Source organism: Ostrinia furnacalis, unplaced genomic scaffold (genome assembly GCF_004193835.3).
Source record: "Ostrinia furnacalis isolate ACB-3 unplaced genomic scaffold, ASM419383v2 OfSCF7455, whole genome shotgun sequence".
In the NCBI taxonomy this organism is placed as follows: Eukaryota; Metazoa; Arthropoda; class Insecta; order Lepidoptera; family Crambidae; genus Ostrinia; species Ostrinia furnacalis.
In genome coordinates, this window is record NW_021137694.1 from 34500 (window position 1) to 156507 (window position 122008).

Sequence of the window (122008 nt, forward strand, 5' to 3'; positions counted from 1 at the left end):
AAATAACACCTTTGTACACTAAAGTCCATTAAATAATAAATTGAAACCATTAAAACAGATCGACCATGCTTCCCGTTCAACTACCCTCCACGGAATCAAGAAAATCTTTAAAGTTCGCGTCGCGAAAGGTGCGGTTTATTTGATGTTGAGTGTATAAAGAGATGCCAACTAATGCGCTGAGTTCGAAACTTAGGCTGAGTTGCACCACCTAACTTTGACGTTATCCGGTGTTTTTTGTATGGAGTTTGACAGATTTTTGACGTTTGTCAAAGTAAGATGGTGCAACCCAGCCTTAGTTACTTTTTTATAATGTGAAGGCAGGCATTCGCTGTCATATACATAGTATGAAATTATCGGCAGCGCGTCTGTTGCGCGTTTGTCGCGCTGCTAAAGTCGCCTAAATGTGAAAGCGTTCTTAATCATCACATGTCAGGGTCCCGCACCGCTCCACTACCACAGGAAGCTACTCAGATTTGCAACACACTGCATGCACTGTTCTGTGGCTTTTCTTCGCAACCTGACTTATTTTCGACAATATTCGTTCTAATCAAAAAAAATAAAAAAATAGGGGCCCTCACATTATCGTCATTCGAGCGTCGACGTTGCCAGTGTCCACGCAGCCAATGCTTAGCGGCTGCCAAAATCTGGATCTACGCAGCGCTGGCGTCTGGCGTCGCGATGTTTAGTAAAAGAGTTGGTGCGCCGCGTCGACAGTGCAGTAGTCGCAGTGCGTAGGCGCTGGCGAGACGACGTCGTTACTACGACGCTCATAAGACGCTAGTGTGGGGAGTCCCTTAGCGACATTTCTTTGTTGAGTTGGATCAACCGTATCTACTTAATACATAGTCTTCGCATATTTTTTTAATTCTTAATACATAATTTGGCCAACCCGTCTGCCAAGCGTGGAGATTACGAAAGTGGAGGAGGCTTAGTCCAGCCTAATGATGATGACATAATTTGGATGAAAATCCACATGACGAGTGAGAGTGGCCCTACCTACTTATTCTACTCTGCTTCTTCGTCTTGTCGTGTCGACAACAAACCTAATAGCGTAAGCCCAAAACTCCGCCATAAGAGTGGCGTTGTCAGTTAGCGGTTATTAAATCTTCCTGCGTGCAGTTGTTTGGGCACGCAGGGCACGACATCATGTGCTTCGTCGACTGGGGAACAAAACCACACTTGCACTCCAAGTTCTACTCTGCTGGAACCACAGGACCGATGATTCCTTTAAAGTTGGTAATTTTAATTGCAGAAGAAGACGGCTTACGTCAAGGCGTATTTCATCTACGGCGTGGTGGTGGTTGTGCTGTTGTCCTTGGCTGCCGTGGGCGTCGTCATTGCTTCGGGAAATCTCATCATTGGTGCGATAGCAACTGCTGTCATCGGTGAGTTTGTATCTCCGATAAATTAATCGCACTAACGGTAGATGATTGAGATGCGACTCTTAACGCTAGATTTTTTTTATAAATAAGTAATTCAATTTAAAATTCTTTATTGCACGGTATAGTCTGGTGCGTAAGCACGTAGAATTTTGTCCAATGACTCCAAGCTACCCATCCTTATTGCTCGCGTGTAATTATGTTGCTATCGCGCTCGCACACTTACTGCGGGTGCCAGTCGCACAGTCGCGACAGCAATATAATTACGCGCGAGCGATAAGGATGGGTAGCTAGGGGTCATTGGACAAAATTCTACGTGCTCACGGACCGGGCTTTAGTATTTGTGTATTTATTCAGGGGTACCTATCGCAGACAGATATATCACAGTTCGCTTATTCCTACTTTTTGGTTTGACTAACAACTTGGAGGCGTGATGAGCATCTTTTCCTGTATTGTACCGACACCTTCGCTGCCGGGCATTATTCCATGGCCCCAGAACTATCTATAAAAGCGAAAGGTCACTGTCTGACTCACTCACTCATCACGAAATCTCAGAAACTACAAGTGCTAAGAGTCTCAAATTTTGCTTGTGGGTTCATTTTAGAACGTAGGTGCTCACTAAGAACGGATTTTACGAAACTCCACCCCTATACGGGATCCACGCGTACGATGTCGCGGGCGGCCGCTAGTATATAAATAAACAAAGGCTTGAGTATATACGAAGTTCGATATGATCTCATGCCAATGTATACTTGTTCCAGGTGTGTATGCGCTGATACTGCACATGATCAACCTAACTCACCAGAAGATGTTGGCGGGTGAGGTCTACGGGGCCGGCGGGCACAGGCCTCTATACAACGCCGACTGCTAAGAGACCATAAACGGGTCTCGGGATAGGCATTTACGCCCGTTTTCATCATCAATCCCTAGTGTAAGTGACCCCAATGAAAACAAAATTCATCTAAAAATTAGGGATTGATTATGAAAACGGGCATTACTTACTTATTCCTTTTTCATATTACCTATATGCTATATTTTCATATTACCTATTAGCTTAGGCGCAGACCACCGACTTTTAGTCGGCCGATAGTTGGGTGGGGCTGTAAAGAATCAAGTCTGATTCTGATTCATAGTTTTTTTATAAGCTGCGACCTAATTTGTATTCTTTACGCCGAAATACTTTAATTCGTTTAATAAGTTTGTGTAAAAAGAATATTTTTGCAATCAACTGGTTAAACCAGCCAGCTGAATGAGCGGTTAGCCAGTTCAGAAACATGTGCCATTAAGTAAAAAAAATGCCCTAAGTCGCTTTATTATACTATTTTTAAACTAAACAATACTCAACATTTGACGAAATGGCCGATAATTTAACCATTTCTCACCGCGTTCGCCAGTTGGCGCCAGTGTCTTAGCCAAGTAAGTGATAGGACCTTCAAGTGGCGCCAAATAAAGAATCTCTCATTGAATTCTCATTGTTTTAGCAGTCATATAATATTTTGTGCCTGATGCCATATTTTGTTTACGTGACTGCGTATATCGCTCTTAAGAATGAAAAGCATTCTTGACTATGATTAAACCTAGCTTTAGTTTCCTTTTATTTAGAAGGTATATTGTGTTTGTGTACTAATAAATAATAAATGTTTTATAATTTTATTTTGTTTTCTTTTTAAATCGAGTCAGCAGGTACTTAACTAGATTACAAGTACATGTCACCGTAAGTATTTTGAAAAATATTACATGTATTATTAAACTTTTTATTATATTAATATTTAACAAATGTAATATTTGAAAATAGTTTGAATAATTTTTTTTCGTTTTTTCTTTATTGTACCGCCCCTATTGACTGTAGGGTGAACTGATGTTGTGATGGTAAAAAAAAAGTTTCAAATCGGACCAATAGCACCAATAGTTCCTGAGATTTGCGCGTTCTACCAAACAAACAAACTTTTCATCTTTATAATATTAGTATAGATATGCTTGTAGATATTTCTTAAATAAAAACTGAATCTCCAATCAGTTAAGATTAATTTCATACAACATTCTCGCCGTCAAATACCCCACTTTGAGAAACCCTGTACCTACTAGTTGATCTGGCAATAAATATTTCAATTTTTTCTTTGTTCAGTTTGACATTGAAGCCCCTCTGTTTTATCAAATACTGTGTACTGTTAAATTTCATCAAACTTCTTATCAGAGGCGGGGCAAGACCTAAATTTGATGTGGGCAAGACAGATTTCGCGAGGCCTTGTTCTGTGGCGACCTGAAGACGGATTTATATATGTCACCGGAAAATAACAAGACTCGTAAGTTGATCAATTTTCTAGGTAGTTGATCAACTCGGAAAATAATAAACGGCAGTTGAAATGTACTATTTAACGCATTGAATTTCAGCTAATTGGTCAACTTACGGTATCTAGCCGTAATTTAATAATTTACTATATTGCTTCAAGTAAAATCATCCACAAATGGACCAATCGTTGGCCAGTGTACTATTTGACGGTACACTATTATCCGTCACTTAATACCAGATAATACACTTTTCTCTGATTGGTCGACAGCATTAATTATAAGCATTTAGCATGTGTTTATTCATAGAGTTACAAACACTTAGATATTTTGTTTTAATATTTATATTTTAGAGATAGGGATATTCAAGTTCGTCTATGCTATATTAGGTTAAGTAAATGAAAAATGTCTAAAAAATATATTGGAGTTCAGAGTTTTATGATTGTAAGTTATATTCATAATAAGTATTATAATCAGTTTAATCAGTCAGTACAATCAGTGGGCTAAGTACAGAAAATAAACTGTACTTAGCCCACTGTAGTACTTTTGTAACTCTGCATCAAAGTGTTCTCGATCGACAAAACTAGTATTGCTCACTGATTGTTCGTTTATTTCTACCACTACAGACTCCATTTCACTCATCATAAATAGAATCACGCATTATAATGAGAATTATTACCAAACAAAACAACAATTGCTAATTTTGCTACTGTAAATAAAGAAAAACAAGTACGGACTAGATATATTTGTTTACGTTTAAACCGGTAATGGCGGCGGCCGGGTGGCGGGGAGCGGTATAAAAGCACGTGAGTCTTTTAACCAATCAACGTGCACCTTGCCTTTGTCGGATGATTTAACGGCAAGACGCCGTAAATTAATCAACTTACTAAAATACATACGTTAAATAGTACATTTCAAATGCCGTTTATTATTTTCCGAGAGTTGATCAACTACCTAGAAAATTGATCAACTTACGAGTCTTGTTATTTTCCGGTGACATAATAATGAAATAATAAAAAAAAGGGTCAAAGGTCTATACATTGACAGTTTCTGATTTCTTGATTCAGTGATTATTTTTAAAGGAATATTGCGCCAAAGAATAATGTTCGTCACTTAAAACCGTGTTGTTGCTTAATTTTGTGTCTGATTAAGGCTGAATTTGTTTGGAAAAAAATATATTTTTATTTTTAACTACATTGTTTAATTATCAAGAATTTATATTTAATAGTCAATGTTCGTATTGTGATATTGTCATCTCCACCTTGTATACATTTTTTCAAAATGTTTGATGCGCGAGGCCCCTTGTACCGCGAGGCCGTAGGCGGTGGCCCACGTCGCCTACGCCTTACGCCGCCTCTGCTTCTTATCAAACATTATTTTTGTTTTTCCACGAATCATTTTACATTTTGAATTTTATTCAGTTTTGATGAAACTAATTTCCACGAAACGTGACTCGATAACAATTCGATGTTCTGTTTATTTATTTACTAGCTTTTCGCCCGCGGCATTGCCCGCGTGGTATTTTGTCTGTCACAGAAAAACTTTATCACGAGCGTCCCTGTTTCAAAAACCGGAATAAAAACTATCCTATGTCCTTTCCCGGGACTCAAACTATCTCTATGCTAAATTAAATCAAAATCGGTTCAGTGGTTTAGGCGTGAAAGCATGACAGACAGAGTTACTTTCGCATTTTTAATATTAGTATAGATTAGTACAGAAGTATAGATAGGTAATACAATTAAACGAACCGATATAACTTGTTATTTCAATTAATAATGCGAATTTTTAACAAGTAATGAATCTACCTACTAATTTAAAAGATGAAGATTTGTTTGCTTGAACGAGCTGATCTCAGGAACTACTGATATTGTTTATTTAGGCTGTTGCACCATCTTACTTTAACTTTGACAAACGTCAAAAAAGTGTCAAATTCCATACAAAAACCACCGGTTATCGTCAAAGTTACGGTCAAAATTAGGTGGTGCAACTCAGCCTAACTCTATAATAAAATCACCCAACAGTCAATAGGGGCGAAGCAGTAAAGAAAATGTTGCGAAAACGCGAAATATTATTCAAACTGATAACAGCTGTTCAAATAACAGTTGACGGAGTAGCTCACACATGTTTTTATACCTTTTTTTTTTGTGTTGTCCTTGAATTAAGTACTTTATTTACAACTACTTAGAGGCCGCCCGCGACTACGTACGCGTGGATCCCGTTTTACCCCCTTCATCTATCTTACGCGGTTTAGATTTTTCATACAAATGTTTTTTCCCGTTCCCGTGGGAATTTTGCAATAACCTGTTGTAACTAAGCTTTAAGTTTACCAAGGTACCTGCATGCTAAATTTCAAGCGTCTAAATTAAGCGGTTTAGATTTTTCATACAAAAGGATTTTCCCGCTAATTCCCGTTCCCGTGGGAATTCCTAAGTATACTATAACCTGCCCAGGAGTATGAAGAATAATTGTGCCAAGTGTCGTTAAAATCCGTCAAGTAGTTTTTGTTTCTATAAGGAACATACAGACAGACAAAAATTTTACTGATTGCATTTTTGTCATCAGTATCGATCACTAATCACCCCCTGATAGTTATTTTGAAAATATATTTCATGTACAGAATTGACCTCTCTACAGATTTATAGATAAAAAGATATTTTTTTAAACTTAGGCAAACTTAACTCTAAACAAAATAAAAATATAAACTTACTGTTTTTATATGCAATAAACTTAATGATAATAATATATAAAGTTTGACTTTGAATTACTTCATCATCGTCATCATTTCAGCCATAGTACGTCCACTGCTGAACATAGGCCTCCCCCAATATTTTCCGTGTTGAATTACTTGGTTACCTTGAATTTTTAAACAAGCAGCCAATGGTCGAATATTTAATTTTTACGGAGGATTAAATCCACCCGTTTCACAGCGTCTACACATCCTCGCTCCGCATCTTCGTAACACATCTTTGCAGCTTTGATGGAAACTCAACATAAAGCCGGGTCTTCAGTGCGTGTTTTGCTCTACACAATCAACAAAATGATGTCAACACTGAACATTTTTTTAATGTTGGAATTTTTATGTTGATTATGTAGAGCAAAACACGCGCTCGACCCGTCTTAAGAATGAAACATGACCATGGAGGCGTTCTTACAATCTATACTTAGTAGCGTTCGTTCGTTCGTTTCAGTCGAATGACGTCCACTGCTGGACAAAGGCCTCCCCCAAGGCTTTCCATAATGAACGGTCCTGCGCGCTGCCCGCATCCAGGCTCCTCCCGCGACCTTTAACAGACAATCGGTCCACCTAGTAGGTGGCCTGTCCACGCTACGTCTTCCAGTCTGCAGTGTTAGTGTGATTTATACGAGTATAATACACAAGTGAAATCGACTATTCCTTCAATCTACACTAGTAGGCACACGTAGTAGGCATCACATTAACAATATACATTATATCTATCTTCTCGCATTGCATTACTCATCTATTTTCACAAAAACATCAGTTAATAGATAGGTATAGAGCTCCGAGTTACAAAGGTACATTATAGTAGTAGTAAAGTTCCAAGGAAATGCTAGACGACTTTGAAAACATCAAGTTTGTTTTTATCCAAATTTCAAAGTTAGTAGGTAAATAGGTAGGTAAAACAAATGAAGATAACGTACAAAACAACAGGTTTTAATAGTGATAATAAAAGGCACTCAAGAGCGTCGTTGGTGTTGGTGGTTGGATCATTTCATCATTCACCACGCGCCTTCTAAAGAAGCGCACGCGATGACTTGTATAGAGTTCACAGTTAACGGAAACAAATGTGTCGGTGAGTCTTTAGTGAACTAATATTTTTAAGTAAGAAAAGTTTAAAAAAATACTTATTTGTTAACAGTGCTAAAAGATGTGTATAGGTGAAAACTTTAGTACTGAATAAGGTATTGGAAGCATTTTGTTAGTTTCGGGGAGTTAGTCTAAAATAACAAGTATTTAGAAAAATCTTGCATATGGAAATGAATCATGAAAAATATGGCTTTTTGTAATCATGAAATTATCTTCCTGTTCAATACTTCTATTTTTAGACATACTTAGACTTAAACCATTTAGGCCTTATTTTACACTAGCTTTTCGCCCGCGTATAATTTTGTCTGTCACAGAAAACCTTTATCGCGCGCGTCCCTGTTTCAAAAACCGGGATAAAAACTATGCTATGTCCTTTCCCGGCCAAATTTTATCAAAATCGGTTCAGTGGTTTAGGCGTGAAAGCAAGACAGACAGACAGAGTTACTTTCGCATTTATAATATTAGTATAGATAGAATAGATTAATAGAAGTATAGATTAAATAGGTACAGCCATATTATTATTTGATTATCAAAAACTGGAAGGTTAAGTTGAAGGTAGAAGAGGAAAATACCTACAGCAAAGTATCCTCTTCTAAGGATTTAAGGGGTTGGTAGAGTCTAGGGTTTCGCTAATTCAGACTTGCTCTTGATAATAATCTCACTAGTATTGATCTGCGATCCATAATAGATAAGATAAGATAGGATAAAATTTATTTCCAAGAATATGGTACAGTAGTTTGATCATAAAATAGGTACATAGTTCAACATATTCTGCCATTGATTTAAGGCGTAGAAATATAGGTACTTAATAAAGCACATTTCAGTTCAACTGTATACCTACCATGTTTTATGCAAATAAACAATTATTCTATTCTATTCGATTCAGTGATTAAAAATACAAATAATTCCGATTCCATTATTATGTCTAGTTATCTACTTAAATTGAATATAATAGAGCGAGATTGCCCAGTTTTTTATGCCATACAAACCGCGCTCGGGCGTTTCTATGAAGATGACCTACTTACTCATTTGTATTTACTCTGCTTGAAGGCCTTGTATTCGGGAACACAGAGGCATGGCTGAATGGAAATTGCTCCGCCACTGCTTATACTGAAAAACGTACTTTTCATAATTATGCGCCTTGATGTGATGCGCATGCTCTACACCCACTCTATTATATTAATCTACGTTACTTAACATTTTATTATATTTATTATTTACATTACATTTTATTTTCATGTTTCGGAAACAGAACTTACGAGATAAGTAGCACAAAAACGTGTAGACCGAAATCCTTGACACGGAAATAGAGTACACATTAGTTAAATAAATTTTAATGTGTAAACGTATCCTTGCTTTGAAAATTTTAGACATTTCTTTACTATACAGCTATACTATAGACATCGAGCCTATAATATCTACTGTAGAATCATTACTTTGTAAACAACTTATAAAAACGAACTGCCTAAGGCGGGAATCGAACCCACGACCTTTCGCTTGCCGAGCGACTGTTCTTCCAACTGAGCTACTTAGACACTGGATTAACCCGTCGATCAAAAATTGGTAAATTAAATAATTCGAAAATTATTTCGTAGGTACCTTACTAAGGATTGTTCAAAACAAGTGACGGCGTAGAAAAAGTATTTGGTACCTATTAATGAATATTAAGATTAAGTTAGTAAACTTTAAACAGGTTTTTGGAGCACATTTTCTTGAACAATTACTTAGTTCAATAACAAGTGCTTTATAATGTTTTTGTGTACACAGGTGTGTTAGCGCTACATAATATTATTTCAAATTATAGTACCTAAATAACAGTGGTGAACGTACCTAACTACGTTTTGCGTTTGCCATGGACTCTATGCTCATGAATCACACTGTGAAATAAAAAAAACAACTTATTGTTTATTTTTTTTCGTAAAGTTAAGTAAAAACCGCTCTAATTGGTTTAAAGGTAGTACCTACCTACCTATAGAATAAGCAAATTAATCCGCATCTGCGTCGTCGTTGTTTTGCATCGTTATCTTAGCCTTAAGGCTTAGGTTTGTCAGTAAACAATCTACTGGAAAAATTCGTATTTTGTGGTACGTTTACGTGCTATCTACTGTAAATACTAAGGCTGGGTTACACCATCTTAATTTAGCTTTAACAAACGTCAAAAATCTGTCAAACTCCATACAAAAAGCACCGGTTATCGTCATAGTTACCGTTAAAGTTTGGTGGTGTAACTCAGCCTAAGTCATTAACGTTGTAAGACTTATGACAATATGATTGCTGCTATTTCGTACGGACTGTGTAATTTTGTAGCCCTTGAGTTGAAGCGAATCACGTGTAATGCGCGGTTATTACGGGGGCATATCAAGCTTATACTGTGGCATTTTATGTGGTTGTAGCAGGGGTGATTTTGCAACAAAAATGGTTAGTTTAATGTGCAGTCGACTGTTTGTAGAAATTGAAATGATTAATTTTACGATGTGGTGAGCTCTTGTGTGCGTTCATAGATTTCGTGGATAGTGGATACGGATAGTGGATGTTTTTTTCTAATAATCATATTCTTAATTGGTATTGGCATTAAATAATAACGGTAATTATTCCATTATAATACATTATGCTGTTATTTTTCTAATAATCCTAATTCTTAATTGGTATTAAATAATAGTAATTATTTCATAGTAGGTATACTAATAATTTATTAGTATAGGTAATAGTTTAACAGTCTAAATAAATGGCTAGCTTTATTTATTAAACGTTTACTTTTAAATACATGAGGTGCAATAAATTGATATTAATTAGGTTTTTTGGCATTTTTGGTAGGCATTTGGTTGGGCCGAAAATATGTCTTTAGTCTTTGATTGGACGACGGTTAGATTTGGCCGCATGTGTTGGTGAAGGGCCGACAACGAAAGGCCTATGTAAAAACCCCTACAGAGGGCCACATAATAATATTTCTCTGTTGGGCCTTTGTATAAGAGTCCTACAGAGGGCCACATAAGAATATTTCTCTGTAAGGCCTTTGTATAAGAGTCCTACAGAGGGCCACATAATGTGTTTCCCGGTAAGCGCTCCAGCACACGACGCCGCTAGCGGCGGCACGGTAGCGGCGTCGTGTGCAGGAGCGCTAAGGCCTTTGTATAAGAGTCCTACAGAGGGCCACATAATGTTTTTCCCCGTAGGGCCTTTGTATAAGAGTCCTACAGAGGGCCACATAATGTATTTCCCCGTAGGGGCGACCACTTTAGTCGCCTCCATTCACCTGGAAATAGAAACTATGTGAAATGGTTCCGAGGTGAAATTTGGACACTAAAAATTCCACTTTTTTCACTCAGGTGAACAAAGTGGAATAATCCCTGGCAGGACGCATTTGCTACTAAGTAGTTATGCTCTTGTCATCAAACCGGCAGACAGTGGTGACTGAGTTTGTTGCGGCGCTTCTTCTCACTTGCCAAATGTTTGTCTCGAAGCGCTGGTAGGGCAAAAAAAGAATGAGACATGTATAGTAGGGTGGAGCGTCATTGTATGGTTAAAAAAAAAAGTTTCGTAAACGAACTTGAATACCTGCTAAAAGTTGCACGAGAGCAAGATAATAACAAGGATATTTTTATTTTATTTTTAAAATGTATTTTTTAGCCCTCTACCGTCGTTTTAATAAAATTATTTTTTATTGTATGGCAATTTTCTAAAATCTGTGTATTATTCAACAGAACAATGAAAATATAATTAATTTAAAGGTGTTTTGTAAATAAAAATTAAATTTTATGAATAAAAAAGATTTATTCGAAAATTCACTACTAGAAATAATTAAAAAAAATATAAGGAAAAATCACAAAATTGAGATTTTTTATATTTTTATTTAGAACTGCAATTCTATTGGTAGGTATTGATAGATGTCATTATATTGCTCGTTCAATTGTTTCCAAATCCATCTTTTGCTTTAGAAAAAATCACTATATTTTTAAAATTAATTCATATCAAATAAAAGGTTAACTTTGGATTTTTTTGAATGCTCTAATACTCCAGGTACTTTGTTGTCTTTTCTAGCTGCCATTATTTGTCTCAAGCTCTCTGATATACATAATTGTTTTAGATAGTACATCAAAGCTAACAAAAGATGCTTAGAGTGTGCAAAAAACGTGACTCTTTGAATAGCTCGTTCAATAATTTTCTTAACACTTGATTCCAAAGACTTTAATAATGTAATCAATTTAAGTCTTGCTTTGCTTGATCTGATCTAAAGCTCCTGTTGCTATTTTTCTATAACGTTTCTGATCTAGTGAAAATGCCCTTTCTAATAATGTTACGTCTCATCTTTTGGACAATTACAAGTGCTCAAATTATAAAAAATATAAGAAAACTATCTAATAGTTCTTGTATGCATTTTTTCATTGCTGTAGTTTAGCGTTGAAGTTATCTGATTATTTTGGTAAATGTGAATACCTACTAATTAGAACAACACTGACAAGTTTTATTCGTTGTATCATAACAACAGGCTAAGAAGTTTTCCTCTTAGTTTCGACTAAAGTTTGAGAAATACAACGGGCTGTTTACCTTTTTTTATTTTATTTCCGATTAGCGACCCACCCCTTCTTCGCATAGGTACAATTTTGCATTATACTTAAAACCTTCCTCTTGAATCACTCTATCTAATTTAAAAAAACAGGTGTCAGTGGTAACACTGATTAATTTCACTTTGGAACAATAAAATTAGACAACGCAATTACAAACTATCTACTTGATTAATATCAGTTAACTAAAGATAAAGACATAAGACAAAGGTAGAAAGAAGACAATAGGTAACTGGACTAATTCTGATGTCAACAGTTCAAGTTGCAAAGTTACGCGCTGACTGTGAGTTTTGCTTATAATCGGCGCTTTTGATAATGTATTGTTTTAAGTTTATGACAAGCTTATAATGATATACTATTATTTTTTACGATGTATATTATATTTAAAGTTACAAAAATATATTATTTATCAAATAAAAACTATTCTAAGGTAATTTATGATTTTTGCAATAAAGCCCTATTTTTTCATTTTTATGAAATATTCAAAAGCCAGTAGAGGGCTAAAAAATGGTCGCAATATTTTTTTAATTATTTTTCTCGTGACCGTTGCAACAAGATGCAACTTTTAAGAGGTATTCACAAACACAAATGTCAAAAAAAAAATTTCGCTCCACCCTAATGTATAGGCTCCTTAAGAGCATTTGACGATTTGCAAGTACTAATTTAATTAGTCTAAACAAATAAAGATACTTTTGATTTTGATTTTGAAAAGATTATCCACATAATGAATCTTTCAAATGTTGCATTTTCAGTGGACGAGCGAGTGCCATGCCTGACGACGCTGAGCGCGTACCTTCGCTATGCGCTGGCGCTGCCGGGCACGAAAGCCATGTGCCGCGAGGGCGGTTGCGGCGCGTGCGTCGTCGCTGTGCGCGCGCGCCGCCAGCCTAGCGGGAGGGTCGAGCTGTTCTCTGTCAATTCTGTAAGTGGTTTCGTTACCGTTCGTTGGTGGACCGACGGTGGTGAAGGTCGCGGGAAGAGCCTGGATTCAACGCAGGACCGGTCGTTATGGAAATCCTTGGGGGAGGCCTGTGTCCAGCAGTGGACGTCATTTGTAAGTGGTTAATCCAATTCCACCATTATTTGGTCATTTAGTCTCCATTGCAGGAACATGAGTTACGACATCCACGGGAAGAGTCGTAGTCCTATTCTATTCTACAATGGTTAGCTGTGTGGTTCCAGCAGAGTAGACCACCGCTACTATACGGGACTATTCCCACCTCTCTTTCCCACCACTGCAACTACTGTGTAGCAAAAACCCAACCAGTGAAGGTCAAATTTGTCCTTGAAGGTACTATGGATGTTATAAAAAGTGGCTAATGCCAACTTTAGGAGCATCGGGCTGCCCCAAACACAACCCACCTGTCCAGGGTGGGAAGTGCATCCATTCTCCATTTGGCAGTCGTGTCACTGCAGTAGATTACCTTCGATCTTGTCTACTAACTCGGTTCTTAAAACGGGAAAAAATTGTTTTTAGAATTTGGACCTGTTTGCCAAAATAGCTCGAAATTTCAAATATTTAATTAGACTTCTCATTTCCCCAGTGCCTGGTGCTGGTGTACTCCTGTCACGGCTGGGACATCAGCACGATAGAAGTCCTTGGCGACCGCTTGCGAGGTTACGGCGATATACAGAAGAGAATCGCGGGGTTCAACGCCACCCAGTGCGGATACTGCACTCCTGGCTGGGCGATGCACTTGTACAGGTATTATATTCCGACAATGATAAACTGTAGACGAAGACGGAAGACGTAGTGTAGGCAGGCTTCCCACTAGGTGAACCGACGATCTGGTGAAGGTCGCAGGAGGTGCCTGGATGCGGAAGGCGCAGGACCGATCTTTGTGGAAAACCTTGGGGGAGGCCTATGTCCAGCAGTAGACGTATTTCGGCTGAAACGAATGAAACAAGCTATACTAATTAAAGACATTACGACCGAAGCCTTTGGCGATTGCACACGTGGGTACAGAAACATCCAGACTCTTCTGGAACCCCGTTAAACCCTGCGATCCTTGGGTCCAGAAGGGGATCGCAGAATTCAATGCCACGCAGTGCGGGTACTGCACTCCTGGCTTGGCGATGCACTTGTACAGGTAATATGCCGACAATAATAAAGCTGTACTAATCATAGACATCAGCACGATTGAAGCCCTCGGCAACCGCGCGCGAGGTTACAGCGACATAGAAAAGGATCGCGGGGTTCATCGCCACCCAGTGCGGGTATTGCACTCCTTGAAGGGCGACGTACTTGTACAGGTAATGTGCAGTCAATAATAAAGTAAGCTGTACCTACCTACTTATAAAATAACAACCAGCTATAGTGTTAACCTACATAATATTACACTGCAACTGTTAAAACATTGAATATCTGTGTCAATACAATATCAATGTCTATGACAACATTACGAGTATACGAGTAGGTATGCAGTATGCACATTTATACACATAACAAGAACTTATTTTTCTCTATAAGTTCAGAAATGGTTTAGAGCAATGCGGAATTATGGTGGAAGAGTCACCTTTGTCAGCCATACTTTTTCAGTTTACAATTTTAATCAGGTGAATTCTGTCTCATTATAATTCAAATATTCCAATCTAATTATAGTATCGTTTTCTCGACATTTGAATTTACCTAGCTTCAAGAGTTTGTTTGTAGCACTACATTTCCATAAGAATGAACCGCTTAATTTGCATAACCTGGTGTTTAGAATGGCTAATGGTTTAGAAGTTCTAGTATTCTAGAAAATGATAAATGTAGAACATGCCGTACTCTACTTTTCACACTAAAGATATTCAAATTGTGGTAAACACGATGATGTTACAAAGAAACTAACGCCCGTATTCACAAACAATTATTGGTTAAGTGTAGCAGCAAATCGAACGCACAGCGTTGAATAGAGCTCTATGATTGGTTCGTGTGTCACCCTGTGCGTCCACGCGCACTGTGAGAGTGTGAGACCTCATAGTAATGTTTGTGAATAGGTACGGGCGTTAGATGCGACAGTTTATATCTATTAATTTGTCCTAATAAATAAGTATCACTGAGTCACGAGGATCAACATGGTGAACTCACGTTCTTACAATAAAAAACCTAACGTTTTTTAAATCCACTGAAGTGAAGTAGGTAAAATAGTAGATAATTTTAAGTAAGTTATTATCCAGGTATTCTAATTATTCAAAGCACACAACAAAACATTTTACTTTAGAAAACTGGGAAAATTTACAAAAACAAATTAAAAAATACGAAATTATCAAGTGTAGGTAACTAGTTTGCTACACTAATTTAAAATGCTAATAATTACTTGGAAAATTAATGAGGTGAACCAGATGAAAGACGAATTGAATGTCAAATTCCATGTTTGCAATTAAGTTTTAAAAGTAAAATTACCTTATGTTACGTAGAATTTTAACCCTACCAATTCTATTACCAATTGTTTTAGCTTGCAAGATAAAGGCCTCACAATGGAACAGATGGAAAAGTCATTTGGCAGCAACACTTGTAGATGTACCGGCTTTCGGCCCATCATGGATACAGTCAAGTCCTTTGCCGTGGACGCTAGTCCAGAACTCTGCCAGAAAGCCCTCGACATTGAAGAACTTACCATTTGCAAGAAAACCAAAGAACCCTGTAACAGAAAATGCTCTGTCAGGAGCATAGACAGTGATTGGAGTGTTGTCCTAGATGAGCCCAAAGAAACGAATGAAGACACAATATCTCTGGACACAGAATCCCATCAATTCTTCAAGGTCTACAAAGAAGAGGAAATCTTTCGAATTTTGAATAACAATGGAGATGATTCTTACATGCTCATTGATGGAAATACAGGAAAAGGTAGAGCTTCTTTATGGTGAATGGGTGGCACTGCTCAGTTTACTCTTGTTTTTATTTTTTCTTCTTTTATTATTATGTGCCACTGTCATGTCTATGTAATTGCCTGTATTTGTGTGATGTCCACTGTAATAAATGTATCTTTCTTTCTTTCTTTCTTTAAAAATACGAATTTCAGGAATTTTGGAGTTATGACTCACATAATTTTTTTGCTTTGTTTTTAGGAGTGTATGAAACCTTCGAATATCCCCGCGTACTAATAGATATAAGTGAAGTGAAATCGCTGAAGAAGTACAGTTTCGACCAAAATCTGGTGTTAGGTGGTAATATATCCATAGAAGATTGCATCACCATCTTTGAAGATATAGCCAAATCGAATGCAGATTTTTCTTATTTGGAGACAATGGCAAAGCATTTAGAATTGGTGGCCCATATTCCTGTAAGAAAGGTAAAGTATCTAAATGTAATAGGTACTTACTAATCGTGCAGGTTTTGGGTAAATCTTTCATACCTGTTTCTTTCTTTTTTAGATCGCTTCGCTTGCTGGAAATGTGATGCTGAAGCATGCCATGCCAGATTATCAATCTGATATATTTCTGCTTTTAGAGACCGTTGGAGCTTATGTCACAGTTCGTAAGTAAAAACAGCAAAACATTTAGGCTGGGTTGCACCATCTTACTTTAACAAACGTCAAAAGTCTGTCAAACCACAAACTCCATACAAAAACTCCGGTTAGATATTGTTAGTCACGATTAAAATGAGGTGATGTAACTCAGCCTTACTTGTTTGTATCACTACTGTAGATTATGATTAGGTGTTCACATCGTTCTCCATGTTTGTAGGTACCTCAAGACTTAGAACTAAGGCACTGAGCATGACAGATTTCCTCAAATACGACATGAAAAAGAAGCTCATCGTCAATTTTTTGTTGCCACCTTTTAGTTCTTCGCACATGTTTAAAAGTTACAAGGTAATATTAATCACACTTGTAATTACTTGTTAAGTTGTTAGCTAACACACTACAATATTAAGCACCTACAGGACTAGAAGAACTTAACACTCAAGGGTAATTTGCTGTTAATCAACTATGAAGTATTAATAACCGAATATCTGAATGATTCCAAAAAATGTAACAAGTAGATGCATAATTATTAAGGACCCTAAAATTTCAGATTATGCCCCGCAACCAAAACGCTCTCGCTATTGTAAACGCTGGTTTCCTCTTAGTAAAGAATCCCAGCACGAACATAATCAGTGATGCGAGAATCGTTTATGGTAACATATCAGCTAGCTTCGTGCATGCCACACAAACTGAGAAATACCTCATTGGGAAGAATGTGTTCAACAATGAAGTCTTACAAAAGGCAATCCAATTGCTAAATAAAGAAGTTAATCCTGTGGACAATCCTCCAAACCCTTCAAAGGAGTGCAGAAAAAAACTGGCAATAGGTCTCTTTTATAAGGTTGGTAAAGTTTTCCATGATCTAACGTACCTAACTGTCTACTCTGGTAAATAAATGACGTAATTAAAAAGAAGGTAGGTAAGTTTCAACGAAATTAAGTGATAAGTTAATTTGTTTAACGTAAATCGTTAACCACTTGTTTTTAATTGATTACTGAAAAAACAAACTGTTTTTGACTCATTTAACCGACTTTTAAGAAGGACGTTCTCAGTTTGACCTGTGCTTGTCCGCGATTATCTCGCGGTTGGTGAATGTTACTGATACGGTTTTCAGAAAAGCATTTGTAGCTCTATGCGATCTAACATTTAATTGCCAATATGTTTCGATTCGCTACAACTGGAAAAGTTGCGGTAGCATTGACCTGATGACGATATAGTCTTGTTCTATTTGCAGTTCGTTTTGAGCATCGCTCCTTCGAACCAGATCTCTGATCGCAACTCTTCAGGCGGTCTACTCATTGCTCGGCCGGTCTCGAATGGAACTCAAGACTTCACTACCGACACCTCATTGTACCCTTTGAATAAACCAGTGCCCAAACTAGAGGCTATGATACAAAGTGCTGGAGAAGCCCAATTTGCCAACGATGTACCACAATTCCCTAAACAAGTGTTCGGAGCGTTCGTGCAGTCGACTGTGCATAGAGGAAACGTTGATACAATTAATGTGAAGAAGATTTTGGTGAGTTTAGTCACAAGTATCACGGGGCTAAGGTGAAACAAAGGGGTATTGTGTGTGAGGTAAAATCCAATAAATTAAAACACTTATTTTACAGGAAATTCCAGGAGTCCTAGCTATATTAACACCGGACGACATACCCGGCAAAAATTCTTTCTCCCGCCCCGGATTCCAACTACAGACTGAAGTGGAAGAAATTCTAGCAACCGATATCAAATATTACGGTCAACCTATAGCAATACTCGTGGCTACCAGCGAAGAGTTGGCAGCTAGTGCTGCCAAAAAAGTTGAAGTGAAATACAAGAACGTTAGCAAAGATCGACCTGTATTAACAATAGATCAAGCAAAAAAAGATAGTAATAGATACAGAGCATATCCAGATAATATCACGCCCACAGCGAAAGGGGAAAATGTTGATAAAGTAATAAAGGGTGTGTATGAAATCGAGGCTCAGTACCATTATTATATGGAACCTATAACAAGTGTGGTGGTGCCGGTGGACAGGGGGCTAGAAGTGTATGATGCTACGCAATGGATGGATCTCACTCAAGCTGCTATCGCCGAATGCTTGGCTATAAAAGAAAGCGAGTATGTATTTTCTTGCTGCATCATTTTGGTGAGAATGTTCACCATCATGTGAATCACACAATTTTTTTTAACTTCTAGTGTCGTTGTGTATGTCCGCCGAATCGGTGGTGGTTTCGGAGGTAAGATCAGTCGCAACGTCCAAGCGTCGACTGCCTGCGCCCTCGTTGCCAAGAAGATGAACCTCCCATGTCGCTTCGTGCTACCCCTGCAAACTAACCTCACCATCGCTGGAAGAAGACTGCCATGTCAATGTGATTACGAGGTATGTCAAATATCTTGCTATAATTTCATTTGGCTGTCGTCAGCGCTTAAGGTCCGGAGACGTATTGTTGAAGCATTCAAATCTAAATTCAAAATTCTAATTCCCATACGAAATCCGGCATATAGAAATTCGGCTTATTCCTGCTCTTACCATATTACTAGTTTGGACAAAATCTAATTACAATAACTTCTTTAAATATTTCTGTGTTGGTTAGCCAGAATTGTCAATAGTCTGCGAGGACTCAACTGAATTAGAACAGCCCTCATCAAGTTATCTATTGTTACGTAGGTGGGGGTAGACAAAGAAGGCAAGATTCAATACTTGAATGCGAAGATTATTGAAGACGACGGCTGTTCGCACAACGAGAACATCCTCGCCTATACTGTCGGCGGGTTTCCGAACTGCTACGATGTCAGCACCTACAATGTCACTACTGCTGCTGTCCTCACCGATCTACCTTCCAACACATTTGCGAGAGCACCAGGTATTTGAGAAATTACATATAAGGTTCAGATACAGTTTCTTTGGAAAACAACACATGTTCATTTTAAGACTGCACTGCTATCACCTTATATGACTATACTAAGCATTTTTGATACTTTTAGGAACTGCGGAGGGCATTTCATGCATCGAACATATTATGGAACGTATAGCATTCGAAGTAAAGAAAGATCCAACGGAGGTGCGCCTACTCAACATGAGAAAAGACGACAATGACCTACCAACCCTCATAGCAGACTACAAAAAGGAGACAAACTACGAAAAGAGATCACAAGAGGTTCAGGAGTTCAACAACGCTAACAGATGGATGAAGAAGGCAATTTCCATTGCTGTCATGAGTTTCCCCGTGATATTCTATGGCAACTACAGTGCCATGGTCAGCATTTACAGAGGAGATGGCACCGTGACGGTCACTACTGGAGGTATTGAGATGGGACAGGGTGTGAACACCAAAGTTGCCCAAGTCTGCGCTTACGAGCTTGGAATCCCTTTGGACCACATTTCAGTTTTACCCCACTACTCTTTTGTTGCCGCTAATAACGTCTTCTCAGGCTCCAGCATCACGAGTGAGTCTACTTGTTACGCTGTGATCAAAGCTTGTGCAATGCTGAAAGATCGATTGGAGCCTGTAAAGAGCACAATGACGAATCCTACATGGCAGGAGTTGATCACAAAAGCTAGCGACGAAGAAGTGGATTTGACGGCGATATACATGATGACAGATAAGGAATCAGATCTGTCTGGGTATAATGCGTATGCAGTGGCCATTCTGGAGGTGCAATTGGACGTTTTGTCGGGAAGGTACGAGTTACTGAGAGTGGATATTTTAGAAGACGTCGGGTTGAGTGCCAATCCGAACATAGATGTTGGTCAGGTAAGATTTCAATATTTAGATAACTATGGCTAATTTTGATAATTTTAAGTTTGCGTGTGCTTCATATCAAAAACATTGACTCAAAGTCGTCAAACTTAGCAGTGGTCAAACTAGTTTTTATCCTAATTTTTAAAATGTTGGGATTTTTTGAAAGACCAAATAAATCAAAGGAACATGCTTAACAAGTTTTTTATCTCCAACATGGAGATTGGTCAGATTATTCTAGCCATTAGGGCAGACAGTACAATCAAAAGAGCATTACATCTTGATTCATGTCCTAGGTGGAAGGTGGCTACGTCCAAGGACTTGGGTACTACACGACCGAGAAGTTTGTCTACAACCAGGTCACAGGGAAGCTGCTCACCAACCGATCGCTGACGTACCACGTGCCCTTAGCTCGGGACATACCGGCTCAGTTCAACGTCAAACTGCGGTACAACTCTAAAAACCCCAAGGGCGTGCTGGGCTCTAAAGGTAAACCAAAATGTTCCCAAAGATACTCTTCTGCTAACACTAATACGATAAAGTGTTAATATCCTATGTATAACAATCGTAGTACTGAAATTCTAAACTCTGATTCAAAGCAATATAGCTACTCTACGGATAAATTTCTTCTAAAAGTGTCTTTATGAAGTTGAAAATCGTGCACATTATATTTAAACGGCTTGCTCGCAGTAACATCTACATAGGTAACCATACTTCTTGTAATCACCTACTTAACATAAAATCCGTTCATGTGTTAATGTGGGCTAATCACGCGATTTCAACAATATTACCCAAGTAACTTTAAACCAGGGTTCGAAAATATCCGATATTTATTATAAATATCAAAATATCGGATATTTATGATATATATCCGATATATATCAACTTTGATATATATCAATTTTGTATGAAAGCCATAGTATTATTTTATTGTATTATTCATGAATACTATTGCATATGTGTTACATAAACATGTTTTTAATGTTTTTACAACTTAAAATCAGACAAATAAAGCAAAAACATAAAATATCTTTGAAATACGGCAAAATCAACTAAAAATCTTATGTCAAAAAGTACAAATACAGTAATAAATTTTAAAAGTTGATATATATCATCAAAACGAGCTTGATATATATCGGATATATATCCGATATATATCTTGATATATATCCCTTGATATATATCCTCGAACCCTGCTTTAAACGCTCGCAAAATTGAGTTTTGAGTGATACCTTACATTTCCAATAATCAATCAAACCTATAATTATTGGCAATCAACATGATAAAACATGGCGAAACATCGTAAGGCGAGCAACATCCGCCCACAACTATTATAACACAGACCAGAGTAAATACAAATGAGTAGGTCATCTTTATAGAAACGCACCGAGCGCGGTTTGAATGTGAGCGCGCCAATACGTATGCGACACACTGACAAAATCGGCGCAACACCCCGCTACTAATCCACGCTAAATACGTATGCGGCGCGCTCACATACAAACCGCGCTCGGTGCGTTTCTATGAAGATGACCTACTCATTTGTATTTACTCTGACCACACTATCAAGAGTGTAACGACTGAGAAGAAGAAGAACCATACCATATAAGGCATTACAAGGTTCATGGGGACAGCTATTACAAACCTGCCCATTTATCTTCAGGAGACATGGACATTTTAATAATATGTATTTAATTATCGCAGCGGTTGGAGAAATGGGAATTTGCACCGCGCACGGAGTGACGCAGGCGTTAAGGCAATGCATTCACGAGTCGCGGAAGGACTCTGGATATGACGACTCAAAATGGGTTGATATTGGTAAGTCAGTATTTCATCAACCATTTATAAAAAATACAATAACTGTTGGGATAAACGAGTTTTTGGATGGGGACAGTTTCGGTAAGCTTAGAGTGACGACTTGAAAGAGGTCCCTAGTGAAAGCTTGATAAGACGAAATTCTCCCTAAATACGCGCCACTTTGGCCGCCTAAGCATCATCACCACTACTATCTTGAAGAAATTACCAGATAATAAGACACAACAAAAAGTTTTAAAGTCTACGTATCATACATGGTTAACAAAAGATTTTAACAAAACTTAAACAATCATACAAACATAGTTACATTATACAGTCATCGACCAAATTAAGCTAAAAAACTAATGACAAATCCTATTTCATATTGTGACAAAAATTGTTGCAGTTTTAATATCTTGTAGTACATACCAAAAAGCCTCTAGCTAACAGCTCTCAATTTGACCGCGCCTTTAAAGCCTGCTATGGACTATGACTTGAAAAGACCGTTTTGTAAATTGCAAAACTGCATAAAATTGTAGGATAGGTACCTATATTGTTTCATTCATTAAACATTTTTTTTTTGTTTCAGCAATACCAAACGACACAGAGTCCATAGTAAAAGCTTTGGATGTGAAGTTGGAGGAGATGGTCTTTGCATGAAGTAATTAATAATTGAAGATGATCAAATCTTCCGGAATCTTCTGAAATTGATTTAATCTCTCAATTTTATTACACTTTGCTACGGATGACTTAAATTGTTTGCAAGTTTCTTCTTCAAAATAAGGAAAGCACATCAACCTCAACACCATGATATCTTAAAATAATATTTGATATAGGTACCTAGGTGTAATTTTATAAGTTTTTTTTTATCATAGTTATTTAAATTTTTGCGTTAAGAGTCGCATTTCATCTTTTTTTTATCGTCATTAGAATTAATTTCTACGGCCCATTGTGTTGAGAAACCAATTTACAAACGTGTCATTTTATGAAATACATTTTCTACTGATAAGTAGGTATTTGTATTGATTTACTACTGATTTGTATTTCTGATTTTATTTTATTTCAATATGTAATTCGTTCTATCCTTAGAATAAAATACGTCATAGTTCAGTAATACATGTTTATTCTCGCATCTTCAAACAAATAATTTAGTAAATCATCAAAATTACAGAACAGTTAAAAATAATTAGGCCCATCGCGTATTATCCGTCTTGAATTAGGCCTGAATTATCAAAAATTAAAAATACCGAAAAATCGACACCGAGTGTTAATTTTATAAACAGACAACCGATCAAAAACAATAAACCATTGAAAAAATAAATACTTATTAATTAAATTATTACCGATTCTATACAAATTAAATTCACTTAAACGTTTAAATAAGAAAATTCGTCGATTTAAATGTAAAATATACATTATAATAGTCTATACATAATTATATCAACAGTTGTGTAATGCAAAAAGTGCAATCCAAAATGTCATTATTATACACAATATTATTATTAACTAGGTAGCGGACTGTGCGCTGTTTGGACATGCAATTACAAACTAATTTAAATTATTCCTAACTATTTATTCACTTTGATAAACATTGTCAACTAAATTTTACCTTTTCAATACAGTTACAGAACTTACAGTTCATTGAAAGATTTTAAAACTACGATGTGTCAGAGTTTATAATTGCGCGTCCCAAACAGCTTGCACGGCTAGATTGGCCATTGAAGCGAATTGGTCAAAATATTACACAATATTACTGAAGGATTAGCTCCTATGGACTATTTAAACCTACGAGTAATACATCTACTCTACTCAGTTGCAGTTTCTTCTGTAGCTCTTTACTTAGCCCGTAATGGCTGCTCCTTGATAATAAAGAAGGTTTTAAAACTCAATCTAACTGATAAAATAACACTAACTGCAATTAATTGGAATGTCAAATTGAAAATATTGATTTGAATAATGCTGCCTTCTTTATTATAAAGAAGTGATCAAATAATCACAAAATAGTAAGATGGTAACGTCTTTGTATAAAATTGACAGTTATCAAAGCTAGTCTAGTACAAAATTATACACCGATTTAGCTCGGGTCCCGCACTGTGGACTAGACATCTCAATAATACAACTAAGTAGAATACAAAATTGAAAATACCTAGTCTTGAGTATATTTTTCTAATACAGTGGCGGAACCCAAAAAAGGAAAGGCAAAAATATACAAAATATCCGCTGTGTATACTATATAAAATGCCCGTAAAATAATAAAATATATTTGATTAAATGTATTCTAGATATTATTTATGATGATAACGCATTTTTAGAAGTTTCCGCTAACGAGTATAAATCCACAGTGGTAATTTTTTTATTGATTTAGTCTATTATTAAAAACAAAAATTACTAAAAGGCCGTTTCAATTACGAAATTAAATACCAATCAAATGTTATTACTTATGTCAGATTGATGAGTGTTTATTATGAAATTATTTAAATTAACGTGTAGTACTATTATTACGAGTGAGCAATAGCAACCTATATTATCGACACCGAAGATATTATTATTCGTTGAGGACTTATTTAGTATCAGTCCGAGATCGTCCCCGCTAGCCCCAGTACACACTAGCGAAATGTAATATAATATACTTATAATAGTGTATAATTTCCTATGTTACTTGAGATGAGTACACAGTCAAACTAAACAGTAACTTCATTTTGATGTCATTTGTGATGATAGGTAGGTATTTGGATGGAGTATACAAGAGTATTAAGAATTTAATGTAAACATAACTTTTTATAAATAAACTTAAATAGTTGTAAAGGCTACTAAAAAGGAGATTCACACTATCAGATCTGAATTAATTTGGTTTCTGATGTAAATCACTACAATAATAATATTAAAGATCATTAAAAATAAATAGTTTATAAAACGTGTGTACCTATTTTACACTATATTGTATGTATTTGGATAAATTATACTTTAAAATCGTCTATTATTTGGTTGAGTGGACTTCTACGATCGAACCTACATAGCGTTAAACATACCCTGCACATATGCGTACGTAGCTACTATAAAATTGGCGTTACGTCATCCATACATGTCGAAGTTGAGAAAAAAGACGCAACCGAACAAACGAAAGTGTCACTAAAAAGGTACAGCAAAAAATGTAAGGCAAAGTCGGTTCTAAAAACGGTCGATTGAGTATTTTTTCCCGTAACAAAACATAAGAGCTTCAGACGCTACAAACGAGGTATCACACTATCGTCTCTACTCACCTACGGATACGGTTTATTTTCACGCGACGCCGCTGTCTTGGGTGTGGCTGCGTTTCTTGTCTGGTCTGTGGTGGTCGGGGGTCGATTTTAGGATATCTGGTTGTCCGTGAGAAACGACTCTTGCGTCAACGTGTTGGTTGAAGGTGGAAGTGTGTGAGCTGAGGGTTAGGGTAGCGTTGCGGTCTGATCCCAGCGTCATGGTGGTGGCATGGGAGTTTAAGGTGTTATGACCGGTGGTGTGGTGGGCGTGGGGGTGGGTGTGGGCATGGTGGGGAAGGGTAGAAGGGGAGGAATGGGGTAATGTGGAGGGTTTCCGAAGGCAGCGGTGGGAGGCGTGGCGCGTTAGAGAATTCATTTGAGGAGTGCCGGGCGCCGCGCGTAGGGCCGCGTTCTTGTAGTCCGCTATTAGGTGAGTAAGCTCCGCCATCTGGGAGAGATAGTTGAGGTTGCTTACTATAATATACTAATCAATCACATTTGTACCAAGCACAAGTCCCCAAAAGACAGGACTACCTAGTTTGGGGACTACTAATAAGTCACATGAAATCCTCTTAGTATACCTACTTTGTTAACTGATGCAACTAAAGTGTACTTTTTTTGGAAATATTTTTTTTAAATAACTTTATCATTGCCCCAGTTTCTTTTTTGCTTCTTTAACAAAACGAGTAAAATAATTGCTATTTGTTAATTGACTGACAGTATGAATCAAAAATTATTAATGATCTTTAGGATCAAAACAGCTTTATTTACGTAAAGGATATACGAATATGACTTACTTTTGGCTTGTTGAGGCTGATCAACATCTTGTGCACCGGACTGGCCGCGTCATCCCCGTCTATCAGCATCATAAGATCGTCCTGGCGGAAGAAACATGCATGTTACAGAACAATTAGGAAGAATGTTTACATCAATATTTTAGTAATGAGTAACAATATGATAAGTTTAATTCGCTGGGTGCGAAGTACTAGGTGGGGGTAACATAATCGATCGCAGCGCTCATGGTGGTCAAAAGTAGAAATAATGTAAGCTCTGTCATCAGATGTATCTGTCAATGGCAAAGCGATTCTACATAATACATTTTAATATCATTAATTAATCGCATGTAAAGGGTCCTACTGGGAACTTAAATAAAAGAGTGGATTGTATTTCGATAGGGCTGGTTTAATAGCCGTTTACAATTTGGAAATAACTAGACTATACAACGTGGTAGTACAAAAATGAGTCACAGTAGTTGTTGTGCACAGATGTTTGCCTTATGATGAGAGCGTGAATTATTGAACTCTGCCCTTGTTTTGTTCTTAATTCTTCTACATCTCGGACTTGTCCAGCCAATACCAACAACTTTCCTTTAAATACGGTTTGTGGTTGGAATTTGATATTGTAAAAATCATAAACCCGGTCTTCAAAACAATACTCATTTTAATCTGAAAACGATATTTAATTTATTACTAGTGATACAGGAACATTTAAATATATTTACTGTTATATAATGAAACCGTTAAAGTAGCTTTTTCTTTTTGTTTTACTGTAAAACTACAACTATAAATGAAGTAAACAAACCCTGACACAATCAAACTTAAACACACTTTTTGGACTTACTTCATCTGATTTGAATGACCAAAATTATTTCAAAACCTTTTTTCCACCCAAATCGTGGTATCACAACAATTTATTAGTTGAAAATATTTGTTATTTTTTCATTTCGATATTTTTTCACAAATATACGACCTAAATGTCAATGTGACAGAGCCCACAAAGTTGTGGACGCTAGTTGGCGCTGTAATCGTGCACAGAGCCAATAGACCCAATATACTGAACTGTCCTACCCATGACATTGACAGCGAGGCGCCACCGTCAATACCGGATCGCTGATTCCGATTTTTGCCATGTTGGAAACTATACAGTTGAACGATGGTGGCGCCCCTCTGTCTAATGCGTTTGGTGGGACAGTTCAGTTTAGGTCATCTATACACTAATTGTGCCTGTAAGACAGCAGCGGATGCTTCAAAATATTAAAATAATATTTTGAAGCACCCCGCAGAATCAACACACTGACATGTCATTGACTCAAAGGAAGGGCGCTCACAACCCGTTAAATTAAAATATGCTTATTTTAGGCTCTCCTAACTTCAGGGTTAAGCACACAATCTATATGACGACAATGGACGACAGGGTTTCTAATTAACGACTCTGGAATCGGTAGTCCGACACTGAGGCTGGTTTTAGAATCGCGCTGACCGCTCGCTGATCGACGGCGCTGACAAATCAAAATGTATGTAATTGAAGGGAACGTTTCTGAGTGACGCTGATCGCTCGGCGCCAACGATGGATGCCTTTTTTGGAACTCGTTTGATCGAATAAAAGTGTTTCATTCACCTGTAGTCCCCCGAAAAGCCCTATGGAGTTGAGAGCGTAGCGGCCGATGACGGCCATGGACGCGAGCTCGTTAGAGCTGTCACTGACGTATCATGGACACATTGGACACATGGTTTTTAGAAAGCGTTTAACCCGTCACAGTACTTTGACCCTACCACTGCTTCGGGACAATAAATGGGTCAGTGCTAAGTAGACGCAGCGCAAGAAATTCCGCTACCTTTAGAGTACCACAACAGCGCTTCTAAGGCGCTATATACAGGGTGTTAGGTAAATGGGTATATTAGCCGACACTAGCCCATGTTAACATGGTCATATAAATGGCATGGTGAAGTCGGAAAATTGATATCATCATTTTTTTTTAATTTTCATACAAAATAAATTTTATAAAATCCGTATGTAAATTAAAATAATTAAAATAAAGATATTAAAATATTAAAATAAAGCCATTTATATGACCATGTTAATATGGGCTAGTGTCGGCTCATATACCCATTTACCTAACACCCTGTATATGGTACTACCAACTGGCCAATCAGGAAATCATCGGGAGAGGCCTATATTCAGCAGTGGACTTCCTGTGGCTGAAATGATGGTTTGCAAATCCTGCTGGATTATTTGGAAGATAAAAGCGCTTCATTCACCTGTAATCCCCCGAAGAGCCCGATGGAGTTGAGCGCGTATCGGCCGATGACGGCCATGGACGCCAGCTCCAGCACCGTCACGCCTTCCTCCGACACCGCCAGCCACACCATAGACAAGTCCGGCTGCTTTATCTGTGGATAGAAAGTTATACGTCACCACAAATATAGGGCGGATTGGTTAAGACATAAAAGGTGATTTACTCGTATTAAGTAATTAAAGGCTTCCACAGACCAAACGCGGGTCAGAAGCAGTGCGAGTCAGTTGCAGCGCGGCTGAGGCACACTGAAAGCAGCGCAGTTTCAAAGCAGTTGCAACGCGGGCGGTTGTCAAAAATTTAAATATTCGAAAACCGCTTTCAACGCGCTGCTACCGCCCTGCGTCCGGTGTGTCATGCTAATATGGCCGCCATAGTAATACAACAGCGTGGGCCCGCGCTCGCGCCGCTTCTGTCCCGCATCCGCGCCGTCTCGTTTGTCGTTCGACAGTTGCAGTACGGCGCGGTTGGAGCGCGGGCCCGCGTTCAAAAGACAATGCCGGAAATTGGTGTCTTTTTTTTCGCGCGGCCATCGATCAAACCTTGTTTTTTGATTACAAAATAGTGTAATAAACCAAACTTACTATGACATGTATACCTCTAAACTCAGTCTGAACTGAGTTACGAGCATTAGAAGTTTGATGCAACAAAATAGTGACATTGTATGTGTAAACAAACAATACCATCCATTAAAGGCTCCAGACATCAGTGTGGAGCAGAATCAGGGCAATAAAAATATAGCGCAATATTTTGTTGCAACTTTTTAAAAAACATGCGCGCAAAAAGGAAATTTAGTATGAAAATCATCAAACTTCTAATGCTCGTAACTCAATTCAGACTGAGTTTAGTAATATACATGTCATAGTAAGTTTGGTTTATTACACTATTTTGTAATCAAAAAACAAGGTTTGGTCGATGGCCGCGCGAATAAAAAAGACGCCACCTTCCATACAAAATCTGGCATTGCCTTTTTTTTTTTTTTTGAAGGGACGCGCGCTGGTAGCTTGAGGAGCTTTTCCAGCTTCACCGGGCAGAGTGGCGAGTACAGAAGGTACTCTAGCCGTTTGTCGGGCCGTATAGAGCGCATAAGGCGCCCGATCAGTGGCGAACCCAACTAGAGGGTTGCCCACCGCGGTGTTGGACCAAAGTCCAGCCTACGGCGGGCTCACTCTAGTGGGCCCGATCGAGGGGACTACGGACGCGGCCTGAGGGCGCCACGGTAGGCTCGGACCTCGGCTCAGGCCGTGTCCGGGGGACGGATAGGGGAGAACCGGCCCGGTACATGTCTGTACCGTCCGAAATGGAAAGCAGGGCCTCGTACTCGCCGGCGAGTACGGTGCCGAAGTAGAATCTCTGCTTAGGTCAGATACATTTCTTAAAATAAGCTCTATGACCTATAATTTTTCTATATTCTAACTCGGCCGCAATTTCGAGAAAAAATATTTTTTCCAAAATGTTAGGATTGTCACAAAAAATGACCTTACGTAGTTCCACTTTCTTTAGGGTTCCGTGGCCAAAGGATGCTGCGGGACATAATTAATATTATGCAAATATAAATACCACTCCTGATGATCAAGAGTCTTCATATATCTTAAAAGATGATGAAGAAACAGTATTCTTGAGCACTGATAGTAATTTAACTGATAACCTACCTAAGACAAATTAAACACATAATTAGGACCGATTAGCATCCTTTGGCCACGGAACCCTAAAGAAAGTGGAACTACGTAAGGTCATTTTTTGTGACAATCCTAACATTTTGGAAAAAATACTTTTTCTCGAAATTGCGGCCGAGTTAGAATATAGAAAAATTATAGGTCATAGAGCTTATTTTAAGAAATGTATCTGACCTAAGCAGAGATTCTACTTCGGCGTAGAAAAAGAGAAAAATAATAATTTCTTAAATTTAAAAAATAATCATACTGTCGTTCCTATAACTACTTTTAAATAATTATAGGTGCAATAATATTCGCCATACACCAACCTACCTACCAGCAATGCAAAGAGAAGCTTAGTGTGTACGTTTCTTTAAATAATAATAAAATTGTAGTTTGACCCAGTACAAAATAAATTTTCTAAAATATTTTTTTAAAAATAATCTATAGCTATTTGTCACCTGGGTGTTTTAGTCTAACATTAATAATAAGTTAAACTTTGGATACTAGTGATAAAAACAGAATGTCACTTTTTCGGGTCAAAAAAAACACTGTGGTACGGTGTAACGAGCTACTGTGTTGTGGAGTAGTTGGCGTGCTTAAGGCAGTGATGTCTGTGTTCAGAAATTCTCTGGCATTGCCATTTGATGTGACATGCTTAGAAGAGTTTCTTGTATTACAACTTGCGCGGGCCCGCATTCAAACTGCGCTGCTACTGCCCCGCGTTTAGTCTGTGGAAGCCTTGATATACATAGCGTAAGTAACGGCTCCGATATCGATATCAGCTACACAATATACAGGTGCGGTTACTTTATTTAAGGATAGAAATTTATACGTGACTACAACTACAAAGATACCTACTCAGATCGGCAGTGTTATTAGAGAAAAATAGCAACCGGTTGCCAACTGTAAAATATTAAAGCGACTGCGACTAGTTTGCAGTTACCGTGTGCATTATTCGCATTTTTTTATTTAAATTTTGAATTGAACGGAAAATAATAACAACTTTATGACCGTTGTGTATATTCTAAACTTTGCCTCTAGACGTCCGTTCACAGTAGAGGTTAGATAGCGAGTGACTGTGTGCTACTCGAATCATAATAAAGTGAACTAGCTAGTGAGTGAACTGTTGAACATTAAATGAGTGAGTGAACCGATTCAATGATGACGTAACTCGCTTAGTAGAGCGAGTCACTATAATCTGTCTCTTTCTGAATTCACTTTCAATTGTTTTATTCGATTGGCGTATTTAAAAGAACACTTACTCTGGCTTGGAACAGCGTAGCACCGAAGAAAGGCCATTTTCTTGTACAGTTGAGGTATATTCGAACACAGTCCGCAGTACTCCGTCCTTTGAGCGCTATCCACTTAGACCGCAGTTTCTCTTCAACGTCCCTGTTGAAACATCAAATATTACAATGAGAAATATACAAGTATGTACTTCTTCACTGATTTTGAACAACTTCCACTGGCATTTCCCAACATACTGAAGTAAAAAAATAGCTGGTAATAGCAAGATGAAAAGCAGGATATTACGCTCTTTGGGGAAAGATAATTTGGCTGTGGCCGGTTATTTGGCATTTTTTGGTAGACTTCATTAACTGAACTGATGTTCATCATTTCAGCCATAGGACGTCCACTGCTGAACATAGGCCTCCCCCAATGATTTCCACAATGGCCGGTTGGTGGCGGCCTGCATCCAGCGCCTTCCTGCTACCTTTATTAGGTCGTCGGTCCACCTTGTAGGTGGACGACCCACGCTGCGCTTTCTGGTAAGTGGCGTCCACTCCAGAACCTTGCCGCCCCATCGGCCGTCAGTTTTGCGTACTATGTGCCCTACCCATTACCACTTCAGCTTGCTAATCCGTGGGCTATGTCAGAGACTTTGGTTCGTTTACGGATCTCCTCATTTCTGATTCGATCGGTAAATAAATACTGAACATAGCCCTCTCCATAGCAGCTGTCCAATTTTGAGCTTATGAGCTGGTAATACAAGATGAAAAAAGCAGAATATAACGCTTTTTGGGGGAACATAATTTGCAGTCTCATTCTAACACAAGTTTTACAAACTTAAAAGAATGAGACTCACAACATCATTGTTAAGACTTTTATCGATAAATAAATAATTTTGAATTTTTTGAATAATTTGGCAGTAGCTGGTTCTTTAGTAGTGCCCATGTAGCTTGCGCGTGACGTCACGACACCGTACCTCAGCTCGTNTTTAAAATATTTCTAACACCAAACAGCTTTTATAAAGGCTCTAGATATGTAGGACAAAGCCGACGTGTGTTCTCAGCAATAACAAAATGTGGATTACATTGGAGTGAGGATCCGTTTATGTAAGGTTTTGTGGAATCTGAGATGAAACACACTTCTTGGCAGTTGTCTGCCAAATTGAAGACAAACCCTACCTTAGTAGGTTGGGTTTGATACCTTCTTAGAACATTGAAGGTTCAAACGCGTTCTTCCTTAGACTCGGTTTGTGAAGTGATATGATGAGTGAGTACTTACAGTCTAAAGAACAGAGATAGGTAAGTCTTATTGGTTGAATGAATTCAATAGTTTATCTGAGCAATGTATGTATAATAAGTAGAGATGAAACGGATAGTTGTTTGGCCGGATACCGGATATCCGGCCAGCTGCTAGGCCGGATAGCCGGATATCCGGCGGCCGGATAGTTGGACCATTGTCTCGTTGAATGTTGTGACGAGTATAGCGCCGCGCAGGTGCTTCCAACGCGATCAATGGGTCTATTAGTAGACTAGACTACACACACAGTCAGTCACAGTCACACTTTTCGAAAATCGAATCCGTCCGAATAGAATGTCAGATTTTGCCACTTGTCTAGGGGGCAGATCAATTCGGGCGATTTTGCCACTTATCTAGGGGGCAGATCAATTCAATTTCGGTTGCAATCGTGAGTGTGTGATTGAATAGCGAAAATTTAATTAGTTGCATCATGTCATCAGACCATCAGTGAAAAAAAAAATCGCATTTATTTGGCAATATTTCGACATTAACAGATATTTACTATAATATGTATTCGTCATTAGAGTGAATAGCCCAGAAAAAGAAATTAGTTTTGAAAGGCCTTAAATACGGCTTTTTGTAACTTTTTGCGGTCTTATTCATAATAAAATGCTAATATAGGTTTAAAACCTACATTAGCTAAAACGTTTGATAGGCTTAAAACACTCTTATAAACCTCTGATAAAAAACGTTATTCATAATCCCAACTAATATTATAAATGCGAAAGTAACTCTGTCTGTCTGTCTGTCTGNCACCGTGCCTCAGCTCGTCGTTGCTCAGGCCGGCCCGGTAGCGGTAGGGGTAGAAGCGGCCGCGTAGTGCCCATGTCGCTCGCGCGTGACGTCACGACACCGTACCACCTATGCATCCGTGGGAGAGCCACGCTTCGGCATGAATGGGCCGGCTCGACCGGAGTGATACCACGGCCTCACAAAAAACCGGCGTGAAGCAGCGCTTGCGCTGTGTTTCGCCGAGTGAGTGAGGATCATCATCATCATCATCATTTCAGCCATAGGACGTCCACTGCTGAACATAGGCCTCCCCCAATGCTTTCCATGTTGATCGATTGGCAGCGGTGCGAGTGAGGATACCGGAGGCCCAATTGGGGGGGAATGGGATTTAAAAGGTTGGCAGCGCACTTATGACTTCACTGATGTTGCGGGTGTACATGGGCGACGGCAATTGCTTACCATCAGGTGATCCGTCTGCCCGTTTGCCTCCTATCACACACACACACACAAACACACACACACACACACACACACACACAATGCACCTGACATGCAGTACCTAGAGGCTCAATTATTAGATTCTTCTAATTTCTCTAAAATTGGATTTACATAATATGTCTGAATCTTCCTTAATTTATTCTTTATCTACTAGCGGTGAGGTGGTGGGAGCCTGGTAATCTGTAACACAGGTCTTACCTAGTACGGACACCAGTCTCTCACAATATAGTTATTAAGCATTTTGATGTATTCACAACAGTATTTTATAGTGACTATATTGTGAAAGAGAAATAAATAAACTTTATTATTATATTATTATTATTATCACATAAAAAATAAAAAAAAACCTCAGCTCGTCGTTGCTCAGGCCGGCCCGGTAGCGGTAGGGGTAGAAGCGGTGCGCGAGTGGCTGGTTGTGTTGCGAGCTGGCGGCCGCGTAGTCCCCCATGTCTAGTTGAGCCATTAACGCGCCCAATTCTGCTGCTAGCTCCCGCGTGACCGGGAAGCGACCCGCCACCACTGCGGAAAATAAAAATGATTAAAGCCCGGTCCGTGAGCACGTAGAATTTTGTCCAATGACCCCCTAGCTACCCATCCTTATCGCTCGCGCGTAATTATATTGCTGTCGCGACTGTGCGACTGGCACCCGCAGTGAGTGTGCGAGCAAGATAGCAACATAATTCTACGTACGCTCACGGACCAGACTAAAGCGGACCACAAACCACCATAAGAGCGAAAGGTGACTCACTCATCACGAAGTATCAGAAATTACAAGTGCTAGAAGTCTCAAATTTTGCAAGGGGCTTTCTTTTAGAACGTAGGTGCTTGCTAAGACGGGATTTTGCTAAATTTAACCCCTAAGGGGTAAAACGGGATCCACACGTAGGTACATCGCCGGCGGCCGCTAGTTAGTAATAATGGCATCAATATTACTGCATTCATTACAGGTAGCGACATTCTAAGTTCTAACGCTTTATTAAAAAAAAAAAAGATTAATTCAATTTTGAGTCTATAAAAGCACATTTTAAATAAACAACTTGAAAAAATCAAACTGCCTAAGGCGAGAATTGAACTCACGACCTTTCGCTTGCCGGGCGATTGCTCTTCCAACTGACTCACTAAAAAAGAACCAACTAGACCAACAGAGAACTGAGACACAAAAAAGTAGTTTTTTACTTGGTTAAGTTTGTAGAAGAACTTGTTTTGAGGCCGTCTGGCTGGCTACTTCCATCTTGCATAAGTCTGTTGCTATATCAACAATGATATTCATATCTCCAGAATGCTAGATCGATCTTTGTCGACAGCTGGACTATTGTGGTATTCACCTTAGGGGAGAGATAAATGCTTGAGTCCTAACACTCTTCGCTTCGCTTACGTCTCTGATCGAGTTACCAAAAATAAAATATAAAAATAACATTCATTTATTATACCTTGCTGATTAACTTGATAGCAGAGCAGTAACCGCTCCTTGTCTGTTTCAGTCCGCAGTGAATGCTTGAAGTAGAGCCGGTTGCGATACGTGAGCCGGATCACTCGTGAATTCTCGAACTTGCCCGAGCCTTTCTCGCGGAGCGCCGTCTCCCATTTTGATATGACGTCACATAACTGGAAAAAATAAAGTGTATATTGTGATGATTTGCTTAAATTTTTCATATTCATTGAATTATCTTTCTGGAATGATCTAGACTAGACTATACTGAGCTCTTTATGGTATTGCCAATGGATATAACTGAACCACTGAGATTGGGAAACAATTCAGAATCGAACAAATAAGTATCTTTGTACTTTTAAGATAACGCATCTAATCCGAAATTAAGAGTATATACCTTTAAGGCCTTAGAATTTTCTTCTAAAAGAGATTTCATTCTTTTACATTACATACTCAGCAAAGTACTAAATAAGGACTCTGACGTATAATCAACACTTACTTTTTTATCTGGCTTGATGTGATGTTCCAAGTCCTTTTCGATGGGGTCGTCGCTAAACAGTGCGAATCCGGACAATCCCGTTTCTCTGCAGCCCAGCTCCGTACTTAGTGTCGATAGGAACTCTTCTACTGTTGTTGACCCGTCGAAACTTATGACCTGTAATATATTTTTTAAATTAAAACATTTCTTAACTAAATATTTATTTCCTTAATCACGAATACTATCTGCTTGCACTATTGAGGAGTTTACTCAAGACACGTGCATTATCAAATGAATATTTGATCAAATTTTCTCGCTGTTAGGTACTAGTAAACCTAAAGTAAAAGTTGTTCACGATCCATCTTCGTACAACTAATTATAAATCGTGCAGCAAAGGTGAGGCGCACACGGTACTTACACTGAAGAATATAGATTACAAAATATACTTAAATTGCAAATATCAAATACCCACGCTACCTCGCATGTGCTAAGTGTGCAAACGAGACAGAAAGAACTTGTCAATCAGAATAAGCAAGACTGAGGTCTCTGAGGCGCGGCGAGCGTATACAGACACAAATATTTGTGTTGATCGCCTCAACTCTCGCTGCGCGACCTACAGTGCAGTGTAGGCAACACGCAACAGGCGATTCGGCGACTAGACGCCAAGTATGCGAAGCTTTGAACTGTCGTTCTGTCGTCACGTCTAAAGGTGGCGGTTCGCACCGCGACAGAGACAGGAGACCGAGACGGGAGACCGCGACCGTTACTTCACTTTAGACAATGTATAAGCGACAGTTCGCAAGCGGACAGAGACACAAGTCTCTGCCTTAGTCAAATAACGGTCGCGGTCTCCCGTCTCGGTCTCCTGTCTCTGTCGCGGTGCGAACCGCCACCTTAAGGGTTATATTTCACCGGGACACCATGGCGGCGCAACCAGTCGCCGGCTACCAACAAAATGTATACAGCTCTATAGTAAGTTACTCACCTGGTGTCCGTTTGGTTGCGCAAAGCTGCATACATTTTGTTGGTAGTGGCGACTGGTTGCGCCGCCATAGTGTCCCGGTGAAATATAGCCCTAAGTCACCGAGCTGTCCCTGTCGCGTTTTATCTACCTCTAGTGACGTACACAGACCTGGTAGGTGTTGTTGAGCATGTGCACCGGTATGGCGTGCGGCAGGCCTCTGCCTTAGTCAAATAACGGTCGCGGTCTCCCGCCTCGGTCTCGTGTCTCGGTCTCCTGTCTCTGTCGCGCTGTGAACCGCCACCTTAAGTCACTGCGCTGTCCCTGTCGCGTGTCGCCTACCTTTAGTGACGTACACAGACCTGGTAGGTGTTGTTGAGCATGTGCACCGGTATGGCGTGCGGCAGGCAGTGGTGGTAGGGGTTCTTGAGCAGGATGGACAGCACCTCCATGCGGGAGGGCTTGTCCTCGCGGCCTCCGTTGCGGATGGTGCGCTCAAATTACGACTTTAGACAATGTATAAGCGACAGTTCGCAAGCGGACAGAGACACAGGTCTCTGCCTTAGTCAAATAACGGTCGCGGTCTCGTGTCTCGGTCTCCTGTCTCTGTCGCGCTGCGAACCGCCAACTTAAGTCACCGAGCTGTCCCTGTCCTGCGTCGCCAGGGCCGTCTTTAACCTACTAGGGGCCCTGGGCACTTAAGGATCAAGGGGGACCTATATCATCTGGAGAAAGGTCTTTTGAGTAGACAGGGGCCCCTTCGGTTGCGGGGCCCTGGGCACGTGCCCAAAGTGCCCAGTGGGAAAGAGGGGCCTGTGCGTTGCCTACCTTTAGTGACGTATACAGACCTGTTCCACCCACAAGGTGGACCGACGACCTGATAAAGGTAGCAGGAAGGCGCTGGATGCAGGCCGCTACCAACCGTGCGATGTGGAAGTCATTGGGGGAGGCCTATGTTCAGCAGTGGACGTCCTGTGGCTGAAATGATGATGATGATGANCACTCACACTATCACACACACATTTTTGTTTTGTTTTTCTATTTAAATTATTTTTTAAATTAAAAGATAAAATTTAATCTAAACACTAAATTTTAGTCTTATGTTTTTTGAGGAGGAGCCTGACTCTCGTTACACAGGTTAACCTTATACGAGAGCGGCACATATCTTGTAATTGTAAAGTGTTTATTTAATAAAAGTATTTTCATTTCATTTCATTTCAACGGTCGCGGTCTCCCGTCTCGGTCTCGTGTCTCTGTCGCGCTGCGAACCGCCACCTTAAGTCACCGAGCTGTCCCTGTCCTGCGTCGCCAGGGCCGTCTTTAACCTACTAGGGGCCCTGGGCACTTAAGGATCAAGGGGGACCTATATCATCTGGAGAAAGGTCTTTTGAGTAGACAGGGGCCCCTTCGGTTGCGGGGCCCTGGGCACGTTCACGTGCCCAAAGTGCCCAGTGGGAAAGAGGGGCTATGCGTCGCCTACCTTTAGTGACGTATACAGACCTGGTCCACCCACAAGGTGGACCGACGACCTGATAAAGGTAGCAGGAAGGCGCTGGATGCAGGCCGCTACCAACCGTGCGATGTGGAAGTCATTGGGGGAGGCCTATGTTCAGCAGTGGACGTCCTGTGGCTGAAATGATGATGATGATGATGATGACAGACCTGGTAGGTGTTGTTGAGCATGTGCACCGGTATGGCGTGCGGCAGGCCTCTGCCTTAGTCAAATAACGGTCGCGGTCTCCCGCCTCGGTCTCGTGTCTCGGTCTCGTGTCTCTGTCGCGCTGTGAACCGCCACCTTAAGTCACTGCGCTGTCCCTGTCGCGTTTTGTCTACCTTTAGTGACGTGTATATACCTGGTAGGTGTTGTTGAGCATGTGCACCGGTATGGCGTGCGGCAGGCAGTGGTGGTAGGGGTTCTTGAGCAGGATGGACAGCACCTCCATGCGGGAGGGCTTGTCCTCGCGGCCTCCGTTGCGGATGGTGCGCTCGAGTGCGCAGCGTATTTGCCGCACTCAAATTACGACTTTAGACAATGTATAAGCGACAGTTCGCAAGCGGACAGAGTCAGGTCTCTGCCTTAGTCAAATAACGATCGCGGTCTCCCGTCTCGGTCTGCTGTCTCTGTCGCGGTGCGAACCGCCAACTTAAGTCACCGAGCTGTCCCTGTCCTGCGTCGCCAGGGCCGTCTTTAACCTACTAGGGGCCCTGGGCACTTAAGGATCAAGGGGGACCTATATCATCTGGAGAAAGGTCTTTTGAGTAGACAGGGGCCCCTTCGGTCGCGGGGCCCTGGGCACGTGCCCAAAGTGCCCAGTGGGAAAGAGGGGCCTGTGCGTTGCCTACCTTTAGTGACGTATACAGACCTGGTCCACCCATAAGGTGGACCGACGACCTGATAAAGGTAGCAGGAAGGCGCTGGATGCAGGCCGCTACCAACCGTGCGATGTGGAAGTCATTGGGGGAGGCCTATGTACAGCAGTGGACGTCCTGTGGCTGAAATGATGATGATGATGACAGACCTGGTAGGTGTTGTTGAGCATGTGCACCGGTATGGCGTGCGGCAGGCCTCTGCCTTAGTCAAATAACGGTCGCGGTCTCCCGCCTCGGTCTCGTGTCTCGGTCTCCTGTCTCTGTCGCGGTGCGAACCGCCACCTTAAGTCACCGAGCTGTCCCTGTCGCGTGTCGCCTACCTTTAGTGACGTATACAGACCTGATACCTACACTTAGGCTGAGTTGCACCACCTAAATTTGACCGTAACTATGACGATAACCAGCGTATTTTGTATGGAGTATGACGGATTTTTGACGTTTGTCAAAGTTAAAGTAGGATCTGGTAGGTGTTGTTGAGCATGTGCACATGAATGGAAACTCATGGTGAGCACACTTTAGTGACGTATACAGACCTGGTAGGTGTTGTTGAGCATGTGCACCGGTATGGCGTGCGGCAGGCAGTGGTGGTAGGGGTTCTTGAGCAGGATGGACAGCACCTCCATGCGGGAGGGCTTGTCCTCGCGGCCTCCGTTGCGGATGGTGCGCTCGAGTGCGCCGCGTATTTGCCGCACTCAAATTACGACTTTAGACAATGTATAAGCGACAGTTCGCAAGCGGACAGAGACACAGGTCTCTGCCTTAGTCAAATAACGGCTCGGCGGCCTCTTGCCTCTCGGCTGTTGTGTCGGTCGGACGTGTCGAGGTGCGTCCTCGAGCAAGTTAAATATTTTGGGCCTGCGCCCTCGGGCTTCGCCTCCAAGTCTCGAGTCTCCGGAGCCCCCTCGCGTCGCGATTGTTGAGCGGACAAATTTTTGTGTTCTCCGTGGGATTCGAACTCGGTGCTTGCCGGCGGCTGATTCCGAGCTTGAACCAGGCGCGCCAAGCGAACAGTGAGCGGCCGCGACGAAATTTGCAACCACAAGCTGCCCAGTGCTACGAGTGCCAGATACAAACATCGTGTTTTGCTACGGATGCTACGAAGACGCTACGAACACGCTACGAACAGTATCTGCGAGTTCTGCTACGGGACCGTTACTCACAGTGACTACGTGTGACTGCGCACCGCCTTATCTTTGCCACGCGAATTCTATACATCAGTGTCGTAAGAAAAAATAAAAAATGCCTCTAAAACGGACCCCCCCAAAGTCGCCAGGAGCAAAACAACACAAACAGAAAAAGCCAGCTTCACCAGAAGCCTGCGTATCTACCGACGCCACAGACACATCCCCCTTGCCACAAGTGAGTACCGACGGCAACAACGCCTCACCACTGAAGAAGCAAAACAAGAAGCTTACTACACAAACCGCCCCAACTGGCTGTGGGCTGCCAAAAAACAGTTCAGATGGGAAATTAACACACTTTGGCTCAGAAGCGAACTTGTCTAAACCAGGTAATACCTCACACAATATAACTACGCGCAACGTTAGCAAGCGTTTGCGTAGAGATAGCGATAATGGTACCTCCGTGTCCTCGCCCATAGGGGATGTTTCGATAGAACGCATGATTGCAGCGCAAAACACAAAACTCGATGCCATCATGGAATTTATGCAAAATGTGAACACTCAAATGAATGAAGTGCAGGACTCACTAGAGTTTATGTCTCACAAATACGATGAACTTCTTGGTCGGTTCAACTCTATGGAACAGGAGAGAAGAGAGGAGAAAAAGTACATCGAAACTCTGGAAAAGAAAATTGAATATTTAGAGAAAAATGATAGAATAACTGACATTGAAATTAAAAACATACCGCCTAGCAATACAGAAAATAAATCTGATCTCTTAAATATACTAAAAAAAACGGGTGCTATCATCAATGTAAACATAGAACAGCATGATATTAGAAACATATACAGAGTGTCCACTGCTGTGCCCAACAACAAACCAATTATTGTTGAATTCAATAATATTTTCAAAAAAGACGAAGTACTGAAATCAGTTAGATCATTCAATGGGAGACACCCCAGTAATAAATTAAGCACATCCCATCTATCGCTGCAAGGACCGTCGAAGCCTGTATTTATCACGGAGAGTCTGACATTCAAAACCAAAAAATTGTATGCTGTTGCACGAGACTTTGCCAAGTCCCATAAGTACAAATATTGCTGGACATCGCGTGGCACAGTCTACCTACGCTTAAACGACGGAACTCAAGCACACCGCATCAACTCAGAATCAGACCTCGACAAAATAAAACCATGACTATGTAAACAGTGTACTATCATAGTTTGTACTTTCTTGTTTTATTATTTGCTTTTTTCATTGTTCATTCATTTAACTCGCATTATATCCATTGTTTTAAAAGGAGTAGGATGTTATTTTGTTTTCAAAAATAGATGTTTAATCACTATACATTTCAAATATTCATACATAATAATAAATGCACTCACACAATCACTTATCACACACAAAAACAAATACACATATCAAATCAACATAGTTACATTAAATTACATACATATTGAACTAGTAAAATTTATTAATAGTTCTGGAAATTTACTAAACCATTTGTATCTGCTAACTACAGGTCAAAATGGAAATTTCATGTCGCACAACTCAGGTTTCTTATACTATATTGTTGCCAACTTTAACACATTACAGCACAGTCTTATTTCTCTAACCAAACATGGAAACACAACGCAAAAGCATTGATGTTGAGATAGAACAATTAGGTCAAATACCATGTACATACGCAGATTCTCCTGTGTCGGCTAGAACAATTTTAAGCACGGATTGTGTGGATTCTATGTTTATCTTGTCAGTCAACATTAGAAGTATATTCTGCAATCTCGACAGGTTTTTGATATTCATGAAAGAGTTGGATCTCCCCATTGACGTTGTTGTGTTATCGGAGTGTTGGATAAATTCTAACGTCCCAGTGCCTGTTGTAGACGGATACAACTCCTTTGTTAGTCAACGTACATTCAATCAGAATGATGGTGTCGTAGTATACATCAAAAATAATATTGAAGTCACCTGCTCAGAGATTGCGATTTGCGATGGGAATTGTTTGTTGCTCAATTTTCATAACGAAACATCAGTTATATGTACCTATCGGCCACCATCCTTCAAAAACCCTTCACGTTACATTAACTCATTGAACCATCTATTGGAAACCATCACTACTAGGAACATAATTCTCACAGGTGATGTGAACATCAACATCTTGTCAGAACACCTAAACAGCGCAGCAAGTGATTACTTAAATACCATGGCTTATCATGGTCTTAAACAAGGTATAAATAGGCCAACAAGACTAAATGCATGCTTAGACCACTTTATGGTAAAAACATCATTGTTCTGCCAGACATTGGTTTTTGACGAGTTCACGGACCACTCGCCAATTTTACTAAATATTTACAAATCCATTATTAGGAAAATTTCGAAACCACTAACTGTAAATAAAATTGACTATGAAAATGTTAAGAAAGACTTTTTGGACTTAAACTGGGACTATTTTTATTGTTTGACGGATGTAAATCTAGCTACTGAGTATCTAATCAATAATATCAAGAATATAATAAATAAAAACACAAAAACCACAAAGATACCAAACAAAATGAAACCATTGAAACCTTGGATAACATTTGGAATAGTAAAATCAATTCGGAATCGGGACAAATTACTTAAAAAAAATTAAAAAAAACGCCTAATGATCTAAATTTAGAAATAGAATATAAAAATTATAGAAATACATGTAATAAATTGATAAAATATGCCAAAAGAAATTATTATAAGAACAAATTAGAAAAATCGGTTGGGAGCAATAAAGAAACCTGGAAAATCATCAAAGAACTATGCAACATGACAAAAATTAAAGAATCGGAGTCAAATCTACTCACCTTGGATGATAATCCAGAAACGTCACTAGATAAAGTTAATCAATATTTTACGAATGTGGGCAGTGATCTCGCCAATCAAACACTGCACAAACTAGGGCTGACGGAATCAGACTTAATAAACAAAATAAAGACTACAACTGCACCTGTGCACTCAATGTCGTTCCTACCAACGGACCCCCTTGAGGTCGCCAATATAATAGCAAAACTCGATTCCAATAGTGCTGGCGGAGGTGACAAGATTACTGTTCGTGTTTTGAAGATGATTAAGGAACTAATAGTGGCACCAATTGCTTTCATTTGTAACTTGAGTTTCACGACAGGTGTTTTTCCTACCTCTTTTAAAACTGCCATTGTTTGTCCCATACATAAGGCTGGAGACCGGAAGAACCCATCAAACTATAGGCCAATATCACTTCTATCGACCATGTCAAAGATATTGGAGAAACTCGTCAACCGCAGACTGGTCAGCTACCTGAATAAGGCAGATCTGCTTTCAGAAAACCAGTACGGATTTCGTGCTGGCAGATCGACGGAGGATGCTGTGCTCAGACTGACCTCTCTGATTACCAAGTACCTAGACGAGGGTGATTGCTGCGTTGGAGTATTTTTGGATCTCCAGAAAGCCTTCGACACAGTTTCTATCCCGATATTACTCGCACGGCTAGAGAGTTCAGGTATTAGGGGCATAGTACACTCTTGGTTCTCGGACTATCTGACAGGTCGACGTCAAATCGTGAGAGTGGATGAGTATCACAGCAAGTCTGCTCCATGCAACTACGGTGTCCCGCAAGGCAGTACACTCGGTCCAACACTATTTTTAATTTACATAAATAGTTTATGTGATCTGAGTGTTCCTGGGGCTGACACCATCATGTTTGCAGACGACACTGTTAGTTATTGCCCACCATCATTTCAGTTATTGCCATATGTTAATGTATAGTTATTGCCCAGGGCAATTATTATTAGTGTTGCCACCATGCAGTTTAAGTTGCTCTTTGCTAGACTTGTTTTGCAATTTACAGGCATAAATATTGAAATGGCTTTTAATGTTTCATTTTCAGTATGCCAAAGACTCCAAAAGTTCAATATAGCATAGAAAATTTGCAAAAAGCTGTACAAGATGTATCCAACAATATATCTACAAGATAAATTGCTGAAAAATATGGTTTGGCTTGAAAAAATTGATAAAAATTCAAACGCAAATACAAAAAATTAAAAACCTACGTTAAATCTACTAGTGAAAATGTTAATTGTAAGGAAATAGATACAACTTTAGGGAAGAATAACCAACAGCTAATTGAACATTCTGAGCAACCACTTGAACTGATATCAAAGAAGATAAAAAAATAAATACATATAAAATTTACATATAAAATTCAAATTTTTGCGTCATCTATGTTTTGAAGTAGATGATTTTGTCTCTACCGATTCTGACTCATCAACATCAGCTCAAGAAATATTTGATAATATTTATGTTAATAAGGCCAAACGCAATTTATTTTGAAATTTTGAAGACTGTACTACTAGAATTTAAGTTAAATGTTTTGTTTTGTTTATTTAAAGCCTATTTTGTCCTTTTAAAATTGATTATTTTGTTTTAAGATACTGGGCAATTACTGTGCTTTGATGTGGGCAATTAGTGTAAGTAATGGGCAATGACTGTACTTTTTGGAGGATTATAAATTTATTTCAATATTTTCTAAGTTACCTAAGTTTTAACTAAAAACTGTTAATATTCTGTTTAACAGTTTATTGAGTTATAAGAAAAAAGTCATAAATGGTCGATAATTAAAATACTTTCTTTAATTTTTCATCTCAATGTGTTTGAAATCTTTAAGTGGGCAATAGCTATACGGTTTACCCTACTACTTATTTTTCAGCATAAAAACTTTAATCGGATAGCAAAACTCTCGAGGCTGTTAAACTAAGTGCTACTCAGCTCCGAATACCTTTTTGGGTTTAAGCGTATGATTTCTATAAATTCGTCAAACGTTATAAGTCTTTTCCCCTTTTCCTACTGGACAAAACTTCTAGTTCAAAACACAACAACTGCTTGAATGAAAGTCACTTCATAACCCAAGATTTATTATGTAATAATAAATTAGTAGATAGACTGCTGAACTACGATAATACTGGAAATATAAGAATCCAAAACTAAAAACCCTCTAAAAGAGATTCACAAAGGTTTAAATAATTTTTAATTTAAGTAGCTAAGGCTGGGTTGCACCATCTTACTTTAATTTTTTTGACAAACGTTACGGTTAAAGTAAGTAGTTGCAGCTCTGCCTAATTCCAATACTTAGTTACTTTTTTGTTTAAAGAAATTAAAATGTTAATTTTCCACGACGTTCCATTAAGCCATTATGTGCAACGAGGCACACTCCATTTTTCGAGTGGTTAGTTTACCAGCATTGGGTCCCTCATTTTACACTCGAGTGGCCTGTCAGGAGCCCTCCAGTGCTTGAGCGAGCAGTTTTTATGAAAAAGTCTTTTTAATGCTACTTTAGAGTAGGTACAACTTATATTCCCTGTATAAATGAAGGATGTAACAATAATACTTACTAAGTTACGCTACGCACTGAGTCAAGGCTGTAGATAAATTAAGTAATTACGTTAATAAGTCAAACAAAGATAGTGATTAATTTTGATTAGGATTTAAGCTGCGAGCTTTGTTAGTTCAGGCTTTATTGAAAAGTTCTGAAACTTAGCTTTCTTGATTGATGTTGGAGGCTAATGGTGTATGGGTAAAACAGTTAAGGTCCATTTTTAGACTTGGACGGAGAAAGATAAATATGTGGGTAAAAGCACTGATAAAACTAAAAGGAACAAAGACCTTTATTCGTATTTTAGAAATGCTTTGATAAATCCAATTCCGAATGGTTGATTCTTGCGTGGTTAGTTTTGCACTTAATTAATTATGTTATGACTAAAAGGGCCAGTCACTTTATGCTTTATTTTAGGAGAAATTATAATTTTAAATTTTTTCATACTACTCCTATATGACTTCTAATAAAGTATAAAACTTTTATAGATAAGTTAATTCACATAATGTAGTTGTTTTGTTATTATCACTATGTAAAAAACATCATTCCCTAACTAGTAATTTAGTCCCAAGTGCCGTTTAAAGCTAGGGCCTGACGCTCTAGGGACTGACGATTTGGAGTAAAACTTAACACAAATGCAGATTAACTTTATATTATAAGATGCTTAATACGATGTGCCGAAAATAGCCAAAAAACCACACGTAAATACTATTAAATTATATACAATTTCCTATTATAATCAATAAAGCTACTCAACTAGGGACTGACGAAGTGACTGGATTAACACATGTTTCGGTAACAACTGGCTCGTTTGCACTAATTCAAAAAACGGCTACCGCAAAGCCAGTATGGTCTGAGGATAACTTCGTATCGTACTTTAAACTCAACTAAATGTCATTCACTCTAAATACATATTAAAGCGCAAAATTATAAAATCAGTGCGTGGCGAGGGAAAGACGCTAAAAACTGTAGACTCTTTTTCAACTAAAGAAAATCAAATTATTGTTTATTGAAACCGCAAAATATTAATAGAATTTGGTGTAATATACATTTAAATAGATTATTCGTTAATTAAAACAAAGGATAACGTTGATGTTTCTATAAATGTGGGTCCCAAAACACAAACTTTTGGAGTACGGACATGCCTAGGGAATGACGTTTTGGGTCATTCAAAAGGAATTTAAGATGTTTTAAAAATAGTTTCAAAAAATATAAATGGGTGATGAATAAAGCACATTGCGAGCTGTTATTTAACAATTTTGGAATAAAATATTAACAAATATTTCATGTGAAATGTGGCGCGGACTAAGAGTTGACATATTTTTGTGGAATGACCCATTATTGAAACCGCAAAATATTAATAGAATTTGGTGTAATATACATTTAAATAGATTATTCGTTAATTAAAACAAAGGATAACGTTGATGTTTCTATAAATGTGGGTCCCAAAACACAAACTTTTGGAGTACGGACATGCCTAGGGAATGACGTTTTGGGTCATTCAAAAGGAATTTAAGATGTTTTAAAAATAGTTTCAAAAAATATAAATGGGTGATGAATAAAGCACATTGCGAGCTGTTATTTAACAATTTTGGAATAAAATATTAACAAATATTTCATGTGAAATGTGGCGCGTACTAAGAGTTGACATATTTTTGTGGAATGACCCACATAGAAACAATTTATCACATACAAAAGATGTGTTTTTGACTATGTTATAAACAAGACAAAATTATATTACGCGCGCTAAGCGCGACAAAATGTTGCAATGGCCGATCATGGCAATTTCGTCATTATTGCAATAATCTGGTGCTTATCCAATGAGGCTGCACTATGCAATCCGGTAGGAAAGTCATATTACAATGAGACGAGACGGAATTTCCATCATTCTAGACAGTTTTGGCTGTGCGTTTACGTTTATAATACTCCCCATTACCAGTTGAGTATAAACAATTTGCTAAGTTATGTTGTTAGATGACTTTTTTCTTTATTTGGAACTTTATTTTTTATTACTCAGTTACAACATTTACTGAAATAAACTTCAGCATTTAGGTACTAGGTATGTTTCATAAGTGGAAGTTAGTTCTAAAACGATCATCTGCGGCTTATTTATTTTACCAATTCCAATATCCTGCAAGAATAAGTATAACTCCAGCTACAGCTCGTCAGTTTCAGATTATAACTTTGCTGTCAGTTTGTGTATTTTGCTGAGCAAACAAAGACGATTGTAGCTTAGCAGAGAGATTGCATCTGTCCGTCGAGCGGCATTGAACGCTGTATCATTCTGGAAGATAGAGCACTTTGCTGGTTTAGTTGATGTAGCTAGTACCTATACTACTTTATAGTAGAAAAGAAGCTGGGTTCATTGAAGTATTTTAAAAGCACTCGATTTAGGATTCATGCTCGAATGAAATCGTGTACGATAGTTGACTGGCATTCAAAACCAGCTCTATGGTCTATGGTCTAGCCTTCAAAGCTTCAGACCCATAGGGCCCGGGTTCGACTCCCTGTGGGGGCATTTTTTGTTCAGTTTGGGTGGTAGGGCTCTTCTAAGTCTAGCTTCCACTATATTACTGTCTGTCCCTACAATACAGCATCGTTGTGTTCCAACAATTAGAAGTAGGACAGCCAGTTCCACTATGGTAGAGAATTCTGGATGAAGCTCGCTTCCACCTTCCATCAGGTCAGGCCAAGAGCTTAACTATTTTTAGTAAAAGAAACTCCTGATAGCTTCTTTTCATCATAATCAGATGGTTTAGTCTCCACTGCAGGCAGAAGTACTACTCATCGATCATAGCTCATCCAAGAAGAGATCATCTTATTAAGAAGATCCTAACCCCCTCTTTCTTCTTTTCAGACGGGGTCCCGGTGGCCCTACCTATGTCTGCCGATCCTGTTAGCCGCTTCGGTCTGTGGGAGCGACATCCTGATGATCACGCTGGGCGGCACCAAGTCACATAAGATGCCGTTCTGGGAGCTAGCTAGGGGTATGATTAGGAGGTAAGGACAATCTTCCTGGATCTGTAACACAAATAATTTGATTTGGTGTTTTGGTGAAAATCTTTCCTTTATTCTACATAATATACTAGCGGCCGCCCGAAACTTCGTACACGTGGATTCCGTTTTACCCCCTTAGGTGTGTAGTTTCGTAAAATCTGTTCTTAGTGAGCACCTACGTTCTACTTAAAAGGAACACCCATGCAAAATTTGAAACTCCTAGCACTTGTAGTTCTGAGATTTCGTGATGAAAGTCAGTCAATCAGTGACCTTTCACTTTTATAGCTATAAGATATAGATGTATTTTAACTCTTGTATTAGACGTGTGGTATTTGTTGGTATGATTTGAACATCACATCATAGTCTTATGAGAAACAAAAGAAGGAAAACATCAAATCTTTTCGCACTTCATAAATAAAACATAGGGATAGGGTTGCCAAAATTACTATCAGATAAGATTCCTCCATAAACACGAGGAGCCCCATTAACCCGGTAAATGCCGCTTAAATGATCACCCCGGGAACATCTAGCGTCGACTTAACGAGCGGGTGGCAGCCACTAGTTTATGTAATCCGTTCTCTCCTGGGTGTTTGGATGTCAGATGTGAAGATATAAAATACCCTGGGGTACCTAGAAACAGTTGTCTCCACGTTAAATAATGACTTCTTAATTCTATATTATTATTTCAACTACAACTCAACGTAAAATAGTATTCAAAAGGGTAATGGATTACGAGTTTAGTTGAATGGCCTACTCAGTTCTTATTCCTATTTTATAAATAAAGCAGTCAATAAAGATCAGAGCCAAGCTTCTAACTTTACTAACTAACAACTTTATGTCACTTCGAGAAAGGGTAAATAGTGCCTTTACGCGTTGCTTGGCTGGTCTTGGCGCAGATTCACACAACATGCAATCATCTATCTACATTAAATATCTAACTGGGTCAATATCCACAAACTTTTTTCTTTATGGGGTTCGTATGTACGAGTAACTACATAAGTTCTGTGGTTTTATGTGCCTTTAAAACTACCGCACTTTCGGCAACACGTAATCAGATCCTTTTTTATTGCAGAGGGCACAACATCACATTCTTCAGCGCTTTCCCCCCGGACTTCCACATTGAGGGTCTGGAGGAGATCGCGCCTGAAGGCCTGGTGTCCTACGTCCGGGAATACATGTCCTGGGACCTGGTGGGCGCCAGGATGCGGGGGGAGGAACCCCTCCCCATCAAAGACATGCTCAGATATGGATACGAGGTATAAAAGGTTGTGGAGACAGATAAGGTGTAAATTAATATAAAAAAAAACAGACGAGTCTAAAAAACTGCACTAAAAAAAAATAAAAATAATGACGTTATTTAATGGCAAAGTTTCGCGCGAATTATTTGTTATGCGCATCTTTAGGGCCCTGTAGCTTCTTTATTTGTAGATATATTTTCATGATTCTTTCACCAATATTATTGGTTTTACGTATATTTTCAAGTTTTATTAATAAAAACAATTTGAAACTTCTCCATTATGCGACATTCACACATAAATTCCCTGCACGAATTAAATTAGCAATCTATGTATATAGGAACACACAAATAAAGGTTTGCCGTACAAAAAGTCGTAGGTAATCAAAAGTTGTTTCATTGAAACGAATACCAATCCATGGTCTCTATTTGATTCCTTTATATAAATAGAACTTTTTGTTAGTCTACTCAATGAAGTCAATGGATAGCTTCGCGATCTTTTTCAATACAAAGTTAAAGTAAAATCGAAAACCTAAAACTCTTTTATTTTCATTGTTAATCACTGAATTTGACCTTTAACTTATGTAGGTATTGTTTAATAAAAAAATAGCTGTTCTTTCTTGTTAGTAATTAGGTATGCCGTGCTTTAATTAAAAAGAAACAGCATCATCGCCTAATTACTAAAGTAAAACGCGAACAGGTAGCCTAAATCACGAAACTAATTAAAAGGCACGACCCTATCTTCACTGGGCAAAAGTAATTAGGGTATTGTTTATCTACAAGATAAGATTTAGTAAAGCAAATATTGTCGTGTTTGTGTTTAAAGAATTAAATTAATTAACAGAGTTTCAAAGCGTCAAAAAGCTATTGAATACCTAGTGAAGAGGGTTTCAATTTGCATTAATCAATCCGTTAATTTATAATTACACCCTTTCTGTACGCCAAATTAATTTTCTGGAAAGATAGGAAAATGTATTTAAAATGCAGTTTAAAAAAATAATAACTACGGTTATAATATTGTCAATATGTGGCGTGGAACCGTTTTGGCTACTTACCTACTTAATTAAGCATTTAACGTTACAAAGCGAAAAAAAGTGTAGACAAGTAAAATGGCCTTTCTATAACTTACCTATTATTACAATGTCCGTGTAATACTTATGGATGACTTACTGCCAACCAACACTGATTTACTTTAATTGCTTGATAAACTAGTCTAAAATTTAATTAGTCTTTTTTTTCTTGGCAGGTGTGTGACGCGTTCTACAGTGACGTCGAGACATGGTCCTTCTTCAGATCAGGAAGGAGTTACGATCTCATCATCCTAGATGGCGCTTACCCAGAATGTGCCATGGGTGTGGTCCACCGCCTGAAGCTGCCCTTCATCTTCATCAACACTGTCGGCTTCTATGCCAGCGCCTTCAGCAACTCTGGAAGTCCTACTCCCTTCTCTGTCACCCCTTTCTTCGGCAAAGGGTTTACGGACAACATGAGTTTTTTTGACAGAACTATCAATGCTGGTTGGTTGACAGCCGCTAACATTGCTCACGGGTTCACCATGATGGTTCTCCAAGGAGTTTTGAGGAAGCACTTCGGGCCGCAGATTCCTCATGTCTATGATATGACGAAGAATGTCAGCTTTATTCTCCAGAATGGACATTATACTGTGTCTTATCCGAGGCCGTACCTACCCAATGTGGCTGAAGTGGCCTGCATACATTGTAAAGAAGCAAAGCGGTTGAGCCCAGTAAGTACTTAATTATTTATGTCTATCTACAACAACTTTCTTAATTTTTTTCTTATTAAGTAATCAAGTGTTTTTACGACCTTCAATGTAAGATCATGTTTCATCGTTTTAATTTTATCAAAACATAATAAATTGAAACTTCAGGGTAGATTTAGTATCCAAGATTGTTCTCTGTATTTCTATAACATGATACGTGAGCGAAGTGTTGTGATCTTGTTGTTGTTCACTGCTATCGACAATATTACACAAATCAGAATAAAATTGTGTAACTTTTTTTGTGTTTTTTAACAAAAATAAAAGTAGGTGGAAAAAGGGTTCGCTTTATTTCGGGATTAAACTTTACACATAAAAAGAAACGAAAATACTTATGCGAGTGACCTAAAATTAAGTTTGCATCACTTTTTGTGGCAGACTGAAATAAAGAATACTAGTAACTGGAATACTCGTAGGTACGCGGGCTAAGGCTCTACAGACAGTATTTACCTACGGCTAATTTTGTCTTTACTATTAGTCTATCGATAGTTTCGATAGTGGATTAGAGACATACAAGTACACAACACTAGTAAAATGTAATATTTGTTTCTCAGAAACAAACATGCATAGAACAATTTCGTAGCAAATGTAGCAATATCTACGAGTTCACATGGAACATTAATTTGGTTAATTGCTAAGGAGGTTTTCATACGAACGATTTTGGTTTAATTGGCATCACATTACGTAACTTTGTTTATCAAACAAGTTGCAGCAGATGGTGTTATCCAGAAAAGTTACGTGACATTAAAAGTTATATGGGCCTCTGTGGTGAACCCAAATGTGTGTCACCGCTCCGGGAGTTCTTAATCTGGGGGCACGGCAGTGCCCCCACCAAGTCGAGCAAAAAAGCGGCACGGCCGTACCATCCTTTTCTCGAAGCAATTCAGGCCATTTTCGACCGCCTGTAACTTCGTTGTGGATAAAACTAGAAGGCTGAATTTTCATTAGCTATGCAGGCATTGTAAAGACACGGTATATTTCAAATTTCATTCAATTTGAACCAGTAGTTTAAGAATTATAACGGGTCAAAGTTACTTAATTTTGTCACTCACTGACTGACTCACTGACTCACCGATCATCAAAATTCTAAGGCACTTCTAGCAGACCTAGAAGCTTCGGAATATAAGTAGTGTTTGGTGTATGAATCAAGGAAAAGCTAAAATATTTGGGGGCACAGTAGTGCAACCGCCAAGTCCAGTAAAATTTTTCAATTTCGGTCCAGTTTTCTAGATACATAACTGCTGTCTACAAAATACAAAAAGAAATGAGATCCCATCAAAAACAATACTTGTCAAAAAAAAACAAGTCTCGCAACTCAGTTGTTCTACGGTAAAAAGTTGTGAGATCCATGTAATACCAAGTCCAGGCCAGGAAATCTTTAATTAACGTTTTACATAAGTATATTGACTTGGCCATCGCATGAAAACACGTGTAAATTAAATTATTTAGTGCGATGGCCAAGTCAATAATTTATGTAAAACGTTAATTACACATTCGAGTAAACCTAGCGAATGTGTACTGTCTGTTTTGATTGTGCTATGTGGCTATCATGGACGACGTGCTGTCACTACTCTGCCGCAACACAGTTTTATTACTAGCGCGGAGGGTAGTTGTCAATCTCGCCTACCAATGTACTACATAAATTTTTAACATGTACCTTATTTAACATCACGATTGTGTTTTGGACAAATAAAGTTATTATTATTATTATTATTATTATTAAAGATTTCCTGGCCTGGACTTGGTATTACATGGATCTCACAACTTTTTACCGTAGAACAACTGAGTTGCGAGACTTGGTTTTTTTGACAAGTATTGTTTTTGATGGTTACGTTTTCCAGGCCTACATGAGCTGTTAAGAATATTTGAAACAGACCTTTACCTTTGAGATAGGTTAATGTTGTAGAAAGAATTGAGGTTGAGAGCCATCTGCGCTTACCTATTGTCCGGTGAAGCTGAGAAAGCCGCTCACGGGTATCAGCACAGTCCTTCCAATAAAAATATACATATAGAAAGAAGAGAGGCTTTTCTTGAACGAATTTAATATAACACACCTAGAAAAGCTGAGGTGAAGGAATAAGGAAAGTTTATAAAGGCAGCTCTAGAAAAAAAATGTGTGTCCTGTCAACGTGAGTCCATAAAAAGTATCCGAATGATTACCTTAAAAATACGAAACTACTCGTATTAGATTTTTTTATTCGTAGTAGAAATACCTAATTACTACTTAACTTTTGGAAGTTTACCCTGAAAGAATAAAACATATTTTAATAGAAGTACTAAGGTACTTTTATTACTTTTTATCGTTCCAGAAGAATCTTTGAGTGTTAGTAGCGTTTAAACCTCTCATGTGGAAAGGCTCTAAGGAATAAATATTAATGTTGTACAATATTTCAAAGCGCCTTTGCGAAGCAATGCATCGGAAATTCGTTTGACATGCAAATACTCGATTTTGCCTATCTGCATGTGCGAGATATTTTGTAGCAGGACTGCATTTATTGCTTTTTATGGTGCATCGAACGCGTTCCAATCGATTTGCTGTAATCTCTTTCTTAACGTGGCGTATGAAAGTCAATTTAATGCGATTTTGTAATACCCAAGTACTTATTTTGTGAAAATTATTAAAAACTAGCGGCCGCCCGCGACTTCGTACGCGTGGATCCCGTTTTATCCCCTTTAAATTTTTCCTGAATTTTCTTTACTATAAACCTCACGGAGCCCGAGACCTTTCCAACGAATGCAAAACCGTGGAAATCGGTTCGTGCGTTCTGGAGTTATAGCGTCAGGGAGGAAAACCCGACTTATTTTTATATAGTAGATATAAGATATGTATGTTGTAAACACTTTTTCAATAATACAGAAAAGTATAATGCCATACAGAAAGATCAGTAACCAAAATTAAAAAACAATGGAAAAGCTACCATACCTACCTATCTTTGAATAAGTGATACCACGTTTCATAACAATGTTAGCATTTTTATGGGATTGTAATAAAACTGAATTCTCGATGAAAACACTCTTTTCTACGTAGCAGGTACGATACAATATTGTGTACGTGGAAATATAAAGAAAGGGATGATACAGCAAATGTGACCCAGCTGAATTATTGTAAATAAGATATTTTACAACATCTAAGATTGAAGACAATTAGTATGGAAGCGACACGGGAGGGTGTTTTTGGGACATCAAACGTCAGCGAGACTTCAGATTCTTTGTATGCTGTAAAACGTCATAATCAGTTTTTAGTGTGCCAAATAAATGTATTTTCTTTCTTTCTTTAATTATACGTCAATATTACCCTTCCCTTGTCGCAGTTGTGCTTGACCTATAGCACCAACCTAATGATGAAATTATTTTATTCCAGGACATAGAAGAATGGATCTCCGGAGCAGGCGACGCAGGCTTCGTCTACGTGTCCATGGGGTCTTCAGTGCGCACTTCGAACATGCCTCTATCAGCACACAGACTCTTCGTGGAGGCCCTAGGGAGACTCCCACACAGGGTCCTCTGGAAGCAGGACGCTGTTGAGAACATGACTGATGTACCTTCTAACGTCAGGCTTTACAAATGGCTGCCGCAGCAGGATCTGCTAGGTAATTAATATTTTTAATTTAACTCGTTAGTTGTGTGCTCTTTGTGTAGGTTTTTGTTTGCAATTGTTTTAATGTAGGCCAATCAGTAGTTTGTTTAAGCATCCGCTGACGTTAATTGAAATGTTCATTAAAATAATTCAGTTTCATAATTCCTAATCCATTTATTCATTGCTTCATGTTGTAGTTACGTATTAAATGTTAAACATAAAGTTAAATCTAACATGAACTCTCAGGGCACTGCACTGTTTCGTAAATTCGTACCGCTGAGCTAAAGCTGTTGGCACACTGGCATCAGAAATCAGACACTTTTTTATTTATTTGTAGAATATAGGTAGCAATATTACCGGTATCACAAACATTGCATAGTGGAAGGAGTGCCATGATAATATCTTATATTTTACAGTCGTAAGCGTGTCTGAACGTATAGTAGTGCCAGCTTAAGCCGGGTCCAGACGGGTGTAATGTGTAATGTAAAATAACGTGTAATGTAACACGAACTCTACGTGTGGACCGGATGGCACTACGAGCATTACGCTGCCCATACTATTTCCCTTACATTACACGATACATTCCATTACGCGTTACACCCGCCGCGTAATGTAGTGAGCCAGAACCTTAACGAAAAACTTTCAAAACTTATCCTAGACATGTTTTAACAAACTTGAATTTTACCACAAATAAAACACAAACTCAAATTCAAAAGTTAAGAGGTTACTGATCTTTATCTACGAAAAGTTATAGTTATCCATTCCCGCGAAACATCGAGAACAAACAGTGCCTGTAGACAATAAATATTTGTTACAGATTTAGATAGAGCCAAATATATTTACTATTTTGAACATTATCGCGGCGAAACGAATCGAATAGAATGGAATATTACTACTAAGGCAGAGTTTCTTAACCTTTTTTGTCCACGGGCCCCTTAGGAAATCAAGCACAATTTTAAGGAACCCCTTAATAAAAAAATCTGCAACTTACAAGACTTGGTGACATATTATATTTATGATTGTTCAATGGGCCATAGATAAGGCTACGGACCCCCCATAAAATATTCTAAACCACAGGTTAAGAAACACCGGTCAAAGGCACAAGTGATTGACTATGCAAAGTTTCCCTACCTAACGTTTGTAAACATCTACATTTGGTTTTCATGAACTTTTTCCTCTCAAAGCGTACGGAAAAGTCTTTTCAAGCCACTTACCGTTACTTTTGATGTCATTATAATCCAAATGTGAGGAGATTACTGAATAAAATATCAAAACAGCTTTATGTTGCTAACCCGACGTAAAAATCACTCCGTCTAGGTTGAAGTCAATATTATAATCAGAGTAAATACAAATGAGTAGGTCATCTTCATAAAAACGCCGAGCGCGGTTTGTATGTGAGCGCGCCAATACGTATGCGGCGCGCACGCACACACTGACAAAATTTAGCGTTGATTAGCGGTGAGTTGCCCCGAATTTTGTCAGTGTGTGCATGCGCGCCGCATACGTCGAGCCTTTACCGCCATTTTAGCGCAACCGACAAAAACCAAATTTTACAGGAGAAGGTTTTTTTTAAATATTTTTAATCAGAAGTGTGCTAATAACAAGAAAAATGACATACGTTAATGATTTTTAGAGATTTAAATATATGACTGAAAATAAAACAAAAATAATGAGTATTTATGCCATTTATGGCGCATACAATATTTTTGCTGTCACAGTCTATAGATATTCGGGCGTTTACGATAACATTACCTATCAAAATTACTATGTCCAAGAAATTATAATTGTTAAATAAATAGGCATTTTAAATGGTTTTTAAATGAAATATCCACATAATAATCAAAAATTATTTATTCATGAGAAATTTCTTCTTGTACAAATCANAAATCGATAAAAAACGGTTTTTTGACAAAAGTGTCGCTTACGATAATTTGGCGGTAAAGGCTCGACGTATTGGCGCGCGGTGCGTTTCTATGAAGATGACCTACTCATTTGTATTTGCTCTGTTATAATGTTGAAAGGAATATAGATTTTATCGGAATAAAGTTCTGAATATTATTATAGAGTCGGACCAATTTCCTAATCATAACACTGAACGGAAGTCACAGAAGAAATTTAATTTTCTAAAGAAGTAGCCCTTATTCCATTTTCGGAGGTATCTGTGATTTTTCATCTACAGATCATTAATTCAGATAAAGTTTCCTTTTGGATAACATTTATTTCAGGCATTTAATGATAAAAATACCTTTGCTATGAATACGTGACCTATATTTTATTATCAAGTTAGCATTATTTATGGTAATGAGCTTGTCTGTGATCTTTGTAACAGTTTCTTTAGAACCGTGTCTTCCCACCCACACTGTAGTTGTTCTGGGATAAGATAAAGAGAAAGAAAGATAGAAAGAAAAAATATTTATTTGGTACTAAATGATACACATTGACATTACAAAGCAAAAATAATATTCTTTCGACTCAAAGGTTATGGGTTCGATTTCTAATGGGATTAACTTAGTATGTAATTAGTATATCTTTTTATAGGATAGAGAACTGATTACAAACCAACAATTATTAGTAAGGAAATTGTCTACGTGATGTCCAAACAGAAAAAAGAACTTCAGAAGGCACGTAGCAACCTTTAATTTTAAGCTAATATAGAAGAAGAACCGTGTGCGAAACCGAAAAATTGGAGTTAAATTTGTAAATGGAAATATTTTGTCTTTCCAGGGCACCCAAAAATCAAGGCGTTCATCACCCACGGTGGCCTGCTCAGCATGTTCGAGACGGTCTACCACGGCGTCCCCATCGTCAGCATCCCGGTGTTTTGTGATCACGATGCCAACGCCGCCAAAGCAGAAGTCGACGGATACGCCAAGAAGTTGGAACTCCAGCACCTCACCTCTGACAAACTCTACAGAGCTATAATAGAAGTCATCAACGAGCCAAAATATAAAACAGAAGTCAAAAAGAGGCAGATACTTCTTAGAGACCAAAAAGAAACACCGCTAGAAAGAGCCATCTATTGGACGGAATACGTAATCAGGCACAAAGGTGCATACCACTTGCAGTCGCCAGCGAAAGACCTCAACTTCATCCAGTACTACTTAATCGATGTTACCCTTTTCGTGATTTTTGTTTTATTCTCAATATTTGCAATTTTTTCATACACAATGAGGTTAGCGTTCACAAAGTTAGCCAACTACGTTCAGAACAGGAACGTTTTGTTGGACAAATCGAACCATTTGTTAAACCGCTCCAAGATGTTAATAGACCACACGGTCATGTCAAAGAAGAAACTGTAAAGTTACCAAAACTAATTATAGTACTAAAAGTTACCATTTTAGTTACCACGAGAGATTGAACAAATACAAATTAATTGTGAGAAACGTGATTTTGACTGTAAATATTAAGATTTATTTATAGAGTAGTGATATTGTAAGCATTGAGGCGATGAGTATGACAAAAATATGAATTTGCTCACGATATAACTGTAATATTTAATTGTTAATGTGGTGATATTATATTTAGTAAGTTGTAATAAATATTATTCTTTAATTCACGAGTCTTATTTGCATTTCTAAACCAAAGCCTTCGCTTAAAAATACCTTATATTTATTTATAAATACTGAGAAAAAAATTATTTAGGATCAAAGGAGTAATTAGAATCTTCCTACACTTCCTCTAAAAATAGTTCTATCTAATTAACAAAGAGGAAGCAACCCCTTTCGAGTTTTAACGACCCGTTATTTTAATAGGCGTTTGATAAATAATTCCGTACCGCGNAATTAAGAGTAAGACATTCCCAAATTATAATTAATTCCAAATTTCCTTAACATTATAAACCTGAAGGTCGGGTACAAGACTGCAGGTAGAGTTAATCAGTTGGTATTAACTCAAATGAACGAGTGCCATTTCATTTCATATTCAGAGAACTTATGATTGTTATGCTTAACTACTTTGATCACTTCATTATAAAATCATACACAGAAATATACGCTCTTTGACCTATGCAGGGTGTCGGTTTAAGTATGGATCAAACAAAAAGGATTTATTCTAAATTGCTCAAATGCAACAACTTTCCTACGGAAAAAATTTGCAAATTCTCAAAAAGAATTACGTCCCCCTACTAATTGGCTGATTAATGAATCATTATTAATAATTATGATGTTGTACGGAAAAGTTTTTTTTTAAGTTTTGAACTTCCTTCTCTTGTAGAAAAAAGTTGCATTTCAGCAGTAGCACAGAATAATAATAAGTACTACGTACAGAAGTTTTACTTCGCGAAGGTATTTAAAAAAATGTATGCTCAATGTCATTAACAATATGGTATAATTTATTAGCCTGTCTCAAGAGTCAAGCACCATTTTGTTGACAAGTCAGTGATCGGCACTGTGCCGAAGCTATAGGGCTGACTTCGGCAAAATGATTTTCTTCCATCATACACAAGAACATACGCGTGCGTGAGTCAATGTTCGCTCGTATGTGAGGCCTTGTCGAATAGTATCCTGTAGGTGGGCCATCGTGCGTGTTTTGTTTTCGATGTAAACTCGCGGAGATGAACAGGCCTGGCAGTAGAGTTAATCCTTTTTGTTTGATCCATACCTAAACCCTACTAAGCCGACACCCTGTATTAAACCTTTACCTGGTAGTGGCAGAATTGTTGCCACCATATTTTGAACCTTATTGAGAAAACATGGTACAAAACTAATGAAAAATATTTATCTCTACACCAGTTAACATCAATTTCATATAAAAGTTTGAAACCTTTGTTAGGTACACACTTCAGACATTAATATGAAAGTTTCATTTCATCTTCATTCGAACTTCAGAATACTAAGTAATTGCTAATGAGTTCTTATTAAGTTTGCGTGATAATTACTTATACTTATTCTAAGTTGTTTAGCTTTAATTGAAATAAGACGAAGAAGGCAGTGAGTAGGAAGAGAGTATCCTATAGTTGGAACAAAATAAATTGATGATGATGATGAGATAATAAGGCACAAGATCAATTCGTCGTTGTCGTCGAACAAAGACGGTCGTCGATAGGGTTGATAGAAAGAACACATAATATATCTGTACTGCGTTAGCATAATCACATCCGTCGGTGTTTGATTCTGTAGCTTCGATAATAGGCCAGTAGAATTAAACACAAAAATTGATTAAATCGGAAATAATTCCTACAAAAGATTTTTTTGCTTTAATGGCTTCATTGGTTGCCCATTAAGACTCTCCTAAGTTTTCGACTTTTTCGACTCCTAAGTTGAAAACCGAAAAAACGCCCCTTTCGGGGGCCCCCACCACTTAAGCACAACTCCGTCGAAGTCGAAAACTTAGGAGAATCTTAATGGGCAACCAATGAAGCCATTAAAACAATAAAATCTTTTGTAGGAATTATTTCCGATTTAAAAGCTAATTCTACTGGACTATAATATGTTTATGAATTTTGAAAAATAAACATAATTTTATATTAAGGAGCTACTTTAGTTTAGTAAGAGCTAATGCCCAAAAGCCCAAATCGTAACTACGAGTAATTACATAGTTTTGCTAGAGATTTGTGCCTGCATAGAATGGTGAGGGTAAAGACTCCAGCCGGGCTAGGATGCGCGCCGTGATATACTTAATTTATCGCCGTCAAAATGTATGGGCAAAATCGACAAAACGGCGTGATAAACGCTTATCGCGGCGCGCATCCTAGGCTTACTGAAGTCTAGTCAAACAAAAATTTAAAACGGACTCAATAAAAATCGCAATAAAATCAGTTAAGGTTTATTACTAATAACATATAGGCATTCTTTATGCCTATCTAATCTATAAACGAAATAATAACCTAAGACTATTAAAACTAAAGAACCTGCTTCATAAATTATATTAAAACTAAGTGAGGAAATATCAAGAAAAAAATATACGTAGTTTGTGTGCTCTGCTCTACATTTAAATTCCTATAAAAACTAAGGTCTTTGGTATGTCTAGTTAAATATGTGCAGGTCTATTTCTATTCCTAACACGTGATACAGCAATTCTAAATGTTTGGGTCCAAAACATTGGAGAGAAACTATTAATGCCGTATCGGCGACTCCAACGCATGTAAAACGTCAGAAGTCGCCTGATTGAGGATTACATGTCCACTTTCGGGGGGTTCTGGGACTCCCCGATAATGCTTATGTCCTTCGGCTGGTTTTGCTGGTTAATCTCCGGATTGACCTTCGTCACCTGGGCGGAGCTCGGGGAAAGTGCGAAGTTGATCATTTTACCTGAAAATAAAATTGAAATTAGCTTTCTTTTTTGGTTAATTTAGTAATTTATATGTAGTTAGATTTCAGTTCGATTATCTTAAAAATAAATTCTTTTTTGGGTAAAGTTAACGGTTATGAAGGTAGGATTATAATGAAAATAGTTTAAAGGTTATATATTCCGTATAGGAGTAAAATTAGAAATAGTTACGTCTGAAATTATCTTCCTAAACTAGTCTTAAATTATCTTTTTATCTACAATCTTAAATTATTCTTAAATTAAGTATAATCTTTTTATCTGTTTCCGCGTAAGTTTGTAGAGGTACTAGTTATATGGCTATAATTAGCAGAAGAACTAATTATAGATCCTATAATTTTCGCGTGAAGAAGTAACGAACATTCATCTACCCACACAAAATTTCGCATTTACGATATTGTAGGTAGATTCTCTTCACAAACTAAGTGAGTTAGAGGTCACGGCAATCCAGTCCAGTTTTACGGGATGCTGCTATGACTATGACTTAATTTTTTTAATTTATTTTTATGTGACTCTACATAAAAATTGTTTGTATTTCATAAGTGCCAGGGGGGTAGGCCATTTTTGTCGATAAAATTGACATAATAACATCGCCTTAAATTATCGCGAGCCCTATCCCAAACACGCTAGTTATCTAGCACTTTTCCAGGAAACTGTGCTCCGCGTTAATTTGACAGCAGCGATGCATGCCGATCGTCTGCCTCGACTGGGGTTTATGCATAATTTAGGCAAATGGCGGTGCATTTTACATGCAGTTGTCTGACGGTAACAAGTCATCTGACAAACTTGCAACTTCTTGGCAGGTAACCAGATTTAGCAAGTAGGTCAGATATGAAAAAGCAATTTTAACAGTAGCATTGTTAATAAGTATTTCACTTTGGCTTGTCCATAATCTAGGTTAGTTAGTACTTAGTTACTTCGCGTTTTTAAACAACCAGTTCGTTTTTATTGTTGCTATGGGGTTTAATTAATAAAGCGCCATGATTATCTTCAACTTGCTTGTTTATTGCAATCTTACACATGCAAAATATAATTATTACAACGGAGCACATCAAAACAAAACTTTTCAGTCGGCCATTTTTCCACAGAGAGAGACCATAGACTTAGAGCTAGCTTTTTTTTAAACTCTAAACCATAAATAAATGTTTAGTGTTGTCATTACTCAACAGTTTTTATATCAAATCTACAATGCGCATTTTTAGCACTTTCATCATCATCAGCACCATAGATATCACAACTAGTCAGCACTAACCAAGCTTTTGTGAGTTAAAGTCGAAAGTTTGTGAGTGTATTGTTACTTCTTCGTTAATAATATTCTTCATTCTACCGTGTTCGTTCTACTATCATTTTCTCGTCTGTACTACCTAAAAATAATCTTAGTGATTATTATAATCGGAATATAATTCCGAGGACAATATATGGTCGGTTATTAGCAAATAACCCCCCATACGTCTAAACGGCTGGAGTGATTTTAATATTTGGCATGGAGTAAGCCGATACCCTGGATTGACACATAGGCCACGTGTTACTGCGGTTAACACCGCTGGGCTGGCACCTCATATATTATGTTAGCATCATCATCATCATCATCTCAGCCATAGGACGTCCACTGCTGAACATAGGCCTCCCAATGCTTTCCATGTTGCCCGGTTGGTAGCGGCCTGCGTCCAGCGCCTTCCTGCTACCTATGATGTCGTCGGTCCACCTTGTGGGTGGACGTCCCACGCTGTTATGTATGACCCAGTTATGTAGAACAGCTTTATTAGTGCTATAGCTTACACGAAAGCGCCTATAAATAACCGAACGATGATTCGACAGCGGTGATGCATGCCGATATTGCTCGTGGCGTGAGATGGGACGCATATTTTAGGGAAATGCATTCGATGCATTTTAATGCACTCCTCGGAAGGCTGTCTGTTAGTGAGCTATTTGTCTATTTGTTTTGATGCATGTAAGTAAAAGTATTGGACAGGTATTGGTTATTACGAGGAGAAACTTACATTCGGTTTGAGAAATGATACAATAAAAAGGTTTATATTTTGTGGTTTATGTGTTTGATACCATCAGGACATCATGTAATTTGAACTATGTAACGCACAATGCCTACTAAATTGTTTAGAAGAGAATATTAAAGTCCTTTATTAATAATATAATTGAATATGAGTCTCATACAGTTGCATTTTAACTGTAACTACTTCTATTTCATTACATATCTTCAAATAATCTCTTGGTAGAGCGCTATTATCAATGAATGCAAACGACTAAGAAATGTTGAATTTCTTAGTACCCATGCTATTTAATCACTAGGCATTGAATATGAAGTTAACTCTTTTGAAATCATTCGTTAAACATAAACAAAAATGTTCATGTATTACTTTGATGTCAACTTATCGAGCCAATAAGTTTGAATAGCATCGATAAATAACGACATCAAAGAATTAAATAAGCTCTTACACTAACGAGCCTTCTACGAGTATTTGTACCGATTTCTTTATTGCATCAGCCTGACTTGATTTGTACCCGCAGACGGTCCACAATCAAAGGGAAGCTCCGATGCATAGATGAAACTAATGGAAAAGGATCCTCTTCAGAAAATATGCATCGGATTCAATACTTGAAAACTACGCTTACAATAGCCACAACCTCTTGGGAATAAAGGCTTTTGAGTAACTTAGCTTGTGAGATAGACTTATTGATATGAAGAAATAGGTACTACCTATTTATCTCTAAGTATCTTTTGCGGCTTCAAGATCTTATTGAATCAAAGAACTATGCTTATTGAGAGAAAAAAGTGCTGTTGCGAGAAACATTGATTTTCTCTTGGCTTTTTTTCATCGGACAACTTGAAACTTACAAAACTTGCAAAATTATATTATTACAAAATAGCTTCATTTTATATCTCTCAGTCGCCAGTTTATCACTCAGACTGCAGTCTACGAGTAACTTACTTAGGGCTGATTTTTCAACCGTCGGATAACTTTTAACTGAATAATAAGTTTGGCAGATTGACAGTTTTAGTACGGGAAATATGTCAAAATGACAAGGTTATTCTTCAGTTAAAAAATATCTGACGATTGAAAAATCAGCCCTTAGTCGACTTTTGTTTATATTGTTTTGTTTTTTATAATTTGTAACACATTGGTGGTATTGAACCCACTTTTCCACCTAAATAACCTCCTACGTATGTTTTCAAACGGAACGTTTTTCATGAAACTTTAGTGAAATCCATAAATATAAGTTTTAATGGAGGGCCGTAAAGTAGGTATGTACTTTCCTTACCCTTGAACTGGTACACCAGAGAGCCAACAAGGCCCACGAATCCGACGCCAGCTAGCAACCACTTCACCACGCTGACGATCCTCTTCGGGATGAAGAGCTGGTTCTTCAGCATCTTCACGAAGGTTTTATTGAGGGCTAGACCCTGAAATATAGAACAACTATAAAATATATTTGCAAAAGGCCTTTATTTAGAAAGAGTAAGAAATATGTATCAATATAGCATAAATCACAAATAGGTTTAGCTTGCCCTGACCTTAAATCTGTCAAATTCCCTCTATGCTCAATATTATTATGGGGGATGTTTGGTATTATCTTTATTTTTAAGCTTTCAGTGTGTAATGTTTTTGTATTGTGCTAAATAAACTTTTATTGATTCTTCTTCTTCTTAAGTTTAAGTCTAAAGTCATATTATAAAGTCCAAAATCCATTTACGTGTCGGTTGATTGAAAGTTGACCGGCGACTATCATTCAAATTGTGTGAAAACTGTTACCTTCCTTTTATAGCATGTTAATTTTATATTAGGCTAAAGTTGATTTTCTCACTTCGCTGACCCTTGTTTAAAAGTTTGAAAGTGGATTATAAATTAAAAACCAAAAACTCAGGTGAAACTAATAGTTTTCTATTTTTGATAAATTTTAATTAAGTTGTTATAACTTAACCTTTCTTTGAATACTGAAAGTGAAAGGTAAATTTTATGAAAACAAAAACGCACTGAATTTGCAACAGCTGTGGCAGCGGATACGAATCCCTCTAGAGGCAAATGTCAAAGTTATAAGCACGAGCATTTATACCTTTAATTGAATTTCCTTTTAAAGGTTAAATGACTGTAAGTAGAATTATTTCATACTCATAATTATCATTAACAGTGAATTTAATGATTGACTGTTAACAAGCACAGAACAGAACCAGACTTAAGTATGCCTAAATTTTTGCTACTAAATATGAAGTGTTCAGTTTCATTGCCTAACACAAGCTCTGCTAATCATCATCATCATCATTTCAGCCACAGGACGTCCATTGCTGAACGTAGGCCTCCCCCAATGACTTCCACATCGCACGGTTGGTAGCGGCCTGCAATAGTCCAGTCAATAAAACATAGACGGAAATGCATAGTTTCCGAGTATTAAGCGAAAAACCGAAAAATTGTACCTTCGAACCCCCCTCTCTCCGTCGGGAGCGGGCTAAGGGCGGGAACTTTTGATATCACCTTCTAACTAGTCTAAATAAAATCCCGAAGTCAGAAATTGTGTTCCACGCATTTCTCTCTACACCGTCGTTAAAGCATTCATTGACTGGATTATAAGTCCTTGTTGAAGCGGCGCTCCAGGAACTTGACCATCGCCGTAAGGTAGCATCCCTATCGGTTTTCTACAGGCTACACTTCGTAGAATGTGCGAAAGAATTACACGAATTAATTCCACCAGCCCCCTTCCATCATTGGGGAACCAGACGCAGGTTAGCGTACCATCCCTATATTGTTGACATTCCACCAGCTCGCACTAAGCGTTTCGATGACTCTTTTATGCGAACAGCTAGGGACTGGAATTCGTTGCCTGCTGCTGTCTTTCCCGAAAACTATAATCCGGGCCTCTTCAAGGCGAGAGTGAATAAGCACTTACAGGGCAGATATGTACCATCCTAGACTGCATCCCACTTAACATCAGGTGCGATTGTGGTGAAATACCTGCCTTGTTATGCATAAAAAAGAAAAGTATTTTGATTTTTTATTTCTTTGTTTTCATTAGTTTTTTAGTACGAGTCTAGGCAATAGCTGTTTATTTTATTTTATTTATTAGGACAACCAACAAGACAAACACTATACTATAACTAAAAGTGCTTAGAACTAAGTGTTGTCATTATTAAAGGCTGCCACGGCATGCATTGTGGACAGTTGCAAATTTTAAAACTAACACAGTGACTATTTAGGTATTTGCTGACGCCGTAAGCTGTTGTAGGTGGTATGAAAATTTTCTTCTATTTCCTACTTAAGTTAGCCGTTAGCCGCCATATTCTCGAGCGGCCTGTAAGTGTAAGCCGCGACACGTGTCGTCAGTCATTGCCCCACGAGCGCGTTAACAACTTTACATGTTACGGATAGTCGGGATAGGGACTGAATATCAATAATGTAGCCGTTGAAACTTGTCCTAACATCTTAAGCTTAACGTCAAATTTTGGTCGACCTAGTAAGGGATTATTTATTTTTATTTAAAACTTCCAAGTACATAATTTAAGAGGTCAGATGGTATTAATCACCCGATGGTGTTCGACTCAATCTTTGGGACAAGCAGAAAAATTAGAACATACATAGGCTCAGTTTGATGAGGTTATGCTCTACGAATTATTAAATAACAAAGGATTTACATGACTTAGGGTTAGGGTGGGTTGCACCATCTTGCTTTAACTTTGACAAACGTCAAAAATCTGTCAAACTCCATACAAAAAGCACCGGTTATTGTCATTGTTACGGTTAAAATAAGGTGGTGCAACTCAGCCTTAATGAGCAAGTTTCAAATACTCGTAGACATTTCGTAGATCATTAATCATTATTATAGATTCACAATTTGATTTGATTATGGTAGTTTGGTTGATATAATTCTGCCTGATATCCTCAACAATCTAAATATATAAAAGGAGAAACTGACTGACTGACTGACAGATCAACGCACAGCCTAAACGGCTAAACGTAGGCACTTGAAATCTGGAAGGGACGTAGCTTAGGTACCGTAGAGGTGCACTAAGAAAGGAATTTCCGAAATTCCCACGGGAACGGGAATTAGCGGGAAAAACGGGATTCACGCGTACGAAGTCGCGGGCGGCCGCTAGTATATTACATATTTTAGACATAAAATATATAAATATTTTGTCTCATTCTCCAACTTCATATAAAAAGGAATCCAAATAAAATAATTCAGTAACATGTCATATTATATTTTTCTCTTGTAATATTTTCTACAGCTACGTGATGTTTTCGTTTTATTCATAATTTCAGTAACACGTGCCTGTATAAAGACGTCAAGAATTCTCAAAAGAAGGGTGCCAGTCTACGAGTAATATCCACTTCAAATGGTTTTAATAGAGCTCAGGAAATTATTATGGCGATTGTCGACACATTTTAAATCCTTATTCTTTTGAAACTACCTACCTACTTATGCCTTACGAAATCTCAAGGAAAACCGATGCTATTTCCACTACGAGCACATGAGGGAACGGAGGGAAGTCAAACCTTAACTTCGAACTCCTCCTATGTTCTTCTGATTAATTTCGTTGTGGGTCTACTGACAGTTCAACTTTCCCCCGGGACAAACCTGACCTTCACTGGTTGGGTCTTTATTGGCGGTCAAGCTATAGCTTGGTTCTGGCTACACAGGAGTTGCATTGGTGGGAAAGAGAGGTGGGAATAGTCCCGTACGAGCACATGAGTAGCGAAGCGAGAAACAGGGACGATTCACGAACGAATTTATTTGGGACAATTACTCGTAATAGGCACCAATAACTTTCCCCCTTTTTTACTTGAAGTATGAAACACCAAAATATGGATAATGAGTGCATTAAGGAAAACCTTGTTATGGTTTAAAAAGCAGCAATGAGTCAGGTCCCAGCTCATTATAGTTCAATGTTAAGTGGGGGCAGCTTGCTGTGATTCCCACACCCTTGCATGCACCCCGATGGATATGTTCCGCATGTTTTTTTCAATAGGTCAAGTACATGTCAAGAATTTTTCAATGCCTTTTAAAAATAGTAAAAGCTGACCCTGGTAAAATTGATCTATGGTAGAGCGACTTGCATTTATTTGATACTTAGTTATCTACCTAGATTCTAGAATATTTTCAGAATGTCTCTCCCATCTACGAGTATAATAACTTAATGAAAATTAACACGATTATTAGTTATGTACTGAAATCTTGAAATTCCTGAAAAAATGAGGTTGGGTTCCTGATAACTTTCTGAAACCAGTATGGGATAATAGAAAATGCTGAGAAAGCTTTTAAGAACCATAATGATACTTTTATGCTTTTATGGCGATAAAGTTGAACTCTCTCGACCGGTCTACGAATGGCGGATAAGCATATCGTAGTGTTTATCTCACCTCTTCTATCCAAAATAAAGGCGTCATAGTTCCAGGGAGGTCCTTGATGAGGTCCATTTTGTCGGTTTTCAGGAGTATTATGTTGAACTGTACGCGTTGTTTGGCAACCATTGGAGTTCCTGATATCTGTAATATTATAAAAAGTCCGCAAAGTGTTTACACATGTCAAGTGCAAAGAATACAATAATTAATTTGTCGCGCCAGGTAAATTAGTACATATTATAATTCTATTTCATCGTTGTCTAGCCTCATCGGACGAGCTTTGCTTAGCTTTGGACTAGATGGCACAGCATAAAAATATCGAAACTATTATTTTACTTTTATTGCACAGCGTAGATGTGACATAACCATGTTTAATGAAATTTAATGAAGTTATAAAAAAAACTGAAATTCTTGCTGAAAAATTATTTACCGGTTCAAAGTCAATTTCGATTCCATGCTCATTGGCATCGGGGCTTAATCCTTTGACATCCTTCAATAACTGTGGGTCGCTATCAAGGTAGTGTGGGAGACTGGCATACATCGGTGCCTTCATACACTTCATGAGGTCCATGAGGCCTTTGGGAGGGCATTTGTCAGGGCTGTCACAGTAGCACTGCAGTTCAGGATCATTGGCAAAGTCCCCAATGTTGGCTACGTAGCGGTTTGTCTTGATCCCTCTGTAGGAGGTCTTCTTTTGGTACCAGGGCTTGAAAGACCTGTAGAGAAAAAATAATAATCTGTAAAATCTTTGTGATTCTATTTAAATAAAATGCGAAAGTGTGTGTTTTCGTAACCTCTATACGCAAATAGTATTTTGATGACCGATTTTGTTGAAACTGTTCGTTTACCAAGAATAGAATAAGCCATTTTATGAGTTAGGCTATTTTTAGCGAAAGCTTACACGTTTGTTTTATTTACAAAATTCCTGATTGGTACGGACGCTACCTATTTATATTTTATGCTAATATCAGATCTGAACCAATAGAAACGAATGATATGCGGAATTGCAAATTTACAATCGAGTCTCTCGCTTGTTTTGCATCGACCCAAAAATAAATATTGGGATTCCGCCCCGAATATTAGCGATTTTGATCGACAGGTCCAAAAATATCTTACTGGATTGGTCTTGAATTCACTAGAGGAGAGCTGCGAGTATATTACAGAACAATGTGTCGCTCTAAGCTACATCGTCGTTTCAGCCAAATGACGTCCACTGCTGGACAAAGGCCTCCCCCAAGGTTTTCCATAATGAACGGTCTAAGCTACGTGTATGGTCATAAAACATGTTGTGGCCAGACACGCTGTATCGAAACCATATATTCGTAAAACGATTAGACATTTAGATGCATCTTAGGCACATCTACCTCCAGTGTCAGTGCTGCAGTGAAACGTGCCAAATGTTGTTACATGAGCTAAGTTTTTGAAGAAGACAATAGCAATATTGTCATTTTGCCCTTGCTTAGATTAATGTTTAAAAAGCTATGACTGACTACCAACCTGCAAAGGTCATCAGAGAACGACTCAAGGTTGTCCTTCTCAGTGAGGAAAGGTGGGAAGACCGTGCCGTCCGTTCCTTCGAACTCGTTGCATTTGTCCCTCCAGACGTCCTGCTCTGTCTTCCCATCTATGGCGATGACTTTTCCCACATCCATGACGTTCTTGATGCCTCTGCGCACGGTGACCACGTGGGGATCTATGGTGCCGTTTCGCTAGGAAAAAGTTAAAATGAGTGCTAAGTACAGGGTGGCCCAGAAGAAAGTTCACTTTTGAACTGTGCATTTTTATAGAACTTTAACTATTGCAATTTAAAGGAAATTTAATGCAATTTATATTTAAATTTACCTTTTTTGAATTACATCACCCAGGAGATTTCCTTGACGCTTACAACATTCGATCAACACACATCAAAATTTTGAAATGCGTTCTGTAGAATTACCTCGAAACCTATTTTCAATTTTTTGCAGAATGCTCAGCTTCAGTTGCTGCATGGTTGTTGGATTATTAAAGTATACTCTATTCTTAAGGTAACACCACAAAAAATAATTTTTTGGAGTGAGATCAGGGCTTCCTGGTGGCCAGGAGATGTCACCCCTGCCTGAAAAAATATTTTTGTGGGAACATGTCTCTTACCGTGTAAATGCTCTCATTTGAAGTGAGGCTATCCCCATGTTGATGAAACCAAGTGCTCCTGTCATAGCCTTGCGAATCTTGCAGCTTTGAAATCAAAAAGCTTTTCAGCCTACCAGTATAGCGCTCTTAAAAATTAATCATCCTTTCAATGCAACAAACCAATTAAGCAGGGGTGAAATCTTTCTGCCTCCTAGAAGTACTAATCTAATTCCAGCAGACTTCTTTTTGTGGAGTTACCTTATGAGCAATGTATACTCTAATAATCCAAAAACTCTGTAGCATTCATCCATCCTGAATCCATTTCAAGGTAACTCTAACGAAAGTTTTCCAACATTTTGATGTATGTTGACCGAATGTTGTAAACGTCAAGGGAATCACATGTACGATAAATTTTATAAAAGAAAGTAAATTTTAAAATAAATTGCACTAAATTTCCTTTAAATTGCAATTGTTAAAGTTCCACAAAAATGTACAGTTTTCGTTTCCTTGAATTTTCAAAAGTGAATTTTCTTCTGGGCCACCATGTAGATACAAACTGAGGGTATTGGTAATGATCAATTCTGTTTCTTTACAATAGTTGGTTATAAATTGATAGAATCAATAGATATGAATGAGTTTTACAGGTCGATTCCACTTTGGTGTTCTTTGATCACCCATTGATAAGAAGTTCACTTTGATCACCTGGGTGATCAAATTCTGGTGATCAAAGTGGATTTGACCGTTTTAACGGATCCGAATCCATGAAAATACAATCCGCGATAGTCGTGGAACTATTTGTATGGTATTTTACGTAACTAGATACGATTTCCGTCATCCGATTTCTAAAAAGTCAATTTTTAGATCCGTATTTTGAAGAATTTAGACCCGACGTAGTGTGAAAACGCTCTCAGGTTGCATTGAACAAGTTTCATAGAAGTACCTACAAATCAAATTAAAGATACTTCATAAACAAAGAAATTGGACAAACCCCGACAACGCTAACATGGGCAATGGAATGAAAACGATAAAACAGTGTGCAAGGTTTACAGAAACAACAATGCATGTGCATTGTGCCCGTTTTCTGAATCAACAACATCATCGTACGTACATTGCCTTTAGCTAGACAGTTGAATATTCGCCACCGTTCGTTCGTTCGTTTGTTTCAGCCGAAAGACGTTCACAGCTGGACAAAGGCGCGATCGCTTTCAATAAAATTCATAAAATCAATCCATCTGTTGTTATGATGAACTAGCGAGGTAATCACAAAATCAAACTGATAACGATCAAAATGATTTAGAGACACTGGCCCACGGATTCTGAATTGAGTTTTTAAGCTTGAGAGTGCTCATTATCTACTTATAGTATATGAACTTATAAAACTATTTTCGTTTCTCTGAATTGATTTGGGAAACCAAAATGGGCTTGGGTTTATGCTAAGCCCGAGGAGATAATGAGCTCGTTCAAGTTGAGACTCTCAAGTCAGAAACCAAGGATTAATCATAAATATACTTAGCAATCTTTTGTTGGAAAATGCTTACCATTCCAAACAACGAGAACCTAAACTGATTGTTAGGCTCAAAAGTCATCCCAGTAGCGCCTTCTTTCTTCAAAGCAGTGCAGACAGCTTTCGGCGCGAACTCAGTTCGGGCACAGTTGATGATGATCCCTCGGAACAGGAGGTCCAGGACCTTCACCCTGATGAAGATGTCCTTCGGCTCATCGAAGATCCCGTTGAAGGCTTTCCCCAGCATGTTCAGCATGGCTGGCTTTTCGTTGTTCACGATAGTGGCCATACTCTAGAATTACAATTTAGGTTTTTAGACTATTGTTATTTGCATCTAAGGACTAGAACTTGTGACCTTTTGGTGCACATTCTCTGAACAATAATGCAACCTGTGGGCAAGACTGTTATTCACATTTACATAAATATGTAGTAGGTTGGTATGACCACACATGCAATATCTTACTTAATATTATAAATGCGAAAGTTTGGATGTCTGGATGTCTGGATGTTTGTTACTCTTTCACGCAAAAACTACTGAACGGATTTTGATGAAACTTTACAGTATTATTGCTTATAACCCAGATTAACATATAGGTTATAATTTATGACGATCTTTGACAAACTAAATTTCACGCGTGTGAAGCCGCGGGCTTAAAATAGTTCTAGTTGATACTTAACTACATATTTAGATCACAATTTTGATCAATTTCGGATTTTGTTTATCGTCGAGTAGTTCTACTTCTATGAGTCTTTTAATGAATTTCGATACAGCAAAAAATTACTGGTAACTATGAAGTTATGCTAATGGTGAAAAACTTTAGAACTAGGTTACTCTAAAGTCGCAAAAATATTGCGGAGAATCGCACACATAAGAGATTATTGCCGTCGATTCTAGTGCAACTCAGCCGAAGTTGTTATTTGCGTCTTATTACTATGTAGGTAGGTGGTTTGATCAAATCTAAACTTATAACTTATTTGGGCAAAAGTAGTAAGTATATAAGTTGTGGTTTAAGTTTGAACTGAGGAACGAAAATACTTAGATGTTTTAAGCTTTCGTTACTTACTCATAAATCTTCTACGAAATATACGAAAAGTATCAAGCAACTGTCTAGCACAAACTTTAACAAACCATTCCAATTTAAGATGATCCTTATTAGTGATAATATTAAACGAACCTTACCTTATCATAAACTATGGTCAATCATCTAAATATTTAAAAGGAGAAACTGACTGACTGACTGACAGATCAACGCACAGCCTAAACGGCTAAACGTAGGCACTTGAAATTTGGAAGGGACGTAGCTTAGGTACCGTAGAGGTGCACTAAGAAAGGAATTCCCGAAATTCCCACGGGAACGGGAATTAGCGGGAAAAACGGGATTCACGCGTACGAAGTCGCGGGCAGCCGCTAGTAAAATATATTTTTAAATTGACTATTATCATATCATAGCAGGTCAGGTCACATTAAGGTAAATACCATGCCCTCATATACAGGGGTAATAGAGTCGATTTTGTAATAACTGATGTATTGTCGACCGTAATATCACTCTCCCATATCAAATAATATCTTCCCCGTAACAAGGAATTTTGGCTGTCTTCTTAAGTAGTAAGTAGTTCAGGGACATTAACGTAGGCCCATAGAATTAAAGAAACCTTTTGTGATTTATTAGTAATTTTACTGAAAATAATCCGACATAAAAACCCTACAAGAACTTTAGTAAAGATTCTTTTGTTTTTGCGAAGGAAAGCTGTTGCGTACATTTGCTCAATCGTTTTGATTTTGCTAAGCTAGTTGAGAGTGTAGAAGACGTATATCCAAGTATGATCAATATTCAGCTATTCCTAGCACCAATGGTAGGTTTAGTGATGCGCCGCATATGCGTATTCGGTAAGTTTGGCGCATCTACAAATTTACTCTCTAGATCTGCCACTTTCGTAAACATTTACGAATATGAAATCCCACCATCCAAACATTTTCATGTAAAATGTTGCTAAGACGAACCGTAAGGCTCGCACTGCAAAAAGTAAATCTCATGTAGGAGACAAAATTCTAACTTTACACGCTTTAACTTAACACCTTAGTTAAAATATGATGCATGGCCGTAACCACTGAGCTTTTGGAGCACATCTTGAGGTTGAGAGCCATCTGCGCTTACCCATGTCCGGTGAACTTGAAAAATTGTAACATCTACTGATGTAAACCCATTTTCGTAAAATAAATAATTTGATTTGATTTGAAGCTGAAAAAGTCGCTCACGGCTATCAGCACCGTCCTTTCGAAAAAAAAAATAACCACTGAGCTGCTACGTATCTGCATTCGTATCACTTCTGAAGATCCGTTACATCACTAGGGTACGTCCTAGTTACTAAGTCAGGTGTAACGCAACTAATAGCTTTAAGCCTCTGCAGAGAGCCGTATGTGCGGCGCGATGTACTCGTAAGTGCAACGTATTCCCAAAAGGTTAGACTGAGGTTAAAGACTAAAAACCCCGATGAAGTCCAAAGATTAAGATAGTTATTCGACTTAAAAATAACGCTATCATTATATAAATGTGATTTACCAGTGATATTTGCTGACCAAATTGGTAGAAATTATTTATAGAGATGTGGTGAAAGAGGACTAAAGGCTTTTAAAAAAAGATACACTCAAGAAATAGAATCACGTCTCTGTTGAATCAACTTTTTGTCTTTAAAAAAATAAACCATTACAATATGGTACAACCGCGTGCAGAGCCGCGGTAACAGCCAGTCTCTTTATAAGTACTAATACATCCTATCTATTCTTGTTATTGGGAATATGGATTTGAGAACTATTTTCTTCATATCCTAAGACTAGGTTTTGCCCGGAGCTTCACCCACGTGAAATTTAGTGTCACAGATCGGCATGAATTATAGCCATGTGAATCTGGGTTACAAACAACAATACTGTAAAGTTACAACAAAATCCGTTCAGTAGGTTTTGCGTGAAAAAGTAATAAACATACATCATGACACCCTAACATCCATACAAACTTTCGCATTTATAATATTAGTAGGATATAGATGTTATGTTCATTTCCAATATGTGTGGTTGAGTAACCAGGTACCTTATTCCATGCCTGCCTCCTGCCTCCTCGCTTATCATGTTCAGCGTGACAGTTATAGACCTAGTTTCGCCCGTCTGCTTGAATCGGATTGTAATATCTCGCATGTGACGAAACCACATATACAGGGTGACAGGAATTGCGTGAAATCTCCATAGTTACTCCAGCGGGAGAAGTGTAAGCCAAATAATTTGCCTGTGATAAATTAGATACGCCGTGCTACTGCAGTGGAAACCAGTTCACGGTGATGCAAGTCATCACCATAACTATTAAGCAATAAGTCATGCTGTAGTATGTAGTAGTCATGTTGCATAGAAATCAATCCCGATGGTTCTCATACTAGAATTTTCTCATAAATTTTGTAATACGAGTTGTTGGTGTTTACTTCTAGAGTAATCGATATCACGGCAACCCAACACGTGTAAAATACAAATTGTCTTAGTTTCATTTTGCATTGCTTGCATTAGTAGTCGATCTTATTGTTTAAATTACTAGCTCCTGAACGGTCGCTATTAAAAGAAACTACCAAAGGAATAAGGCGAAATTCAGTTGAACACCCTGTATGTTTGTGAATGAATGAATGTTTCAATTCAAAATTAGAAGGATTCCACTATACCGCCTTCCATGAAGTTATCTAATAGATGAGTGGGTAAATTGAACCCTACTTGCTAGAGATAACAACAATATTGTATTGATTACAGAAGAGTAAATGTAGCCTATCATTGACGAATACATTTTCTACCATCAAGACCGAACTTTTGGACCACATGAATGCAGTGCTGACTGATGTAGCCGACAAAGTGAAGCAACAGCATAATCGTACGCTGAACAGTGAAGATTTGAGTACTGCGGGGCCTAATAGGATGTGTCCAGACGCACCTATGCCTTCGAGGCAAAAGCCTCATAAAGACAAGGGGGCCAAGAACAAGAGTACCAGTGCTGAGAAAAATAAAGCTTCTCCCGTCGTGGTGGTGAACTCGCCGGAACTTGTTACTGAGGCACATCTGTTGACATAAGTGGCAATGGTGGAGATGATAGCGTGAGCGAAGCTTGGACAGAGGTGAAGCGGAGACCAGGGCGGCGATCACTCCCTGGTGTGCTTAGGGGCACTGCTGCTCCGGGAGCTACGCCGTTGAGCGCTGCTGTGAGCCGGCGCTATCTACACCTGTATTACGTGCAGGAAGGTACATCAGCCCAGGTGGTCAGTGGTCTGTCTCTGGAAGTAAAGAATGCACTGTTGAGGAACTAAAGCCTCGTGGGCGTTACGCGTCGTTTAAGCTCAGTTTGCCATCCAACATTGCTGATATCGTGATGAGCCCAGATAATTGGGCAGAAGACATATGTATTAAACCTTGGCGGCAGAACTTTCGTCCGAAAGAAAAAAATACGGGAAAGCGCGTCACAACTTAGAAGAATAAAAATCTTCCACCAGAATGTCCGGGGACTTCGGTCTAAGACTGTTGAATTCTACAAAAATATCACGCACAGTACCTATGACATAATTACCCTAACTGAAACGTTCTTAACAAGTTCAGTGTGTGACGGTGAATTGTTCCCGGCAGGGTATAAAGTAGTGCGTAAGGAAAGGGAAAAAGACTCTGGGTACGGAGAAGTGTTACTTGCGGTTCGTGACTCTTATTCTGTCCGTATTATTACTATCATCGAATCTCAAACTGTCGACATGGAACTGATATTGGCTATTATTAGTTGCAATAATGTAAAATTTCTGTGTTGTGTTGTATATTTGCCTCCTAGTTACAATGACGTTCAATATTTAAATGTCTTGTCTTGTATTGGAGACGCGATATGCGCGTACCCCAACATTAGTGTATTTATAATAGGTGACTTTAATTTGTTTTCTTGTTGCGCTAATGTCAAAACGCAATTTGACCTTTTGTGACTTCTGTTCTATACAGCAATACAATAAGGTGTACAACTGTCTTGGTAGAATGTTAGATTTAGTGCTGAGCGATCTTGTCCCCGATGAAGTCGTTGTTTCTCAGGCGGACCCCATGGTTCGTATTGACTCACTACATCCAGCATTGGAAATACTGCTTAAACTCCCGGATAGAAAGTTAGTAATACCAGCCCCTTCATCTCTGCCCGTGTATAGATCTAGCTGCAGCCCCGACTTCAATTGGCGTAAGGGCGATTTGCGGGGTCTATACTTGGCATTAGCAGCGATGGACTGGTCTGATTTGTTAAATGTGGTGGACTTGGACTCCGCCGTTGAGCTTTATTACTCTAAGTTATATGACTGTATTGAGAGCTTTGTTCCCATCAAGAAGCGTTCTACTAACAGTAAAAAGTACAATTATCCAAATTGGTATACTGGTGAAATAATAAGTAGTATTAAGAAAAAGTACTTTCCAGTGGCNTTAAAGATAAGAATTTGGCTATAATTTCTCCAAGCCGTAATTAAACCAAAAATGAAACTTAAAGGTTAAGGTCTAAATTTGAATTTCAGGTACCTTTAATGTCATGAAATAATTGGCCTTTATCTTTATCTCTTTATCTTATTTTTGACTTTCGAGTTGAGCTATGTCCATACGAAAGAAAAATTCCAAAATAAAAATAAACATAATAGCGAGATTTANAATTAAGAATACTCTGTACATTGATTTAATGGCAATAAACATTTTATTATTATTATTATTATTATTAATTTTTATCAAACGTTTTATAAACCTCTAATAAGCATTTGATAAAATGTGAAAAATGATTATGAATAAGACCGTTGGACTTTAAATAAAAGCAGTCATTATTGTAAGCCATTTTATTGATATTTACCTCAAAGATTAATGTATTTCATTTTATTAATAGGAAATTGTCGTAGCTTTTTAATATCCGGTATCCGGCCGGATAGTGAGTTACTATCCGGTATCCGGCCGGATAGTAAATTTAGGCCGGATATCCGGCCTACCGGATAGTTACCGGATATCCGTTTCATCTCTAATAATAAGTAAGTAAATAAGCTCATTATAATGCGAAAGTAGGTAAAATTTCGCATCTCATACTTATTAACCGGATTAAAATTAGCAATAAAAATGTCCTCATAATTTTAGAAACTCAGCTCAGTTTGTGACTTGATCAAAACTGAATAAAAAATCTCGTGCTTGTTAATTTAGTTAAATCTCGTATCATCTCATGATACTTAATTAAAAATATTTGCCTCGATGGTATTACTAAATGAGCTCTAAAATAATGCTGATAGGGTTGAATTTTCCATCTGGTGTGTGGAGTTTCCTAAAACACGCACGATGGCCCACCTACAGGATACTATTCGACAAGGCCTCACTTACGAGCGAACATTGACTCACGCACGCGTATTCTTGTGTATGATGGAAGAAAATAAAGAAAATGGTGTACTAAATACTATGCAGTATTTAACTGCCTAAATAATAATAAAAACACAGAATGTACTTTTTTAAGTTGCCTCAAGACACTGAGAGGTAAATAAGTAGTTAATATTATTCATGCTAAATCATGTATTTCCTCCGCCATTTTCCGCAGTTTGGCACCTCACGTCACATCATTTTACCGAAGTCAGCCCTATAGCTTCGGCGCAGTGCCGATCACTGACGTTTGTCAACAAAATGGTGCTTGACTCTTGAGACAGGCTAAATTACACCATATTGTTAATGACATTGAGCATACATTTTTTTAAATACCTTCGCGAAGTAAAACTTCTGTACGTAGTACTTATTATTATTCTGTGGTAGTACCTACAAGACAGTATACCTTTGACATTTGACTTTACGAGATGCAAATAAATTGATGATGATATAAACACACGAATTCTTTTCACATCACCATTTCAATGAAAATCGTTCAGAAATAGATTCCCTACGTTCCTAAATCAGACAGAAAAGTAAGCTTCATGAAAAGTTAAATTTGATTTGCAAACCCGATAGCTTGATTTACCCCTGCTCTTCATATCGGATGATCTATAGACAGAAACCATGTTCATAGCAACAGTGATATTAAAACCGTACTACCTAAGTGAATATCTTTCGAAACAATTTAAGGTCGACAAGAATAGAACTTTCGCTAAGTTTCAAGTGGCATCTAGCCACAGAGTATGTCTAGCGACACATCAAACGATCCTATACAGGGTGGAAACGATAAGTGATCTCACCCGATTATTTCTAAACTATACAAAGTGCTTCACGAGCTCTATCCAACGGTATCAATATCAAGTTACAGAATATACTGGATCTATCCTAAAATTCAATGTTTCCGTCTTCCATACATTTAGTACTATCACAGTCATGGCACTCATCTCTTGATAATTTTATAGCAAGTAAAGCCTGAAACTTATGTTTTTCACTAATAATTTTAAATAAGATGCAAGTTACGAGTTTATTTAACCGACATTTTAAGTTTATTAATTAACAAAAAATAAATTACACTTCTAATAATGTGTCGTCGGCATACATTTAGTATGGAAGCTGGAAACATTGAATTTTGGGATAGTTCCAGTTTATTCTGTAACCTATTATTGGTACCGTTTGAAAGAGCTTGTGGAACACTTTCAGCATCAGTAACCAGTTTTTAGATATCTTGTATAGTTTAGAAATAATCGAGTGAGATCACTTATCGTTTCCACCCTGTATAGCTGAAACCCTCACAAGTCGTGGTCTGGTTAATATCCTTTAGCTCTACATTAACGCCCGTATTCTCAAACAATGCTTGCTTAAGTGAAGCAGCAAATCGAAAGCACAGCGGTGAATAGAGCTCTGTGATTGTTGTGTCACCCTGTGCGTCCACGCGCACTGTGAGACCTCATAGTAATGTTTATGAATACGGGCGTAACTCAAATTAGCTTGCCTTGTAACGGAGTATCAAACGCCAATGTTTGCCAAAGGTTTAGCTCGCTGTAACAGCATAATTGAACGCTCAGAGGAATTGCATAGCCGCACCCATAGAGATCTAGAGAGATGCCGACTAATGCGCTAAGTTCCAAACCCAGTGTGCTTTCATCATTGCTGTCGCGAGCAATGTGTTCCGTTTTTAAAATTCAGCTTTAAAGTTTTCCGAAAAGTTAAAAATGGACTGAACATTTAAGTTTACAAGGGTATAATTTTTTTTTTAAAAGAGATAGCGATCTTCGGATTTTATCAAAACTTCTCTAGTCTATCCTCATTCAAACGGTATACTAATCTTGTTTAAATAATAACAACAACTTCACAAATTCCTTAAATTAGTGCATTGACTCTACTCGGACTGATTTGCGAAATTTGTGTTTATAGCTCCTTTTTGTGTGAATAGCACGTAGAACACATAACAGGTAAAAATTATTTATCTTATGCAATGTAAAAACCTTTTCCCTATCGTTTTTCAATGTGGATTTCTTGAAATTAAAGACGAAAATAATTATTTTGATCGTTTATTAATTATTACAAATTTTGTTCAAAATGTCCGCCTCGGCAACGTATACACTCAAGACATCTTCTTCTAATTTCGACTGTTGTCGTATGCAGCCACATTTCTCTTTTTATTACTAATAAGGCGTTTTCTATTCGTTGTAGTTTTTCTATTGTTTGAATCCGTTACGTACACCAGTTCTTTAGCTTGTCCCCAGACGTAAAAATCGAACGGAGTTAGGTCTGGGGAACGTGTAGGCCACTGTATAGGGCCATCTCTTCCAATCCACGAGTAGAAAACGCCTTTGTAGTAATAANATAAAATCCGAAGATCGCTATCTCTTTTAAAAAAGAAAATTATACCCATGTAAACTTAAATGTTCAGGCCATTTTTAACTTTTCTGAAAACTTCAAAGCTGAATTTTAAAAAAACTAGATGATATTTGCCAGTAAATTTAGATTTGATGCAACCCTACATTAATGCACGTCAAAACAAAATATTTACTTTAGGGCTGCGCCTAGTAGTTTTTTTTTTAATCGAAATTAAATGATGCGATTTGGGTATTTTGGTGAAATTACTAAAAAAATTAATTTAAAAGTAGCCGCCTGGCATGGAACGTGTTATGGGGGCTGAAAATATAGGAAATGACCCATTCTATCCGCCAAATCATTTTGGCACACGATGCGCCAAACACCCTGTATTATACTAGATTTCCGCCCGCAGCTTCACCCGCGTGGAATTTTGTCTGTCACAGAAAAACATTATCGCGCGCGTCCCTGATTCAAAAACCGGGATATAAACTATCCTATGTCCTTTCCCGGGATCATAAAAATCGGATCAGTGGTTTAAGCGTGAAAGCAAGACAGACAGACACGAGTTACTTTCGCATTTATAATATTAGTAAAGTTTAAGCCTAGATTCAGGACAGATTTATTCCACTTTGAGCACCCGCTATTAAGTAAAACATTCTTATTCTACATTTACTTCCAAAATCTGACTGCAAACATTTGACATAGTGGCCTTGCTTAAATTTTAAGGTAAGTTCAAAGTGAAAAACTCGAAATTTAGTCACAATTTAGTCTTATGCTTTAGACTTGGTGAGAATAATAATATGACTCAAGGTGAGGCTAAACTTAGTTCTTAAAATACAGAATAAAAAATAAAAAAAATTTTTTTTCTTCACAATGGGCTTAGGTATTGAGACAATATTTGACAAGATATAAGAATGCAGACAAATTAAGATTTTTGGTGAGTGCTTTTTTCTTTAAAAATAATAAAGTATGACTCTCTATGTAACTTATACAGAGACTCATCAAAAAGCAATTACTTAGATAAAATTAAATATCATCTTTTATTATAATCGAAAGCTTAGGTACTTTTGGTATTGTTGACTTAAAGCGACTGATTTTTCTTAGGGCTCTGCAGAAAAACGATCTTGTCTTAGAATAAAAAAGTTCCCCCTAAATTGGAAACCTAGCATTCTTCACAAAGTTATTACTTGTTCGCCAGACCCAGACTTCGAAAGAAATAAAATGGGACTAGGTCACTCATAGGACTTTAGTAACGTACTTATTTAAGCGAAAGTAGGTAGGTAGTAGTAGTAGTTTTATGTGATATTTTATTAAAGAAATAATTAACCCATTAGAGGTCCGGTGAAATGGTCGGACTGGCCGACTCGTGAACCGAGGAACGCGGGTTCGAACCTCGCCGCTGCTTGACTATTGTGGCGAACCCTCTCATAAAACACTCAGCATACGAGTATTCAGCCTACTACGAAGGGTTAACGGGATTATTAGTAATTTGTATTTGCAAACTGCAAAAGTTTTCTACATTTCAAAGATCGTTTATCTCCCAGATAGACATCGACCGACGTCTACTGAAGAAACATAATTTTGTTTAATCCAGACAAACTCGGGACGGGCTTAGTAGTATTAACTAAATAGTTATTTTCCTTGCAATAACAACTCAATTAGGCAACCCAAGGGAAAATCAACATATGCCATCTCACATCTTTGATCTAATATTCAAACACACACTACAGCAACATTATACAAAAGTGGCAACAAATTACAGAGTAGGTACCAAAACAAGCATGAAAATAAGCGTTTTGCACAACAGAAACACTTCAAAGAAAATTACAGGTTTAGGTTTTTATTATTACCAATGTAGTGAATATGTTTTGTTATTACAAAAAGGAGCTGTGGAGTATCTATAAAAATATTTTATACAGCGTAATTTGATGAGGAGATCCGTAGACGAACTAAAGTCGCTGACATAGCCCGACGGATTGGAAAGCTGAGATGGCAATGGGCAGGTAGTACGCAGAACTGACGGCCGATGGGGCAGCAAGGTTCTGGAGCGGAGGCCAGTACCGGAAAACGCAGTGTGGGATGTTCACCAACAAGGTGAACCGACGATCTCCTAAAGGTATAGCTATATGGGCCGCTACCAACCGGGCGTTGTGGAAATCATTAGGGAGGCCATAATATGTTCAGCAGTGGACGTCCTGTGGCTGAAATGATGATGATGAATATGATGACTTAAAATCATCGCGAACAGACAAATTCACAGGGCAAAACTAGTAAAAATACGATTTGTATGTGTACTGAAATAGAAATCGTTTCCTCTCGTATATTTATTTCACGTATACTTTTGATACGAGATACAATTTTCCTCAATATCCCCTTATAGCAAAAAATATTTTTAACTTATAGAAAAAATACGTGATCTTTCAGAAAAAGTACCAATTTGTGTTAAAGATATATGTACCTACCCACTATCGTATGAAAAAAATACTACAACGTCATAAATTTTATTTTTAGGAAGATATTTATTAGATTGTGGATTTTATACAGTCCCAATAGTGGATTGCGTTTTAGACAAAATAACAGAACCGATTCAGTGTGTCTAAATAGTATTGTGTAGATTAAATATCGTGATTGTAGCGATAAAATCACAATAATCTTTCCTTTCAATTAGGTCTTTAGAAAATATGTGACATGACTACTCTACATAAGCGCATCCGACCGATCGTCAAGGATTTCCTTAACGATCGGTCTTACTGGTGATTCCCTCATTACTTATCATCATCATCATCATAGGTCTCAGTCATAGGACGTCCACTGCTGAACATAGGCCTCGGACCATTGCTTTCCATGTTTCCCGGTTGGTAGCGGCGTCCAGGTTCCCAGTTGCAGGATGAAAACGTATACTAATTCAGTCGACCGAGTAATGAAACGAAAAGTTAAGCCATGTATTCATTAGGCAACATTTGTTGATACAACAGTTTATGACTAGTGTGAAACATGTTTACCATAAACACAGGTTTCTGAAACTCGGCCGTCCACACTTGCTCTCCACTCATAGCGGGGAGCACGGCAACATGTATCAAACAATGTTTCACCACCTATGGTTATGGACTGTTTATAAACTGTTTACAGAGTAGATGAAACATTATGAAACATTGTTTATGAACAGTTTATAAACAGTGTTTATCAACAAATGTTGCCTAATGAATACATGGCTTTAGAAGTCATTATTGTCAAGAACTTGGTATTATTACAAGAAAAAAATTACTTACTCAAAGTGAAAAGGCCCGATTTCCTTGACGATGGGAGCGGCACCCTTCATGATCTCCTCCACATTGGTGTAGTTGAACATGTACACTTTGAAGTCCAGGGCGAAGGGAATCTTCTCCCACATGGCTCGCACGTCGGTTTTTTTCGACAACGCCATTTCCTAGTGAAGAACAAAAACATATTACCAAAAATAATTTGGCTGCCGTTATTTTACTACAGTGCCTAGTCTTGATAAAGTGCACATATGAAAATAGGTGAAACTAGACCTATTTTTATCGAAGAAATACATGTCAAAAAATATCTGTTTATAGTTTATCCGGAATAATTTGATCCCTAAGCCATGCCATGTCCCGTTGATTTCATTAGTTAAATGAATTTCCTTGTAGTGCACCACGTGCCACTAATTGTTTTCCCGAAAGTACAAATAAAATGCAATAAATTAAAATAAACACATCATGCTTAGTAAGTAAATTCTACTAATATTATACAAGTAGGTAAATGCGAAAGTTTGGATGTCTGGATGTTTGTTACTCTTTCTCGCAAAAACTACTGAACGGATTATGATGAGACTTTACAGTACTATTGTTTATAGCCCAGAATAACATAAAGGCTATAATTTATGACGATCTGTGACAAGCGAAATTTCACGCGGGTGAAGCCGCGGGCAAAAGCTAGTGGTAAATAATGAGATTAAAAATAAATATGAATTACACAGCTGATACTCGGGTTTTCATTAATTCATCTCTGTTTACAAACAAAACCCTGTAGTGTTCACGGATTATAAAATTAATTAAGTACTCGTGTAGTAAAATTAAAAAAAATCTATTTAAAATAATTTGTATTTATAAACAGATTTGTATTTTGGTTAAAAAATATGACAGTGTTATGCAATAAAAGTTATGCTAACCTATTTGAATACATTTTCAGAATCAATTATTTTCAAAGCATTCGTTATGTTAAGTGAACCTTTTGGATGTTTTTCATCCATAATAATATTGTCTTTTCTGAAAATACATATAATCGTACGTATTTAATAAAAAAAAGTAATTAATTTAACCAAATTTAAATAGCCAACAGTCGGCAGCACATCAGACCATACAATAAATTTTGTAAAAAATAGCATCTATGACAACTTAACTACTCTTTAAAATGCCACAGTAATTAATTTGTTTTATTCTTTACAAAATAAAAAATGAGTCGCGTGTATCGCGACATTCGCAGGGTTAAACGAAACATTATTAAAAGAGAATCAATCTCATAAATAAAAGCTATGGGAAAATAAATCACAAAATACCTCATTGATTAATTATTCTTCATGACGTAAGTTGGTTAAGCCATTTTATGCAGCTCTGTAGGTACTGATTAATTAAAATTCCAACTTAGCGGTGACAAAATACAACATGATTTTTGGCAGTAAGCTCACGCTTATCTGGTATGCTTCAAATACAAATGAAATTATTTATGTATTTCGTCCATTCCGACAAGTTAGACAGACGATCTCATAAGACGGCACTGGATGCAGGCTGCTACCAATCGGTCAATCTGGAAAATATTGGGGGAGTCCTTTGTACGGCAGTGGATGACAGACGTCTTATGGTTGAAATCATGATTATGATGAAAAAATAAGTGCCTGGATGCGAGCGGCGCAGGACCAGTCTTTGTGGAAATCCTTGGGGGAGGCCTTTGTCCAGCAGTGGACGTCTTTCGGCTGAAACGAACGAACGAATTCCGTACTTTGAAACAATGCCTACCCGTTGTGCAACTTTATAACCTAAAGCGGCTCATAAATTTTGACAACGTATTTTACGTCCAAATGTTACAAGTAACATGATAAAGAATAGAAAAAGAAAAAAAATATGACTGTGTGCTACCGAACCTTCTATATCTTAGCCAAGTGGCATACAGCCAAGCGTTTCAGATTTTTAATTATTCACATTGTTGTCTGTGGAATGAATGTACTCTGTACTCATAAATCCCGTCGATTCTGATTTGGGACATGCAGTTGGCGAGAAGTTCGTTAATTTCATGAATTGTTAATTCCGACGGAAACGTGATTTTAGGTAGGCACGGACATTTTTATTGCTGCCTCGGGGAAAATGAAAATGTTTTAACGCAGTTTCACTACCGTTATAGTCGCTATTTTATTAGTTAGATGATACTTCAAGTTATTAATTAATTCTTTAAAGTCAAGGGATTAAAAATTGTAGGACTGTTTTTGCGTTTAGTTAGGTAATGAAAGTTTGCATATTTAACAGGCAGGTAGGTACCTACTCGTAGTTACATACTTACCTCGTTATTATATTTTACTGTTGATTGTAATAAAATAGCACAAAATCGATAATTTTACATTATCATTATCATCATTTCAGTCACAAGAATTTAAACATTACTATGAGGTCTCAACTTTTTGGTATCTTCGCGTTTCTTTTCAAATAACTCTACGATTCAATTACAATGTCTGAAGGTTGTCTAGAAGATTTCCGTTATGAATCAGCTTGTAACGCTTCATTCAATGTGGTTTATTAAAAATAATCCACTTATTTATATATTTTTTTTATCTTATAATGCTATTTTTTGGAAGATTTATTTTTGAGTAGGTACTGTGTTTACCGAGTAATTTACTCAGTTTTTGGGAAGATACGTTACTGCCTTTCCTTTTTTACTGGAAATCGGTATTATGCATTTAAAATAATGTTAAATTGTAAGAATCTCTGTCTGAGCAACTTATGGTATGAATGCGAAAGTAATTCTGTACTTATCTGAAGGTATGCTCTGACACCTAGAGTACTTTTAATAAAGTAGATAAATTGGACCTGGACCGTGGGGCAGGCACTTTTATAGCATGCCATTGCCCACTTGTGGTGAATCACTTAATATTCTATATTCTAAAATGTCTCTGATTGATTATTCATATTTAATTGGGAGTTTACAGAATAGGTAACAAATGACTCTTTAAAAAACTATTCCATCCATTACGATACGATACGTGTCTTTGTCAATTTGAAAAGAAAATTACTAGTTCTTCAGCCCCATAACAAACGAGAATGGCCTCAAAGAGGGTTTTTAAATCTATTTTACTAGTAAAAAATAGAATAAGAAATCAGGTATTTAACATGTCCAGCACACATGAGCTGTCCCACGGCAATACCATTGAGTTTAATGATAGCTTTGTTAACAGTACTTTTAAGTCAAGGAAAACAAATAGATAATTAAAGTACGCCTTTCTGTTATTAGACAGAACAGGGAATTAGGTACGACAAAATACTAATTACATTTGAAATGTTATGCAGTAGAGATCAATCTTAATGGAGGGCATGATCTTGATTACATAATTTACGACAGATATTTTTTGACTGCAGTTGATTTGACTCTTGTACGTGTGATAATTTGTCCATGTTTGACCCCTAAACTTATTGTCCTCGTCATTCAAACTCCTCTATAGCCACGTACAGCTTGGCCTATGAAACTTAACTAGTAAAGATGGAACCTCAGTCTCTTAAGTCGTAGATATCAAGTTTTTTTTCTTTTATGATGTTTTAACATATGTTCAAAAAGTTCTTAATTAGTATGTTGGCCCTTTCCAGGGCACATAGACACTTCCCAATATAACTGCCCATAATTACCTTCTGATGCTGAGAAGAAGTGGCAGTAGAAACCTTTAGTATAAGTATACAATACCTTCTTCAACTGGCTCTTTAGGATGACAGGGAACAGCACCCATCCAAATATGATGCCGAAGAGCCCCGCACCCATCATCCCCAGCCCGATCTTGAGTGGTTTCTGCAGCTGCATCTTCTGGACTGCCGAACAGTCTGGTTACATCTGAAATAATATGGGTTGATCATCAACTCGTTCTTGGCAGAACTTATCTTCACACATAATCCTCAACTAACAAGGAACTGGATATCTAACTACCAGAAACAATAATACTGTTGACATTGTTGTTATAGCTAAAAGACTCAGGTAAGATGATAGTAGCTACCTAGGCGGACTAATAACAGGCCTACCAAACCGAATAGAAAAATCTTGCCCCCACTGAGAATCTAACCCGGGACCTCTGGGCCTAAAGTAGGTAGTTTTCCCACAAGACCTGTTCTAGACCCACCTGGCTAGCTAGTAGCTACCAACATGCTAACAGCATTGTTGTGTTTCAGCAGTTGGATGTAAGATACCCAGTTCCTTTGTGGTTGCGGATCCCAGGTGAAGCTGGCTTCCACCCTCGACCTAATCATTATCTTCCATCAGGTAAAATGCAAGCCAAAAGCATCCCAGTAGTGGTGAAAAGTCGAAGCAACCCGATCGCGTGGCAGGTCACCAATGCGCTGGACCGACCAAGTGAAATCAGCAGTGGGAGACGGCGTATGTGACTGCACCAGACAGTCTGCCAATAGAGAGAGATGGAGGGAGATCTTGCGGAGAGTTGTAGAGGCGGACAACCGATGTGAACAACGCCTCAACGTGACCACGACCGCTCTGCCAAGAGCGTAACGAATAAGAAGAAGAAGAAGAAGTGGTTAAAAATTTCAGTCTAGAGCTAGACCGCCAACAGCTGGATATAGGCCTTGCCCATCAACTTCCAAAGCAATGGCATTTAGGTTGGTTGAATAGCAGTTGTCATGGTTCCTAATTATCATGTCATAAAAAATTATAAGTGTACGTGGGGACGTAAGGTTAGTCGGCTTTGTGAGGCTAAGGCATCGTGTTCACTGGTGAACAGTGATAGGTATCTCAATACGAAAGCATTATTGAAGGTATTTTTAAATGAGACTAATTTCAATTTACACAAGGGTCAAAAGTGGGCAGGCCTAGCTTACACTAAGTGGACCGACGATTTGGTGAAGGTTGCGTGAAGTACCTAGAAGCAGGCAGCGCTGAACCGGTCGTTGTGGAATCCTTAGGGAGGCCTTTGTCCAGCAGTGGATGTCATTTGGCTGAACACGAACGAATCCCACAACGAAACACACAGCAAGCCTCAAATGAAATCCAAATAAACGCAACCCAGTGAAGGATGAGTAGACCCGGGGGATAGCTAAAGCTTCAACCACACCAACGCTTGCAGATCGCCATCGCCGGCGCGATCACAGCGCGGTCAAAGGCCAATGACAGGTCGCGTGAACTGTCATAGGTCGCGCGACCTGTCATTGGCCTTTGATCGCGCCGGCGATGGAGATCTGCACGCGTTGGTGTGGTTGAAGCTTTACTGTCTTGGAACCCACGAATTTAATCAGAAGAATATAGAGTTCGAAATATAAAATCGGCTTCCCTCCGTTGAATAAAAATAAGACGTGACCTAATAAGATGTCAGACTAGTGAATACTAGGCTTAAATTAACTTATTCATCACATATGTCACAATGCTCATTGATTATCATAGAAATTGGCCATATGGCGAGCATTGAAGTGTTCACACGATTTTCCTTTCACGGCCATGGGTCATGACTAGCTCATTGATTTCTTTAGTCACCTTCAGATTTTGCTATTATGAGTGCATCCAGTCCTAATATTGTATAGTTAATTCAAGCTCGAAATGCTATTTTTGGAACCACATTGATTTATTAAAAAATATTATTCATTGAAAAATTAAAGTTACACATTTGGCAGTAGCTATTTAGATTTAATAAAGTATCTAATACAAAATGAGATGTCTAAAAGGTATCCATAGAATAAAATACAATTAAATCTATAAAATATGAACACGTAACCAGGAAACTTCAGTACTTTACAACTTAAGCATAGTTTGAACTCTCTGTTTTTGACAGCCTGCCCGTTACATCCCGTATACTAGAGATAAATTATGCTAGTGATGTCAAAAGTTAGACTACTTCTGACGTCATAACAGTTTAGCTTAGAATCGATACAAGTTATGGCATGGCAATAAATTGTCATAACCTAAAATGTGCACGCAAACTTTTAAAATATCGTTACTTCTAATATGAGTGCGATTTAACAAGTATATGAAAGAAATTGAATAGGTACCTAATTTTCAATTCATAGAAACTCATAAAACTCATTTATTTCTGCAAATAGGCTTAAAAAGCACTTTTACACGTCCTAGTATTAACCCTACCACTGCTTCAGAACAATAAATGGAACTTTATGTTTACTTTTGAATTAAAACATCTAAATATAGCAAGAGATATGAAACTTTTGATAAGGTTCGGAATTGTCAGAACTGGACAAGACATAAAACATTCAAAACAAGTTTGCCTTTTTAGATTTTACTGGAAATTCAGAACTTTTATTTCGGGTAACTTTCAGGTTTTCTTTTCACTGAAATTCTTAGATTGACAAGTAACTTTGTTCGTTCGCAATGATCTATGGTTTTGTTTGCTATTGAATATCTTTTTTTAACTTCTTAGTCTGAGTTGCACCATCTTATTTTAACTTTACCAAACGTCAAAAATCTGTCAAACGCCATACAAAAAACACCGGTCATTGTCATAGTTACGGTTAAAGTAAGTTGGTGCAACTCAGCCTTAGAAAAACTAGTATAACGGGCATTTTCTCTTGAAATGTTTATCACTGAAAAAGCAAGTTTTTATTTTATAGTAACTTAGCATTTATTTTAATAATTTTAATTTTAATAATAGAGTTATTAAAATAAATGCTAAGTTACTATAAAATAAAATTTCATGTTTTCAAAGGTACGAAAATTTATTCAGTTGTTGTAGGTAGGTATTTGAGTATTAAATACGGACGTTATTATTTCCCGTGCAACAAAACAAATCGTCAAATGACAAAATTCACTCACAAAATAATTGAATGCCCGTGACTCGAGTTTTAATTGTTTGATCGCAATTTTAACTATCGCATCATATCATTTTGTTTAAAATATCATTTTGTCTAAATGGACAACCAAAAAGCTTTATAAATGCTATCGCAGTAGATAGCGTAAGAAAATTTGTGATATGTACGATATTTTTCAGTTAGAGTGGTAAATATTAATTAATTAGGCACCTAAACTATTTTTACTTCACTGAAAAAAGTGTTTACTAAAGACTACGTAACAATGAAAGTAATTTTCAAAACGCCAAAAAAATTATCTATTTTCAAAAACGTTGTAATAGTTTTCAATTACACATAGCCTTGTTTTCAAAAGAAATTATTTCCTTCACTCAAACACTATCAGAAACGACATTTATTTTCCTCACATTTTTCTTGTAAAATTTCAATTAAAGGAACTTTTCTGTGTCTAACACGGAATATATCACTTTGGAGTCTTTAATTGAAAAAAAAAAAGAAGTTAATTAATACATACGTGAGCGCAGCAGTACTGGCCGTCAAGACGGTCCTTTGAAGTCTAGTTGTGGATGCATTGCTTTAATCTGTGGGCGGGCTGGTGTACACTGGCAGGCAACAGTCACTATTTTTTTATACATATATTTTTATTTAATGTTTTTTACAGTAGGTATTGTACATATTTGACTACAGTACAACTCACGGATATTACAAGGCGGTATTTTGTATTGCCCCCTGAAGAAACAGTGCTCTTAAGTACTGTAGATAGAAAATTTTAATCAGAGAAAATATTCCTGTATTTTGAAAAGGAAGAAAACTGTATCAAAGATTTCCGAATCCGTTGTTACATAACATGCAAACAACGACGAGCACTCAGAAGGTCCTATTCCAAGTATAATTTTCCGTTCTGAATTCGACTCCGCTGAGCTAGTCTTTTATAGAAAGGGTCTACTTGGGAATAGAAATACATTTTTAATTAGTACATATTTAAACGACAATATTTTCATGTCCTTTATTGTTGAATTACTCAGCTACCTTCTCTGTGACCCTTCTCTATGATTTTTTTACCCATGGATGTAAATAATATCTAGTCTTTTCCGTGTAGTTTTCCACAACATAGAGGAAAAATGCTAAAAAAAAACCTGTCCACTGTTGCCTTCGTCTGTACAGGTCCCGCCTCTTAGACAATTGGTCGGCTCCTCATACGTCATTGATCGAAACACCATTAAATTGCCATAGAAATTGCTTAATATAGGACGTTTATAGGGGAAGTCCATGTAAGTGATACTTACTGTTTCTGTGTAAAATAGTAGGTACCTAAGATTTTTACGTGTACCTACATAATATTTTTTTTTACGATTTTCGCACCTAAAGAAGTTTATGAGGATCTTGCATTGCTGACAATTGGAGTTACCTACTAAATTCCCAACGCAAGCCTCCTAATGGGAAACTTTTCGTCCAGCTGTGGACTTACGATGATGACAATAATCACTGAGGACGAAAACTATTTCAAAAATTCACGTAGCCTCACGTAATTTAAGAAATTCATACACCTCAACTCTTCTGTACTACAGGTAAGTAAAACTGTTTACCAGCTTAAAGTGTCAAAAATAAGTTCGTATCGGCAATAATTTTGATGTATAGCACAATAAAATAAAGGTCCAATACACCTGCAATAAAGTTAATGTATGAGACGGGTATTACCGCCTGTTTGGTGCGATAACACGGAATAACGTCAGATTATTTGAATTATTCGCCTCATATTTATAAACTGCCTCGTGAAGTTTTAAAGGCGGGATGTGAGTGGATTTTATGATAATAAATGAGGAAAATCCTTACCTTATTCCCATTTAACACTTCACCTGCATGAATTAAGAGTATTCTGATTTTGCAGATGTTTGGTTACACTGCTGGGATTTCGAGTTGTGTCTATCTTTTTTCTACCAAAATTTGGTGACTAGGTGGACCGACAATCTGGTGAAAAGGTCGCGAGAAGTACCTGGATGCCAGCCGCCAAGGCCTTCGTTGCGGAAATCCTTGGGAGAGGCCTTTGTCCAGCAGTGGACGTCATTGGTTGAAATTAAAGAACGAACCAAAAGTATAATAATTTTCCAATATTTAAATAATATAATTAATAAGACAAACGTATAAGTACTATTATAATTTTTCTTACTTTTAACTATCTTCGTGTCTTCGTATCTTGGCTATGGCAGAATAACAGGGTTTGTGGGTCTCCTGCAATCATTGAGTCATAGACCTGCTTTTTGTATCTTATGATTTTTGTATCTGTAAAAAACTGTAAATGAAACCTGTTTTGAGACAAATAAATACTTTCTATTCTATTCTATTCTATTTTAGGGGTTGGAAAATAGTACGTCACAGATTTAATTTGACTAGTACAATTTCCTAGTTGACCCAAGGGCTCAGACCCTACTCAAAAGCAACAGGAGTTCCCACAACCAAATTCCTATATTGCCAATTACTTCCTGGAATTAGACTGTATGTAAAATATACCTAACTATATTCTGGTATCATAGAGCGCTAGTAGGACAAAAAAAAATCAGACATGTTCCTTAAGAGTATTTAACGATTTTTAAGAATTAATTTAATTAGTCTAACTAAACAAAGATATTTTTGACTAGCGGCCGCCCGCGACTTCGTACGCGTGGATCTCGTTTTACCCCCCCTTCATCTATCTTACGCGGTTCAGATTTTTTCATACAATATTTCTTCCTGCTAACTCCCGTTCCCGTGGGAATTTTGCAATATCCTGTTGTAACTAAGCTTTAAGTTTACTAAGGTACCTGCATGCCAAATTTCAAGCGTCCACCTTACGCGGTTTAAATTTTTTTATACAAATGTTTTTTCCCGCTAACTCCCGTTCCCGTGGGTATTTTGCAATATCCTGTTGTAACTAAGCTTTAAGTTTACTAAGGTACCTGCATGCCAAATTTCAAGAGTCTATCTTACGCAGTTTAGATTTTTTCATACAAATGTTTTTTCCCGCTAACTCCCGTTCCCGTGGGAATTTTGCAATATCCTGTTGTAACTAAGCTTTAAGTTTACTAAGGTATCTTCATGCCAAATTTCAAGGGTCTATCTTACGCGGTTTAGATTTTTTCATACAAATATTTTTTCCCACTAACTCCCGTTTCCGTGGGAATTTTGCAATATCCTGTTGTAACTAAGCTTTAAGTTTATTAAGGTATCTGCATGCTAAATTTCAAGCGTCTAACTTAAGCGGTTTAGATTTTTCATACAAATGTTTTTTCCCGCTAACTCCCGTTCCCGTGGGAATTTTGCAATATCCTGTTGTAACTAAGCTTTAAGTTTACTAAGGTACCTGCATGCCAAATTTCAAGCGTCTAACTTAAGCGGTTTAGATTTTTCATAGAAAAGGATTTTCCCGCTAATTCCCGTTCCCGTGGGAATTCCTAAGTATCCTATAACCTGCCCAGGTGTATGAAGAATAATTGTACCAAGTTTCGTTAAAATCCGTCGAGTAGTTTTTGTTTCTATAAGGAACATACAGACAGACAGACAGACAGACAGACAGACAGACAAAAATTTTACTGATTGCATTTTTGGCATCAGTATCGATCACTAATCACCCCCTGATAGTTATTTTGAAAATATATTTCACTAGCTGACCCGGCGAACTTTGTTCCGCCTTAATGGCAATAAATAAGCAGACTTTTTTTATTTCGAACGGGATAAAAAGTATCCTATGTCCTTCTCCTGGCTCTAAACTACCTCCCTGACAATTTTCAGCTAAATCGGTTCAGCCGTTCTTGAGTTATAAGTGGAGTAACTAACACGACTTTCTTTTATATATATAGATGTACAGAATTGACCTCTCTACAGATTTATTATAAGTATAGATTTTGATTTTGAAGTATAAAGTGCAGTGTCAAAGTTAAAAACTGAGCCCCGTACCACATCCGTACTATGTCAATGAAATAAAGGATTAAATACATAGACAAAATTCAGAATAAATATGTTGTGAAAGAGTGCGACAGTGTTTGTTTGTCATATAAAATTTGTCTGACCCACTGCCCATAGCAGCTTGTCTTGCTTGGTTTGCGTACTAAACCAAGTTGACCCTGTCAAGCTGCATTCGTTAAACCTAAAATAAATTTTAATTTAATACTTATTGAATCAAGGAAACAATAAAAAAAACTATTTCACCCGTGCCACATCAATATTCTCAAAGGCGTACTTACTAAATATATTTTTGAACACACCACTTTGCATTTTATATGGAACTTTTGAAGAACTCTATTTGATGGACGTCAAGGGGTTAAAACTGTTAAATATTTAACGAGGTAACTTTTTATAAGTAGCACGAAGTGTGGGTTAACGATTTAACTATACTAGAAGAGATAAATGTTTGTCTGTTTACAAATATTATTTAGGTGATGCAGAAATTGGCTAAAAACCAATTTCATGTAGTACAAAAGTTACTTGAAGATTTCTACAGGTTTACTAAGGCTGGGTTGCATCATCTTACTTTAACTTTGACAAACGTCAAAAATCTGTCAGACTTCATACAAAAAGCACCGGTTATCGTCATAGTTACCGTTAAAGTTTGGTGGTGCAACTCAGCCTAAGTAATGCCTCCGAACTTTTTAGTCAATGTAGTCTGTCTGGCCAAATATCATGGATTCAAGTACCGAGGCGATATTTTCAAGTGAAAAATCATAATTTTGTGCTGAAAATGTTTTTTCGTCGTTAGAGAATACATTATTGTGTTGAAAAACACTCGAAAGTGGTGCATTCCCTTCAAATGACGTCAAGTAAAGCTTAATGTGTCATTAAATTTTATAACTTTAATTTTTGATGTTAACATATTTTATGACGTGATTGATATTTACGACTCATTACAGCTGAATAGGGGTTTTTCTAGAAAACCACCAGGATTTGTTGAAAGCGGTAAATGTAAACAGAAAAAATTAAATATACTTTAAAATAATGAAGGATTTTAAAAGTATCAATTTCTAAGAGCTCTAATTCTCATTAAAAGAAGGTGAGTCACTAATTTACCGACACAGACCCCGAGACTGTTTCAACATTAAAACAATATTTTGAAACCCACTCATGTATTTAATTCAAAAGGTTTTACAATAATATTGATGAAGGATTAGCGAATAACACTAAAATAACTGAATTGTTGATTTTAATTCGTACTTGACACAATAACATTATGTTTGCAGAATAAATTGGGCAGTGCGTAATAACCTTAATTATCCTGCTTTCGCCTCCGAGATTTATTTTACCATGTAGTACCCCTGTACGACAACCCAATCCGCACACAATATTCAGCGTAGTAGTATTAAAAAACAAAAGAGCGGGCAACCCCACCCCTACCACGCTGTGGGCTCGGTGTCCGAGCGGTCTCATTCCTTTGTGCGCACGCGCAACGACCGCACGCAGTATAAGAAAAATGCTTAAGTGACGTCACCAGGACGTTTTTACCGACAAAAAACGTAATTATTTTAAGTTGTGCAGTGTAGTGACGAGAATTAGACCCAACAAAAGGTTGGTTGTAACAACTATTTTGTGCAAGTGCTCGTACATTTTTATTATAAGCGTTGTGACACGACGCGTAACTTTGACCCATTTTTAGCTCCAAGTTAACGCGCGATGTTAACCAGTAGCCATTTTTTTAAATAATCACTTTCATTACACATACTTTTATGTACCTATGTAGGTATTCAAAATTACAATTATTACAATAACAAAATATTAATTAGGTACTAAAACAATATCTACCTAATCATTACAATAAAGTAATAAGGAACCATTTGTTCATTACAGAATCTTCTGTAGGTAGGTATTTAAAATTACAAAATAAAACTGCGCGCGCGTTGTCTCCCCCCGCCCGTCCCCTCAAGCCCTCCGCCGGCCTGGCGCGCCCATCGAATACATTTTTAGCCATTTCGTTTTGGCTAATGTGCACATTAGCCGGCTAAAGATGGAATATCACGACGCAAACTAACATGTTATCGAACTTTAGCTGCTTCTCGAAGATAAACTTAAGTTTAGCCGGCTAATCTTAAGTTTATGTTCACAACTATCTTTAGCCGTAACATATACAGGGTGTTAGGTAAATGGGTATATGAGCCGAGACCAGCCCATGTTAACATACTCATATAGTGAATATGAGTATGTTAACATGGGCATATAAANTCATTCAATTAACGTTTAATAAAAATAATTTTCGTACTTTAATTGGTCAGATATTGTCAATTGTTGAATCAATAACTTATCGAGATTTTTTACCAATATTATCGATTCCCATAAAAACTTTCCCTTCATTTATTCATATAAATGTTTATAACACACTAACTTTGCAATTTGTGTCACATTTGTTTGCAAACCCTAAAGATATAAATAAAATAAGTTAAAATATCACATTTTAAGTGGTTGATAGACGCACTTCAAGGCTAAGGTATTCTTTCCTAGTGAACATTTGCACCAAGCGTTAAATTTTCAAAGAATAAATAAATATTTTCGTTAATTTATTTATTTTCCTGCGGCTGCGGTTGAAGGACAAGTTAATTACTTATTAAAATGTTGCATGTAATATAAATATACATATTTTATAATATGGCAGCTCCCTTCAATATGCTACGCACGGTCAGGGAAGTAACGGACAGCCCACCGAAATTACATTAACTTGTACAGTTGAAGGCAGAAGCAATATAAAAAGCTTGAAACAAACAGGCCATTAATGAGTAACTAGAAAAAAATGTTTTTTAACACAAAATGAATTCGCTCTAACATCACTAAGTAGAAGTGGGAAAAGTAGGATAAACAGTGTGGAAACGATTCTGCAACCTATTATTGGTACCGTTTGAAAAAGCTCAAAATCACTTTCAGGATCAATAACCAGTATTTTGATATCTTTTATAGTTTAGAAATAATCGAGTGAGATCACTTATCGTTTCCACCCTGTATATCTACACTTGCGAGCAAAAATATGGAATCACTTACATGAAGTTGTTTCCACGCGATCTTGTGAACTAACGAATTTGTTAGTAATAAAAAAAGTGGCACCATTTTAAAGATTAAACTTTTAACTTTAAATTGATACCAAATTCATTTAAATCACACCAGTATTTAAAAAGATATCCCGGCTGATGTAAAGAAGTAAGGAAAAAGACATGTATCAACTGTTTGATACGTCGCGAGTTGCGGCCTATTTACCCCCTATAAAAGCACGTGTTTTCGGATTTTTGCTTTCACACGTTGATCCTTACACATCTCCGCTTCTTCTGACACTTTACCTGGGATTCTACACCTTCAGAAGCAGCACAAATCGTTGCATTATTGCAAGAAGGGCTCAGCCAGCGGGCTGTCGCACGTCAGCTCCACATAAGCCAGTCTTGGGTTTCTAAAGTTTTAAGACGCTTTCAGGAGACTGGTGGCTTTATCCCGAGACCAAGTTCTGAACAGCGCCGGTGCACATCGCAGAGGGATGACCGTTTTTTCATGTCAAACTCTCTATGAAATCGTTATTTGACTGATATCGACGTCCAGCAAGAGCCCAGAAATGTTTGTAGGAAAGCTGTTAGCGAGTGGACAGTTCGTCTAAGATAAGATATGAGCAATAGAATTTGACTCCAAAAAGGTCTGCCACAGGCTCGAAACTGACGGCAAGTCACCGACTAGCACGCTTTCAATTAGCTCGCACTTATTTTGATGGGAAGGCGAGTAATGGAGGCGAGTTTTGTTCTCCGATGAATGCAGACTGTGTTTGCAGTGCAGCAGTCGAAGAGGTCGGGTCTATAGGCGGCCTGGGGAGAGATTTGTGCAGTGCTGGTTCGCTGAAACAGTGGCTTATAGGGGTGGCTTGCTCGACTTCCCATCGAGATGTGTACGAGCAAATTGAAAGCGTGCTTATCGGTGACCTTCCGTCAGTTTCGAGCCCGTGGCAGGCCTTTTTGGAGTCAAATTCTATTGCTTATATCTTAGACGAACTGTCCACTTGCTAACAGCTATCCTACGAACATTTCTGAGCTCTTGCTGGACGTCGATACCAGTCAAATGACGATTTTATAGAGAGGTTGACATGAAAAAACGGTCATCCCTCTGCGATGTTCACTGGGGCTGTTCAGAACTTGGTCTCGGGATAAAGCCACCAGTCTCCCGAAAGCGTCTTAAAACTTTCGAAACCCAGGACTGGCTTATATGGAGCTGACGTGCGACAGCCTGCTGGCTGAGCTCTTCTTGCAATAGTGCAACGATTTGTGCTGCTTCTGAAGGTGTAGAATCCCAGGTAAAGTGTCAAAAGAAGCGGAGATGTGTAAGGATTCATGTGTAAAAGCAAAATCCGAAAACACGTGCTTTTATAGGGGGTAAATAGGCCGCAACTCGCGACGTATCAAAGAGTTGATACATGTCTTTTTCCTTACTTTTTCACATTAACCGGGATATCTTTTTAAATACTGATGTGATTTAAATAAATTTGGTATCAATTTAAAGTTAAAAGTTTAATCTTTAAAATGGTGCCACTTTTTTTGTTACTAACAAATTCGTTAGTACACAAGATCGCGTGGAAACAACTTCATGTAAGTGATTCCATAGTTTTGCTCGCGAGTGTAGAATCTAGACGTATTACGCCACTTCCTAGATGACATTGCTATTTGCTCTGCATGGAGCACAAATCTAAAAAAGTCAACGTATGCTTTTAAAATAAGATAAGAAAAGTAAAATAATCTGGTCAGATGATGTCGTAAAATTGACAGTTGCATCACAATACCTTTGACAAAATATCAAAAGCAAAAAGGGAAGCAAGAAAAATTTAGAAGCTTCATAAATACCTTCTACAGTTTTCAGCTGTAGAAAGTGACCATCAAATTATGGAGCTGACTCTTCTTCCATAAATCCGATTATGGCGAATTATGGCGGACGTGCTGCCTTTCGAATATTTGACCACTTTAGCCCTCGTCCTGTACGTTTCGGGGAAACTCAATAATTTCAATTATTTGATTGATCCTCTTGCAAGTAAACCAATCGCCTTTATCTATCTTGTCACAGAAAGTCTGAGACTCGTCTGAAAATTGATCATAGTACAAGGTTTTACACTTAAATAGATTCAAAGTCTTTCATTGGTTCAAATAAATATTAAAATTCAACAAAATCATGCTTGAATTTAAGTCCAGTTTCGACTTTTCCATGATTTCATGTTACGAACCCAAACTATCTAGTTAACACTTGGAGACTTCAGACTCTATAATCCAGTTGGAATTATTATTCCAAGTGCTCACTAAAGTAAAAAAGACAGGGTTTCGGCCCGTCAAATAACATTCCTAAAATTCTAGGTACGGAGTGCAGCACGTGAAGCTGAATACTGTTAGGTCTTATATGGTTGTAATAGGGTTGAGTTTTCAGCAAAAATGCACAGTCTGATGTGCGCGGCGTCTGACATTTTGAATGTCCCGTTTAAATCTGGCCGGACTCCACTAAATGGAAAATCTTGCTACGTATGCGGGACTACGTACCATTCCGGTTTATTTAAACTCTATTCTCAGATTTTGTGATCCCAGCCGGTGATCTGTTCGGGGTAGAATCGTAAGTTTGACGGAATGGGGCCATAACAGAATGTTGGCGTTTGCCCAATTCTTTGCCCAGCTAATGGTTCGGTTGTCGTTGGAACGTTATGGCGGAGGTCCGGTGCAGTCATACTGTAGATTTTAGCAGCAAGTTTGTTCTCAAGTTGTATTGTCTTGGTATTATTTTACAAGCTTTTATTTACTTTCACATGTCTGGTGTCTGTCGTCAAATATTGTAACGTAAAATTGACCCACCTTCCGGTTTTCAATCGAGCTGAAATTAAGAATAAACTCAACTCAGGGTCATAAGGACGTAATCAGGATAGTAAGTATATCTATCTATACGTAGTCCTCCGCCGCCCACAAATCCTTACTCTTTAGAAATGTTCCTTCGTTCGTTTCTGCCGAATGACGTCCAAAACTGGACAAAGGCTTTACTGTATAAATATACGCCATGCCATCCAATTTCACTCGTGTACTCGTAGATTCACGCTGTATTTACTTCTACGTAGTACTTATTATTATTCTGTGCTTCTACAGACAAAATGACTAAATAATTCATACATTTTGGTTAAGTTTGGAACGGCATAAATTAGGAAAAGGGTTACATTTGTAATGAAAATAATTACCATTGCTTTTCCTAACCAAACCTTCTGCCAGCTTAGGTTTTCGGGTTAGGTTTGGAATAATTAGCAATCTGAATTTACAAGAGTCATTATTACTGAAGATATAGAATTCTAATTCATATACAATCTCACACGAATAAGGTTTTAAGTTTGTCCTCATTATTATGCGAATGGGATTCTTAAAGCTTCAAAAATAAGTCCCTTTGACTTGACACAATTCAAAATGTATAAGGTCATAGCAGACATATCAACTCGGAAAGGGATCAACACCATATCACAAAATAAGACCGTATCGCCTTTTGCGAGCGAGCTGTGATCGCCTTTTGCGCGCTGCGCATCGCAAACCGCGAGGCGAGGCGTTTACGTTACGGTGCGGATAAGTGTGCGTTGCAGCATGGAGTTGCATACAAATAACACTAACCGCCACGGTTATGATCCTTTTCCGGGTAAATTAAAGCGTTGGACGTCCACCCACAAAGTGGACCGACGACCTGATAAAGGTAGCAGGAAGGCGCTGGAAGCAGGCCGCTACCAACCGTGCGATGTGGAAGTCATTGGGGGAGGCCTATGTTCAGCAGTGGACGTCCTATGGCTGAAATTATGATAATGATGAAAATAATGTTCTACGGCCTTTATACGAAAGATATTAGCTATTTAAATAAAAGTTCTCAGGTATCTAGAATAAACAGAGTCTACTTCTTTAACTTCCTATTTGGTGGTGTGGTTTGAATGTAGAGCCACGTTGATTATACTTGGTTTGGTTGCTGACTTGACGAAGCTATTAGTTTTCTTATTGTTCTCCGAAGCAATTAGACTAATGGTTTACTAGTCTATTTGAATGTATTTTTATTTATAACAGAATTTTGATTAGTTACTACATATCGTTAATGATGATGTTACGGCTAAAGATAGGTGTGAACATAAACTTAAGATTAGCTGGCTAAACTTAAGTTTATCTTCGGCGAGGTGTTAATGTTAGTTTCTTCTATCTTTAGCCGGCTAAACTTAAGTGTAACCGCAGGACCTTGGCTAAAAATGTAGAAGGAAATGGAAAAGGAAACAATATAATAATGTTTACTATTTTGACACGAAACCTTCATTAAAAAATAATCACTTTCATTACACATACTTTTATGTACCTATGTAGGTATTCAAAATTACAATTATTACAATAACAAAATATTAATTAGGTACTCAAAACAATATCTACCTAATCATTACAATAAAGTAATAAGGAACCATTTGGTCATTACAGAATCTTCTGTAGGTAGGTATTTAAAATTACAAAANACACACTCACACCGATACACCTCAAACTCATACACCTCACAATGTACTATTTTATCAGTTTTTTTGTTTGTGAACATTAACACTTTTAATTTTTCTTTGTTTATGATCTGTGGAAGAGGGCGCTGATCTTCTGAGATACAGGTATTCTATACCTAGTTCGGAAATCAGAGTTCTTTTAAAGTCTCTGTATTATGTTACAATTAATAAAGAAAATTATTATTATTATTCTTTTATTCATCTTACTTTCTTATTTTTAATTTTTTCTTTTTACAATGTAATTATTATCAAAAAATATTTTTTTTATTATTATTTTAATCAACTAATATAAGATCTAGGCCAGTAGAATTAGATTCTAAGTCGGAAATAATTCTTACAAAAGATTTTATTGCTTTAATGGCTTCATTGGTTGCCCAATAAGACTCTCCTAGGTTTTCGACTTCGACGGAGTTGTGCTTAAGTGGTGGGGGCCCGGGGGATTTTTGGCGTCGAACCTTAGACCAGGCATACGGCTAGGCAACGTAGTCGTGCAGGAGGATACAAGGAAGAGGGGCAGCCACAGTAGGTAACACAGAGTCGTTCAGGTGAGTGCCAGGAAGAGGTGCAGCAACCGCAGTTAAGAAACGGCTGGGACGAACAAGGTTAGGCGCAAGCTCGTGAGCCTTGATAGGGTTACACTGGTTGAGGCGCTCCAATCCAAGACTTGGAAGCCTGCGGGTAACGAGCCATTTGACCTGGAGAGGGTCATTAATTATACACATATTTTCTACTTTGCCGAACATTTGCACGAGAACGGTTTGTTCAAAACATATGAATTTGGTCTTATTTAATGCAGGATTAAATGCCTTTCAACTGTCAGGAAGACCACTTTTCGATAGGGTAAGTCCTTTACGCGGTATAACCGGAAAACCTAAAAAGCGCCCCTTTCGGGGGCCCCCACTAGTTAAGCACAACTCCGTCGAAGTCGAAAACCTAGGAGAGTCTTTATGGGCAACTAATGAAGCCATTAAAGCACTAAAATCTTTAGTACGAATTGTTTCCGATTTAATTCATTTTTGTGTTTAATTCTACTGGCCTAATCTTTAAAGTGTAAATAGGTGTATTTTTCAACAAAAACTATTACAGTACGTACTTATATCCACCCATTGGTCCTCGTAACCAGCATCCAGGCGGGCTGACCTAACAGCTTCTCTCAAGGCGTGTGTAATCACCACAGCTAAACATAACGCCGGTTCCCCAGTAGCTAAAATTATAGAAATTAGTAGGAAGTTACCTAGTTGAAAATATGATGTGCATGTGGATTGAGTGATCCTTGCTTCAATCTTAACAAAAATCGAGGAAGTTTTACTTAAAATATGTTAAAACATTGCAATGAAGTTTAAAAATTTGTTAAACCTAAGATAAAAATGTTATGGCCAATAAATAGGAGCACTCATACCGCACGCTTTAAGAAAACGTTAACATGTTTATTTCAGAAAATAAAGCCTTTCCACTTCTTTTTATAGTATTGAAAAATTGTTAAGAATATGTTAAAACTATTAACAAATTCCGAAATCCCTTGCACGTCCCGTTCCAAAGTTATGACGATTATTTAGGATCACTCACACCGCACACGGGCCGTATGAGTGCTCTTCAAAATCATGACTATTTATTAATAAATACGTTTTATTTCTGTTGGGAAATGTGTGCAAACTGACGAGCGAATTTGTTAAAGAATAAGTGTGACAAAACTTAAAAGATGAAGGAAGAAATTAACCTTTATTCTTTCCTCCAGTATGCCGTGTGAGTGATCCTTACTTTTACCTCTATCTGCTCANCAATGACATTATACAGGATGTTAGGTAAATGGGTATATGAGCCGACACTAGCCCATGTTAACATGGGCATATAAATGGTATGGTGAAGTTAGAAATTTGATAACATCATTTTTTTTTAATTTTCATACAAAACAAATTTTATAAAATCCGATTTGTATGAAAATTAAAATAATTAAAATGAAGATATCAATTTTCTGACTAGTGTCGGCTCATATACCCATTTACCTAACACCCTGTATGTGTTGTGTTAATATTTATTTTACCAAACCCTAACTAGTCTAGCCTAAGTTAGTCTTATTTTATTATTTGTAGCTAATCAATTATGTTTCTTGCGTATTTATGGTTTTAGATAATATTTATTTTTCTAAAAGAATACAATTATATTCACTTATAAGAAAAATACAGAATACACTTTATAATAAATAAGCAGCAAGTGCACGCAACAGACAAGCTCGTTTCATTTATGTATTAAATGAAACTAGGTACAGAAAATAATGAAGTTAAAATAAAATAAAATAATAACAAACCGCTCAAATGCTGTATTTTTTCAAATTCAAGTGTAGTTTTATTCTTAACCTACCCACACTGCAACTACAAAACCAGCAACCTGCTTGGCTTCCATTACGTAACGCTCAACAGTTGCTATCACAGTTGCTATGTGACCGGTTTTTTTTTCTTTCCTACATTACAAGTAATAAAAACGCGAGAATGTGAATGAATGAATGTGCTCGTACAATGAACCAGATTGATTTTTTTTTTTTTTTATAAATAATAGTACCAGAATTAATAGAAATCAGTACTAGTTCAATGTGATAATTAAATCATTAATAACAATTAGCTGATCACAATGTCTGTTTAATAATAGATTATACTGCAAAGTGACGCACGTGAATTATTAAACGTTTATTACTACATTGCAATTAATTAATGCTGCTACGATTATTGGCTGTTGACAGATTGATGGATAATTAATTATGATTTACGCATTGTACGAGTAAATCCTAGCCGAAAATCGTTGCTAGAAAAGCCGAAATAAAAACTAAAAATGAAACAAAAATGAATTAGTTGCGTTTTATTTTTAAAATCAAACATCGAGGGAAACTACTTCACAACAAAAGAAAAGAAAAACATCAGAATAAACAAGCGAGTTAAAAACGAATTCGAGTGTAACATTTCGCCGGCTCAGGCCAATCATTCTCCCAATTTCACTGCCATTACGGGCTCAATGTTCCCCGGAACAATAGAATTTTCGGGGTAAAAATTCCACCTCCTCACTTCAACTTAAAATGCTCGACTTTATGCCCGACTGCCATGAAGATGTTTTCCACTGTGCAAGGATTCCCTGTTAATAAAGAAAAATATAACTAAGCAATATTCTACGTACTTTACGGCCCGTTTAATTTTATATTATTTCATCACTTTGGTTAATTATTTTAGGATGTTTGAGCAAAGAAGCCCTTTTGTAACCCGTAGATTACTTTTAAAACCTATTCAAAGACTTAAATTAGGTACTTTACTGCCTATTTCGTATATTTACCACAAAACACGAGTAATTTTTCATAGTCGGTGTACTGATTGATAGTTCTAGTTAAAAATAATTGTAACATGTTGCTAGAAATTCAAATTCAAATTTTTCAAATTCAAATTCTTTATTCATAACCAGGTGTTTTTACATTTCCATATTGCGATCGAGGACTTCGTTTAAGTAATAAATACTTGTGGTAGAATATCCCCGCTCTCCATATTAATTTAACATTAATTGAAATTTTGCTAGGCACATCAAATTTTATTTGATTTAATTTAAAAACTAAAGTAACAAATTGGCTGCTTACGCTTGACTACCAGAAGACTGAGGAACTTTTAAAAGTACGTTTTTAGCTCACACAGAAATAATTTGCTCTTANCTAAAATTGTTAATCGTTTCTAACAATAAGTTGGCATATATTTTGCTTTTATTAAGGCCATAATTTAAGAAATATCAGGCTTAGATGATTCCTAAAGGAAAATGTTGATTAGGGTAGGTACATATGATTTTTTATTTTGTGAGACTGTTTCAATTCATCAGAAGTTTTCCTAAGGACGTGTACGAGCTAATTGAAAGCGTGCTAGTCGGTGGCCTGCCGTCAGTTTTGAGCCTGTGGCAGGCCTTTTTGGAGTCAAATTCTATTGCTTATATCTTAGACGAACTGTCCACCATCCACACGCTAACAGCTATCCTACGAACATTTCTGAGCTCTTGCTGGACGTCGATACCAGTCAAATGACGATTTCATAGAGAGGTTGACATGAAAAAACGGTCATTCCTCTGCGATGTGCACCGACGCTGTTCAGAACTTGGTCTCGGGATAAAGCCACCAGTCTCCCGAAAGCGTCTTAAAACTTTCGAAACCCAAGACTGGCTTAAATGTGGAGCTGACGTGCGACAGCCCGCTGGCTGAGCCCTTCTTGCAATATCGTATATCGTCATAAATTACCTATAGCCTATTGAAGACTACGGGATACTGATTTAAACACGTTCACACGCTCTAAAGTCTTTATTTGGGAAACCACGCCTTTAGAGTGAAATACAAAGCGACATGCGCTCGCGCCCGGTGATGCTCACAGACTGGTAGCGGGCTCGCGACGCGTCGCGCTCTTTAACATTTTGCACAATGTAGGTAGTATGCATACTAGTACATTTTAAACACACCCTCAAAAACAAAATAAAAATTAAAACCATAAACCGTCATCAACACCTATATTATATTATTCTGGGTTATAACGTCCTTAGGAAAACTTCTGATGAATCGAAACAGTCTCACAAAATAAAAAATCATATGTACCCTAATCAACATTTTCCTTTAGGAATCATCTAAGCCTGATATTTCTTAAATTATGGCCTTAATAAAAGCAAAATATATGCCAACTTATTGTTAGAAACGATTAACAATTTTAGATACTAACTCAGTCTGCCTACGAACTACATATGAGCAGATAGAGGTAAAAGTAAGGATCACTCACACGGCATATTGGAGGAAAGAATAAAGGTTAATTTCTTCCTTCAGCTTTTAAGTTTTGTCACACTTATTCTTTAACAAATTCGCTCGTCAGTTTGCACACATTTCCCAACAGAAATAAAAAGTATTTATTAATAAATAGTCATGATTTTGAAGAGCACTCATACGGCCCGTGTGCGGTGTGAGTGATCCTAAATAATCGTCATAACTTTGGAACGGGACGTGCAGGGGATTTCGGAATTTGTTAATAGTTTTAACATATTCTTAACAATTTTTCAATACTATAAAAAGAAGTGGTAAGGCTTTATTTTCTGAAATAAACATGTTAACGTTTTCTTAAAGCGTGCGGTATGAGTGCTCCTATTTATTGGCCATAACATTTTTATCTTAGGTTTAACAAATTTTTAAACTTCATCGCAATGTTTTAACATATTTTAAGTAAAACTTCCTCGATTTTTGTTAAGATTGAAGCAAGGATCACTCAATCCACATGCACATAAAATATGACCTGAAACTTAACTAATACTATTTCAATAAAAGCTTTTTGAACAAAATCCAAGAAAGGAGAATGAAAGCTATGCAAAAACTTTCATATTTATTGCATGAGCTTTTGCCCACGGCCTCGTCTGCGTGGTTTTTGGTCACAGAAGGACTTAACACGCGCATTTTTCATATTATTTTAGACATAAATACCTTTTGATTGCAATACTCCCAAAGGGTTGCTAGCATTTCTTCTAAAATAAACTCTAAAGTCAGCTGGAATGTCCTTGATTCCCGGTGGCTTGTAAGTCCACGTGCGATCAGTAAGTATTCTTCCGGTGTCAGGATCCATGATGTTATTTTCAGACGTCCAGTAACCAAGACCCATCACGAATGCTCCTTCGATCTAGAAGTAAAATACTTAGATTTCGATCTTAGGCACTCTACACATCAAAGCTGTCGGCGGTTTTGTGGCTATGATATATTTAGATTGAGATTCTTAAAGAATATCTCACAAACAGTATCGGTAGATCCGCAGCTTCGGTGTTAAGGTGTACTTTTAATATTTAGAGTTTTCTTTTACTAACACTTACCTGTGCCACATCGATTTGGGGGCTCAAACTCCTTCCAGTATCCTCAAGCAAATCAACCCTTCGAATATCATGGTTTCCAGACAAAATGTCCAATTCTATCTCCATGACAACCACTCCGTAAATATCATACGGCTTTACATTATCTTTCGAGGAGTAAGCATAAGATGCTTGCAGGTCTACCCCAGCGGCATTTGCTTCTTTCACCAGCACTTCCCAAGTTGGATTTTTTAATTTTTCTCTAATGGGTTTCAATCGCTCCAAAATTATTTCACAAGCTTTCATCGTGGCGAAACATACACATTCGCTACCAATACTTGCTCCTGTGGCTGTGCAATTTGGAGATGTAAAACTAGAACTTGGTTTCACACTCACTTTGTCTAAACCTATACCAAACATGTACGCGCAGACTTGAGCTGCTTTTGTGTTTATCCCTTGTCCCATTTCAGCTGCACCATGAGTAAGAGAAATAGACCCATCTGCATGATAAATAGATACAATAGAATTGTAAGGGCCGATGTAAAATGTATCGTAAGTCATTGGAATTAGTTTGATAGCTCTTTTCCTCCATCTATTTTCGTCGTTAAATTGCTTCGCCTCATTTACGCGTTCATCGTAGTTAGAGTCCTTTTTTATTTGGTCAATTAACTCGGGAATGGGGTTGTCTTCTTTAGCCATATTTTTCATTCTGACTTCCAAAGGATCTTTACCCAGATTGTAAGCAATTCTTTCCATGATATATTCTATCATCGCTATACCTTCAGTTGAAGCTGAAACCCATTAATATTATTCATTAGCATTCGTCTTATTTCTAATCGTAAAATCGTCGTCATATCGTAATATTAATCTTTGGTGAATTTACTTACACGGCGCCCTACACCAAGTGTTGGAAGGTGTATCAGTAGCAACACTATTAGCTTCAATGTACCATCGTCGAGTGTCGTAGCAATTTAGAACGTGATTCACTGTAACTGGGCTTATATTTTCATTGTTTGAGCAACCATTGTCTTGATAGAATTTGTGTTTTAAGAATTGAATCACACCTTCCTTATTTACACCAACCTGTAAAGGTATTTTTAGGTAAATAATGGTATAAAGCTTTGAAAATAAGTGTCTAAATATGGATATACCTAATGTCGTCTTTAAGTCATAAAAAGCATAAGACTTTTTTTGGGTGTAGGTATGTACCTCAAAATTGCAGGCAGTAGATAGCCTTTTACCAATGATTTTCATATTAGTTTGCAAAGGCAGAATAAATCTACAAGTCCTCCCTAGCAAGTGGGTCACCAAGGCCGCGCCACATGCAATTTGGCATGAGCGCGTTATTTTGCCTCCGTAGGCCCCTCCCACTCGGCGTATGATGACATTTATTCTGAAACCACAAGCAAAAAGCTTCATGTAACGAGGACTATAAAATGAATTGTATTAATTAGTGTGATTGTTGTTCGTTTTGGTATCATATAAATAGGAGTATGATCAATAATCATACTTATTCACTGGCATTTTAAGACTTTGTGCTATAGCAACATTCGGCAAATCAAGCCACTGACATGCAGAGTATACTTCCATTCCATCTTCGGTTGGTTTAGTTACACAAGTTTGAGGTTCTATGTAAAAATGATGCTGGGTTCCTACATTGAATTCTCCGTATAAAACACATTTTACATCATTGCCAATTTCAGTTGGTTCAATAGTTCTGGCTTTGACAATTCTTTGATCCTTGTCTGGTGCTTTCATTGCATCTGCTATAGAAATAATAGGTTTATTTTTATTTGTAGATGAATATGTAATCTTAACTAGTTTTGCGGCTTTATTGGCTGTTTTCTCTTTATCAGCAACGATTATTCCGGCTGGTTCTCCATAGTATTTCACTTTTTCAGAGCATAGAATTTCTTCATTTTCTATTATGATGGGCACATTTGGAGGAGTAAACGAATTATCTCCGGGTATGTCTTTAGCGGTGTAAAACGCAATTACTCCAGGACATTTCTGAAAAATCAAAGTCAAAGATCAAACAAATAAGAATGTGTATTAGTTACCTTAAAGTAGAGATAACATTGATACTCACGAGTGCTTCTGTGGCATCAAAGCCACTAATGATACTCCCAGGTCTTATATCAGCTGTAACAAACGCTGCATAAACTTCTCCAGTTTGCTTTGGCAGATCATTCGCAAATGTGGCTTCACCTGCACATTGTACCAGAGCTTCCAGCTTAGGTACAGGTTGGTTTAAAGGCCAGACGCTTTTATCAGTATCAAAAGTCTGTGTTCCTTGTGATGTGTGTCGTTTTATGGCCTCACCACCAGATCGAAACTTCTTGTCAAGTTTGCCATCCGGGCATAAGTACAAGATTGCCTACAATTTAGAGATGTTTATATTAGCGTACCTAATCAAAACAAACGAATCAAATGTCAACAATAAAACAAACAATACGTACCTTATAAAATAAAGTAACCGCTAACATTTTCCTGTAAGCTGCTGAAGGCTCTGGAGGCATTTCTTCTGGTGAAACTTCATCTAGTAATGTCGTCACGGCTATTTGAAGTGTCTCATTTTTAAATAGATCTTTTCCAGCTAATACAGCTTCTGTTTTTGTTGCATGACTGAATTTTGGCGTTATGCTACCAAAGACAAGCGATGCTTTTTCTATTATACTAGATTTTTGTTTCAATTTGAAGAGGAAACCAGCATTCACAACTGCGTGTGCATTTTGCGACCGAGGCATTATCTAAAAAAGACGAGATTTAAAATAAAGCGTTTTCTAAAATAACATTCCTTGTTTTCATTCGAGTTAAGCAGCTGTTCTAGATCAGATAATACCTACTGTGACTGTGGTTTTTTTATTGTGGTCATTGCTATGTTTAGTAAATTACATCACATACCTACCTTGTATGACTTAAATAAACAGCATTGAGACAACGGTGGCAGCAAAACATTCATTATAATTTTGCCTTTCATGTCAGTATTGAGGAATTCAATAAAAGTAACAGCTTTCGTTTTCTGAGAAGCTTCCGCTATAAAAGAAAATATCATTAAATATCCTCCGTAAAATTAAAAAGATTTCCAAGATATTTGAATTCGTATTATTTTTACCGATTGTGACCATAGCACCAATTGTTTCGAAAAGCAAGAAAATATCTGATTGAAAGTCGTTGTTTGTGTGTTTCATGAATAAATTTCCTCCTATAGTTCCAATCTGAAACACAATAAAAATTATATTCAGTAACTCTACATTACCTTTGAACGTTACTTATTATTTATTTACCCTTACATTTCGTACAGGAATATGGGCGACAAGATCCATGTGCTCGTGAAATTGTTTCAAGTATGAAAAGTCTTCATTAGAATTCGACAGTTGTAGGAAAAGGTCCATCATTTCAGACAAAGGCATTCCAGCGCCAAGTATCAAGTTGACATCAATTGTGTGGCCTTTTAGTTCTGGTACGTTGAAGATGTCTATAACTGTGCCAGGGTAGTCTGTGACATGATAGACACCTGTAATAAACACACAGGCATTGTGATATTGGTTACCTACATTTCATGTCCATGAAATACATATGAAATCAAGGTGTCCCGTTTAGATGACTTACTTAGAGTTGTTTTCTATTTTTTTTAATCTTAAATGAAAATTTGATCATTGGAAGAGGTTTAATATTATGTCCTTTGGGTTTAAATGACGATAAAACTTGAACTGGACACAGAGTTAATAAAGTAACATACCTTGTCCTGTATTCCCAGCTATCAACTTATAGTCATCCTTGGCTTTGCCCATTACTTCAAAAACGTCATCTAAACAAAATGCTTTATACCATTTATGAGATCCGCAATCTATGACAATCATTTTATTATTATCTTTGGCTAAAACGCACCAGTCACCTTCATTAACCTCTGTATCATGGCACTTAGTTTTATGTACACATTTTTTGTTGCAAGAAACTCCGCATGGCTTGAAAAAAGACAAGTCTTCGATATCATCTAGTTTGTTTTTTAGGTCATCATGGACGTCAGTTGCGAATGTTTTGAAGGCATCAGCTATAGGTCTGTATCCTGTACATCTGCAGATGTTACTTGCAAATGAGTTTTCTATCTCTTCCATGGAAAGCTTTTTGTTTTTTGATTCGTAAATACTGAAATAAAGTTTCCATAAATAAAGTACCAGCAATTCCGCCTGATTTTTCATCGAATTCCCGTACAACAATAAGATATTTTTCTAAATTAGACAGTACACATAAGCATTTAGAACTGCCATCCACGAGAACACCACTAGCCGAGAGACTAGTGGACACAGAAATTTTCTATGTTTGGTTTGTAACTCCCTTATCGTGGTCACTCATTCTGGTAGACTATAAAATGAATGTCAATCAAAAATGGCGCCTTACCTATACATATTCATAATCCACCCTGGAGTACAGTAACCACACTGTGTACCGTTGAACCTAGCCAGTCGAGTCTGTATCTCATGATATCCAATAGTTCTGTTGCCGATTCCTTCTACTGTCATTATCTCCCATCCATGGCATGACAGTACGGATACAAGACACTGCAAAATCATTACTAAGTAAACCTTCTTTATTTTAGTTTAACTAGATAATTAATATACCTAGTATAGTATTTAGGAGGTTGGTATTTGACAAATTTTTTTTCGCAATTTTTACCAATTTAAAGCTTTGCAATGCCACTGAAATACTTAAATACTTTATTTCTTTCAAAACCGTTATCAATTTCTATAAAAGTAACACGTTAAATAGTCCCTCCTCAAATATTTATTTCCTTTCATACTAACGTTGGCGCCTAACCCTGACTCTGTTTCAAATGAAAAAAGTACCTATGTGGAAATTCTTGGGGGAGGCCTTTGTCCAGCAGTGGACGTCTTTCGGCTGAAACGAACCTTTAGAAGATGAAGACGTTTCCTTTACCTCCCATAAAAACGAATAATACTCGTAGTAGAGTCGAATCTAGGTTTTAAACATTAAATCAAAGCTAAACGTCGAAATATCTCCTTTGAGTAATAATGAAGAAATACAATTTTAATTAACTTTCAGATAAAAGACAAATTTAATTAAAACAGTACACATCCGCAAGATAATGACATACCTTCGTATTCCTTTCCATTAATTTTGAAGACAATTTTCGACATTATGACGATCCACAAGTTAAACGCTTACTGAAATTTAAACATAAGTATTAATATTAAATTACATACTTTTTAGAAACATCACATATAGAGTTTAGAATTTATATGGCAGGCAAAACACTGGAAGAAACAACATGGAAATAAATCTAAACTTTGGCCGTACCATGCGAAGAAGGCTTCCACTTAGTATTATGCTACTATTTAATTATACATTCTTAGTAATATCTAAAAATGATAATCTAATCTTCACACCAGGAAAAAGAAAGAAAGAAAGAAAATATTTTATTTGGCCCAACATTTATTAAATTATTACAGTAAACAGTTTACAGTACCTACTTCAGTAGGTACCAATAATTCAAAAACAAACTCTACTTACAAAAGCGCCTTAACATTTTTAATCCACGAAAAAGATCCAACTAGCTAGATACCAGTCGCTCGTGCCGTTAAAAATCAAATGTGGCCAAATTATGGTTCATTTTCGCAATTTTTCAAATTCAGGGGCCTATTCGGCAAAGTCGATCTATTGAAATAACATTACGTGTTCTATCTGCCTCTGTCTTTTCCGGAACGATTATAAAGCGAGTAAAAGAGATGGATAGAGCGATATGTAGAGCACAATTTTTTTGAGTAGGACCTCAGGATTTGTCTAGTTGTCGACTACTTATTACGAATAATGAGATGGCGTAAATAATGACAACTTCCGTTTGTAGGTACTTGGCTAATAAGTTATTAGCCTAATCACCCGGATATTCAGTTAGGTTACAAATATTCGGCGATTAGTGGTCTTTGTGTTCCAGATTAATAGTTTAGAACTTCATTTTATGAATGTTTGAAAATTTGTAAATATTGTAACATGCAAGTGTTTTACATTTCAAAGTATGGAGTAGGTACTTTTAATTTCCTTAAAGAGTTAACCAAGTTAGTTCATCAACTGTAGAATAGGATTGTAAAAAGTTAGAGTGGGGCGTAGTCGTAGTTTGAAGTCGATTACTTTTTAAAGCTAGTATTTTTTTTAATCGACTTTAACGAAAGGAGGAGTTTCTCAATTCGGTTGGTATGTTTTTTAGAATTTCTAGACATATTTATATTAGACTTCTTTTCAATTGAGTTTGGTTATGAAAAGAAATAAGTTTTCAATACGAATATTATGTGGGCGTCTGGACAAAAAGTTCAGAAAAATTCGAAGAAACATTCCTTCAAGGTATTTTAAAATAAACTTTAGACAATTTTCAGGCCAATAACTTTAAAAAGACAAGCTTTTTACTTTCCGACGATTTTTCCGGGAAGTGCTCATTAGCCTTGATTGTTTGTTATGAAAGGAGATAAATTACTTGCGATTGAGTAAAACGAGTTATGGGTTTATTTCAGTGTAAATAAGCCTAGAAATAAATTGTCGGGCTCCTAAATTAAATCAGTTTTAGAGACGATACGACAAAATAAGAAGACCTACTTAAATCGATCTACAGGTGGTTTTGGAAAGCAACGTAATAATGTGAACAAACTGTATTTTAAATAATGTAAAAGCACAGAATAAGTAATAGTATACTTTTGTTAGGTGTAGGTACCTTTCTAAAGAAAAAATAACGTATTTCATGAAGTTTCCGTAGGAGAACCATAGTGACTGACATAGCCCGCAGAATCGCTAAAATCAAGTGGCAGTGGGCAGGGCACATAGCTCGTAGAGCTGACGGCCGCTGGGGCAGGAAAGTTCTTGAGCGGACGACGTAGACGTAGCGTGGGCAGGCCTCCCACTAGGTGGACCGACGATCTGGTGAAGGTCGCGGGAGGCGCCTGGATGCGAGCGGCGCAGGATCGGTCTTTGTGGAAATCCTTAGGGAGGCCTTTGTCCAGCAGTGGACGTCTTTCGGCTGAAACGAACGAACTAATTTTTCTGTAGCAATTTGATAGATTTCTTGCAGTATTTCTTTTCAATCACCAAAAGTTTCCTCTACCATCTTTTGACCTTGGCCAAACTTGTTTAGTTATGATTGATGCGTTTCTGACAAAGTTTCATAAATACTAACTTTATTAGGAGTGGCACAGTCCAATTGTTTTCAAGTTAAGCCTCTAGTACACAGCAAGTATGACAGAGGCGCGACGTAAGCGTGACGTAACTTTTCCATAATACGAATTTCATGATGATTTGGTGTGCTTACTGCGTGATCCGGCATGAGGGTGTGTAGGAACTAGGAAGTTTGATGAGACAACTGACAATAGTGATTATTTTTGAGATATTTGCTTTTGTAATGAAAAACCTACATCTAGAATGAGAGTTTTATTTAATTACAAAGGCCTCCGGCCAAGTAGGTACTAAAAATATTTTTTTATAGTTTATTTATTGGTTTATTCAGTGATCAGTCTGCTAAACGAGGTTTTTTAGGTTTTGTTAGACGACTGGCATGCTATGTCACACGTATCACAGCTAAGCCAGTGTAGAGGAGGCTTAATTTCATCGAGAAACCTTCGTCAGGGTGATGGCCGAAACAAGGATTGGATTTGAGCTTGCTTTCCCAAACTTTGCTATTTTGTTTATTTAATAAATGATTGATTGATTACAGATTCGATTGTTGATTTATATTTTCACAAATTAATATTGGATTTTTTGCAACAAAAAAAAATTAAATGTAATGTAGCAAACTTGATGTAGGTTCTAAGCATAGATTCAAGATTGGTTGTAATTCGACATTTGTACAAGTTTTAATTTATGTGGCTTGAATATACTTTTGGGTTATAAAAACATTTATAAGATTCTACAAAAAATAAAATAGCCTTAAATTACTTACCTACTTATTCAAAGATTGTCTTCATCTATCTCAATCTAAAACCCAGTCGAACTGACATGAGATCAACTTCGGCTATTCTTATATAAACTATTGTTTTGTGTAATTTAATTTTGATTATAGTTTTAGCAAGTGGTGTTTTCAGGAGTTAAAAGCGTAGCTCCGTAAACTATATTTACTCGGACTAATATTATAAATGCAAACAGAAATCTGTCTGTTTGTTGAGTTTTCACAAAATCGATGAATTATGAAAAGAGATAATAAGTTTATGATTAGGTTATCTACAATCTAGAATTAAACTTTGAAGGGATGAAAGTTTACATCGAATGGAAATCTACCAATTTCTTAACTCTAAGGGTGATGCAATCTAGACAGACACCAAATAGAAGTCGCGGTAAGATGATAGTTTTGACGAAGATAAAAAATAATGTGTATTGTGTATGCTATTAATAAGCTCAGAACATACACATAAAGATACATACAAGCAATTTCCAAGCTATTCACTTGATTCTACAGTGATGTTTTTATTTACAGAAGGTTTAGTAACCATTTAATTTTTACTTTATAAAATGGAAGATCATTGTTGAAGAAATTAAGGTTATACCTACTTATGTTAAATTGTATTGGCAATATAATTTTCTGTATCTCACTGACTCGGAACACTACCTACACCTGGCAGACATTCACCAAATGGATATGGCTTATTCTAAGTGATTTTGCCAAGTGTTTTTTTTATTGTTATTTTGTTTCTCCATGTGTACAATGCCTTGTGATAACATGGTAATGATAATGTTTTGAGCTATTTTCACAGTTGGGCGAGTCTCCAAAGTGCTGTTTTATTACCAGTTCGCTTTATGCCACTATTATTAAGGCCTGCGTGCAGGTTGTCATGGTGATAATTGTGTAATTCCAATACAATACTTAATAGAGGCAGATGTACCACTCATTCAGTGATATACCGTGAAGTCAGTCATACATTTCAAAGTCAAAGTCAAAATTTATTTATTTGTTTAGACTAATAAAATAGTTCTTACAAATCGTTATTTTGCTCTTAAGGAGCTTTTCGGAGCTTCTCATTTTGCTCTCATTAAATAAAGTAAGATAAATAATATTATTACGTCACAACTGCAACGTTAACTTACACAAAACCATGATGAATCTGGAAAATGAAAATTGGTTCTAAAGTTTCAAGAAGCAGCAGGTAATAAGCAAATACTTAGCTTTACAAAATGCTTTTTAGGTGGTTTTATTGCTGGATTCTCAGGTTAAGCGAGAGCTCGATATAAAGGAATTCGCTGCCTGCTGCTGTCTTTCCTGAATACTATAATCCGGGCCTTTTTAAGGCGAGAGTGTATGAGATGCAATTACAGGGCAGATATTATGTATCATCCTAGCCTGCATCTCACTTTACACCAAGTGCGATTGCGATCAAATGCCTTGTTATGCATAAAAAAGTGAAATATCCTATAGCCTGACCAGGAACATAAAAACCCTGGCATAGAGGCGCATCAATCGCATTTGATAGTGCAACACTGAGTACAGTCGTACCTGTGTTAAATTAATAGGCTAACTTTATTTATCAGGATTAAGGATTACGGGCTAATTTAATATTTTCATAAATTAACGAAAACATATTATTATAGGTAACCTGGTTTAAATAAATTAAATGAAACCATCAATCGAGCTAGTAGGATTTTTTTTATTATTCATCAATAATCAAATTCAGAACTTGAATATTCAACTGCAATGTCTGCTCATGAACGCTTCAAACTCGGTACTTCTTTCCCAATTCCATAAAATTCAACACTTAGAAAGTGACAAAAAACTTTAAAATTGNTGACCAGTATTAATAACGGTACACGTAACTCGTCCTTGATTTCGTTGAGTAAAATATATTGTTTCACGCGACGAATATATGATGGCCATTGCTTAGAGTGTACATCAAAAGGTTCTAATGTACCAATAGGCATTTTAACACTAAAAATCACGCGCGTTGGATTCGATTATTTGCTTAAAAGCAGCCCGTCGCCAGTGTAACGTCAATCAAACACAGAGACTAGAAACTGACTGGTTTATTATTGTATAGCGCATACCCACATATACAACCAATATAAATCTAGATAAAACTACCCAACAAAAATAGGTAGTTGAAACAAACCACAGCTAATTTTCATAGTGGACTGTACTATACGATAAACATGTCAGTCAATTTGACAACCTTTGTTGGAAACATTATTCAATGAAAATATTGTCCGAACCCTTGGTATTTCTCTTCGACAAATACTTTAACACATTGTGAACCACTTTTCTTTCACGACTATAAAAAGATTTTAGCAATTTCATTCACAAAATCAATTGCGCACATTTAAAATAAAGTTTGTTTACACTTTGACAGCAATAGACTGACATGCAAGGTGACATGTCAATGAAGTTTTTAGTTATTGTTGCCATTAAAAGAAATTAGTACCATTAGATTTCCGCAACATGGCGAGGGTTTTTATGTTCCTGGTCAGGCTATACATAACTTACTTTACTTTTCAAATGTTTTTGTGAGATAGTCAAACAGCTGAAATAAGAAGCAGCCATTTTCAGTTTCAGGGAGTCAGTCACTCTCCAAAAAAAGTGCCCTTAAAACAGGTTTGGAATTGAAATGAAACCTTCGCCACTAATTATGTGCCAAAAATGAATTTGTGTGTTCATTATGTAACCGCAATTTTTGACTGACTGTGCGGCCAAAATGTCATGACCCCAATTTTAGAGGACGAGCATAATTTGGTACATTGTTGTCGTAACAAGTACTACCTACCTACGACTATTATTCAAGGTACACGAGGAGGTACATACACGAGTGTTCTATTACTTTGCAAGTACATGCTACTAAGACTGAAATAAACTTTTGTGTTGTTTAAGAAAAATCTTCAAAATATGAAGTCAGTTGAAAAATGTTAAGCTGAAAAATATCAGATAACCAGTGACATTTTTGAGGCCGATAACCCAAAGCATCTCAGCAATATCCAGCCTGAGATAGTATCAGTCAGTATCATTTCAGAATGTTCACGGATTGATCGGATGCTTCCTATAATCGCTATGACGAGAAACCTCTCATCAAAGCTGAACTGAAGAATTCGCCTATTTTTGAAGCGGCGATGTAAAAGTATTCCTTTCTAGAGCTCTTTCAAATTAGACGTTTTAGACGTGTTTCCAAAACCGCACATCATAATATAACATCTAAAACAACTTCTAATTTGAAAAAGTCCTTAGATTCTAGTAAAAAAGAAATCATGCAGGGTCATTTTCATCTCTCTTCTAACACTGAAGTTCCCAAAACATTACGTAATAAGGGTAACTCAACTTCAAAGCTCTCAATGTTATTTAAGAGGCATAACCATAACATCGTATAATAACGATCAGTTAAGTGGAATATTTGGAATATCCAAATTCCAAATAACCCCGTAAACGATTGAGACCGTTGAATTTTACGGTATCGATAACACAATGTAGGTAGAAAGAGTAGAATCTCTTTCAAGCACATGAAATAAATAGGTGGTCAACCCAGTACTTACTTGACTTAAGGTTCTATGTCCCCTAGATGGGGTCCACAACAGTCCTCCATCGCGTTCGGTCTTGAGCTTCGCGCTTGATCTCGCTCCAGGTCTTGCCGATTTTACACAGTACTTAAATATATGTCCAGTTACCTGCTGGGTAATGATTTTTATATTGTGAAACCTCCTCAGATGCATTGTTTTCAACATAGCTGTTTAGGGTCTGCTTAATCATTCCTACTTTGAAATGGTGTACCTACCCTAAAGTTATAAGATTTGAGGATTTTACTTTGAGAGATTTTCTTTCAATATTAGACCAATCACAGGATATAATGTAAGACTGAGGTTTAGGCGTTGTTTTGAATGAATTCCAGGTTAGTAGGCATACCCACTTACCTATGGTATACTTACTCGACGCACTATTGCCGGAACACGAGGGTTAATACCTAACTAACATTGGTCGTTATTTCTGATCCGTCTCGTTTTCTCTATTTGAGAGAGAAAAGGAGAGAGATATTCGCGTTGCGGAGAAGACAGCGATTAAATTTTTCTAAATATTGTTCAACACAGAAGATTCTACTGACTCTCTTAGTAGTAACAGTACATTTTTATTGATAGAAACACGTGTAGCTTTGTAGATTGGAATGCGAAACTAAAATGAAAGGGAAACGAAATACCGGGAATAGTTCTTTGTCATTCCAATAGCACGTGTCAGCTAAAAAGATCAATCATCACACCTTAACCCTTAAAAATACACAATTCGCGTAACACACGTATCGACAAAAGTAAAAATTGGCATCTAAAGAATAGGTATTATTCGTACAGTGTTAGTTAACGACCTGCTCCGGCTTTAGACGCGTACAATGTTAATATTATCTAGACCTTCTTTTTGACTTAGCCTAGTTTCAATCGTACAATGAAAACTGTATTGAAATCCTTTGCGAAGTTTAAGAGATATGAGAACATTGATAGATTATCTTTTTTTAACCACAACAAGCAAGCTCTTGGCCTGCATCTCACCTGATGCAGAATGATCAGGCCGAAAAGGAGGAAGCGAGCTTCACCTGAAATTCTCAACCACAGAGGAACTGGCTATCTGACCCAACTTAAAACATTGTTGTTACTGTTACAAAATTAGGTTAGATGGTGGTAGCTATCTAACCAGGAGGACTTAGAACAAATCCTACCACCAACCAAACAGAAAATGTTTCCCCCACTGGGAATCGAACCCGGGAAACTGAAGCAGGTAGTCTTACCATTATAACCACCAAAGAGGCGGTTAAAATTAGTTCTTGTTGTTATTTGATTGAAAGAAGAATGACAAAGGTGACTGAGTTTCTTCCGCCACTTCTTCTCTGCACCAGCCCATATGTTGTCCCGAAGTGGTGGCCAGGGCAAATTATTTGGGACGTGTATGGAAAAGGCCTAAGTACTGATAATATAAAAATTTGATGTTGACCTTTGACCTTTTCTGGATGAAAATACTTTTGACAGAGTGCAAGACAGAATAAAGATCAAATTCTACATAAGCAATATTCGTTTATGTAGTGTAGAGTCCATCTATCTACTAAACTCTTTATTATTTTAATCACAACTTCAGCGTCTCGGAACTTTTGCTAGGAAATTGTGAATTAAAAATATGGCAGCCTTTAATTAATTTTAAAGTTCGAGTATGCCTCAAGATTTATTGCTTTTGCGTAAGTTTATTTGTTCCTTTTGGAACTTTAATCTGAAATAATGATTCGAAACAATTTTAACATCATGGGAACGTTTAATTTTGATGATAATAATTACTTGTAGGTATTAAGGCATTAAGTCCGCCACTGTATAGTTGTATGTGCAAAAGTGTAAATAAATAAAAAAAAAATTATAACCGAATATTATCGGTCATCATGATATCTGAAAGTTTCGTTCCAAATAAAAGGGCCTTTGGTTCCTTTCATGTTTTATGTACGTGAAAAAGATTCAACACAGATTCGTGGTGTCAACATGGTTCGTATTTATATTCCTTATCTTTACAAACTCATCTCTACAAAGTTCTTTCACACTTTCAACAACTTTTCTCAACACACATAACTTGTAATTTATAGTTTGTAACAGTCGCTATGTTCCTTATAACATAATCTAAAGGTGATTAA

At 37.5% G+C, this 122008-nt stretch overlaps 4 protein-coding genes across 5 annotated transcripts; 2 read left to right on the top strand and 2 right to left on the bottom strand.

Moving 5' to 3' along the window:
• The first annotated feature begins 7416 nt into the window (after nt 1-7416).
• Nucleotides 7417-23456, top strand: LOC114364654 (indole-3-acetaldehyde oxidase). 2 transcript variants are annotated; one of them, XM_028320880.1, is made up of 16 exons: nt 7417-7477; nt 12806-12975; nt 13598-13758; nt 15491-15882; nt 16104-16327; nt 16410-16512; nt 16722-16849; nt 17052-17342; nt 17736-18020; nt 18115-18605; nt 18684-18867; nt 19156-19351; nt 19473-20242; nt 20524-20716; nt 21929-22042; nt 22608-23414. In XM_028320880.1, the coding sequence occupies exons 1-16, from the start codon at nt 7435-7437 to the stop codon at nt 22676-22678; spliced, it is 3816 nt and encodes a 1271-aa protein (XP_028176681.1). In that variant the 5' UTR covers nt 7417-7434; the 3' UTR covers nt 22679-23414. The 2 variants fall into 2 exon arrangements, with proteins under 2 accessions (XP_028176681.1, XP_028176682.1); XM_028320881.1 differs by lacking the exon at nt 7417-7477 and adding an exon at nt 9672-9909 and having other exon boundaries at nt 22608-23456.
• Nucleotides 23122-38623, bottom strand: LOC114364655 (uncharacterized protein CG43867-like). The gene is made up of 9 exons (XM_028320882.1): nt 38593-38623; nt 36975-37101; nt 35673-35828; nt 35175-35349; nt 34092-34263; nt 31251-31380; nt 28296-28427; nt 26055-26135; nt 23122-25705 (listed from the first exon to the last, which is right to left on the bottom strand). Exons 2-9 carry the CDS (start codon nt 37062-37064, stop codon nt 25298-25300), a joined length of 1344 nt encoding a protein of 447 aa, XP_028176683.1. The 5' UTR covers nt 37065-37101; nt 38593-38623; the 3' UTR covers nt 23122-25297.
• Nucleotides 38624-48346: 9723 nt separating this feature from the next.
• Nucleotides 48347-58414, top strand: Ugt50B3 (UDP-glycosyltransferase family 50 member B3). Its single transcript, XM_028320891.1, has 5 exons — nt 48347-48484; nt 49554-49737; nt 50962-51459; nt 54854-55082; nt 57794-58414. Exons 1-5 carry the CDS (start codon nt 48414-48416, stop codon nt 58366-58368), a joined length of 1557 nt encoding a protein of 518 aa, XP_028176692.1. The 5' UTR covers nt 48347-48413; the 3' UTR covers nt 58369-58414.
• Nucleotides 58415-60873: 2459 nt separating this feature from the next.
• On the bottom strand, nt 60874-113560 carry LOC114364650 (indole-3-acetaldehyde oxidase-like). The gene is given in 24 exon segments (XM_028320873.1): nt 60874-61317; nt 64613-64754; nt 68701-68826; nt 69113-69398; nt 70180-70391; nt 72330-72587; nt 76313-76382; nt 84326-84483; nt 88002-88192; nt 97096-97137; nt 103642-103773; nt 108037-108229; nt 108417-109183; nt 109280-109475; nt 109602-109785; nt 109903-110402; nt 110482-110769; nt 110852-111142; nt 111301-111428; nt 111508-111610; nt 111686-111909; nt 112135-112541; nt 112794-112954; nt 113509-113560. Coding segments are annotated over 24 exon segments (5214 nt in total). The 5' UTR covers nt 113527-113560; the 3' UTR covers nt 60874-61180.
• Nucleotides 113561-122008: the final 8448 nt, after the last annotated feature.

Coding starts and splice junctions, on each gene's coding strand:
- LOC114364654 (XM_028320880.1), top strand. CDS start 7,435: ATGACTTGTATAGAGTTCACAGTTAACGGAAACAAATGTGTCG. Junction 16,850..17,051: donor ACATGTTTAAAAGTTACAAG/GTAATATTAATC, acceptor CTAAAATTTCAG/ATTATGCCCCGCAACCAAAA. Junction 20,717..21,928: donor GGGCGTGCTGGGCTCTAAAG/GTAAACCAAAAT, acceptor TAATTATCGCAG/CGGTTGGAGAAATGGGAATT.
- LOC114364655 (XM_028320882.1), bottom strand. CDS start 37,064: ATGGAGGTGCTGTCCATCCTGCTCAAGAACCCCTACCACCACTGCCTG. Junction 35,350..35,672: donor ACATCAAGCCAGATAAAAAA/GTAAGTGTTGAT, acceptor TATTTTTTCCAG/TTATGTGACGTCATATCAAA. Junction 31,381..34,091: donor CTGAGCAACGACGAGCTGAG/GTTTTTTTTTAT, acceptor ATGTTTCAACAG/GGACGTTGAAGAGAAACTGC.
- Ugt50B3 (XM_028320891.1), top strand. CDS start 48,414: ATGATCACGCTGGGCGGCACCAAGTCACATAAGATGCCGTTCTGGGAG. Junction 48,485..49,553: donor GCTAGGGGTATGATTAGGAG/GTAAGGACAATC, acceptor TTTTTATTGCAG/AGGGCACAACATCACATTCT. Junction 49,738..50,961: donor TGCTCAGATATGGATACGAG/GTATAAAAGGTT, acceptor TTTTCTTGGCAG/GTGTGTGACGCGTTCTACAG.